The 144,179-nt window shown below is 38.6% G+C and overlaps 1 protein-coding gene across 1 annotated transcript; it reads right to left on the bottom strand.

Annotated features, from left to right (window-relative positions):
• Nucleotides 1-62,879: 62,879 nt before the first annotated feature.
• On the bottom strand, nt 62,880-135,539 carry HTR7 (5-hydroxytryptamine receptor 7). Its single transcript, XM_033129762.1, has 3 exons — nt 134,870-135,539; nt 71,924-72,682; nt 62,880-64,531 (listed from the first exon to the last, which is right to left on the bottom strand). Exons 1-3 carry the CDS (start codon nt 135,412-135,414, stop codon nt 64,489-64,491), a joined length of 1,347 nt encoding a protein of 448 aa, XP_032985653.1. The 5' UTR covers nt 135,415-135,539; the 3' UTR covers nt 62,880-64,488.
• Nucleotides 135,540-144,179: the final 8,640 nt, after the last annotated feature.

The raw sequence follows: 144,179 nt of genomic DNA, 5'->3' as shown, positions 1-144,179 counted from the left end.
CTGCTGCATACTAATGAAACTAGGAGTCAGTGAGCCTATCTTGAAGAACCTTCATTCTAAAGTAGCATCACATCCCTCACCCCATTTGACCACAGTATTTATTTATAAACAAAAAAGACAGCTCATTGAATACATTCAGATGGGCACCCATAAATGCAATCCATGATTGAATGAATGTAGTCAGAAAAAAAGAAGACGAAAAAAGTCACTCTGATGTGTTAAATGATGCTAGAAACGTTCAGCATATTTTACCTTATAAGGTAACAAAACTATTGGAGACTTAAATCATTTTAATGTATTAAGATCAACATAATATACTTAGTCCTACATTTTTATTATACATTTTAGATATAAAATATTTTAATACAAGAAGTCAATTCTTTATCACATATCCTCGGACCATTAGGTATATTTCTGACTCTAGTGCAATATCAAGATTATTTTTGTATTTGTTTTCACTGGCATTATATAAAATCCCAGTTCAAACAAGTCCATGGGAACAAAAGATAGAAGCACACAGATTTTATGTCTCGAGATATTTGGATATTCTTAAATTGGAGTAATCCAAAAAGCATTAATTGTTTCATCATAGACTACTACCTTTTTTGTTTAAAGAAACTAAGAGTTTTGATTGTACATCTTTAATTTTGTAATAGTCCTTCTTTGTGTTTTTTTTTTATTGAGACGCAGGTTTGAAACCCATAAAATGATGCTGTCTTGATTAAAACTCTTTAAGCTATAGTTAGCTTCATGACAGACTAATTTGTTTAGTAAAAGTATTTAACAATTAACATTAAATAGCATAAAAATATTTGTCATTCTTAACCACCCTCCTGGAATCAAGAGAGACTCATGTCTCTCTTGTGATTAGTGATTAGAGAGAAATTAAGGGGTCTGGAACCATTCATTGGCAGTTACTACATTACAGCAGAATCAAACCCAGATGACAGAACAGAACTTACCACTATAATACAAAATTTCTTTCCAAGATCAAGAGATCTAGTCTACATATATTTTTAAAAGTTCAATTTCACCTATTAATATGAATCTGACCCAATTCCTTGCAAAACAATATCCAGGTCATTTCCTAGTAAAGATACATTTGTCCTCTCCTTTCCTCATATTAACAAGCAGTAAATAGTAACACATTGAAATCACTCATTAGTCCCCAAATTTCTCCCTTGTCTACCAAAAGGGATACAGATAGACATTTTAATCCATCTTGATACAACACATTATTGTTAATCCTTGATGAATACCTAACTTCCCCACGAGAGTGATTCTATGAAGTTAGAAACCTTATCTATCTGGATCACCAATGCCATTGTATCCTGAAGCTTGTATAGTTCTTGGAACATAGTAGGAACTGCATATTTGTGGAAACAAGAACAGGAGGAGTTGGGAGGGGATAGGAAAGAAGGAAGTCAGGAAGCAAGCAGGTATATAATAATAAAGTATAGCTTATTATTCAATAAGTGGTCACAATTATTATTTCTGTTACTCTTCACATTTTATGAAGAGAGGTGTTAAGTCCATTTGCTTGCATTTACAAAGACTTCATTAGCCCTTCAGACATTTGGTTAGACCTTATCCACAATCTAATCAAATTATCAGGCTAACATCTCTGAAAGAAATATATTGTGGCTTCTGTTTTATTTCTAAGCTAAGTATAGGGTACCCACATTTTAAAACTAAAACAACAACAAAAGTTTCTCTGAAGATATTTGAACCAAGAACAGCAAGTTCTGTTTTTATGAGGAAATGGATTTTTCATTAAGTGGCAAATTTGTTGTTTCATAGAGTTCAGCAAAACAGTGGGGTTTTTTTGGTTGTTGGTTTTTGGTTTTTTTTTTAAATATTTGGGTTTAAATTTAGAGCACTAAAAGTCCAATTCAAGAATGTTTTATGACCGCAGAAAAGGCATCTTCACTCAGTTGTGAAAAAGGCCAATTTTCACCTACTTTATACTTTCACTCTCAGTATTTTGTTGAGCTAAGAAAATAAGCCTTTAAAGTTTCTATTAAAGTCCACATAATCATCTCAAGAGTACTATTATATTTTAGCACATTTTCAAAAAAGTTATCATAATACAAAAATATGACTATATGTCAACATCCTCTTTTCTCTGTAGCAAAATGAATCTTCTCCTCCCTTGCCCTTTCTCACCTGGAACCGTTGCTCATTGTTTGAAATCATTTTAAACTGAAAAAGCAATTCTCCATCCCTGTTGATTTTATCCAAGAATGGAAACTATGTGTTACGAGTGTCAGTACTTTCTAATCTCTCACCAGTGTCACACATCACTAATCAATTATGGCAAATCCAAAGCCTGGATTTAATCACAGAATTCATATCAACATAGGCTTTGAGGCAGTCACCTGTGATTAACTAGACTGTTTATGTGAAAGAAAACTTGTTTTGCCATTGCTGATCTAGAAACGATCTGAAAGCAGGTAAGCCAATGATGTCTTGAGATCTATTTCTGTTCTATTATTCAGTCCAATGTACACATTATTTTATCCCCAAGGATTTAGGAGACAAAAACTAAAGCAATTTTCCACACCCTAGAACAATAAAATGTCAACATTCTTCATTCTGATGTCAGCAATCAAGTAAGAGAGTAGGGACTAGATACAAGTTTAAGTACTGCGAGTTGTGTGTCCTAGGGAAAGACATGTAACCCCATTTATCTTCTGCAATTCTGCATTTATCTTCCCCAATTCAAAAGCTGGAGTCAAACTCCATGATCTGAATTACACTGTCTTTCCCCAACCCAGCATTTCAGTGATCAAGATTGCAGTGGTCTATTTAGATGTTGTATAAGTACAAGAAAAAGTAAGTACATGAGAAGTAGGTAAAATGTATGTTGTTGGAAATGTGGAGTTAAGTTGGTCTTGGGGAAAGGGGAATGAAAAGGAGAAAGGGAGAGAATATGGAACTAACCCTGCCCATCCAGGTTGACAGAACATGGAACAAGAAAGGAATGATTGCTGCTGCAGGATGAAAGATCTGGCGGTGGGAGCACTTGAAATTGAAGAGAGATGGAGGAGAAATAGAAACTCTGCTTTCACACCTTGGTCTGAGCTACTTAGGAGCCGTTCTGTTCCCATTGGTGAGTGAAGTGATGGGCAGAGGTGACCGTGACATATCTATAAATATGTATCTCCCAAAAAACTGCATACACATTTTAAGGAAAACAAACTGTATTAAAATTGCAATACTCAATATATACTGATAACAAAAGATGAGTACAAGTCACATTTGATTTCTGCCATTACAAGGAATGCTCAAAGTGGTTAGCATCAGTGTAATTTTAATACCGTTTTTTTCCTTTCTTAAAATATGTATACATTTTTTGGCACCCTGTGTATGTATTACAATGAAATCCAACAAGCTAGATATTAACCTTCGGAATCTCCAGAAGTTTGACTGGTTCCAATACATATATGGGCTGAGGTGATAGAACAAAATGAGTCATCTCAAGCACCAATATCCCAATCCCTCGATGACAAGAAAAATATCAAAAGTCCATCTTAGCTACAAAATACTTGAGTCTATGATTCTAGAACTTTATGTACTGTATCTTTTCTAGTTTTCCCCTTCACATCATTTTACTTCATGTATTGAAGATGATAAAAATGGTGGTGTCATGAGAAGAATGTTGCAATGACATTACTCCTTGACCCCCATGTTATGGAGAAGTGTAGACACCATGTGAAGCACTTCCACTGCCTCCAGGACAGGCTCATGCCTCACAGAATGCCTGCCAGACCCATATGACCAAAGGACCAAAGGGCTAGCTTAGAAGTATTCAGTTTGGAGGGCAGAAGAGATGACCAATTTCCCTTTAAAGAGACTCCTGAAGGACAGTCAACTTCTCATGGCTCCTAAAAGGAACTAAATATGCAATGTGCAACATGGGATTCCTCCAGTGTCAAAGTTTCTTGCATTTCCCGTATCTGTACACATATGCAAACTAATTTGAAGAGTAAAGCAAACCTTACTTCGGCCAAAAACAGTTGTAAATTATATCTGAATAAAGTGTGTTGGCAGAGGGTGAAAGAAGGAATGGCCACCATCATGCATTCAAAACCTACTACAGATTTTACCTCAGAAAGTGTGGTGTCTGTGGCACTTTTGCATCTGTGTTTGTATATTGTGTTATGGTCTATCCAAGTTACCCAAGCTCTCATTTGATGGTACAGTATGTTTTTATAAGGGAAGCTATGGGCTAGGGGCGTCTCCTCATTACAAAGTAAGTTGGAGGAGGATTGGCCATTTATTTGTGCTGACAATCTTCTGAGCCCAAACTCAAGCAAAAATCGCACATCCCCACCATTTTACTCTATTGTGTGGAAGAAGCAAGAACGAACCCTTGGTTAATATTTGTAGCAGGCAAAAATTTAATCAAGTTAATATATTTAAAATGAATATATGTACAGATAGATATAGAGATAGATATATGATACGGAGAAACAGAGACAGAGATAGAATGGATATATATATAATTGGATGGTATATCCTATTTTATATATATGAAGAGATTTATTTTAAGGAATTAAATCATGTGATTATTGGAGCTGGGAAATCCAAAATCCCCAGGGCATGCCAGCAAGCTAGAAATTCAGGCCAGAGTTCATGTCGTAGTCTTGAGTCCAAAATCTATAGGGCAGGCCAGCAGCTGGAAATTCAGGCAGGATTTCTGTTAGTCTTGAAGCAGAATTCCTTCTTTTCCCTGAAAGCTCAATTTCTGTTCTTAAGGTCTTCAACTAATTGGATGATCCCCCCACACATTATCAAGGGTAATGTCTTTTACTTAAAGTCAACTGTAACTATGAATGTTAATCACATCTACATATTACTTTCATAACAATACCTAAACCAATGTTTGATCTAACAACTGGGCACCATAATCTAGCCAAGTTGACACATTAAATTTAACCATCCTCCTGATGTCCTCCTGATGTCTCAAATTGTTGTTCTTCCAAAAATTAATTCTTTACACATCATTCTATCAGATTAATAAATATATATTTTTCCTTGTTCTAAAACAAATTCAAGACACGTGAAAATGATTGCTCCATACATAAAGACCCTACAGAAGTAAATGAGAAATTTATGTCACAAATAAGCTCTGGAGTTGTTTAAAGACAAAAGGAAAGCTCTAAAATATTGCAAGGTCCTTCTCTATAAATTGCAGGAATAAATTGGACTTTGAGAGGATTCTAAGGTCAGATGTCCAATGCTGTATCATCACAGAAGTGTATGACAGGAATTGCGGTAATACAGCTAAAGAAAACACACACACAATACATGCTACACCAGAATCCTAAGGGTATTTTTTTTCCTTTTACAGGAAAAAGAAATGCAACATTTTGCAGTTTACATTCTCTGTAATTGCTTTGATTTCAGTACATAGAACCCAGAAAAAAATGTGTTTCATTATTGCCCCAAATTCAACGATCAATAGAGAAAATGTACAACTGATTTATTTTATGACACCAAAGATTCAACATCTTATTGTCCTAACAGTTCCTTTCATTTTTTCATCAATGTTATTCAGCATTATTGCACGCCTGGTATGTCCCAGGCTCTCTCCTATGTACTGGTAATGCAGTGATTCCTAGCACGATGGCAGTGATCCTCAGAAGGAATTGCTTGTACTTAGAAAATAACTATGGAGCAGAGAGATAACATTTTTCCTGTGCATAAATGCATAAACATTGCCCGAACGGCTACCACCACCTTCCAGATAGGAGCATCGGCCAACCCGAGGCAACGTTTGTGTACACTTCATCACATCCCTCTTTGAAGCATGCCTATGTCCCAACACACTCACCATCCATGCTCCCAAATCCCTCATTTTTCTTTCTCCTGGCTCCTGGAGTTTTTCCTCAACATAGTAAAAATGATTACTTACTTACTTTCATCTGTTTCTTGTTCATTTCTATATCCCTTGCTCTTTGCACAGTACCTAGAATAGGGCAAGAGATTAATAGTTATTTGTTGAATGAATGAATGAATGAATGGCTTTTTGCAATTATATGAACTTCAAAACCTGCCCTGGGCCAGAAGGATAAAGAAAACATATCTACTCCCTGATCAAACAGGTATTCTCAACTGTGTACTGTCTACATTACTATCCCCATCTTTGAAACATGTAGTGCCAAGAACAATGGGGACCCTTTCTTCACCTGAGAGAATTAAGCTCTAAAGCATACCCTAAAGCATCTATTGTATGCCACAAATTAACCTCTCTTATGCATCTGGAATGTTCTGTATTATCCTTAGACAATCTGAGAAGAGAGTCATCCAAATTATTTTCTGTGTTCAGTGGAGAAAGGGTGAGTGGAGGTACCTCCCATAGTTGGGTGGCAAGCCTTCCAAACTGTATAAATGCAACTACACTGAGTGACTATAGATAACAGATGCTCCTCAACTTACAATGGAGTTGTGTCCCGATAAACCCCTTGTAAGTTGAAAATATCTTAAGTCAAAAACACATTTAATACACCTAACCTAAACAACATAGCTTAGCCCAGCCTACCTTAAACATGCTCAGAATACTTACATTAGCTACAGCTGGATCTCAAGAGTAATTGTCTTTATCTTCTCACCAGAAGCAGGAGACACAGATGGGCATTTTGTAGACATGATAGGATGTGAAAACACAAAACACAATATCCAAAAAAAATGCTGACAACACAATACACTGTAGAGTATATGTTGTTTTCCCTCATGACCACATGGCTGGCTGGGAGCTGCAACTTGCTACCGCTGCCCGGCATTATGAGATAGTATCATTAGCCCAGGAAAAGATCAAAATTTGAAGTATGGTTTCTACTGAAATGTTTATCACTTTTGCACCATTGTAAAGTCAAAAAATCCTAAGTCGAACCATCATAAGACGGGGACTGTCTGTAGATACTCTGCAGCCTTGGTTAGTGTCCTCCATTTCCCTGTATCCTGTTTAACCCTGACCAGTTTAATTCTGTGCTGGAGGCAGGAACCTATATTCAACTCTGTTATTTTAACGCACCACTCTTAGGTGAGAGTCAAAAGCCTCTTTGTCAAGGTTTCTGCTGCATCCTTGTGGGGCCCTGGGCAGAGGGAGTTCCATGCTTCTGGTCCCTTCTTAGGGTAGCAATGTTTCTCCGGCGGTTTCTGATATTTCTGAGTTAGTCATAGAGGACTGTCAATGCCAGAACTTCAGGAGATGAGGGAGGTGGGGTGAACCTAGAACCTCTCTATCCAGACTGTTGCAGTGTATGCAGCAACAGGCGCTAACTCAAGGGCTGCCAGAACACGGGGTGGGGGAGGCAGTCGGCGTGCTGAGTGTTCCCTGTGCGTGAGATGCTTGCTGGCCGCCTGACTCGCCAGTTTTCTTTATTCTCTTGAGGAAAACAGGACTCCGTCTCCCTCTGTCATGCTGCTCTTGTTAGGACCCCAAACCTCAATACGGCTGGGACAAGAAGGGGGAGAAAAGGATGTTTGATCCCTTTCTATGAAGCCTTGGTTATAAGGAGAAGGGAGCCCACTTCCTTCTGTTTCCATTAAACAAAATATGGCTCAGCAGTTTGCCTCATCAGAATACATCCTGGCAATTTTCTCGGCTATTTTACCTCTTTAGTCTTCCAACCATCCTTTCAAGACAGGTGTGACAGGAACAGTGCAACTTGTGTGTCTCTCCAGTAACAATAAGTAGAGAATTATGATAGATACAGGAGAGGCATGCTTTTTATGTGTCCCTATTGTGCTTCTGAATTTCTAAAGTTAAGATTCTCGTCTAAAATCTCAAGCAGTGTACATAACAGCCTACATTGGTTTTCTAGTGCCATTCCAAATACTTGTGGGAATAAGTGATGCTGATAAGTAAAACAAATCATTCAGTTAGTTTTTCTTGGTGTGTGAGAGATGTTCTCCATCACTTAACAGGTTTAAAAATAAAAGATCAGCCCTTCACAGACTGACCCCTCTCTCAAAGGCCTACGTCTACCGCGGGTGTGTTGGCCAGACCAAGTAGGTCCCCATTTGGTATGAGTAACTGAGAAAAATGAGATAAAGTATACTTCCATGCTTCTTGATGATTTTTCTCTTCAGAAAAATCATTGGAATAATGATGTATTTAGTTTTCTAAACAGTGTTCATTAAACATAACTATATAACAGCAATAAAAGCAAATACTTTTAGACTATTTACTATGAGCAAGCAGGTATTATTCTAAGCATGTTACACATATCAATTCATTTAATCCCGACAAAACCCCATGCAATACATGATACTATTAATCTCATTTTACATATGAGGAAACTAAGGCTCTTAGAGATAAGTAATTTGCCTATAGTCCCAGAGTAAAAACATTGAAAAAGTATTGAAATAAAGACAGGTGACGTATAGTACCTGCGGTCACTACATTTATTTCCATCACCACCTAATTAAACCTTGGCTCAGGAAAAAAAATTTTTTTCTCAAAAAAGAAAACACTTCCTTGCCTTAAGCCAGGCCTCCCCTCCTAGCTATTTGCAATTTGCATATTTTAACACAAGGCCAGTTCTAACTAGTCATGTCAAAGGTAAAGGGAAGTACTCTCTGTTCATGTGGACTGTGTTACCTGTGGTGATTCCACACTCTTTCCACATCAGAAATAGAAAAACTGAGACTTCTGAAATCCCCAAGAGTTTCACCAAAATGGTCATTCTGGCCGTTATCAGTTCCCAACCCAAAAAATGTATTAAGGAACCAAGCTGCTAGTTTATTCAAATAGCCATCCGCCCCTTCCCAAGGAGTTCTTTGCTGCAGAACTTGATTCTGTGCTTAGCAAAGAATTCCTTACTGGGACCTTGCCCCTGGAACATTTAAAAGCACCATTTAGGAAGAACAGTAGCTTGTAAATACAGTTGCGCTACATACTGCTTCCCTCCTTAGGTGCAAGTGTCTTGTGAATTTAAAGTGAGCCTTTTACCTAAACCAATTATACAGACCGCAGTCTCCAAAATAAAATTTGCTGCATTTTAAATCCTAAGCAAATTCAAGGTAATAAATGGCCTCAGGTTCCAATATGTACAAAAAGGAAAATGTATATCTCCTTAGCTTATGTTTTTAATTCCTACTTTCCCCCCCAAATGATGAGGCTAATTTATTTAAAGATTCTAGATACCCAAAGCTTTTAAAGCAATGGCTCACTTAGTGCTGGAAACAGGAAACAACATACACCATTTCTCTCCCTTTCCCCATCCCCACCCCTACCCCCACCCCCACCCCCACCTGCCCCTTGACCCTGCGGATGGGAACATCTTACAGACAATCCCCTGGTGGGTTAAGGAATAGAGCAGGTCAGAGAATTCTCAGACTAATCTTAAGTACATGGCTTATTGAAGGGACCCACAGGTATTTGGATGCATTAAAGAGAAGAGTCAGGATGATCAGAAGTTTCACAACATAATGAACGAAATCCATAATCAATGACAGCTAACTTGGATTGAATACTCACCTTTCTAAATGCCTTACTTGTTTTGACTCACTTATTCTTCATAGGGAAACGATGAGAAATGTACTATCCTAACCATCCACAGATAACATGAGAAAATTGAAGCACAGAGAAGTTAAGTAACTTGCCAAGCTTACACAGTTAGTTAGAGGCAGAGCTAAACATTTGAACCCAGGCATTCCAACTTCAGAATCCCTGAGCTTAACCACTATATTCCAGTTGCCTCTAAGAGTAGAAGTTTTATGCTCACTGTCCTCCTTTCCCTGGCCTCAGAGATAAACAGTTAGCAATTTACCTGAAGGGTTCGTAGAGAGGGTGGATTTCAGAAAACCCTATTTTGGGGGGGGTTGTTTTATTTTTAAGGAGGCCATTGTTTCTGATACTGAAAAAGACTCCTTGTACTAATTATCATAATGTTTTTCTGTTCTTTGGACACATTTATCTGACTTTCCATGGCAGAAGTAAACAACAGTTAAGGCCCCCATTTGTACTTATAGCTGTGACACTTGAAGAATGGCTTATCGGGGATCACTTAGTAAGTCATATAAATGTCTAACCACTATGCTGTACACCTGAAACTAATATAATATTGAATGTCAACTGTAATTGAAAATTTAATTTTTTTTTTTTTTTAAAGAATCCAGTGAATGCCGAAAGCACCAACACGGGTCACGGATGATGTAACTACAGCAGTATCCCTAGCGGGGAAGTGATTTCTGAGACTGTTTTAATCCCACTACAGCCGGTCATTATAAATTGGTTGATAGAAACATTTCAGTTTCAACCTTTTATGTATTCCTAACATTTTCCTGGACTTGAGAAACAAAGAGGACATTTCACTGTAGTCTGTAAACGTAAACATGTCATTGCACCATCTCCACTGCAGAGTTTCAAACTAGCAAACTCTTCCTCTTTGGAAATCTAGGATGATTCTGGAGCTTTCAGAGCCTCGAATATAAACCAGAATATAAAGAGAGCCTGAACCTTATTTATCTTGTTCCCTAATGTTGTGCAGGTGTCTAGAAGGGTACCCAGCAGAGAGTACTGAATTCACTAAATGAAAGTTGGCGAATGAGTGAGTTGGGCCAACAGAGCTCTCTTACAAGTCTGGTTCCAGTCCTGCTTTGAGGGAACCAGGTCAGACCCTGGTTCAAATTTATTCTAGAACTCCTTCTGCAGGATTTGCAACTGAAACATAGCAGACAAGGGAAATTTTTGTTCAAACTTATACCTCTCAGACAATTTTAGTAGCCCTAGGATGTGTTGACTATAATACCAGTATCTGACCACTGGTTGATAGTGAGGGCCTTCATCCATCCTAAGCGTATACCTCAAACTCACTTGCAAAGTGATGTAGTATAATGGTGAAGACCTTGGTCTTTGGGATCAGACCTAAATTTAAATCTGAACTCCGTCACTTATCAGCTACATTTTGAACCTCTCTTAACCTCTGTTTTCTCATCTTTAAGATCAAGGTAATAGTGTATACCAGAGCTGTTGTAAGAATTATATACCCTGCGGATTTCAATCTAATGTGTCATTCTAATATTAACATGTGGAGAAGCCTGTTAAGACTCCCTTAGTCCCATTCAGGAATTTTGCTTCTTGTGCTGAGGGAATTTGAGTTAGTCACAGAAAATATTTGTGCTCATTTGGTGATATGAGCCATAAAATGTAAAAAACATGTGTTCCCTATAATAACATTTAATTAGCTTAAAATGATTTTTGTTATCACTAGCAATGGGATCCTAAGAGAAGTAGACTGTTGGAGTCAAGATGGAAAGGAAGGGAAATGAAGCTACTATTTTTAAATTCATACAATGTACCAGAAGCTAGGGTATTTAACAACCAGCATTTAGTGACCTTCACATGTGCCAAGCTCTGTGCTAAGCACTTTTATGCCCACGCTCTCTGATTTAATCATCACACCTGTTCTTTGACGTTGGTAAAACAGATCCATTTTCCAACAGGGAAAGCTGTATCGCTAAAGGGATAGCTTGCCCAAAGTTCCTTATCTACGAAGTGGTGAGTTAAGAACTTAAACCCTAAAATCTGGATCCGAACTCTAAGATTTCTTACACTACCACCACATATTCTCTACAGTTGACTTAAGCAGATGGTAAAATCTTGACCCACATAATTAGAGCAAGTAGGAGTATAGGATCTAATTTTCTGACTAATATACAGCAACAGATACTATCACATAGGAGTACAACTTTATAGCCTCCCTATACCAACGAGATGAAGATACACCCCAAATTCTCTGTCGAATGAGAAATAAGCTAGATCTTGATCTCTCCAGAGACCAACTGGTTGTAACCAAATTCTGAAATTCTGGAGTCTCCACGTATGATTTTGTTGTTTGTATTATGGTTCAATTTCAGATGAGTGGTTATGTGAAGTAAGTTTTCCTCACTCACTCACCAACTTCTCCTAGCTCATGGCTTTTCCTCCAAAACCTTTTCTGTGTATTTTCATAAATAGGTTTCATAATCAGAAATATAAAGAAAATCATAGCAATGCCAATTCCACCCCCGGGACTGGCTCCTGAAGGCTTGCTTCAGACCCTTCACTTGCTTTTCAGACAAGAGTGGAAATAATTGGGCTGCACTAGTTCTATTTTTATGAAATTATTCTGAAGAACAGTCATTATGTTGGGAAAATTTTACCTTAACCATCTCCATGGGTCTGCTAAATGAGGACAGTGGTTTGTGAAAAAGAAGTTGTAAGCTTTTAAAATCACCACATTTCATACAGTAGTTAGTTCCTTACATACTTCAGTGGGCATGGTCTCGAAGCCCAAACTTAAAAAATATATATCCATCAGTAGATCTAATTTAATAACAATTCTTCTCTATAATGACCAGAATTATATTACCTGTTCAGGGAATGAAATATCTTTATAAACATAAAAATTCACATCATAAAAGCAATGTCATGATTATTAAACTATGGGATAGTCATAGTTTATGGGATAAACTATGGGATTATTAAACTGGTAGATATTTGTTTTTATGATGGGTCCTTAAACTGTTTCCAAGTGGGAGGTGGACTTGTGCAGCATATGGTTTCCCAACAGAGCTCTTCTGTCTCTGAGATTTGCAGAGTTACTTCATCAGCTTTCACATATGCAAGTGGTTTCGGGCAACTGGAAGAGTTTCCAGACCAGAGATGTTGGCTCTAATCCTGGTCCTACTGGTAGCATTCACTGCACTTAAATAAATTTCCTCATCTCCAAAAATATGTGGATTAGACTGGATGATTTCTAAGGTCCTCCAGAAGCCTCAAGATCTAGAGGCTCCTTCTCCTATTCCCCCCACCCCATACACACACAGGCTCCTTCACTTCTTCCTCTCCCACTGCAAACACTACTGGAAGCCGGGGTGACTATTCAGGCTGGTCTGATTGTCAGAACCCAGGACATCGATGAGGGCATTTTCAGTACTGGGCAGGGTTCCTGTGCAGTGGACTGCATACTTGGGAGTGAAATGCACTTGGAAGTGGTTCTCTTTTCTTGCTCTAATCTATGCAGCTGAAGTGGAAAGTTGGCCTAAGGCTTGTTTTCTGCACCATTTTGCCCTCTCTTCTCTGCCAACAGCCAAGCCTGAGACCATGGCTCCAGGTGCAGCCTAGGTCGTCTTAGGCTTTGAGTTGGAAACAGTTGCATTCTTTCTTACGTACAATCTCTATGTCCTTCTCCCTTTCTCTGTAGTTCCATTCCCTTGCAGCCGGCTGGTAGGAAAAATGATTATGCTCATCCCGCACGGTTAGTTTTACTGGAGCTCTATGGACTGGGACCTCAAGCCCAAACCCAACTGTCAAACATGTAGCTTTTTCTGTGTGTTCCATATGGGTGTACCTGCCCAGAGAATGTTCCAGGGAGGATAGGATAGGAACAGGACCTTGGTGGGAGGCAGATGTTCTGAATTCCTTGCCTCTAACACTCTATTGTCACTAACAATGCCATAGCAATGAGATAGTTTGGAGACTACTCTTTGATTTCAATAACAAAAACAGTTTTATCAGAAGTTAGCTTATACCCTAATTAGTGTACCATCTGCATAAAATATAAGCTCTTACCTGACAAGTGTGTGGCAAAAATTCATTTGTCTGAATTTGTTCACATGAAGCCCAAATCTCTCTCTTTCTTAGAGTGTCTCTAGCTCTCTCACTTTCTGTCACTGTCTGTTTCTCTCTCCCATACACGGAGACACATACACACCAGTACGACCATGTAGGTACAGCACTGTATCACACTGTCCACGGCCCACAGACACACAACCCCAACACACACACAGCATCTGGCTTACACCTAGTATTTCCCCACCCACTGGGAGCTGTGCTCTTCAAGTAAGTTACTGCAACTGGAGAGTGAATTCTCAAGGACATACTCTCCGCTCTGAGAAAATGTGCGTGCAAGAAGCGGCTACCCTCTAACTCAGCGGAGCTCAGAATCAAACTGAACTCCCTCTGCCTTTCCCTTGAGGGCAGTGACTTATCAACAATGAAACTTTCCAGGTCTTTAGCCTCCATCCTTTCATGAGTATCCTATCATTTTCATACCATTGACCGGAGCCTAAATGCTGCTTTGGGTATAGGAGGGAAAAACAAAGTTGAAAGACTATTTGGCAGTCACCTCCTTAGGCAGTTATGAACACTCAGCTGAAAGGATTATGTCTGGCTTCTCAGAGAAGAAAGGAGAAGGAGGAAAGACAAAAACATTCAAGAATTGTCAAATTCCACACTTCTTTCAGTGAGTACTTTCCTTCCATAGGGTTGACAAATGCGGGCTATGTCAAAGATTTTTCGTTTTTTCCTAACACTCCCTGAGCAATTCTCAAACTCTTGCCATTAAGTGAGTCTAATATTTTCTAATGCACAAGCACATTTTATAAAAATGAGACATGGGATGCTTCTGAACGTTCCAGAAACTTAATGTTGGAGCCTCGTAGAAGAAGCTATGGCAGTCGTTTCAGTTACAGTGACTACTCTTCTGCACCGTCTTTTTTTTCAAGAGGAAGGTGAGACCTGGGGTATGATGATAGGCTTGCGACAAAGCCAGGAGCAGAGCTGGCTCCCCAAAGAGCCCAGAGAGCTGTGCCAGGAACTGCCCTCTGCACTGCACCATAGCAGGGGAGAGAGCTCTGGGAGGGAAAGTGGGAGAGAAGAGGAAAGATGGGAACTGTGTTCTTTATAGGCTTTCCTGTTTCACCTCAGGGCTGACCAAAGGTGACAATGCATTCCTTAGGGTGGCATGAGGTTAAGAAGTCCTTCTTTCTGGAATGATCACATGTGCTCCTTACCCCCTTCTGGCTTCCTCAATCTCCAGGCACACACAAATACCTAGACTTCCGACATATAATTTGCTGCCCTACTGGAGACTGGAATCCCAAAGATTAAATTTGTTATATATTGTAAACATATTACGTATTCAGAGTAAAATCTTCAGTTGCACAATATGATGTATGATAAATGGCAAAATTCTTCTCCCTGTTACCTGATGCCCTGTGTGCTCTCACCACAGGTAACCATACTCCACAGTTTATTTTATATCCTTCAGGAAATAATTTATACATATGCAGCTGAATCTATATATAATACTTTTTAAAATATTCAAATGGGAATCACACAAAGCATACTGTTCCATCACTTGTTTTTTTAAACTTCATGTATTTGGACATTTTTCCAGATCAGTACACTCAGATCTAATTTGTTCTTTTTAAGAACTGAATATTGTTTGGGCAGACTATAATTCATCAATCCTCTCAGAAGTGATCACTAGGTAACTTCCAGTTGTTTATTACAAGCCATGCTCCAGTGAAATTATTTGTACATATATCTTTGTATATCTGTGCAAGCATATCTCAGAAGTGGAATCCTTGGCTTAAAAAGTATGCAAAATTTACATTGTAAATTTTGATAGATGAAGTCAGCTTGCACTCAGCAATAATTGAAATTAAAGTGTTTGTTATACCACATTCTTGCCAACACCCGGTATTCACCAACATGTGAAAATGGTATTTTATTGTTTTAATTTCCATTTCTTTGATTATGAATAAAATTGGAATATACCCACTCATAAATCCCAAGTGTGCATTTATAATGCTCTATTTGTACACATAAAGATACACACAAAGAAACACATTTTCTCTATGAACTACTTATTCATATGCTTTAGTTTTTCTTTTTCTAGTGTTCATTTATTCTTGATTTGTAAGAATATATACATGTATATGAAATTATTATATATTTATCATATATGTTCACATTTTTCCTTTGTCCTTTGAATTTTTTTACTTTGTTTATAGTATTATTATAATACTGAAGTTTATACATTAAAAAAAAAAAAAACAACCCAACTTGTCAACCTTTTGCCTTATAACTTCTGGGTTTAACCTAAGAGCTTCCCCACTATAAAATTATTTTTTAAATTATTGGTATTTTCTTCTAGCACTTTTATTACTTAATCCTTTAAGTATAAATGTCTTAATCATTTGGAATTTATTTAGGTGTAAGACATGAGGTAAGGCTCTAGCTACATATTGTTCCCAAATTTCCAGTTGTCCAAACATAATTTATTACCTAATCTAATCTTTGCTGATTTCAAATACTATTCTGCATGTCAAATTACTAAACATATGCAGGTCTATTTCTAGATTCTGTAATCTGTTTCACTGATTTTCTATTTCTACCTTGATTATAAACTGAATTACTCTAATTTTATTATGCATTTTAGTATCTCATAGGGCTAGTCTTTCCTCATAGTTTTATTTTCAAGCAGCAAAATTTGCAAGCAGACGCTTGCTTCAAGGTTGATGGCTTGGGCTTGCCTGAAGGATGACTGTTCTTCAGTTCTGTGAAAAGCCACATGAGTGGGTTCTATGGTTATGCAATACCCACCCACACTCTGGGGAAGACCTAAATGTAAGCGCAGATGCAATCTGTTCCATGCAAGCCAAGAGTTCTGTTTAGAAATGGAAATTGGGCAGATCTTTGAACAGATCTATGTTTCTACAGTTTATATAGCCAATAGAGAAATGTTTCTTCCCTAAGTGTTAATTTATGTCCTACTCATATATATGAGTACATGTGGCAGTGATGTATGTCTCTGTCAGCATTTGTATCCAAGAGTTGCAGAGATGGGATAGAAGAGCCAGCATCAGAGAGAGGCCTCTATGGAGTCCTAATGTTCTCTTCACCCTATAGAGCAAGAGAATGTAAAAAGAAATTGGCTGGGACTGGTGCAGCCCATCCTGGGCCTGGGCTCTTTATTCCACAATTGGGGTCACGAACAACTGAACACTCTGAATTAGGAAAATGTCTATTGTTAACCTTCAGAGTTCTGATTTATTCTAGAGCCTTCAGAGAAAACCTATTCTTGTGGCCTTTTTCCTTCAGGGAACGACTATTCCCAGTAATCCTGGAAGGGGAATGGGGAACGTGGCTGTTTGGAGTCCTTTGTGGTTTGGGAGCCTAGACTCCAGATAAGAGAGATGTGCTCCAGGGCTCAGGTGGAAGGGCTCTGAATGCTGCAATATTTGGAATCCTTTTTGCATTCTCTCTACTGTGGTTCCCTTCCGAATCCCCAAAACTTCATAATGTCTTGGACCATCTAACAGGCAATTACGTGGGATTAGGGGAAGTAGCCGTGCCCACCTGGGGGAAAACAGTCAAGGGACATCAGCTGAAAGATGAAGAGAGCTGGAAAGCGGCAGGCTGAGGGTGCGTGGGCAGGAAATGAACAGATGGAGGGCAGAGCCACAGGTGGACGGCTGAGGCAGCCACAAACACCATGACCAATATCTGTAATGTGAGCATTTCCCAGGGAATCCCAGAAATCCTTAGGCAGGGAAACCTGGAATACCCTGGAATGTCTACAGGCAGTCAAATTTGGTGACAAAGGGGAAATGTGACCTCTCACCTGTTGAAGAAGGGTCATTTCTGTAATGAATGTTTAACTTTTTATAAATTTTAGTTTTGTTGCTTAAGGTAAGGTACCCTTTTACGCATTAAACTAAGTTTTAAATAGGCCAAGCTTCAATGTAGGCCTCACCTAACGGACAAGTTTTCAAATAGTCCAGGAAATCCTATCAAGGCAGGAAGATTCTTTACCCTAAACAAACACATGAACAAACAAAAATTAAAACCCAGCTTGTCCAGGTAGTTACCTCAACCCTACTCTTACCAGACTGAAGACTCCGAGATCCATCTTGGTTGCAATCTTTGCTGGTGAGCAGGGCGAGGCCTCCAGGGATGGACAGCTCTGACATTTCCTCATGAATATGGGGAAGGACTTGCTTTTCCAGGAATTGCTAAGTAAAACAATTAAAAATTGAGATTCCCCTGAGCCCATACTATCCTTTCCCTCTGATCCCTCCTCTACCTAGGTGAACAGATCTAACCTCCCACCCTTCCATGCTGCCCTGAGAGTATCTTCTGAGTCCTTATTTCAATAGAAGTTTCCTTTGATACTCCTTTGAACTCAATTAAAACCAGACATAAATTTGGACTTGGGGATATTCTTTTATCCCCTTCAGACTACTTTATAATGTGATTCTCACTCAAAGTTCACCCAGTCCTTACACAGTCATGAAAAACCATCATTTGACTCAAGTGCCATTAGTCTCTATGAATTCACTCATCCATTTAATGATCACTTATTAAACATGGGCTTATTGTATTCACACCTCTATATCAAGGAAAATAAAGATGGTGATGGTAATATTAGCTTTTATTTTCACAAAGTTGTTATTTTAAAAATAATTTCCAAATGCATTACCTCATCTAATCCTAAGGAAAAGAATGTCTGGGCCTTAAAAGAAATTTAGATTTCTTGGGAAACAATATGTTCCATGCCAATGTAAAAATATAATAAACTTCATACTTTCTGTTATATTTTACAAAGTATGAAAATTAACATAAGGTCATCTTAACCTTAGGGAGATTCTTGGAGGGTATTGACCCAGAGCAACTTTTTTAAAAATTTTGGGATGAATGCAAGTGAATTTCTTTTAAGTTATTTTTATGTAACCAGAGCATGAAAATTTTGGGAAAAAGGAAAATAAAGCACCACTATCCTAATTAATATTATTAACACGCATAGGGAAAAAATGGAATGGAGTATATACTAGAGTATTTCTTTCCATTAATTTTCCCTTATATGCTATACATACAAATGTATGTATGTCTTTCTATATATGTGTGTGCGCGCGTGTGTGTGTATACACACACATGTGTATATATATATGCATATATATAAATTTAATATTCTGATTTTTAACATTAGGGCATAAATATTTATATGCTACTGCTTAATATTTATAACCATCACTTTAAGATTTGTATCATATTACAGTGAGTGACTGTATGATACTATATCATATAAACATTGCCCCATTACTAGATATACAATGTTTTCCAACGTTCCAACTATTTTGTGCAAAATAGTCTTTCCATTTTGTTGTTTCCTTAAGGAACCTACAGAAACCTACTTTAAATAATCTATCTTCTTTTGAGTTTGGGCTTTCTTGCTGGAACTATGGATATGTTCTTGCAAAATTAAGATGATTAAAACCTTCATAAATATTTTTGCTGCAATTTTCATTTATTTTAATCTATACCCATTCTTGAATGACTAGTCCTTCTCCACAGACAGTTTTTCTGACTGCTTGGTTCCTCTGCAAGGCAAATAACATATTTTTGTCAACTTTTGTTATACGGATGTGGAACCATTAACATCAATAGGACACTAATTAAAATAAAAGCTGTGGTATCTTCAAGAACTAAACATAAAACATGAATCAGTAGCAATATCAAGTGTTGTCTCTGGGTTGAATTACATAAGAAAATATTTTGGCCCCGTGGAATCACTCCTGTGCACTGAGGACAGATTTAGGAACACATTTTCCTAGGTAATACAGTGGATTATCTTCTGCTTCTATTTATTTTCTCTTTTTCCCCTAAGCCTGTTTGCATGAAAACAAGAAATGTTCCTGATTTCCCACCTGTGTAATACTGGGTAATACCATTCTGGTATTCCTTTAATTGATCGGTCCTCTTGAAATCACCTTTTATATTCCTCCCACATTGTTCTAATTCTACCCAGTGCTTTGCTAGCATCCCATTGGTGGTAGATTTTATAAAAGAAAGCAAATCAACACTTCTGTTACCTTTAAAGTTTCACATCCAGAGATGTTCCCTATGGGTCCCCTGCAATAACTTAGACGTGATTTTCTTGCAGGGACTTAAAATGCAGATCATTTAAAACATGAGAAATATGCAGTTATTGCAGCTGCAGGACCAAATTCCTCCAGCCAAATATATAAGAAGTCCATAGGACACATGCTTTTTTAATGTCTTTATATACATCTCAGGATATGATGGATAACTAGGAGCACTTCATTAGGTTGATTAGCGATTTAAGCTTTATATACATGGAAGATTGGAGAAATTACAAACAAAAAATGTTAAGGTCTTTCTATGTTCAATGTTCTTAACAAAAAAATGCGTGTATGTTCACCGTAAAAATTCTCAGAAAAGCACAATGAAGAAAATAAAATCCACCAGTAATCCTTTACGTCGAAAGAACCACAGTTAATATGATAGATTTTTTAAAATAAAATTGGAATCACGCTTTACATCCTGATCTGCAATCATGCTTTTTTTCAATTAACTGTATACTGTGAATAACTTCCTGTGTTATTAGTGTCCTAAACCATGATTTTTGTCATATTTTATATATGACTATACCACAGATTATTTAATTCCTGGTTTTTAATGGTTGTAGTGGTTTTTTCTATTATGAGTAACCGTCATTTTTGACTTTACATAAATTCTTTGCACATTTCTTGTTATTTCCTTAGGAGAGATATCTGGAAAATTCCTCATTTTGCTGGTCAAAAAATGTGAACAATTTTAAAGATTTTCAGTAAACGTTGTTGAGTTGCCCGTGAAGGACATTGCATTTTTGATCTATGAAAATGTACTGCATTTATTGCTTCCCACATTTTAAATTTTTAAAAATCAGGTGTGATATTGTTAACCAACTTCTACAATAATCTGTGTGCCTATGTATCCCTCCTTCAGTACATTTATACATTTAATCCTTTTGTTTCTGTAAAAATTATGTAACTGGGAAAAAATGGCCTTTTTCCCCATCATGCCTATACTTGGGAGAGACCTACAGTTTACTTCAACCTTAATGTTTATTCTCTTCAACCAAAGATGGTGCTCTCCAGGTAGGGATTTATTAAGATTAAAATGGAAAATCATTCTTCTGATGAAAAAAAAAATCCTAAAGACATTTAGACTCTAGGGTGGGCACCTAATGTTTTAGCTGCCCAGCACCCCTTCCTTTCTTGGTTATTTATTACTTTGGGTGGGAGAACGAGAGTCCCAACACCTGCTCCATTCTATCTGATTACAGAGCAGTTGCCAATTAGTGTCCTGCTTCTGGTCACAGAGATCTGGTCATCCCTTCAATAATTATTCATTGAGCACCTGTTTTATGTGTCATGCATTCTTTTAGGATCTTGGAATTCGGTAGTGAGCAAAAGTGAAAACGCCCTCCTCTCTTGAAGTTCAGATTTTAGTTGGGGAAGTTGGCCAACTTAGACCAATTGGAATTATTTTCTAGGATTTTAGATGCAGATAATGAGAAAAAGACTCTATTTCCTTGATTGAGAGCTATAATTATTCCAGAACTCCCAGCAGACATGTCCTCTGCCAGGTGAGGGCGCCACAGGCATGAGGCCAAAACTATTGTAGAAACTGAGAAAAAAAGCTGGAAATCAGAGGAGAGCCACAATCCTTATGCTGTTTTGCACCCCCAGACCTATCTCTGTGTTTCCCAGTGACAAGAGATAGCATTGTGTCCCCTCTCTTTTTGTCCTTACCCTATTTGTCTAACACAGACTCTGGTCCCACACTGGTAAGTGCCTTGTTTTCTTTTCTTCTGTCTTAGAAGATGGGATCTAAGAGTGCTAGAACCAGGAGACAGGAGAGGAGTTGGTAAGCTTATGTTTATGTTTTTATGTTTCTTTCCTCTACTGGCTCTGTCTATAGTACTAGATCTAATTAAATCTCATTCATTCATACATTTCATTCACTCAAGAAATATTTATTGAGCAACTACTCTGCACCGCATAGTCTTTGAGGTACTAAGGACACAGCTGTAAACAAAATGCATAAAAATCCCTATTTTTAAGAGTGGAGCCAGACAGACAATAATCAAACTAACAAATAAAATGAAGGTAAGAAAAAATAAGCGGAGAGGAGAACAGGGAGTGCTGAGAAAGGGGAGGTAAGGGATTGTTATTTTATAAAGAACAGGATGCGAAGGCCTTGCTTTTCAAGGGGAGGTTTGAATAGAGACCTGAAGGAGAGGAGGAAGCAAACCATCGGAGAGTTGTGGGGGTGTGATTCGGACACAGAGACAGCAGCTCAGGGATGCTGTGATGCTGCACAGATAAGTGACCTCTGGGTGCCTAGTCCCTGGGAAGAATCCTTGATTCTAAGACAAGAATTCATTTTAAATAAGAAGGAAGGTGAGGGGGAAAAAGGAAAAGGTGTTAAAGGATATTGTAGATTTAGTTTACATTGAAAGCTTTTTTTTTTTTTACTATTACCTTTAAAGGCAAAGTTTATGAAATGTTATTGAAATTCCTGTTCTTTTGATAAAGAGGGAAAATTCTATAAGGGTGGGATATCAAAATTATCCTTTTGGCATATTTAATAAGAGCTCCCCATCCAAGTCTCTGATAGTGTCCAATCCACCTTCCCCCACCACTGTCCTTGCCTACAATCAGTAAGGGGTGAAAAAATCTAGTTTATACTAGATTGAGATCAAGAGTGGCGAGTCCTCAGCTGAGATGACAAGAGATACTAATGCCACAAAATCAGGTAACATCCACAAGTTCAAGGGCAGACATTATTAGGTTATATGTATTCTAACATGTATGTATATGTTAGTATATATAAGCAACATACATTATAGATATATATGTATACATATATATATATATATATATATATATATATATAGAGAGAGAGAGAGAGAGAGAGCGCCAAAAAAATGTATACACATTTTAAGAAAAAAAAAACTGTATTAAAATTGTAATACTTGTTGGAAGTAAAATCGATCATTCCAAAAAACATCTTTTGAGCGAACATCATTTCATATTTCCCCACAAGTAAGACCTAGCCGGACCATCAGCTCTAATGCGTCTTTTGGAGCAAAAAGTAATATAAGACCCAGTCTTATTTTAATATAACATAAGACCCGTCTTATATAATATAATATATAGGACAGGGTCTTATATTACTTTTTGCTCCAAAAGACGCATTAGAGCTGATGGTCTGGCTAAGTCTTATTTTGGGGGAAATACGGTACTACACATTGCTACCGTAATTCAATTCAGCTTCAAAAAGTAATACATAGATAACATCTCTTAAAATGTGGGTACATTTTTTTGGCATCCCAGTATATATATACCATATATATACTGGTATATATATATATACCATATATATGTATGTTTAAATATATGTTTATATATATGTATATGTTTATATATGTATATATGTACATATATGTTTAAAAACAAAATTCAACTGAATAAATTTTAAAGATCTTATAGGCTTTATTCAACAACTCACGAATCAGCCAGCATCCCATCTAGCAAGTCAAAAGGATCTCCAAGGAGCAGAAGGGAGCAGGAACAAGGAAGTTGTATTGGGCAAAAAAGTGGGTCAGGTATCGCAAGGTTACTTTCCTTTAGTAGATGGCAGGGGTCTATCAGGCAGATTTCCTAACTCATGCTGATCAAGTGATTCAAGACTGACTTGTTTAAGATTCCATTTCTGGGAGAGCTAAAACTATAAATCTTGGGTTGTAAATGTGGGGTTTAGCATAAGCGAATCCACTTTGGGCCTTTTTTGTTTTATTGTGTGTGTGTGTGTGTGTGTGTGTGTGTGTGTGTGTGTGTGTGTATACACTAACACTGAGATCCAGGATAAACTGAAACAACGTTCCTTTCTCTGTCAAGAGGAAACAATTTCATTATTAATTGAAACCCCAACCTACTCCCTTCAAAAAAAGAAATGAGTTACGAATGTGCCAGAATTTTTGCCCTCCCCTTCTCTACATCACATTTTTATGAAACAAAAAGGAGATCAAATTATAGTGCTCAGAGAGCCATCAAGAGATACCTGGATTTAAAACCCTAGAGAATCTCAGAACCAACTTGTGCAGTGATATGTCTTATCGTATGGGCCAGCAGACCCTGTGAGATTAGTTAATCAGAGAATCATAAGTGCCTTTTGAAACTTAACCTCTCTTCCTTTCTTCCTATTTGGAGTCTCCTCTATTCATATGCACCCAATACCCTCTTATTCTGCCATTTCATGCTTGGCCTTCATTTCCTCACTTATAAAATACTGGATCAGATTTTCATAATGACCCTTTCAGCTTGGTGCAATAAATTCGTTTGCTCTTCGGTACCATGAACAAAACGATCGCCCTGTAAGGAAAACTACACTCCACAAATACTAAAGACTGACTGTGCTTGAGGGGAGCTCAAAAAGAGCTCCCTAGTCTATAAACAATATCTTTTAAAGATCTTTCTACTTCATTTGACATTTTATGTGTTCAGAAGAAAGAAATCCAGTCTCCTTTTTAAAAAAATCTTCTAGTGAGAGGAAAGAGGAACCATTTTTGACAATATCGGGAAATTGTGATGTAAGATTAGAAATCCTGCGGTAAATGATAAGCTACCACTCCCTCTGTGATGTACTTGTGGATAAAATACCGGGAAATCCAGAGACAAAGTAAAAATAGCCCACACCACAGAGGCTTGGAAAGTGATTAACATCTGTTCCTTAGGGGTAGGCTAATTGGGAGTGGTCCTGAATGAAAGTTTCAGAGCCAGCAGGAGAGCCATGCCCTGTGGTGTATGGAGAACTGATAGCGCCCAAAGGGTACTATTTGTTATTCCACTTCACGCCTACTTACGGTAGTTCCTGTTTCTAAGGTAAAGTTCAAGAGACTAATTTTGTTCTTTTTTAAAAAACAAGTAACATTTTACATAAAAGGCACAAGATAGCAGATTATATTCTTGCCCCTCTCAAACATTTCTATCCCATAGAAGCCTAATGCAGACCTAGGTTTTACACAGAGGATACACAAACGGTCTGAGAAGAGAAGTAATGCTGGGAGGGAACATCTTCACTCTGGTGAGCTTAGCCTTTCATCTCTAGCTTGCCCCACAGTTCTCCAGGGGGTGGCATAAAATGGAGACTGACAAATCCACACAGACCTACTGACTCAGAATGACTGAGGGCAGGGCCCAGGAACTTACACTGCAGTAAGCAGGCTAGGTCAGCCTGACACACACACAACTGAGAATGACTGCATTGACTGAGAGCAGAATCCTTCATAGGAAGTATCCAAATAGGGGCCATGACATCTAGGTTCTCGCCCAGGTTGTCAGTTAGGTGTGGACTTCGGGAAATCACTATTACAAAGGAACCTCTGGTTCAATTTTCTAAAGAATGGATTTGAACATCTTTATGGTCACCTATACTTCTATTGTTATTTGACATTTAAAGACCAAATCTTAATGGGATAATGACTCTCCTGGGAGAACATTTATTATATTCACGGCATAGTCCCAGGCATTTAGAGCTAGCAGGAGGAAGAGGTCAGCTGCTTGCCCCTGAATCATGTCACGTGGACAGCCACTTTTTATAATAGGGCAGGCGCTGATCCAGCTGTCAGGCCCTCACCGCCACCGCTTCCTTGAGTGTCTAAAAGTTCTAGAATCAGTCCAGCACCTGGGTGTGCAGTAGGGTTACCTCTAAAAAGAGGCAATTAAGGTAACTTGTCTGGAATATCTGCTGAGTCTTTTTATTTTTTTCTCATTCTGGCATGTTTTAAATGCCCGTTATGTGAAAGAACCTGTGAGAGTTACTGGAGACACCGAGTCAAATAAGATACAGCTTTTTCCTTCAAGAATCTGCAGTTTAGCAGGAAAGACAGACAAGTTCACAGGTGAGTAAAGTATTATTATGTGACATGTGCTGCAGGATAAGTGAGGACGGAAGACAAATGGAAGCAATGGCACCTAAGCCAGGGAGGGAAGAGGCAGAGAAGGCTCCCTAGAGAAAAGCATGCTTCCTCTGAGTTGTGAGGATGCAGAATAGCCCGCTAGGTGAATTAGGTGGATAACAATGTCAGATACACAGAACCGCAAATATATGAAGGTCAAAGGCACAAAATACCATGGCGCCTTCAGACAACTGCAAGCGATTCAGTTTGGCTGGACACAGAGCACCTAAGTGAAAAGTGAGCCTAGGGAGGAGGTAAAAGCACACATCTGGAAAGTCTTCCACGCTAAACTCCTGAAAAGTAGAAGGGGACGCTGGAAGAGTCCACATATGGAGTGCCATGATTAGAACTGTATTTTAGAACAATCCCACTTAGCACTATAAAGGGGGGACCAAAACGAAGGCAGAGAGACCACTTAGCAAGTTGATAGATGGATGTTTCTGAGAATTGCACAAGCTTGACCCAGGGCAATGGTAGTGGGATCACAGAGCAGAATGGAGACACATTATTGAAAATATGGGCCATACAGGGCTTGTGATAGGTTGGATATGGCAGTGGCAAAAGAGAAGCACATATTATTTTTTAAAAAATACTTCAATAAAATTTAAAGAGAACAAGAAACTTTGGGTCCAAACATGTCAAATCAACAGTTTGATGAATCTCACAGAGCTGTCTTCTGGTGCCACCCTGAACCTCTCTAATGGACAAGTCCTAAATCTATGTTTCAAGAAGCTAATCTCTTGGACATGGACCTGCATGGCAAAACCTGGAGGGGGCTTAGAAAAGCGGCTCACAAGAGTGCTCAGGTCTTCATACAAGTGAAAGAAAAGCTTCCAGACACTCATGTCACATTGCTGAGGTTTCTTCTAGAAATGTGATTGGCCACTTCACTGTACTCCAGGCCTAAGCAGCCACAAAGAAAGAGTGAAATGACTCCCTCCAGTACATCAACCACCGTCATCCATTGTCAACCAAGAGCAGGATCAGAAAAGGAAACAAGAAATGGGAAAAATATTCCAGAGAACTTTATATCACTGAGAAGCAAGGAAACAAGATTAACTTGTTTGGTAACAACAGAAATCAACAAAAGATCAAAGAATAAATTCTCAAAGCATCATGCCCTCTCACTTTTCCAATCCCTCCATTCATTGCCCTCACCAAATATTTTGTGGTAAAATGTATTAGTGTATTTTGTTTTATTCCAAAATAATTGATGCTTATGGTATTGGTTAAGCACACAGAGTTTACGATAACATGAGAAACCCCAGGAAAGTCATAACACAAAAGTGTCAGGAAATTGTGCCACAGACCACATCAAGGGCATTTGGGCAAGATCCCAGCTCCGTTTTGCTTAGACTCTCTAGCAACAGTAAGACTCCTGCCAAATGACTACACTGGTGTAGGACAGGGTACTGTTAGACCATATTTAGGCCAGGAACTGGAACCTTCTTATCTTAAAAGCCATCTTGTCTTGCTTTGTACCTTGTACCTGCTCGCTTGTGTTTGCCTTAAGCCTGGAGAAACCGCCTGGGATGTAGAAACCATCTTATCCCGTCCTTCTTTGTACTTTGTCTCCTTGGGGCTTGTGATCAGTGGGCCTGGGCAGCCCTGGGTGGTCCGCACAGAAGCCTGGGGGCCAGGATTTGGAGCCAGAGGGCTTGGTCATGCCCCCGAAACCCTTGGTTGCTAGAGACTAATACAACGAAACCCCCCGAAGCATTGAAGGGGGAACAACCTCATTTACTCCCTCCTATAAAACTCCATAGCCCTTTTTGCTCAGAGAGGTTATGATCTTTTGTATAGCCTGACCCCCCCGAAGCTCAGACACGCCAAATAAATTCTAATAGACCAATTTTGCTCTCCCACGACTCATTCCTCTGGCTCTGCCTAACAGGTGCTCCACTGAGAGACAGAATAGTGGGCACTCAGTCTCAGCTGTGTCTTGCAATCTCTCTAAGCCTTGGTTTTCCCTAATTTGTAAAAGGAGAAATTCATAATTCTTGCCTTGTCAACTTTAAGGGGCTCTTGGGAGGATCACAATAAGATAAGGTAAATAAGACACCTCTTTGTAAATTATAAAACACGACAGTAACATAAGCTTATTTAATTATTATTCCTCTTATTATTGTCATCAGATGAGGTGGGTAATTTAGACCAAATCTATCTTCATTCCTGATCAATCCCCAGACTCTCTTAAGGTGAATTACCATTGTCTGTCATTTTCATGTAAGAAGGAACATGGAAACCAGCGAGAGCTCAGAACAATAACAAATTTGTTCTAGAGCTCCTTGTGCCTTGTTGACCTCAGATGGATGTTACTGAAGATGTTTCAATTTTATATCAGCTTATAAAACAAATGGAACAATAAATGCAATGGGCCATGCTACTATAAACTTGGCACATCTCATTATTTAGAAACTGTCTGAACAAAATTCTTGGAAGAAGCTTGGTTTATCCATAAGAACTAATGTGTTTGCTTCTATTTTCTCCTAGTTTGTGGTACTTCTCAATATGTCAGTAAGTCATCTGATTTCTGGTATGAGACTCCTTATAAAATGGAATTAATAAATTATAATACAAATCACCCAGTTAGTAAATTCCCTAACAATCCTAAATTATTCTTTGGATTCTGAGTTTTTCTTAATGCTCCAAGATGGAAGTTTCAGTAATTGTAGCGTAACTAGTGATACTAATGTCTTCTGCTATGTAATCACATCCTCAAGAGAATAGGGCAAGAAAGGAGTTGATTAGAATCACAATTAGCCATAGCTTAATTGTACTCTTATACAGACCTCTAATTCTGACATAACGCCTCCTATCTTTTAAATATGGTCGGTATTCTTAAACAAAAGATAGAGTAGCAGTGAGATAACAAGATGATCCAAATCTAAAATAGATAAATTATTCTTATACCTAAAACTAGCAGCAAATCAGGACATGGAAACTGTTAATATGTCTAAACAACACTGCATATTTTAATGATGAAGCATCTAATCAATTATCTAAATGTTTGACCTGTTGTAATATATTAAACATCCAGATTAATTCCCCCTCGTTTTAGTCAAAATGTATTAGACTCATATAGCTCTAGGCAAATACAAATAGGGAAGGGGTGGTGTGTAACAAATGTAACCATAGTATAAATTAATGAAGTCGTTTTAGAATCCCAAAAGTATAGAATGACAAAGGGGAGACCTCTGTTATCAGAGATATGGGTGACTAGAGTTTTATAGAAACTGCTCCTGGAACAGCTCTAGAACATAAAATTCTAGATAACCTATTTTTAAACCCTTCTTAATTCATAGCTGAGTTTGTGGGGAATGAAGAAATACTTAGTCAAAAGGGGCACAAATTTGTGACAACACGGATGGATCTTGAAGGCATTGGGTTAAGTGAGATAAGTCAGAGGGAGAAGAACAAATACTGTATGAGATCACTTATATGTACAATCAAAAATTGAACTTGTGAAAACAGAGAGAAGAATGGTGGCTGGCAGGGGCTGGGGGTGAAGGGTGGGGGGATTGGGGAGATAATGACTAGAAGTTCTGAAGATCTAATACACAACATAGAATTTATAATCAACAACACTGTATAATAAACTTTGAAGTCACTAAGAGACTAAATCTTAACTGTTCTCAATACAAAAAAGAACTGATAAATAACGTAACATGGTAAACATAATAAAAATATGTAACATGGCAACAAGCCAGCTATACTACTATAGTAATCATTTTGCAATATAAATGTACCAAACTAACCAGTTGTACTCTTTACACTTGTACCTGTTATATCTAAATTATATCTCAATTTTTCAAAAGCAGGCAAAAATCTATTATTAAACCCAGGAGGTCTAGAACCTGGGATTTAACAGGCCTAAGGAGGACAGGAAACCAACCTGTGAGAACAAGGTGAGAGATCAATCAGAGATTCTAATTACTCCTAGAAACATCCTCACCACCCACCACCACCAAGGATTTTCACCCTTGAGGGAGACAACAGGAATACCTCACTTTCCTGGGAGTGGAAGGAGCTGGGCAAAAGGCTCCCTTTAAAATTCCTAATCATAATCCCACGATCAGGCAAATTTGGGTCCAAAATTCAAATGATCTTGTGGACAAAAAAAACCTAAACTAAAACTTTAGCTTAAAGTGGGTGCAGGTTTGTTATGCCCTCCGGAGTCAGCCCATCAGCAGCAAAGAAAACTCTTTTGTATTAACAGATTTTAAGCCCAGGACTCAAAGAATTCAAGATAAAGTGCCTAGTAAAATAAGCACACAATGGAAAAAAATCCCTAAATTCCATAGACTTGAACCCATAAAACTTTGAGTATTGACATTATCAGATACAGAATACAAAATAAGTATGTTTAATATGTTTGAAGAAATAAAAGAGGGTTTTTAAGGATATGACAAGAACAAGTTGCTATCAAAATTGACAAGATAGATAGGAAATAGAACAAAATAAAACTTTCAATAATTACAGACTAAGGAACACAGACAGACTTTTTCCCTGGGGACAATTAGAAAAGCAAGATGAAATGTAAAACATATGTGTTTAAGGGCATTCTAGAGCTCACAAGACAGTGAAGATTACGATGCAAGGATCCTGGGATAATCGGAGGTCTTAGGGTGTTTAAGGCTGCCATTCTGCTGTAGGTATTTGCCAATCTCAAAAGATAACCGACTGGTGGAAGCCAAACGGTCTTAAAGGGCTAGACAGAGAGCCCTGGCACGCCAAAGAAGAAGACTGGTGAGTGCCTCTAGCTTTCCTCTATGACCCTGAGGAACTACACCCAAGGTATAGGAGTTTCCTAGAAATCAACAGGCGCTCACAGAAACCTCAGCTCAGGTTTGACTCATAGCAATCTTTAAAGTTTATCCTATGTCCCCAGCTACGTAGCAGAAGCAAACTTAGGTCTTCATTGGAAGAAGATAATATCATCTAATATTATTTTCACAGACATTTATTTCCACATGGAAATCAATAGCAAAAAGCTAATAGAGAATCCTCATATGTTTGCCACTTCAGAAAGACCACATTTCGTTAATTTTTTGTCAAAGAAGAAATCAAGTGGAAATTGGAGTTATTTAAGTTGTATGTAAAATGACATATCAAAAATCATGGAGCATAACTAAAGAAAAATTTGTAACTAAAGCATGTATTAGAGAAGAAGAAAGATTAGAAATCAATGAGATAAACATCCATTTCAAGAAAGTATAAAATCCTCACAAATTAAAATAAAGCAGAAGATGGAAGATAATGAAGAGAAGAAATTAACTAGAAATGATACATACAATAGAGAATATCAACCAAACCAAAAGTTGTGTGCTTAAAAAAATTATAAAAAATCTTATCAACTCTTGGAGATATTAGTCAAGGAAAAATGGAGAGATGAATTATATCAATTCCTAAAAAAAAAAACTTACAAAAACTGTACAGAATAGTACATCTGAATAGTTTATAACAATATGAAAACCTGAGTCTTTAATTAAAAACCTATACCAAAAAAAAAAAAAAAAAATCATAGGCTCACAGGAACTTGACTTCACAGGAAAATATTACCAAAGAAAGCACAAAGAGTGAATACTATCCAACTCATTTTATGACATCATAATAACTTTATTATTAAAACTTGACAAAATGTCACCCCAATAAATTTAATTTAAAAAGTAAATAAATAAATAAAAATAAAACTTGACAAAGACATTGTGAGAAAAGAAGTTACAGGCCAAACCTCACTCATATGCATAAATGCAAGAAATCCTAAACAAAGTATTAGCAAAACAAACCCAGCAATTAGAACAACAGTGAGATACCACTGCATACCTATTAGAAGGACAAAATCCAGAACACTGGCAACAGCAAATGCTGGAACAACAGGAACTCGCATACATTGCGGGTAGAATGCAAAATAGTACAGCCACTTTAGAAGATATGCCTTTGTCAAAACCTATAGGACTGTACAACTCACAGAGTGAACCTTAGTGTAAACTATGGACTTTGGTTAATAATAGTGTATGAATTTTAGTTCAACTGTAACAAGTGTACCATTCTCATGGGCAATGCATGTTTTGGGTACAAGGTGTATATGGGAAATCTCTGTTCCTTCCACTCAATTTTGCTACAAACCAAAAACTGCTCTAAAAAACAAAGTCTATTTTTAAAACTTAGACAGTAGTACTGATGAAAAGATAAAAATATGAGACAATAGAAGAATAGAGAGCCCAGAAACACCCATACATTCATAGAAATTTGATTTATGACAAAGATAACAGTTCAGAGAAGTGGGGAAGGATATTATTTATTTATAATGCATGGTCCCAGACAATTGGATATCCAAATATAATAAATGAAACATGATCCCTACTTCACACCATACAGAAAAAATGACTTTTAGGTGAAATGTAGAGCTAAATGCAAAGGCCAAAAATAAAGCTCTTGGAAGATAATGTAGGAGGATATCTTCAGGGAAAGACTTCTTAAACCACATACACAAAGCAGTAACTATCAAGGAAAATTAATTAAATTTAATTTTAATTTGTATTTCTCTGATGACATACAATGTGCAACATCTTTTGATATGCTTATTTGCCATCTGCATATCTTTGGTGAAGTGCCTGTTCAGATATTTTCCCATTTTTTAAATTGGTTGTTTGTTTTCTTATTGTTGAGTTTTAAGAATTCTTTGTATATTTGGATACAGGTCCTCTATCAAAATATGTGTTTTGCACATGTTTTCTTCCAGTCTGTGGCTTGCTTTTTTAAATTTTCTTAACAGTGTCTTTTTTAAAAAAGTTTTTGAATACAAAAAAGGACTCCTAAAATATTTGAATACAAAAACTTCATATTCAGGTTGAACAACAAATTAGAGGCACAAGGAAAGAATTAGTGACTAGAAGTTAGATGTGAAGCAATTAGCCAGGATGCAACACAAAAAGATAAAAACACGGAAACGTAGAAAAGAGGCAAGAAAGACAGCATGAGATCCAAAATATGTCTATTAGGAATTCTTGAAAGAGAAGGCAGAGTCAAGAAGGGAGAAACACTATTTTTAAGACACAATGTTTAAGAACTTTCCAGAAGAGATTAAATATACCAATCCTCAGATTCAAAAAGCCTAGTAGGATAGACACACCTCGGCATAACATGAACCAAGTGCAGATTCCAAAGACAATGAGATCTTAAAGCCATCAAGAAAAAGGCAACATTGCCTAGAAGTGACTAATAATTAGATTATTTCCCAGCAACAATGATAGAGGTCCTATCACTCAGAATATTTCAGAGTGCTGATAGACTTACGAGGTCTGACAATTAAGTTTGTGAACTTGTTGCAACGATGTTGCTAACCTTTTTTGATATCAGAGGGATTATTCATTATGAATTTGTACCAACTGGACAAACAGTTAACCAAATTTACTATTTGGAAGCACTGAAAAGGCTGCGTGAAAAAGTTAAGACGATCTGAACTTTTCACCAATTCATGGCTCTTGCATCATGACAATGCACCAGCTCACACGGCACTGTCTGTGGGGGAGTTTTTAGCCAGTAAACAAATACCTGTACTGGAACACCTACCCTAGTCACCTGATTTGGCCCCAGTGACTTCTTTCTTTACCCGAAGATAAAGGAAATATGGAAAGGAAGATATATTGATGACATTCAGGACATCAAGGGTAATACAACGACAGCTCTGATGGCCATTCTAGAAAAAGAGTTCCACAATTGCTTTGAAGGGTGGACTAGGCGCTGGCATCAGTGCATAGCTTCTCAAGGGGAGTACTTCAAAGGTGACCATAGTGATATTCAGCAATGAGTTATGTAGCATTTTTTCTAGGGTGAGTTTGCAAACTTAATTGTCAAACCTCGTAACTGTCAGCCTAGAATGCTACATCTAAAAAAATATTTTATCAATAATTAGGGTGAAACCAAGACATTTCTAAACAGACAAAAACTGAGAATTTTCCACTAATTCATTTTCACACATAAAAAATGCTCAGGACGACAAGAGGAAAGGTCACGAAAATAAACCAATGCCTTTCTGCACATCTTTTTGCTGTTTTGTCAATTATTCATCACTGGTTGCTAACATTTTAAAATAGTCAGATTGGGATACCCAAGTAATGTGTTCCAGATCATTCAATTCCAAAATATTGCTATTCATTTTCAGAAAAGTTGGAGTCTAATCTATGGCATTTGAATACTCTGCATCGAAAAAATTCAGGAATAAAGCCTGAACAGTAGGGATAAGGCATGTTGGATCATATGTAATGAAGTGCTGGACAGCCTCCCTGAGTTGATTTTCAGGAGTGTGATTTGTTTGCCTGCTTGCTTATTTTTACTGTAGACTGAAAAAATTGGTCTTTTCCTAAATGCCTCAGAGGAAAGATTAGGAAAATAGGACCACAACATGTTGTCTCAAATCTGGTCCTCTTTTCCCTGGGCAATGTCTACACCTGAGATAAGGATCTTTGCTAGTATTCCAGGGAATTTATTTGTCATTCCTGTTTGGACAGAGGTGTTAGCAGCAACAGTCATAGAGAAGTCTCTCTTTCAAGGGGCTTCCTGCGCAGCAAACACTGATGAGAGTCCAGACAGAAGATACGGGAGGGTTTACATGAGCACATGGTGAATACCCTGGGAATTCTCAAAAAAAATGGGAGAAGGACTCTGTCAACAGCAGACAGATCCTGCATAAACAGAGGGGGCAGAAGTCAGTGAAGTACAGTAACACCTCTGCAAATGCACCTGCCCACAGAGGGCACCTGTAAGAGAAAGCACCTACAGGGTATTCCTGCTGGTGACTTCATTTGCCACTGGTCATTGGACCAGCTCACACAGGCTTCCCTCCCTCATCTTGTACTTTGTAGCTTCTACTAAAGATGCTTTCAATTATTCCTGAGAACCAAGAGCAAGGAGGTCCGTCGGGAGGAGACTGACTCTGGTGGCATAGTCCACTGTATTAGTCCTTCCTGGGCAAAATGACAGGCTTTCCTTAGGAGTGAGGATGAACGGCCCCATCTCATGAGTGAGAAAATAGAAGGGAAAGTCCAAGAGGAATAAATTGAAGGCAGAGCATGGAAAGCAGGGCGCCACACAAAGGGCAGGGAGAAGTGGTGGGAGGAAAGAAGCAGAGAGCAGAAAAAACAAAACAAAACAAAACAATAAAGGGGAAGAAAGTGAGGGAACAAAGAGAACAAATGAATAGAAAGCGATCATGAGACAGAATATTTCCTAGTGAGAGGAGGTCGCCTCCAGGACTACAGCCCAAGGAGCAACAAGAATAGTGACTCTAGGAAATGAGAGCCAGCCAGCTCCATAGGAGAAACCAATTGAATTGGCTAACAGATGAGGAGCTGGAGCGCAGAGACCAAGACCCACTTCCTTGGTTAATCAGCTTTTGCCAGCTCCTTAGTGATCTAGGTACAAAATTCAGTGTTTGTGCAGGTCTGCCTATAGATAGAATGGCACAACACATTAGGAGTTAATTTTGTGTAATTCTTTATATATAAAGAGTAGAAAAGAATGATGATTAATTTTATGAGATTATACGTTCTCACAAAACAATTGTAGGAATACCGAATAGAAAAAAATCAATAAAAAAGTACCCAAATCCTACCTACCAGAGATTAGCATTGTTACCACATGGTAGACATTTCAGATAAATCTCTCTCTCTCTCTCTCTCCATATATATGTATATATACACATATGCACATATTATACATAAAGACTATATAAAGACATAATATGTATATACATGTGTAAATGTGTGTACATACATACATACACATGTATACATACAAGCACATGCACATCTCTAAATACACACACACACACACATTTATATTTGTCACACACGTAAATGTAGGCATGGTTGGATGAATAGAAGGATGTACTGAGTGATATACAAATAAATGATAGGAAAATAGAAAGTAAGGAAAGGAGGAAGGAAGGAAGGAAGGGAGGGAGAAGGAAAGAAGATGGATGACAGGCTTTTTCAAAATGGACTTACACTGTCTACAATTTTTACTAAAAATATTTTAGTGAAGTCACATTACCTTAAGCATTTATTTAACTCATACATATACAATCATACACTTATACAAAGAGACAGAGGAAAAGTAAAAATGTATATAGTGCAGACAATTCAACTTACATTCCCCACACACATGAGCAAGAGAGGAGATTTCCATCTGCTGTTCCTCATTCACTTTCAATGACAATGTACCTCTTGTCGGTTTGAAAACTGGCCACCCTGTACAAGAGGGCAAGAAGAGACCAAAGAAAGGAAGGCCACACCAGATCTGTACGTGGCAGTTTTAATAAGGTTTAATAAGCAAGGGAACTTACTTACCAGGCTTGTCTTGACGCCACGAGATCGGCAGGTCTCTGCACCCACCTGCCAGAATCTTAAAAGTTTAGAGGCCTTAATGGGGTTCAGTCAGGTATTCAGTCCAGACAGTCTCAACAACGCCTTACTCTCTCAAGGCTGAGCCTTTGGAAAGCTCTCGAGCTGTGGGAACAGTGGGCACAGCATACTTCCAAGGACTGGGAGAGGGTGAGGAGCCTCCCTGTGATAGGATCCAGCTCGCAGGTCAACCAGCAATTGCGTCCTAGGATGACATCCTCCATTACTTCTTGTAGTGCAAGCATCTCACTGCACTGAGTATGTGCTTTGGTATTAAAAACAGAGGTATCCTTTGCATAATACGGTTCCAACACAAACTTAGTACCTTACCTCGTACTCGTCACTTAACGTCATCCATAGTGTCTGTGACTTTCGGTCAAACGATGTATAAGGAAACCAATTTCAGCACAGGCTAATTGATATGAACAAGAGTTAAGTTCCTAGGGCATATTTCCGGTCACAAAAACATCAGCCAACTTCTAAATAAAGACCCAACACGCTTCTAGTATCAAACATTGAAATAAATGTGAGCTACACATACATTTAAGAAAGATTAATAAAATATGAACATTTTTTTCCCAATCTATCCATTCCAGTTCAAGGTCACAGTGGCTGGAGTCTGTCCCGGCAGCTCAGGGCACAAGGAAGGACCCAACCCTGGACAGGATGCCCTTCCATCACAGGACACACTCACAGCCACACTCACACCCACACCCACACTCAGACTGGGACGACGTAGACACACCACTCGCCTCACGTGCTCATCTCTGGGAGCCCCAGAGAAAACTCACGCAGATGGGGGAGAATGGGAAAACTCCACACAGGCAATGGTGCCAGCCGGGGAATTGATTTTTTCTTCTTCTCATCAACATTAAAACAAAAGGACATTGAACGAAACAATGTTATTCGAGGACCTGCCATACACACACAGAGTAAACAATGATCTCCACAGCTAAAAATTGAATTGACTATGTTGAACTTAAATACTAAGCAAAAGTGACCTTCTCCACACCATGCACTTTTTGAGGAGAACTTCACAGAAAATTTGACTAGATGTAATATTCACATTCTGGGATCATTTTAAAGTCTATGTCTTAAGCAAGATCCCATGTTTTCACTTTAGATTTAGGTTTTTTAATTTACCAGAAGGTTCTGAAGAGCAATTGAAAAATCACTAAATCTCAAATTACTATACATGTACAAGAGATTTCATTTATAGAAAGTGTCCCAAAACAAAAGACATGGAGCTATTTTTTTAAAAAAAGATGCTTAGAACCCATATTAATTACCTATGTTAACTTTAGTTAATATTTATTTTTTTTAATTCCTTTCTTTGAAAGATATGGAAATCAATGCTTTGCTTTCTCCCATCATCCCTCTCTCAATTTTCACTTTCTATTAGTCATAGAATTATTTCACATTGTCAAGATTAAACACAGTCTGTTCTATAGACATAATGCCCACTGTCATTTGTTCTCTATTTCCCTGGGTTCCACAACTACTCCACACATCACAATATCAGCATTCGTCTCGTGATGAACTAAATTTTGTCATGCAGCAGATTTTTCAAGATTGGGTCACAGCGAACACATAATTTAGAAAGGCTGTTTTATAACTTTCAACTTGCATAACAAACCCACCAGATATTGGTAGATACCACTCCATTGTCTTCAGGCACTGAGTGCTGCTATTAAGAAGCATGGGGCCAAACATATTTTTCCCTTATATAAGATCTTTCTCTTATGAAATGGGTGGGAGGGGCGTCAAAAGAGAAAATAAATAAAAAGGAGGCAATCTTCATAAGGTCAAGGCAGAACCACTTCCCAGTCCTTTGTACAATTTTCACTGAGTTTTAAGATAAAATAACTCATTCAGATCTAAAACAGATTGCAAATTAAATGCCTGTAGGCAGATAACTCAAATGCAAAACACAGAACATGTTTCAAAAAGTCCAAGTACCAGAAATATAATCTCAGCATAAGCAGTTAGCAAAATAAAATGGAGGGAATACTGAACGCTGCAGTTTTAATCATAGTAATATTTAATTCTTAAAATGTTTCTTACATGACGTTACTGCTTTGATTTGTATTCTGAAATCTGACATATTTCTATGGCACCAAAATATAAAACTCAGGAATTATTCCAGTTTTTGATCCTTTAACTTGGAGCAATATTTATTTTTAAGCAGTTTCTTAGTTGAAAAGAATGGTACACAAACATTGGTACTTATTTGCAATGGGTAATGCCTTGCAGCATAATTTGTACTTTTCGGAAAACAACTCCTAAGATATTTGTGGAATTCTGGTTTCTAATATTATCCCATTTAATTTAAGTACAATGTAGTCCGAGAAAAAAATTTTCATTTTCTTATCCTTGGAATTTTTTATTCCTAAAATTTAGTAATTTCCCCAAGATATGTCAGAATTTCAATTATTCTATATCAACGTTGTTGTTGTTTTCTTTCTAGGATAAACTATGTCTTCTTATTTGCAATTTCATGTTTTTATTTAGTTCAAGCTTTTTATGTTTTTATACAATACATTTTCCCCTATGTCTAGAGTTACATAATAGGTATACAATAAATATTCCTTGAATGCATAAATATGTTTGAATATTTTTGTTTCATTTATTGTTCTTTTCTTCAGAAAATCAATTATACTTATGTTGATTATGCTTATTCTGTCTCCCAGTTTGATCACTTTATTATACTCTTTTTAATATCTTTGTATTTTCCATTTTGTTTTTGTGATTCCTCAAACCTGTCCAGCACTCATATTTCTGGCTGTGTTTTCAGCATTGTTTATTTTTGTTGCTTCTAAAGTGTTCCATGTCTGTACTGATTTTATTTTCTTGCATTTCTTTCCTAAGTTCTACTGACACTATTCTTTTTCTACTTGATGTATTATAGTTTCAGAATCCTTTGAGCTCCCTTTAACAAAACACATTGCCATTTTTTAAAAAATATACAGACTTATTTGTCTGAACTCTTCCTATGTTTTGGGATGATTCTTTTTGTGATGCTTTTTTTTCCTACTTTTAAAATGAAACAGTGATTCCTCTTTACATGGAGAATAAATTTGGGGGGGGAGTGATTTAGAGCACTGCACAGTGTAATTTCAGGTGTATGGCTGTGGACAGTCTCACCGAGTCTGTCAGGACCTGCTACAAACTCTGGTGTATATGCTAAGCTAACAGCTTTACTCAGAATAAAAGGAAACAGCCATCTGGAGCTCTTCCTCCACTTCAAAAGGGTGCCCATCTCCAACATTCCTTGCTAATAACACATATAAGTAACAAAAGCGATTGGAATATGTACAGCCGCTCATGTGGATCCATCACCCACATCAGACAGAGCCCTCTCTTTTTCCAGCCTTCCTTAGGAGTAAACGGTCCTGAAGGTAACACTTCTGTTCAGTGTTGTTCAGCATCACAGTGGAATATTTCCTCCTCCCCAGTGAACGAAGACAGTTGGTAATGCAGACAGTTGGTGAATAATAAACCCAGGGCAAAATTAGTTAGACCCAAAAGATGTATAACTGAAAGGGATGCTTGGGAGAGGGAGAAAGGGCATGACTCATACTCAGAATTATGCAGGAGGCAGAATTAAATGTATAAAACATTCTAATATTGGGATTTAGAGTTCGAATATTGCAGAATGTCAGAACCAATTTGCATCACTAGTTAGACAATCAATTAAGCTCTGATTACTCCTTTAACCTAAAATGAAAGGCCAAAACGAGAAGCAGCAAGCATTTATTTAAGATCCAAAAGAATAGCTATTCAGGAAGCACTGGTTCAAGCAGAAACCCCAATAGTGTTCCGATTAGGGGGTGAATGCAAAGGGTTTTTATGAGAAAGGGAAGGGAAATAATTATTTGAATACAAGGAAAAAATTTCTATTGGTCTTAATAAGTCAAGGAAGGAAATTCTATGCGTGCAAAAAGCTAAGTTATTTTTTAGGTATACGTGGTAGTGCTAGTTCTAAAGAATGTCTCTAATTTTCAGTTCAGTAGTCACAATGTCTGCTTTCCTGTGAGCTTTGCACAGTTGTTTGGAACACAATTGGGCTTTGACCCAATCCAAAGTTGGTTTTGCCCAGTTTAAACATTCCAAAGATTTGAGGAGTAAGATGTGCAAGGCAGTTCCTCTGGGATGACAGCTCCGACTCTATTTTGAAGTGGCTCCATTTATGTAATTTTTCACAACCCACATTCATCCTCCTGAGTTACATTTCCAGTACCTACATGGAAAAGCCAAAAGCTGAACAAATATTAAAATCACAGCCCTGACTGTTCTGCTCCTTCCTGAGTGCCTATTCTTGCCATTCCTACAGAACTAGGAATTGAGAAGCCTTGGACGATTCAGACCGGGAGCTGAGAAGCCTCAGGGAGGGCAAACTGGGGTGGAGAGAGAGGACTGATGAGGCTGCTGAATTCTGCCAGAGGTCAAGTTCAGAGGCAGGACACCAAATGCTTTCCCCTGGAATCTGTCTCCCCTTTGTCTCTGGATGCTTAATACAGCTGTCAATCAAGTCCTTTCTAGGTTGTGAGTAGGTGAACACCATTCCCCTGCTCCCCTTTATCCTGCTGCTAGTCAGAGGGATTTAGACAATAATTACAGTGTCAGTGAGGTTTCTCTTTCAGAGATGCCTCCCTTCCATTAAGAATTATTAATCTGGGTCTCCATGGGGGCATCCCCACTCAGTGAACTGGGTCCTGTTCCACAAACATGCTATGAATCTGAAGAATTGTAGGATGGGTCTTTAGGTCTGGGACATGTGACGGAAACCTGGCTCTGCTCTCAGGTCCCTCTTTCGGTCCAGAATACAGTTTGGTAGAGAAATGCCTCATATTGAATATTTGGTAGAGAAATGACACATATTGCAGGGTGGAGTGTGACCATTTTATTGTTTGATTGAATATGAAAGGTTTTCCCCTGTTTTCCATTCTTTTTGTTGCTTTAGATGAGTTTTAAGTGAGAAAAGAGGAGTAAGAATGTTTTTATGAGGACATTTAACCATACACTCTATAAGTTTGATTTAAATATTTAGCACATTTTGATTACAAATCACAGTGTACGTGCAGAGGAAGTTTGGTGGCTTAGATCATGGAGTTTCGAGTTGGTTTAAATCCTGTCTGTATCACTTATGAGATCTTGGACCAGTGATTTAATCTCTCTCTGCTTCAGTTGCACCATTTGGAAAAAAAATACGGAGACAATATAATCTTAATGATAAGGTTATTTTCAGGCTTAAACAAAATAACCCATTTTAAACATTAAGCATATAGTAGGGACACAAAAAAATGCTACTGTTTTTATGAATTTTCCTTAAAGTGCCAATTTAAAAAAAACTAGGAGGCTTTGGCTGATCTGTCGTACCTAAACCTAGGTAGACACTATTAATCATCAGATATTTATACTTATGTCTAAATAAGAAAATGCCAGACCAATGAAATAGAATCGAAAACTCAGAAATAAACCTACATAAATATGGACAAATAATTTTCAACAAAGGTGCCAAAAACATACAATGGAGAAAGAAAGCCTCTTCAATAAATGGTACTGGGAAAATTGGAAAGCCACGTGCAAAAGAATGAAACTAGACTGTTATGTGCCAACATATACCAAAATTAACTCAAAATGGATCAAAGACCTAAATGTAAAACCTGAAATAATAAACTGCATAGAAGAAAGCATAGGTACTAAACTTAGGGACCTTGGGTTCAAAGAGGATTTTATGAATTTGACCTCAAAGTCAAGGGAAGTAAAAGCTAAAATAAATGAATAGGACTTTTTGGTTTTTGCAAACCAAAAAGTTTCTGGACAGCAAAAGAAATCATCAACAAAATAAAGAGGCAACCAACCGAATGGGAGAAGATATTTACAAACAATGCCTCCGATAAGGGGCTAATATCCAAAATACAGAGGGGGCCAAAAAAATGTATACACATTTTAAGAAAGGAAAAAAACTGTATTAAAATCGCAATACTCAATTCATACTGATAACAAAAGATGAATACAAGTCACACGTATACACTTTTTGGCACCTCAGTATATAAGGAACTCATACAACTCAACAACAAAAAGACCAACAATCCAATTAAAAAATGGGCAGAGGACATGAACAGAAACTTCTCCCAAGAAAACATATAAACGGCCAACAGATATATGAAAAAAATGCTCATCTTCACTACCTATTAGGGAAATGCAAATCAAAACCGCAATGAGATATCACCTCACACCTGTCAGACCGGTTATCATCAACAAGATAAATAATAATGAGTGCTGGAGTGGCTGTGGAGAAAAAGGAACCCTCATACACAGTTGGTGGGAATGTAGATTGGTACAGCCTCTGTGAAAGGCAGTGTGGAGGTTCCTCAAAAAATTAAAAATAGAATTGCCATATGACTCAGCAATCACTCTCCTGTGTATATACCCCAAAAATCTGAAAACATTTATCTGTAAAGATATATATACTCCAATGTTCATTGCAGCTTTATTTACAGTGGCCAAAACATTTCAACAACTAATGTGTCCTTCAATAGACAATTGGATAAAGAAAATGTGATATATATACATTTATATATATACATATATATATGTATATATATATATATACACACACACACACACATATATATAATAGAATACCACTCTGCCATAAAAAAAGATGAAATACTGCCATTTGCAACAACATGGATGGATCTTGGGATTGTTACGCTAAGCGAAATAAATCACACAGAAAAAGTCGAGAACCATATGTCTTCACTCATATGTGGGATATAAAACTGAAAGCAACAAAGGAACAAGACAAACAAATAAAGAAACAAAAACTCATAGACACAGACAACAGTTTAGTGTTTACCAGAGGGTAAGGGGGAGGGAAGATGGTAGAAGAGGGTAAAGGGGGTCAAATACATGGTGATGGAAGAACTGATTCTGGGTGGCGAGCACACTTGTATAGGTGATGTATGATAGAATTGTACACTTGAAACCTATGTAATTTTACTAACCATTGTCACCCCAATAAATTTAATTTTTTTAAAAAAACCTTTTTTAAAAAAAGAAAATGCAACATTCTTTTCTCTGAAGGAAAGATATGCAACACTTTCTTCTATTTCTATCCCACAAATGTATCAGTGAAATATACTACCAACTCTTGATAAAAGTATGGCACTTCACAAGGCACGTGTATAGTCATTATTATCTTTGATGCTTCAGTAACACTCTGAGACAGGTATGTTATAATTCCTATTATGTAGATAAGAAATAGAAGTGACTTGCACAAGATCTCATAGTAAGGATCCCAATTTAGGACTTCTCTCTTCCTGTCCTCACTATGACACATGAACTCTAATCAGAGAAGAGCAGAGGTGGTGAAGGAGCTTGAGTCATCCTCTGCTTCCCTAAGGTATTGGCGGAAATAACATACAGAAATAAACACAACCAGCACAACTCTCCTCTTTTTAGCTATGCAGCTTAGGAAAGCTTGGAAACTTTCTCAAATCCTATATGGAATAAGGGAAAGAAGGAGGGAGAAAAGGAAGGAGGGAGGAAGGAAGGGAAGGAAGGAACCTATCTCTGCCCTAAAAAACCTGACAGCCGGGGCTGGCCCGGTGGCTCAGGCGGTTAGAGATCCAGGCTCCTAACTCCAAAGGCTGCCGGTTCGATTCCCACATGGGCCAGTGGGCTCTCAACCACAAGGTTGCCAGTTCAATTCTTCGACTCCCGCAAGGGATGGTGGGGCTGCGCCCTCTGCAACTAAGATTGAACACAGCACCTTGAGCTGAGCTGCCACTGAGCTCCCAGATGGCTTAGTTGGTGGAAGCGTGTCCTCTCAATCACAAGGTTCGACTCCCGCAAGGGATGGTGGGCTGTGCCTCCTGCAACTAGCAATGGCAACTGGACCTGGAGCTGAGCTGCGCCCTCCACAACTAAGACTGAAAGGACAACAACTTGAAGCTGAATGGCACCCTCCACAACTAAGATTGAAAGGACAACAACTTGACTTGGAAAAAAAGTCCTGGAAGTACACACTATTCCCCAATAAAGTCCTTTCCCCTTTCCCCAATAAAATCTTAAAAAAAAAAAAAAACCTGACAGCCAATCTTATACTCTCATAGATCTGAATAATATAATAATAATATAATCTCTGTGGAAGCAATTTAAAGCCATGCCTGACTACCAATTGATTTAAAACTTAACTTTCCCCTGGTATCTGAAAAAAAAGGATGAAGCTTGAAGAGATGAGAAATTAGAAATGTAAGCCTACAAATCGTTCAACATCAGCCTATCACCGGGCACTGAGAACTATTCCCCTAATGGATAGCAGCCAAGACTGGCTAGGGCAGCAGTGCTCATGAGTTTAAAAAAAAAAAGAAAAATGCTTTATAACTGTCCTTTCCACTTTGGACTCCAAAAATCTTAACATCTATAGTCAGTGGGTTTCACTCAGAGTAGATAATCTGTCCGTCACAATAAATGGAAGCGTTCTTTAATACATGCCTTTACAAAAACGCCAACCATTTTATTAGAATGACTGATCCCAACTTCTAACAAGATCCATGTACAGTTCTGCAATACAGTCAATAAGCACACGAACATGCAGATGATATTTAAATGGGTTTCCCACCAAAAAGGCCCTCTCTCTAGCTCTTTTACCAATTTTTAGCCCATGTTCCTGCTCTTAGTCATTTTACAGCACAAAGAAAGGTTTCATCTTTTAGTTTTGGAGCAAGAAGCATAACTTTCAGATTGAGTTTGAGTTGAAAACAGCAGTGGCTATTGAACATCCTCCCTGGAGGTCAGCACTTTAAATGGGTAACTGTCCATTAACCATGCTCTTTAATCAGGAAGACTAACTATAGACCGTCTTAAGAGCTACAGACAAAATAAGGGTCCCCAGTAAGGGTCCCAGTAAGGAAGATCCGTTTAGGATACCTACCAACACCTTTGTTGGGGACTTCTCTTAAAACAACTAAGGAAATGAGCTACAGACACATTGCCAATAATATTTAATTAGCCAAATATTTCTTTTAATTGAATCTTTTTTTTTTCTTTACCTTTTTATCTCTTAAACTAAGTGAACAATGTCTCAGAAAATAATTAGGCGTAGGCACCCTGAAGTTATTCGTCTTTAAAACTTCCACCTGGCAATTTGATACAGTGTCAAGACAATTTCAGTATCTTAATATCCTTCATATAGCAATCACTGAAATAATTAAAACAAATTTTTAAGTCATCTCCTTCCTTATTTATTCATAATTATCCCATCAATTGAAGTACTTTCTTGTAACTTCAATCATAATATAATAAGTGCTTTAATCAGATAAGTTTAAAGTTTAATCAACTCAGACTTCTATATCTCTGGCAATGTTTTAGTAATCTAAATTAAAATCACCTCCGATAATTCACTCACTCTTCTCAGTGGTATTTGGTAGTTCAAGGAGGGAACTCATGTTATGGGGTTAGCATTCAATGGCTTTGTACTGTATTAAGCAAAAGTCATTTCCTTTAAGCGTAATGTAAATTGCATTTTACTAACTCTATAGATTTCCATATTGACAAGAGGAAAGCACAGCATATTTACTATATAAATTTGAATGGAATTGTCCAGTGTTATTTAATGTTCTCATTTCCATATTTTAAGGATCTGAGTTTGCTTGCTTAGAAACGATCTGATAAAATTCTAGTGCTTGTATTTTGAAAGACAGGTAAACTCGATTTCATTAGAGTCCATGGTGACATAGTCAAGGTAAGCATATGCAATTGTTTGTGCTTTGGAAATAATCTACTCTATTGTAAAAAAAATCCAATTAGAATATATATATTCTGTATTCAAACACAGATATATATATATATATATATATATATATCCATATATATCTACAGAGCTATTGGAGGCCAAATTCTATGAAATCAAGGAGTCATTGTGGCAGACAGTCTCTCAGTACACAATATTAAATACTGGTAATTGATTAATGCCTTTTTTTCCAATTATGCATTATACTGGCATTTAGAAAATGCAGAAAATTGTAAAGAAAGGGACAACAATAATCGGTAAATCCCATTTAATATTGAAAATGTACTTACCATTTTGAAAATATAGAAAAGTACAAAATTGAAAATATGGAAAAAGTATAAAACATTTTTAAAATACAGAAAAGTATAAAAAAGTGAAAATCACCTGCAATGTCAACATCTAGAGATAACCACTTTTAACAGTTTGATATGCACACATACACATAAGAACACATGCAAAGACTTACATATATACTTTTTTTTTAATTGGGATTTTACTACTACGTATGCAGCTTCTTACCAGGAGTTTTTCACTCAAAACGGTGCCATCAGTTTTCTTTTCATATTATTAACTATATTTCTCCAACATGTTTCTTGTTAACAGCTATAAAATATTCCCATTAGACTATAAACTCCATGAGCACAATGAGTAAGTAATGAGTATGCCATCATCGAACCACTTTCTTATTGCTTGGCATTGTAGGTGGTTTTCAAATTTTCACTATCAATGTTACAATACTATTATTAATATATGGATTTTCCCAGACTTCCCCCATTGCCTGATAGCTATTTAGCGTCTATCTTTCTCTCACCCTCAGAGAGGAGTTCTCCCATTTTGCCTGCTGATCTTTTGAGTTTTTGTGATGCAGATTTGGAAGGGAAGAGGTGAAGCTGAAGTTGAAGAATAAGAAACCTGTGAGCTAGGACTGGAAGAGGGATTGTCTGAGAATTTTGAAGGATAAGACATGGGCATAGCTACGTGAGGGAATTAGATGGGAGATGAAAAGTACTGCAATAGTCTATGTAACTGCTTCACTGTGTTTTTTAAATGCAACTACAGAAACGGAAGTGGAACCAAGTGTTTTGTTTTTTGGTTTTTGCCTGCCTGATATTCATCCTTGAGTTTTAAGGCAGCCTTACGGAGGAAACAAAAAATCCCCCAAATCTCGGCGGCTTAATTAACCTCATTAACGTTTATTTCTCACTCATGTCATGTCCAATGGGGTGTTCAGTGGGTGGCCTTCATGTGGCGACGTAGGAACTCAGCTCCTTCCATCTGGTGGATTTGACATCTCCTAGGGGCTCTGAGTCTTGCACTGGTCCTTCCACATTCTTCCTGAAAATGAGGAAACAGAGAGCACAGAGGACTTGGCAGGCGTTTTAATGGGCCAGACCCAGTGGTGGTGACCATCACTTTCACACCACTCCACTGCCCAAAACTCAGTCACATACGTGCCCACCTGGGTGCAAGGGAAGTTGGGAACATAGTTTATTGTGTCCTAGAGATGGCCAGTCTCTGCTATCACTCCCTATTCTCTAAAGTCTTAGTAAAACTTTTGCTCGAGGTATCTGTGTGTCCCTGACCAAATGGTGGACACAGGGCCCAAGCAAGGCTATTTGTAATCTCTTTCCGAAGTATTTGTATCTCAAGTAAAGTGACAAAAGGATGGAAAATTGGGGCTGGTTTATCCTCACGGTGGTGACCTGTAATGACCACTCACTTCCTTCCTGCAAGCGGGAACCTCACCATAGCTTGGACCCGTCTTTTACACGAACCAGATGTTCAACTTTTCCTTCACATCCATGATCTACCCACACCTTCCAACAAATTCCTTTGTTGCCTAGTTAGCCACAGTTCTTTTTTATTGTGTGTAATCAAAGGACCCCAACTAATACAAAACTTGAATTATTTTGGAATTCTATTCAGTTATTATTGTTATTAATCTGTTTCTTTGATCATATCACCACTTTTGGATGATAGCTTTTTAAAGGTCACAGAAATAATGTTGAGATAAACTGATTTGTACATAAACCTTTACCTTATTTCTTACCTTATTTTCCTAAGCCAAATGCTTAGTTCAAATATATTTTTAAAAGCATTTTAATACTAATTATGTATTTCAGTCATTTAAATTTCAACACAAAATCTTTTTATATCATAAACATTCCATTTTGGCTTTAGAAAATTATGTTTTCATCATTATAAGTAATAGCAAACAGAAGAAAGCAGTCACCACACAGTCTAGGGTTAAACTTAGATTATGGATATAATCATTAGTGAGGAAATTCTGGATACAGTATGAACTTTCCTAGAAAGCTGTGCCCTTGGTTGCAAGAGGAAGGTGGGGAAAGCATGACTATATCATTATTGCAACCATCTGCGGCTTGTTTGATTCTGGTTTTGGTCAATTCAGATCTTAGTTTCAGTGAAAGCCATTCCTTGTCCCCAATCATTCTTATTCTTGTCTCTTTTTCTCTATACTGTGATGTCTTTTAGTCTCCATCAGTCCACTAGAGGTTCTGCCACATAAGTCAGGTTTTCATAAAATTACCCATGAGGTCATGTTATTGCATGGAGACAAATTCATTCAGAGAGAATTGGTTTGTTTTCTTGGCTTAGGAAAGAAAATGGAAATTTTTCTGACACAAATATTCATGTATCCCAAAAATGGAAATAGGGAAAAAGCTATTAAAAATATATATATATTCCTAAAAGAGGAAAAGCTTTTTGAGCCCTGCATACCTAAGGCAATTCTTATATAATAACATTCAACTATAAAATTGGAGTAGCTGCCATTGGTTAAAATTTACCTCAAGTGTGGTCAACCAGCCAACTATTTTGTTGTCCAACTTGTGCTGCTTGGAAAATACATTCTTTATCAAAATATAAGCAAAAAATGTTTAATTAGTATTTAACCCAAAATATAATATATATTTAAAGAAAACAAACAAAATTAACTATAACAGAGCAATACAAAAGTCTGAGTAAATACTTTTAATAAAATTAGATTGAACAAAGTCTTTCTTAACTTGAAAACAAAGCCAGAAAAAAATATAAAAAGCGACCTAGAAAAAGACCTGGTAGGATTTTATAAGCAAGTTTAAAAAATCTATATGGCATAAATTTCTCTACTGATCCCTGGAACAGTTTTTTTTTTTTTTTTAAAAAAAGAAATATTCCAAATTTATGTTATAAGCAACATGACACTACTGCCAAATCTTGCTAAAAGAAAAAAAAGAAAGCTACTAACTAGTCTCACTTACGAATACTGACCAAAAAAATCCTAAACGAAATATTAGGAAATAGAATTGAATGAGACACTGAAATGATAGTAGATTGTGCATAACTATAATTCATTCTACACTCTAAGGATAATTGAATATTAGTAAATAAATTAACATAATATATTCTCTTAGCTGCCCAAAACATTTAATTCCAGATGTATTTCTGATTTTAAAAATTGTAATGTACAATTGAATGGATACTGCCTGAATAGTATAAAACAATTCATATTGTAAATGTAAGGCCAGTATTAAGCTTAATGGATAAATAATGGAAGTACTTCCATTAAAGTCAGAAATAAGATAAGTACATCTTAGATCATCACAATTATTTAATATTGCGCTGAATATTCAAGACAATGCAGTTAATCAAGAAAATGAAAGAAGAGGTATGCATACTTGAAGGGAGGAAGAAAAATTATCATTATTTCCAGTTAATATAATTTTATACCTGTGAACCCCAGGAAAACAAACTGCAAAACTAGTGGAACTGTTAAGAGAATCAGTAAGGCAGTTAGTTTCAAAATAAATATTCAAAAATGCAATTGGTCTCTCTACATACCATCAATAACTAGTGAGAAAACTACCACATTTACAATAGTAACTAGCAACCAAAAAAAAAAACACCAAATAGAAAAAAAATTAAAAAGAGATACGTAGTAATAAATATTATAAAACTCTACTAAGAAATACCAAAGAATTATTGAATGAATAAAAAGACATACCTGTTTCTGGACAGAAAGATTTGGTGTTGGAAAGATGTAAAGTCTCTTTAAAATAGGTGATCAATTACATGTCATCCCAATCAAAATCCCAACAGGATTATTGTAGAATTTAACAAAATTTATCTTAAAATTCATCTGCCAAGACCACAACAACAATTATGAAAGGGGTAGGAGAGAAGGGACACACGCTTTTCCTATTAAATAGCAACATCATGGATTTAACCATACCGGTAATAACAACAACATGGATGATACTAGCATAGAGAAAATAAACGGACTGCCAAGGGGCTGTGTAGAAAACAGAAACAGGCTCAAGTATTATGAGAATTTAGTGTATGATAAATGTTGCATTTCAAATCACAGGGGAAAGATCTGTTTTTCACTAAGTAATTTGTGGCAACTGGCTAGCCACTTTTGGGGGAAAATTAAATTTCATAAATTAAATTCCAAGTAGAGGACATTTTTACATAAATGTAAAAAGTGAAACAAATATAAGTAAACACTTCTAATAATAATAATAGAGTGAAACAAGTTTTTCTTAACTTGATACCAAAGTCAGAAACCATAGAAGAAAATGAAGTTTCATAGAAATGAAGTATTTCCTGGCAAAAAAAATAAAAACAAAAGATCACAATTCTTGAAAGATTTAGTAAAAAACTATTTAGTAACGTACATGATGGAAGAAGAATTACGACTACTACTGTATGAAGAGCTCTTACAAATCAATTATAAAAAGGAAATGGTCAAAGTTATCAATTCATAAAAGAAGAAATTAAAATGGACAAAATATATGAAGACATGTTCAGTTTCATGATTTTTCTAAAATGCAAATAAAAACAACAAAAAAATAAACTATTTTAAGCCATAGATTGGCATTAGATGAATGACAAAAACCAAATGTTACTGTAGGGGAGGCAAATTTTTATCTCTGCCCTCATAAGAGCTTTGACTGGGCCTGAGAATTAAACTGACATAAAACAAATTAACAGAAGAGCATGTACATGTACAAGTTTTACATGACACAGGAGCCCTTATAAGGAATGAAAACCCAAAGAAGTGGGTGTTTATGTTTGCTTCTTTATTTGTTTGCTGTATACAGAGCACAGTCCTCGAAAAAATATTAATGGGAATTCTTTGAAGACGAGGCTTAATATGTCTTCCTCCAAAGAGGATTTGCATCTGATTCTTCCAGGTGCCTGGAAGGATTATAATTCACTCTGAACCACCTCAAGTTAAATTAAAAAGTGTGGGGTTCCTTAGACTACAATTAAGTTTCCCCCCCTTTTCTCCCTTCTCGTCAACGTAAAGCAACCTCATCTGAAGATAGTAGGGGTACTGAGGTAAGCAGAGCCCCATGGGAATTGAGGTGTAGGCTCACTGTATAAAGCAGATTCTGATTCAGTCCGTCGGGGATGGAACTTGAGGTTCCACGCTTCTAACACAATTCTATGTAATGACAACGCTGCTGGTTCCTGGACCACACTTCGAGGAGCCACAGTTTGGGGAATTCTGAAGTAGGAAGTAAGAAGCCTGGCTGAAACAACAAGCAAGGCGAGAAGAAAGAGCATTTTTCTTGGGTGAGGAGTTCATACTCCTAGCATTTGTTATGGCCGAGATGTGTGAGATTGATCTTGGGCAAAGTAGATGATGCAGGAGCAGGTAAGCTTGAGTTCCCTGGAATGTCTCACCCAGGACTGCACACCAGAACCAGAAGAACACCAGCAGTAACAGGTTGTGCAGTGGCCACTGGGGCAGGAACTGAGGGTCTTAGGACATTATCTAGAGAGCACAGAAGCTACATCAGAATGGATATGTCCAAAAACATGACGCACAAAACAGCCAGCACCCAGGCACCTGCCATATCAGACAATCACAAATGATACCAGCTAAGCAAGAAGACTGTTGTCTCTTTGCTTTGTGTCTTCCTTCCTTATCCTCTGACCCTCCCTCTCTTTTCGATCAGAGAAAAGACAAAGGATAAGAAGTGTGAACCCAGAGACCACACCCTCTTTCCCACAGAAGGTCTTTGAGTTACAGACCTCAGGTTAGCACTGAGCTGGGGGAAGAGAAGATTTAAACTGGATTTAGGATTAAAGGTTTCAGCTGGATCAGCGTGAACTCTTTAACACGTTAAAGTAAATCCTAATCATGGAAAGGAAATTTTCGTATCACTGCAAGTTAATTAGAACGTTTCCAGCTTGGTTGCTATCCAGGGACCAGGAAGAGAGATCTGATCATCAAACTGAGAGTGGTGGAAGGAAAGAAACTTAAGGCCGTTTTCTGTATCACCCATGAGGTTCAGCTCATTTCATAAACCAGTTATATTTCAATGGCTCCATTTATGCCCACAGCCCCGGCCTAATTAGCTCCTAAGCCAGGGATTGCCTGCATTTCAGATAATTACTCAATACCTCAAGAGGGAACCCTTTTCCTAAACAACTTCATGTTTAAAATCAAATCTGATTAAACCAATAAACATGACTCTAGATTTTTAGTAAGGTGACAAGTTGTCTTTATTTTATTTTTTCGTTTGTTTCGTTACCTGTATATTTAGCCATTTGAAAATATACATGATTCTCATCATGTAGTCAGAAGTTGTCCACATAGTTCAATGCTTTATATGGGAAGGAAAATCAGCAGTTAATTCCTATAGTGGAAACCCTCTAGTAACAGAGCAAAAAGCATCAACACTTTGTTAAAGAAAATATTTTTGGCTAATTAAGAACTAGGTTGAGAATTAGGAGAGTAAAATAAGTTTAAAGGTGTTTTCCACAAAATAAGCACAAAAGTCAACATGCTGTAAAAACTAGTTCCCTACATTACAAATATGTACATTAACAGTTGAAAAATAGGCAAAGATATGAAAAGGTATTCAACAGAGGAAGAAATACAGATGGCTAGGTAAGAAACACAGGAAAGCAAGTTCAACCTCACCAGTAACCAGGGAAATGCAAACTTAAAACTACAAAGTGATAGCAATTTACACCCCTGCCTGGCAAAACCTTAAAAGTTGACAATACTAAGTATTTGAGAAAATGTGAAAATATAAGAATTCTCATACACTGCTAGTGGGAGTGTAAAATGGGGCAATCACTTAGAATTTGGCAAAATCTACTTCAGGATATACACTCCCTCCTCCACAGCAATTCCACTTTGGGTGTATCTTAGAGCTGTTGGGCATCCACATTTTTCGTGCGTGTACTCTATAAAATAATTTTGAGAAACTATGCAGCCACTTGCAAAGTTTTACATACGTAAGTTTCTAAATCATAAATATAAATAGCTGCAAAAGGTGTAATTATGCAATTGTCATAAATACCGACATTTAAAAAATGAAACTGTGAAGTCATTATTTTATGAGGCCTGACAATTAAGTTTGCGAAATTGTTGCAACGACGTTGCTAACCTGTTTTGGTATCAGAGGGATTATTCATTATGAATTTGTACCAACTGGACAAAAGTTAACCAAGCTTACTATTTGGAAGTGCTGAAAAGGCTGCGTGAAAAAGTTAAGACGATCTGAACTTTTCACCAATTCATGGCTCTTGCATCACAACAATGCACCAGCTCACACAGAACTGTCTGTGAAGGAGTTTTTAGCCAGTTAACAAATAACTGTATTGGAACACCCGCCCTACTCACCTGATCTGGCCCCCAATGACTTCTTTCTTTACCCAAAGATAAAGGAAATATTGAAAGGAAGACATTTGATGACATTCAGGACATCAAGGGTAATATGACAACAGCTCTGATGGCCATTCCAGAAAAAGAGTTCCAAAATTCTTTGAAGGGTGGACTAGACGCTGGCATCAGTGCATAGCTTCCCTAGGGGAGTACTTCAAAGGTGACCATAGTGATATTCAGCAATGAAGTATGTAGCACATTTTCTAGGATAAGTTCTCAAACTTAATTGTCAGACCTTTTATTCAAAAGTGGCATCAGATAGCCAATACTACCTATTTTTGAAATTACACAGACAGCTCTTCTTTAACATTTGGAAATTTTACCTTTTTTTTTTTTTATTAACGTGTATTTCCATTCCACATCACCACTGAAGTTTATCTTAATGTAATATGTTTTTATGCTTGAATGTCTTTTATTAATCACCCTATTAATTTCTGTTACGGAAATGTGTATGGAATGGTAAATTGTAAGATTCTTTTTGTGCCTTCAAGACTGAGGGTTAAATGAAATAAGCCTTGTAAATTAACAACAAAATAAAAGGAACAAGGCCAGTAGTAGTGCAAAGTTTACCAACAGTATATTAATGACTAAGTGCATTTTTTATAATAAATTTCACTAAATGCACCTAATAATTATATAAATCTAATAAACACATGATAAGAATGAACAAATAAGCTGAGAATTGGTTGATGGATGACAACGAGCAGTAAATGTGAGTCCAAATGAAGAGCGTATATGGATTTAGAATATCCAATCATCTTTTTGCAAAGGTAGTGGAAATGTTTCTTCTACAAGTCTGAATAAATATTCAAGAAAATATAAAACACTAACTTATTTCCAATATTAAGTTTCTCTTACTAAAATGTGTAATGTTGATCTCTAGGAAATAAACATGTAAGTGTTAAACTCCTTCCCCCTTTAATCATGCACATAATGCAGATGAGCCAAGACTGAGCCCTGGTGAATAAGCCTTGTCTCCAAACTTTCTCCTTCTAAGAATGAGAAATGCAGGCTGTGCTTCTAACAGATAAGTGTTACCCAGCATGCTTTTTACAACTCCCAAACATTCTTCGTCTAATACAGATGGATAAAGACCTAGAAGTTGCCATGAGTTTACTGTTCCAATAAAATAAGACACAATGGCCTCTATATGTCTCACCTGTTCTCCTCTCACAGGAGTCCCCTTCAGGAGTGATGTGGTTTTTTTGACAATCAGGAGAAGGAAGAAGAGATATCATTAAACAAAATGTATTCAGCCACCCCACTCTACAATGTATCTAAATCCAGATCATCCCTTCATGGGTCATAAAACCGTTTCTAACTCCACTAGGTTTGCCAAATTTAGCAAATGCTCCCTCATTCACATACACTGAGGACAACCAGTTAAATTTGAGTTTCAGTGAACAAATAATTTTTAAATATAAGTAGGCTCCCATGGCACATATTGAGACAGATTACTTCAGGACATACTTATACTAAAAATAATACAAAATTACTTGTTTATCTGAAATGCAAATTTAACTGGACATCTGTATTTGATATAAATTTTAAACTCCACCCAAGTTTTTGCCTTTAACAGGAATATGTGTAAGGCAAGACATGAAACTTTATTGCAGATTTATAGGCCCTCAATTAAAGGTGACTATGTGGACCTCAATATTTTGAATAGTCTCTTTGGGGCACAGTCCTATATTAAAATCCTGGGTGGGTGAAAGACCTTTTCTTTTGTAAAATTGGATAAGGAGATGGTGAATGAAGAGATGGAAACTTGCCTGTGGCCCTCTAGCAGTTCAAGTTTAGGATCTGGACGTCCACTGCTTTAACAACCATTCATATTGGGAAAGTCCGTGCGTGCGTGTGTGTGTGTGTGTGTGTGTGTGTGTGTGTTACACTTCATCCGTTTCCACTTTTTTTGAAATCTCAAATTTAAAAGCTCTGCTTTATTTTTTCAGAAGCTCAAACTTATCTACTAAGATCATTCTAAAACTCTGGTTATGATTTCTTTCAAGAAAATATGTCTTTTTCTCAACAATGCTCACGAATGATAAATAAATTAAATAAATTAGTGTCCTATTTTCTATTTGCTGTGGTGAAATGGAAACGAAAACATTTCACATCAGTCTATATTAGATAGTATTGCACAAATCTGCATGCCCCACTACAATTCATGTTATAATATTTAAGGGATGGTTTTCATCCAAAAAATATCTGTGCTTTGCATGATCCAAATGGATAAATGGGAATTAGGCCAAAATTTCCCTTAATTGATTTAACTAACTAAATCTTTTATTTTTTCAGGTATGTTAAAAGCCAATATTTAAAAGCTTGCTAAATTAAATTCCTAAGAGCCAAGAGAATAAGCAGTACAAAGAGTAATTCTTGATTAATGTACCCAGAAATAGTTTCAGGTGTTAATTTTATCTTCACTTCCAAAATATATTCTAACATTTCATACAAAGCCACTGATGAGGAAGTTGATAGACTAATGAGGATGACAGTAAATATTCTTCACCGGAATTGCTCTCTTAGCTGAAAGAGCAGCTGACGATGTCTCATAGATCACCACAAAGACCAGGAACAGGGGCAACTGGCCAAATCTCCCTGACAAATTTCAACTGTTACCTGATTCTCCTCATTTGTGTTTGATTTTAAAAGCTAGGATTTCCTTAGTTAGTGGTTCCAACGTGGACAGGAGACTTGGCCTATGTCCTATAGATGGATTTGGGTAACAACATGCTTTCAGCTGCAGTGGCCCCTAAGGGGGTCTGTACATAAACAGCTGTAGGGTTCACGGAATCCTAGTCAATGAAGGAGGCACACAAGGTGTGATTTGAGCTGCTGTCACCACCACCAACTTGTCACGCCGTCTGAGGTTTCTATCAACACTTTCTCAGGTTCAGACATTGATCCAAGGAGTCACTTGCCCCAATGTAACTATGTACCTTATAAGAAGAGGACAGTGCCCCTGAATAATAGATTAGTGTGTCTGATTAGCTGGCTGGCATTTAAGAGACAGCAAAAGATGAGAGAATGGGACATAGGACAGATAAGGTTTAATGAAGAGAATATAGAAAGATACACATTACAGGGTGATAGCAGTTAGGGCAGTGTATTAGTCAGGGTTCTCCGGAGAAACAAATGAGTTATTATACAATAACCTGTTGGTTGTTATACATATTATATAAGGATATGTATGATATAGATATAGATATATCTATATCATATATATGTACAGTGTTTCCCCGAAAATAAGACCAAGCCGGACAATCAGCTCTAACGCGTCTTTTGGATCAAAAATTAATATAAGACCAGGTCTTATTTTACTATAAGGCCAGGTCTTTTATAATTAATATAATATAATATAATATAATATAATACCGGGTATAATACAATATAATATCACATCTTATATTAATTTTTGCTCAAAAGATGCATTAGAGTGTCCGGCTAGGTCTGGCTAGGTCTTAGTTTTGGGGAAACACAGTATATATATCATATATATCTTCACACGCATATAAACTAATGCCTTGTTGGTTTATGTATTATAGAGTGGTATATGAATAAAGAGATTTATTATGAAGAATTGCTCACGTGATTGCAGAGGCTCAGAAGTCCCATGATCTGCCATCTGCAAGCTGGAGACTCAGAAAAGCCAGTGGTGTAGTTCATTCCTAGTTCAAAGGCCTGAGAACCAGAGGTCCGACGGTCCCAGTCCAAGGGCAGGAGAAGATTGATGTCCCATCTGAGCTGTTGGACAGAAAGTGAAATCTCCCTCCACCTTTTTGTTCTATTCAAAACCTCAAGCGCCGGCCCAGTGGCTCAGGCGGTTGGAGCTCCGTGCTCCTAACTCCAAAGGCTGCTGGTTCGATTCCCACACGGGCCAGTGGGCTCTCAACCACAAGGTTGCCAGTTCGATTCCTCGAGTCCCGCAAGGGATGGTGGGCAGCGCTCCCTGCAACTAACAACGGCAATTAGACCTGGAGCTGAGCTGCGTCCTCCACAACTAAGACTGAAAGGACAACAACTAGAAGCTGAACGGCACCCTTCACAACTAAGATTGAAAGGACAACAACTTGACTTGGAAAAAAGTCCTGGAAGTACACACTGTTCCCCAATAAAGTCCTGTTCCCCTTCCCCAATTAAAAAAAAAAAAAAATCTTAAAAAAAAAATCTTCAAAGGTTTGGATAAAGCCCATCCACACTGGGGAGGGCAATCTGCTTTACTCAATCTATGGATTCAAATGCTAATCTCCTTCAGAACACTCTCACAGACACACCCAGAAATAATGTTTAGCCAAACATCAAGGCACCCCTTGATCCAGTCAAACTGACACATAAAATTTACCATCACGGATAGGTTGCAACAGAAATGCATAACCAGGAGAAAATATCGATCTACTAGGTACGTGGAAATGGAGGAATCCAAGAATAGGATTAGGAAGCAGGAAACACCACCTTTGCTCTCCTCACAATTATCTAGGATTTAACCTTAAATAACTGCCTTGGAGGATTCAGTGTAAGAGGTATTTGAGGAAGCAAGCGTAAGTCCCCTGAGAGTTCAGACTCCTATTTCCAGGTCCACAAAACCAGTCAGTAACCAATGAGATGCACTTTGTGGAATAGAAGGATATAAGGAAAAGTGAGCTGGTGAGCTCAGTTCTGCTACTTACCAGTCAATATCCTAGAGCTCTGGAAGCCTCAGTACCCTCACCCACACAATGGAGATGACATTTGAGGGTTGTTGTGAGGACTATCAGAATGGCTGATGAGTAATCAACACTCAGTTAACATGAGCTGTATTAATCCCTGCCATAACACACACACACACACACACACACACACACAGTGGTGAAAGCGTGAACCTTGGCCAAGGTCAACCCCTCATTCTCAGTGGGTAATAGTCAACACATGTCACAAAGATCTACTCATTGTTTTGGTGACAAGCATTTGATCAGCTGCTTGACCATGGGGACAGAAATACGACGCATTCATTCTCAGCTAAGCCTGTGCTAGCTCAATAATGTAGGAATTAGCCAGCTCTGCACTGAAACCTAAGCATCCATATGTCTTTAAATATAGTTAAAAACTAAGGTGGTTTGTGGATTATTTTCTCTCACGAGCTTGCTGGAGTTTGGGTACCAACAGTAAGCACTGAGTACAAAATGAAATGTAAGTTTGCGAGCATGTTGTATGTGTCTCTGACAAGATTCTATAACTATAAACAAACGCTTTAGATATTATTTCATATTAATCATGCCTTTCTACACTAATAGCACAGAATCAGCCAGATAATTCACTTTGCCAGCATGTTTCGTAACAGCAATTCTCAACATTTGGGACCCAGATCAGCTGTATCAGAATCCTGTAGGCTGGTTAAAAAGCCCTTTTCGGCCCCCACCGCACCCTAGGACAAAATGAATCTCTAGAAATAGGGCCCAGGAATCGTCACATTTAACAAGTTCCCTAGATAATTCTTATTCAGAGTGAACTTTAGAAAACACTGATTTTAAGATAGAAGGTGGTATGGTTACTGGATAGACTATCACAACCTTTCACCTTCAAGCTCTGACAATGTGAAAATGTAGTCTCTTTGCCTTAAGAACCATTTAGTTAATGTAATCATTCTAAAAATGAAATACCTGTCGGTGCCTCCAGGTCAGCATTCTGGATTCAACTTAATTATAGATAATTGAAGAACAGAAACACAGGGGGCAAGTTCAGTTATTTAAAGGCTCCGATTCATGACTGCAAGGAACTTCTCTGCACTCGACTGCTTCAGGTGTAGTTCTCAGAGACAAGCTGTTCCTACAGTCAGTCTTCACCCTCCCTATCACACTCCTCACAGCATGCTGGGGAAGAGCCTAGCACGCGTGTGGTCTGGCACATGTGACGATTATGCCCCAGTCCTTTCTCAGCTGGGGAACTGCTAGGTTTTTCCTAATAAACAGCACACCATTGGTGGACAATGGTCAGCTTTTTGTGATTCTTTTCTTTTTCTACATGTTATGTTTGTCCTGATCATATTTATTGAAATGTAATTTTATGTCTATTGAACCTAATAAGAAAAATAAATTGGACTTATATTTTGTACGTTTTTTTCACTTTTCTTGTAATTCACTTTTATTATATTTTCCGAAGACATAGGTAGCTATGCAACAGATTAAAAAAAAAAATCTTCACCAAAGATAGTCTGCAAACACTACTCTATATCATACTCCTTTAAACAAATTCAAATAAAACAGAGCTCTAATTTAGCATCTTTTCACCTGCTAAACAACAGGGGGCTGCACTAGATCATCCATGAAATTCTCTAGCTCTGTTAATTCTCCACGGATACAGTGGTATCTGTTTCTTACATGTGAATTATTCACTTTGTAAATTATCCAGGACAAAATTTTGTATTTACAGCTTACGTTCTGCTGCCTCTCATTGTAGCTCTGCACCGTCTCTCCCACTGTGAGACAGTGTGGGGTTGAAGAATAAAAAGCATTTTAATAATAGCCTAATCAAAATGTAATTAAGAAAAGTAATTTGGCAACAAATACATTACATACTACACATCAAAGATAAACTCTAGATATTTCTTACCATCTGCTATTCTGGATCATCACTGTCTCCTCCACTGAGATTTAAATATTTATATTTGTATCAATACATTGACGCGTGTATTTCTGAACTTCCTTGTGCTTGCCTCATCACTAACACATATCACATTTTATTATAATCATTTGTGTAACGTTCAGCTTCCTTGCTAGACTTTTAGATTCAAGAATAGAGATCATTTCTGTGTTACTCACCACTGGGTTATAGTGTTTTAGTCTTTGATATAAAGATATTTGTTCGAATTAATGAGTAAATAGATGAATCAGTGAAATTCTTAGAGGAAGAAGCATGAATTAGGTTTTCATTGCTTTACAATTGCTTTACAATAGCTTGACTATTCCTTGTCCATTAGCTTACTCTTGTTCCATAATTTCTGAGCACAAATTCTATAGTTTGAATAGAATCTAAGATTTCATGTGTGTCTGTCCAGGAAGCCATAGTTACAAGATGTCTTAATTCCTTCAGTTCAGGTTTTTTTTAAAAAAAAATGCCAAATGCCCAACATAATTGTTATGTACAAATCGATTTCTGACAGTTGTCAACTTTTCTCACTTTTTGCTTCAGATTAGCCACAGTAAATTTTGATTTTACATTTTTATTCACATCACATCACATCTCTGACTTGTACTGCCTAAGCAGCGTTTTGTTTTGTATATTTTGTTTTATTTTTTTTAGACAGCAGGAGCCTGAAAAGCAAAATACTTTAAGAAATTACTTTCCTTCTCCAGAGAAAGTGTAGACAAAGCAAGTTTTAAAAAAGATCCAATTAAATAAGCTTCTGTCTCTGGGAACTAGATCCCCTGAGTTGGTGCTCAAGGTCTGCATGTTTCACACGTAATATCTAACAAGGTCTCCCAATTTTGATTTACACTGCTTACTGTAAGGAATGACATCACAACATGCATTACTCCTAGTGGTTTCAAAATGTGCTGACCCTCTGAAAGTTTCCAAATGGATTCTTTGTGTGCTGTTAGGGACCATCTGGCTAGCTGTAGATAAACAAGTTTCAACATATGGGCCATAACACATACACAGCTCTGCTCCACTAGTGCAGAAAATTAAGAAAAGGTTGTTCTCTTGATATGAGAAACTCATGCAAAAGCCGCGGCACGGTGGAGTGGAGGGCCTGCCCTAAGGGCATGCAGGAGAGCGTAATTCCTACTCCGGCCGGCCGTCTCTCCCACTCATTGTACATGTCACTTCATCACTCCAAGTCTCCTCAATTTCCTCATCTGAAAATTAGGAAGGGTGTCAAGTCAACGCTGGCCTTCCTCTTTCCCTTTCCAAGTCCTTCCATCCCTCCCTCCTCCTTCTTTCCTTTCTCCCCTCTTATTAAAAAATATTTCTTACACACCTACTATATGTGGTGTGAGGTGCTGGGCATATTGGTGAGGAAAGCAGACACGGTCCCTGCCCCTGAAGCATTCCTAAACAATGATGAAGACATACATTAAACAAATAACTGAGAATAGGAAGAATATTCCAGGCAGAAAGAGAAAGCATGTGAAGGTCCTGAGATGGGAAGTGGCATGGACTGTTTAAAAATGCAGGGTTTGTAAACAATTGTGTCCATTAAATTGAGAATTTGGTTGACGATCAAAATGCTGAAAGGAAAATTCTCACCCTCTCCAGATGGCAATTCAGAATGTTATATTAGCATAAACTATTTGAAAAATTGCCTGAATTTTCTATCCTTATTACTAATCTCATGCCTGAAATCAATGATCTAATTGCATGAAAACATAATCACCAAAAACATATATAAGCATCTTAAGCACATGACACCATGTTAAATGCTTTAAGAATTACAAAAGTTTCCAGAAAACCTAGGAACACTATGAGTGCCTCTGGTTTAATATTTACAGAATGAAACTAAACAATAAGGCAAAGGTCATTAGCTCTTATAAATACTTTACTCCCTAAACATGGTTTCCCAATACTCAGCCTTTCCAGAATATGATAGCTAACATCCTAGAGTGAGATGACACATTAGTCATAACAGTCATTCTTGCTGAACAGACATAAAATATATGTCAAATGTTTATTTCAGTGATTTTCGCAATTCTTAGTTAAAACAAAAGCTGTCCCTTTGCCCCAATTTATGCCATATGTGAAATGGTATTATAAATTGTTTGATATTTTTCTCATTCAATTTCTACCTTTTCCTTTCATTTGGCTATCGCACATGTACAACGCAGTGAACAGTGCCCATCCCAGGTAGCCAGAATGGACCTGACTTCCATAATCAGGTGTTCAAATCAGGTGGGATAAAGAGCCAATTTGAATAACTAAGGTCCTAATAAAATAATTTGAAAAATACCTTTGGAAACCTTGATCAATCCAATTAACCATAATGCCCTGACTTTTGGACAGGAAAAAAAAATTGTCACTCTTTGCAAACTGCTATGACACTTACTACACTATATGGAGAAGTGTCTGCCTTGTACCTGAAGGCAAACTCCTTAAAAGTAAGAATTTGCTTTACCCCTCTTGGTTCCTTCGTTGTCCACAGTGCTGAATATAGCAGGAATCCAATAAACGTCCATCAATCAGAAATGAATGTTCATTCTTAAAAAAGTTACAAAACGGATGAATCCTCACAGTGAAATGCAATTAATTACAGAACTGTCTTGATTACCTGTTAGAATTTAGCAAATATATACAGCTTGCCCTTCTGCCATTCTACATCTCCAACATTTATGACACCAGACCTTCAATTAAAAATCATTACTTAAGTTGCTTTATTACAGCTACAAATAAACTTTATTTGATGTAAGGTAATAAAACATTTTCAAATTTAACAACATTTATCTGACCAGAATTAACCATTTAAATTATGAGTATAAGTATATACAGTCACTTTTGCAAATCTGCGGTTCAGGAATTTGTACAAGCTTTGTCTCCAAGGACAGGCCCCCTCCCCTTTCAGGAAAGGCAGACCCTTCCCTGTATCGGATAAGAAGCAATGTCAGCGAAAGTTGGAAGAAATCCATAATCCACATTGGAATTCCACGTTATCCTGTGAGGGAACAGCTACATTTATGGTAGGAAAATAGTATTCTCTTTCAGTTCTCTTTTATCAAATGAAGGTTTGCGTTCATTTTTTTCCCCCTTAGAGGTACTCTTCTTTTCTCATTTACTGTCTTCCTGTCTCCTTAGCTCATAACATTACACAGTTCAACTGAAAAAAAAAAAAAAAAAACTATCCGCAAAGGGACCTCTTCTGTTTCCTTGTCGGCCCTAATGCCTACCACTTTGGGGAGGGAGAGGGGAGGAGAACAGAATTGCCCAGGCACACGTTTGATTTAAGATACAGAGAACACAACAATGAGTCTTCTAGAAGGAATAGAATGGTATTCGGGAGTGTTTACTAAGAGTGGCCCAAGTGACCTCCGGTTCACACAATTCAGTTGAACACAGTGCTACTCAACAAGAATTGACGTACTGATGCTTCACCTCCAAAAATATCACCTTTCATGGAGACCCCACTATTCCCCTACTTTCTCCCCCAAACACACAGTAATGAGCTAGCCTGTGCGCCCACTGCACCCGGTGGTAATGAGAGTCCATTTAGTGCCAACACCCACATTAGCCTACAGAGCAGGAAGGTGGCACTCACGCTTCATCCTGGTAGAAATCCTCAGGGAAGGCATCTCTCTCATGTCTCAGGACTGCTTGGAAGAAGTGTGAGCCCAAGAAAAAGTTTTATTCCAGTTTTATGATCCTCTCCATCCTGAGATCTGTTCCTGAGTTATACCATAACAGTAAGTGAGTTAACAAAGAAAGTACGTTGGTGGGAAAGTCACAGGGACCCTGCAGAAAAGCCAAACTGTTTGACAGAAGCTTAAAACAGACACTGCTCTGGGAAATCATTTGCATGAGCTGATGGCGGGATTCTGTTTTCTAACACAGACATGCAACATATTCAACACTATGCTTACTGCAGTTAGCTTAGAAAAACACCCTTCTGTCCTACAACAAAAGAAATTCTGCCTCATGAATGATTCCTGGATAGTCACCACAACGCCTAGACTTGGAAGCATGGGAAGCGCACACTGGAACTCACTGCCACTTGCATGGACTTGGACATACGCAAAGCACCAGAAACGGTGTGCTTTCTGGAATTCAGCCCCGTTCGACTGCTTACAGCTGAGCTGATCTGGCTGTCTTGAACGGAGGGCTATTTTCAATTGCACACAATAGCACTGATCCACAGGAAAAAAAGGTCACCATCTCCCTCATAATATACTTTGTACAACAGGTCACCCTGCTTGTCACATCTGAGCCCTCCCAAGAAAGGACAGAAGCCGCGTTCCATAGTTTCAGCAAATGATTTCCTTCTGTTGCCACCTCTGTCTTGTCTTGTTTTTGTTGTCTCCACGATTTCGCTTTTGATCATGAATCATGACTTTTTTTCCTACAGTAGTCAGAGTTTTGTCTATAAAGAGAGAGAAAGAAGACAAAAAAAATGCTTTAGCAGAACCGTAAATGTTGAGTGTTTTCAGGTGGGTGGATTTAATTTTGACAGCATTTAGTAATTTGAATCATTTCTGGCTCCTAAGGGGTTATGAGCATCTCTAAGGGAAAGAAAAAAGGCTGTGACTTTTTTTCGTAGATTTTATAACTTTTACAAGTTGCCATGGCCTTCATTTATTTGCAAATCAGCCCCAGATACCCCATTTAGAAATTCGCTTGTATAAATACAGCTATAGCCAAAAATGGCTCCACTCTCAAAAATCCTTGCAAACTACTCCTGCACTTGCCCCACCTGAAAAAAATAATGGTGACTACTAATGACAAATGGTCTCTCCTGGAAACCCTGAGGTTGCATTATAGTAAGCCATGTGCGCAAAGACCAGGAAACCCCACCACCCACACTTCCTTCCTCCCAGATTCACAGAAGTAGCATGAGTCATGGTGGAGTCATGGGTGAAGTCTTGACCAACGGCTGAGACCAACGGAAGAGTCTTTTTCTCCCTGGTGTAGAGCACCTTCCCTCTACAATGTTTCCCTGAAAATAAGACCGGGTCTTATATTAATTTTTGCTCCAAAAGATGCACTAGGGCTTCTGTTCAGGGAATGTCATCCTGAAAAATCATGCTAGGGCTTATTTCCCGGTTAGGACTTATTTTCGTGGAAACACAGTCGATTCACACTCCCCTAACTCTGTACCTTCACAGGACTCAACTGACCAAACCACGGTACATGCTTATACTTGAGAGCTCAGTCAATGAGGGTCCAGGGCCTGCCACTACACCCCCAGCCTCTGCCTCCCCATCCCATTGAAAGTGCCCCCCTCATTTGGCTACGAAGACTCCAAAAACGGGTTTTCCCGATAACAGGATCGGTTTCTCCACCAGACACCATCTCTCGCTTTGTCCCTCATCTCACACAATGACGCCTGAGGCCATGTCTCAGCTCAGGTCCACGGCTCCAGGCTCCTGGGTATCTGGGAGCAGGCTCTGAAAACGGGTTGTGTCGCCGACGGTGCTCCACACTGATTCCTAGCAGGGGCCCTGCCTCTTCTCAGCACAGAGAAGACCGTACTTCATCTGCAGCTCTCAGCAGCCCGGGCACTGTACTGAATCCCTCGGGCCTCGAGCCAAGGGCCACCTCGGACGTCTCCCTTTCCTTGCCACCCACCTGCTAGTCAACTTCCAAACGTCCAGACATCCTCGGCCTCTTTCCTAGTTTCGATGCCACCCTCCAGGGTGGGCCTTCCTGACAGGAGACCTTACTTTCACATTGGTCTCCTAACCCATCCCCCTTCTCCTGCCGTGAACCCTTATTTACACTGCAGTACTGGTCTCACTCCGGCTCAAAAGCCTTCATCTCTCCTCCCCCCCACACGGCCACCTGGCCCTCTGTAATGACCCCCACTTGACCCAGCTTCCAGGTTCTGCTGGAGAAACGCCCAGGTTCCTTACCTACCGCATCCACACCTATGTGCCGCCGTCTGTACTCTCACCTTTGCTTTGGGAAACCCCAAACCCACCTCCGTCCCTCACATCCCCTATTAAAATTCTACTCTTTATTCAAGACCCACCCCAATGATCACCTCCTTCATGATTTCCACCACAGATATTTTCTTCCTAAGACACCCCCCCAAGGCTTATTGTTCTTCTATACCCATCTGTACTGCTTGATTTTACGTTGTGCTATGTGTATTTACTATCTACCTAGAAAACAAAAACAAATTTTTTTTTTAGAAAACGCACGAGAGGTCAATTGCCTGTCCTTTAACGAGATGTCACAAAATTAAAATATAGACAATTATAAAGCATGAAGCAAAAAAGCTATTATTAAGCATTGATGATTTAATAAAAATAAAGTGCGAATTCCGGCTAGTTAAGGATGAGGAAAATACTCCTGTGGGGGGGGAATCATCTATGAAATAGCAAACTTTTTGGTATGTTTCTGTCTTTAAGGCAACGTCCCACCACAGAAACCTCAAGTTTCAGGAGACTTGATACTTCTTCCCAGTTCCTACTGGGACCCATTTCGTTTGATTTTTCTAATCACTGGTTTCCATAAAGAAAAGGTAGAATCTCCTTGAACTCCAAAGCTTCAGCACAAACCCTGGAGCAGCATGTTGACAGAATTCATGGCAGGAACCCAAGGTTACTCTGCTATGATTAACCACTGTGATGGACAGGGATTATAAGAGGCTCTTGAAAGAGAAAGACAATACATCACCGAAGAGAAGAAGGGAGCGGGAAAGGAAGAGCTACTTCAAAACAATTTCATGAAAGTCTTTTGTATGGAAGTAGTTTAGAAACTGCTTTTCAATATTGCTTGCAATATGGTGTCAAAGAACGAAAGTCATCAAAATATGACATTTAATAGCAATTTAGGCAATTCAAAAAAAATCCATAAAGTCAACAAAAAGGAAAAAAAATCCCTGCTTATATCACATTTGATTTTATATTACCGGTATTTGAATACTTGTGAAAAGAGGACAAAGGTTAAAGATAGTGGATTAAAATTACCAGTGAAGTAGTCATGGCCTTTGCCCTCTAGTCCTTCCGTATCCCAGGGAAGATCCCTAAGCACCTGCTAGACACCTGAGCCTCTCGCTGATAAAGAAAATGGGAAGAAGTGGATAAACATTTGGAAGTAGCAATACACAGTCTAGTAGACTGTTTATACAGGAAGAAAACTATGATGTAGGAGAAAAACACCAGAGCCAAGAATGCAGTTGTGGGGAAAGAAAAAGAGACTAGAACCTAAGCATCCAGAGTGGAAGAACAGGGCTGGCGAGATTCGCAGGAGGAGCGCTTTGTGTCCAGGATGGCCCAAGAAATATGAGCGTCGGAGAGATGGGTGGGGAACAAAGGCTTCTATGAAGGTTTGCTGTGAGCTATGGGTTGGACACCATGTCATTCTTCCAGAGACTCCAGTCGAATTACGAGTTGTTTGGGGTTACCCAACTGGTGTTTACTTAAATGTAACTGTGCAAAGTGTGAACTGTGTGAGGTATTTTGGTCACTAGTCTTTTACTAGCTACCACCAGACCATATCTACTTCCATCTCGGCCCACTGGACCATGAGATTCCAGAGGCAAGAACTGTCACTTATTCATCTTTCCATCCCCTGCCATGCCTGGCACCGTGCCTTGTACATAGTAGGCCCTCAAATGTTTCTGGAGAAAACTAGCCATTGAAGAGACTTTTTACATCCAGCCTCCACCTTCTGATTCGTCCCACATGGTGCCACTGAATCACTCTTCATCACTTCACATTCTCCTATTTGCAGAGAGTCAATGGATTACTACTGTCCACACTGGGGTTTCTCAACTTTAGCATTATAGACATTTTGGGCCAGGTAACTGTTTTGTTGGGAGCTGTCTGTGTATCACAGGGCACTTAGCAGCATCCCCAGCTTCTTCCCACTATATGCCAGTAGGTACTCCCCTCCCCCAGCTGTAATAACCAAAGACGTTTCCAGACTTGCCAAATGTTCCTTGGGGGCAAAATCACCCCTGGTTGAGAACAACTTGTCTACTCTAAAATCTCAAATTCTTGAGGCTGGAATAGAAGACCCTTCATAATTTAATTTTATTCTACCTTTCCATTGTGATATCCAAATCTTCCCCCACCCAACACTTAGCTTCAGCCAGACTCTCTGTTACATAAGGATGCCTCTACGTGAAATGTCCCCTTCACCTGGAAAACCATTTCTACTCTCCTTTTGTTATAAATGCTTTGACCACCTTCACAGACATATCCTTCAGGAAGTCCTCCCGAATCAGGTTAGGGTAAGCTCCGAATTACTTTCCTCTCCTTTGAATCCTATAGCCTTTCCTGTCTTCCCCTTTCATTTGCTCTCATTACAAAAAGGGTGAATGTCCATATGTGTGTGTTTGTGTGCAGTCTGTCCATTAGGAATATGTGCCCTAGGACAGAAAAGGCAGCGTGTATTTTCTGCATCCTCCTCAATGCATGGCACAGTATGAACAAGAATTTAAAAAGGCGTCTTCCCACATTGGAACTGACTAGAAAGCTTCCTGGTATAGAATGTTTTAAATAGCACCTATTCCAACTCTCTCTTAGAAATTACTTAAAAGTTAATGGGTATTTAGGCCAATCATCCTAAATGATTTTAATATTCTATAATTTTAAGTACAATCAATAATTATAAATTCAAACAGAGAGAGATGTAATGACGGGACAGTCATTTTCTTAGACCAGAGGATAGCAAACTATGACCTGTAGGCCAAATCCAGCTGTCCACCTGTTTTTGTAAACAAGGTCTTACATACTCATTTGGTGATTGCTTTCTCACTACTAAGACAGAGTGATGAGTTTCAATAGAGACCTACAGCCATCAAAGCCTGAAGTATTTACTATCTGGCCCGTCACAGCTTAAAAGTTTGCTGACCTCTGTCTTAGACTAACTGGAAAACAATACCGAAGTGTCCACACTAGCTAAAGACACAGAGGTAAATATCCTTGTAAGTTACGTTAGCTGATTTACTTTTATAAAAGACACAGTAGCGTGGACATTAAAAGCACTTCTCAACACAGATTTCCTGGGTCAAATCCAGCTCTATCACTCGCTACATGTATGACTTTGGAAAAATTATTTGAGCTCCCAAGCCCTTGTTTTGTTATCTTCAGAACAGAGATGAAGAAAACCAACTTCTCATAGTTTTAAGGATTAAGTGATATAATTCACATGAAATCTCAGCATAGTGCCCAAGAGTGAATCTTCAATAAATGTGGCGTATTATTATTTTAAACTGGAAAACCTATTTGTGTGACATTTGAAAATTTTGTATTTTGTGAACTATTTGAATTGTGTGAAATATTAGCTAAAAAAAATCAATAAAATTATTCTCCCGTTCTGTGACTGTGTAAGAGGCGTACAAAACAGGGGTGTTCTCTAGTTCAAGATCTCCTTTGTTCCTTCCTAGTTTCTACACTGGCTGCTTAACTGGACTCTCTGCCACCAGACTTTCTATTTTAACTGCCCTTCCCACTGCTGTCAGACAGACTTTCCTCAACCCACGTCTCAGCATGTTACTCCTGAGAACTGAAACCAACATGCTTTCCTGTTCCTGTGCTAAACAGCTCTGGGACTAGGCAGAATCATCCAGCTACTTACCCCAGGAAATAGTTGCTTCCAAAAGAAGACTGCACACCAACAGTACAGCTTACTTTGCAAGACTAATAGTTTGCTGGCTAATCCTGGTTTTAAGGCCCTCACTTAGCTGCTCCCAACAATCCGAAGCTACTATGTCATAAACACTGCGCAGTCCTCTCCAGCTCCCCACCTTCACGTCACCCAGCACAAGCCCTAAAACTCTATGCATATTCCTTACTTCCTCCATCTGAGAAACTACCAAGACTCTGTCAAGAAGGTGTCCTCCCACACGCCACTAAGTCTAACAAACTTAACTTACTTCTACTAACAGGTTTTTGTAATGGTCTTCTTAGACAGCTGATGGCTACAATTCCCAGCTCAAAAACATTTCATAGTTCTTCACTGACTACAGACTGAAACTATTTGACAAATAGAGTTGCACTGGGGTAATTCGTACCACATCGACCAGGTAGGGCCTATGTGACCTTAGGTAAGTTACTTTATGTCCCTGAGCTTCAGTTATTCTTCAGAAAATTGGGGATGCTAGAAGCACCTAACATTACAGGTAGAATGGTGTATAACATGTGAAAGGTGTTTAATAATTGTTAGCCATTATCACTTTTATTTATCATCTATTATGTGCCAGTCACCGTACTAGATCTGTAAATAGAAATCTAACTAAGACACAGCTCCTTCTCTGAAGGAATTTAGAATCTGGTGAGCAAACACTAGCGGTCAATTCAATAACAATCTTATAGTCCTGGAAAGATCTCTGGGGGATACAGGTTTGCCATAGTGCATATCCTAGAAGCAAAAATTGTATTCTTCAAAACAAAAATTGTTTTTAACATTTTTATTTGAACACTTTCATTATGTACAAAAGAGTATATTTAATAGATGTAAAAATGAATACCTGTGAAGCTACACCCAGGATCAAGAACTAGCATTATCTGTAGTCCCACAGCTTGGAGTTCCCAGGCCGAAAAACAATCTCTGGTTTCCCTCATCCCTGCTAGGGGATGTTTCTGCCTGCTTCAGTCTAGTGAAGTTAGAGAACAAGATGAGTTCCTAGAAGTGTTCAGAGCCATTTGGGGAAGTAGCCTACATCTGGAGCCTCTGGAGTCTATTGTAATCCATGAGGGTACTTTGGTTCTCTCCTTGAGCAGGGCTGTTCCCAAGATACCTGAGAGCACAGAGGTATCCTTGCCACCTTTATTACACACAAAGGAGTCTAATGCATGAAAACTAGATAGAAGTAAGATTCAGATGATGTGGAATCTAGCTACCGGTGCCACGAGCTCACAGGGCATCTCACTCTCCAGGTCTCAGTCACCTCTTCTGTCAAATGAAGGGTCTGGACAAGATGACTGGGAAGGTCCCTCTCAGCTACAGTGGTCCATTCCCTCCTGCCAGGTGTAGTGAAGAGGACTGCCGTCTCCTCTCACATGCCCAACACTAATGGGCTCTCTCTCACCAGCACCTTCCATCTTCTCATTCCAGTGTCTCTCCCCTCAGCTTTCAATCACGACGATGTCTCCTCTACCTCAAATTTAAAGCAAAATCTTCATCTGACCTGCTAACAACTCTAATTACTATACTGTCTCCTACCTTCTTTACAATGCTAAAGTCATTAAAGTGGGTTACATGGGAAGGGTCCATTTCCTTACCACCACTGGCCCTTTGCACTCTTTTTTCAGATCCCAACACCCTATTGCAATGGCTTCCTGGAAAGTCACTAATGCCTCCTAGACAAACTCAACAACTCTCTATCACTTTTCAACTCCTAAGAAAGCAGGCAGCACTTCCTAAAAGCTCTGTAGCTTCCAACCTGTGTGAATTTGCTTCCTTTATCAGTAAGGGTTGAGGCCGTCAAAAAAGTTTTACTGGATGTAATAGCAATGAAAATTATAATGCTACAATAATTAGAAATATACGAACATCATTTGGATGTTATTAATGGAGAAAGGATGGGAAACATCATTTTCTTTGTCGTCAAGCATATTAACTGCAGTTCATCAGCACATCAGTCTCATCTTCCAAACCAACTAAGTACCTATCCTTTTGGCTTTCAGAATTCTGTTGGGTGGAGGACTGGAATCCATAGAATTCTAAATTCAAGTCTAAGATGCTTAGTAGAATATAAGGTAGCTACTAACGCAGGAAGCTTTCTGAGACATGTTTCATTCAAGACCTTCTTATAGAACAGTTGGGGGGATGAAAGGAAAATAGTGATAAATGACCTTACAGCACAAGCTCAGGCCTCTCTGGCCTCTCGGCAAGCTTCAGGGCCTCGTGCATGCCTGCAGCCGAGAGCTTCCGGTTAATATTCCGGTACTGGCATTGGAGCAGGCTGCGATAGGTGGTCCTCAGGTCCCGGTTGAAGAAGGCATATATAAAAGGGTTAATGAGAGAGTTTGCATAGCCCAGCCACAGAAATGTCCTCTCCACCCACAGCGGGATACAGCTGCAGGCAGTGCCACAGATGAAGGGTCTGGCTGTGGAGAGGAGGAAAAACGGCAGCCAGCACACGGTGAAGGCCCCGACAATGATCCCCAAGGTGGTGGCCGCTTTCTGTTCCCTCTTAAAGATGGAGATGTTTTTCCTTTCGTGTTTGAGGAGTCTCGAGAGGTTGGCACACTCCTCCACCTCCTTCTGGAGCTTCACCATGCCGTTCAGGGAGATGATGCTGTCCGGCTCCTGCAGGCGTGGGAAGCCAGGGAACTTGTGTTTGGCAGCGCTCTTCCTGGCGGCCTTGTAAATCTGGTAGTACATGAAAAGCATGACGGACATGGGGATATAAAATGCCACTGCGGTGGAATAAATCGTGTAGCCGAAATCCTGGCTGATCAGGCACACCTTGTCGTCATTTACATTCTGAGCCCATCCAAAGAGTGGGGGTAAAGTGATGGAGGCGGAAAGAAGCCAGACGGAGAGAATCATTTTTGCCATGCATTTTCCATTCTGCCTCACAGGATACGTCAGTGGCCTCGTGATCCCAAGGTACCTAGGTGAGAAATGGAAATAGACCATGTGACTACAGTGATCACAGCTCATCAACTAGCAAGTACCTCCAGCTAGGTGCTAGCCTTCATACCTAGTAGTTCCATTCCTCACAATAGCCCTTCTAGGTAGGCATCAGTATTCCCATTTTTCAGAAAGGTAAACTAAGGCTCTGAGAAGTTACTTATTTTATTCCCGGTCACACAATTAGCTAGAGGTGCTACCAGGATTCAGTAAGAGCACTGTGCCTGCAATACTAGTTCATGCTCTTTTCATACCTTGTAACTTCTCACATTCCATGCAGTCAATGAACTGAAGATTAAACATCCGCCCTCCTATGACCACTGCCACCGAAATGAGCCAGGAACAAAATGTGAAGCCTGATGTGGGATGTTGTGACACATCCTCACCAATTAACTAAGGTCTACCACACACTGATATCATACACCCACTGATCTGCTCAGCTGTCTTAATTCAGTTCAGCTTTTAACTCATTTTAACTGCTCTGCATTGCAGTGAAAACATTTCAAGATCACAGAGATTTGTGAGATATTTAGGAACTCCTAGGGTTTTGGAATAGACAGTAGCAAGTGATCCTTGTTTTACCCCCAGAAGATTCTCACACGAGAGTAATGTCAGAGAAACACTCTCTCCTCTCTTGAGAAGGCTCATAAGAAAGGGTACAAGTCTAAAAAATATTAGGTAAACACAACATTTTTTCTGTGCTTAGTTCTATATAGAGAATAAACATTTCTCCGTCGGTTATCAAGGATTTATAATGCAAAAGAGACTCAACAAACAGAAAACATACAGTAAGACATTTGCCAAATGCTTGTCATTTTCAGTTTTCCAAATCTGTCTTCTCCTCTGTATTTAATGGTCTTGGCTTGTATTTTGGGGAGGATGCAAAGAGCACTTGAGAAGTTAAGGTAAAAGCTGGTCATTTTGTTGTTTTTATACTTCATGTATGTATATAAAAGATACACTCTTGAAACATGAAAAGAAAAGGTACAGAGAGTCCCCAATTTACCAACTGGTTATTTTCTGAAAGTCTGTCAGCTAGTAGGTTGAAATTTTGAAAATAATTATTTTTGTGCTAGAAATAGCCTCATGTCTTATGCTTAAATCATCCCCAAAAGTAAAACACCATGCCTTCACCATGAAAATTAGCATCATTGCAAACGTACAAGGCATAACTGAAATACAGTAAAAAGGAATAAGCCAGATTGGATTATTAATCAAGATTATTTATTCATTCCTTCAACAAATATTAATAGAGCTCCTTCTATATGCCAGGTGCTATTTTAAATGCTGAGGATATGGCAGCGAATAAAACACACAAAACTCTTGAATGCAGGCGCAGGAAAATCATGTCCGGGTTGAACAAGAAGACAGCCTCGTGGTAATACTGAAAGGACTCCTGATCTCTTCCAAGGATTCCTGTTCTTCACTTCACAACCTCTGCCTTCCCTTTGCCTTGATAATACTGACCCACAAGCACCATTCCTAGGCTTATCAGCTGTAATTCAGATTATGTTTTGGGTCCCCAATAGAATGATGAGAAAGAGAGAGGTTTTCCTGAGAACACAAGAATAAGAGCTGAAAAGGAAGGGAAAAGAGAAAAGGAGGTCAGAAGGAAGAAGTAAGAGAGGAAGAGGAAAGAGAGAGGGGAAAGTGAAAAGAGAAAGCAAGAGAAGGACAATGTGAAGTAGACTTTGCCTTATGTGGAATTATCTGAAATTATCTGAGTTTTAAACTATGGGAGGAAATTTTTAAGGAAAAAAAAAAAGTAGCCAAGGAAACCCCTGGAAAAAGGTGTTCGAATTGACTGGTAGACCACAATCAAGCTGATCCCTGCCCCAACACTGAATGCAGATGGTTCCTTAAGGGAAAAAAAAGTCTCCCTTTCTTTGCTTTGGTTCAGGCGCTCTCTCTCTAGCCGGAACTCCTCTGCAGACCTCTCCTTTTGGACCTCGTCCTTAACTATCTATCAGCTCCTGTAGATGTAGATTTTGGCTCCTTCCTTGTTTCCCAGCTCCCTGAGGCCAAATTTGCTAGGACTGGGACTTCGGTTATCTTCTCTTTTCCTGTAGCTACAGGCATAAGCTGCTGATTCCCAAACCAGGATCCGGCCTCCTAGATACCAACCCACGCTGCAGGTCCAACAGGGAAAAGATTTGTTCATACAGTTCCCCAGGTAGCCACCAGATGGCAATGTCAGACCATCTTACACCTACTGAACTAGGGGGTCAGGATGGTGGGTAGTTATTACAGAACAGGTGTTTGTTGGAAGGAGGAAATAGGATTACTCATGACAAGAAAACAAGTTATATTTCATTTGTGAAGTTATACAAAAAAAAAAAAATTAGCCGGCCTAAAATTCATAACCTGGTGAACTCTATTTTTGAGAAAATCAGTTCAGTTCTCCCTTCCATCCTTCACTTTTTCCTTACTCAAATATTATCATCAGGCTTAATTAAATCCAGCCTTTATCCAGCTCACATGAATAATATAGAATTCATAAAGATTAATCCTGAGAGATGAATTAATTGAGATTAAGGACATCTCAGAATATTAAATAATCTCGTAAGAACAGCATGATTCATTCTAACATACTTAGTCTGACTTATATTACATTTCAGTGATGTGGGATTGGCCCATATTTGGTCCTTTCTGAATGTACAGATTATATTCCATAAACTTCTATTTTATGCCAAGTTCTCTAATGATCTCAAGTCATATTCTCCAGTAAGGGAACTATATCTGCTTCTTTAGTCTCCTGGATACCTCTTAATGAGTGAAGGCTAAAGTCAACCAAGAGATGATTAGAAAAAATGAGTGCTCATTAAAGTGTCTGGAAATAAAGTAAATAAACAAAACTCAATAGTTTTTTTAAAAATTAACAATTAGAAAATATTATAGAAGGAAATAATTCCATGCACAACAAAAATCAAAAAATTAAAATATCTAGAAAAATCTATTAAAATGGCTAAGCTTATAGGAAGCAAACATAAAATGCTACTGAAAGACCTAAGAGAATGCTTGGATCCATGGGGGAAACACTTTTTTTAAAATAAGAAAACCTGGTATTATAAAAGTGCCAATTTTTCCTTAATTAATCTAGAAATATATAACTCCAGCTGAAAACCCTAGAAGGATGTTGGTTAGTGTGATCAAGTGATTTTTAATTTCATCAAGTAAATATGCAAAAATAGACAGAAAACCTGAAAAAGAAAAAAATTAAGGGATACTTATCCTATAAATAGTAAAACGCCACAGGAAAAAAAAAATCTCAATAAGAATTATCCAGAAATAGACAGATCAATAGAACAGAACAGATCCAAATGTATCAGGAAATTTAATGTAAGAAAATGAGTCATTTTAAATCAGTAATAAAAGAGACATTCATGAAGTCTAACAACTGGCTAGCAATTAGGATAAAAATAAAACTGGCTTATCTTTCTTCCTATTCAAAAATAAATGCCATACTATCAGACAGAGAAATTAAGAAAACAATCCCATTTACAATTGCATCAAAAAGAATAATATACCTAGAAATAAATTTAAACAGGAAGCAAAAGATCTGTATTCTGAAAACTATTGACTGATAGAAGAAATTAAGGGAGACACAAATAAATGAAAGGATATACCATGCTCATAAATTAGAAGAATGAATTAAAATGTTCATACTATCCAAAGCAATCTACAGATTCAATGCAAATCCTATTAAAATGTCAATGGCATTTTTCACAGAACTAGAGCAAATAATCCTCACATTCATATGGAATCACAAAAGACTCCAAATAGGCAAAGCAATCTTGAGAAAGAAGAACAAAGTTGGAGGTATCACACTCCCTGATTTCAAACTATACTACAAAGCTATACTAATCAAAATAGTATGTTACTGGGACAAAAACAGAAACATATGTAGCTCAATGGAATAGAATAGAGAGCCCAGAAATAAACCCCCACTTACTTATATGGTCAATTAATCTACAACAAAAGAGGCGAAAATATACAATGAGAAAAAAACAGTCTCTTCAATAAATGGTGCTGAGGAAACTGGACAGATACATGCACAAAAATAAAACTAGACCACTTTCTTACACCATACACAAAAATAAACTCACACTGGATTAAAGACGTAAAGATAAGACCTGAAACCATAAAACTCCTGTAAGAAAACATAGGCAGTAAACTCTGACATAGGTCTTAGCAATTTTTTTTGGATATGTCTCCTCAGGCAAACAAAGGCAACCAAAGCAAAAATAAACAAATGGGACTAACTCAAATTGTTGCACAGTGAAGGAAACCATCAACAACACAAAAAGGCAACCAACAGAATGGGAGAAGATATTTGTAAATGATATATCAAAAGAGCAAACTTATGGTTGCCAGAGGGAGGGAGGTGGGGGAATGAGTGGAAATAAGGAAGGGAATTAAGAAGTACAAACTTCCAGTTATAAAGTAAGTCATGGGGATGCAATGTCTAGCATAGGGATTATAATCAATAATATCGAAATAACTATGTACCGTGACATATGGTTACTAGACTTATTATGGTGATCGTTACATAAGGTATGTAAATATTGAAACTAATGTAATATTGTACGTCGACTACCATTAAAAATAAATTTTAAAAAAAGAAAAGAAAAAACATGCTAAGAATTGGAAAGAGGTGATGTAAGGGCCCTGTGATCGGTTAGAGTTTGGAATAAAAAGTTTAGTGTAAAAAAATAATAAATAGATCCCAGGTGGATCAAAGATTATCATGTAAAAATATTAAAACCTAAAATTATTTTGAGGAAATATGGGTATTTATGCAATCCTGAAAGGACAAAGGTCTTTCTTAACCATGCTACAAAAGCCTGAAACTATACAATGACATAGTGATACATTTTTGACAAAAATTTTATACACAAAAACAAAAAATAAATGGCATTTACTTTAAAAATCACTATTTACAGAGTTAAAAGTCAAATGACAAATGTGGGGTCCAAATAACAATAGCCCAATATTGAAAGGACTCCTTTCAATAAAAAACAACTATCCCACAGGTCAATAAAAAACAACTATCCCAATAAAAATACTGAAGCAATTAATCAAACAAAAAATAAGGATAGCCAATAAGCACTTAGAAATATGTACAACTTCACTAACAATCAAAGAGATGCAAATTTTTAAATAATGACATACCTTTCGGTTATTTGTCAATGTTTAAGAAATCCAATATAAGGGAGGTGTAGGAAAAAAAGCACTCTATCATCCTGCTGGTGAGAAAGTCAAATCAGATAACAGGACTAGAGGGCAGTTTGGCAATTAATACACATTTACCTTCAGGCTGAGCAATCAAGACTTCTAGAAATTTGTCTTCAGAATATAAACGTAAAGGTGCAAAATGATTCATGTGCAAGGATGTTAACTAAACACATAAGAGAGGGGAAAAAAGATCCAATCTTAATATCTATCAATAGGAGATTAGTTTAAAAATATGTGTCATGTAACCTATGATGTCTATATCTATTTATTGATACGAAAACCAAAACAACAAAAAAGTGGATAGAAAATAATACCTAGCCGTAAAACACAAGTAATAGTGTCATATATTAATCTTTTCTATGTAAAACTAGGTGTTTATATGAGTGTGTGTGTGTGTGTGTGTGTGTGTGTGTGTGTTTGTGTATGTGTGTAGCGGGTGGACTGAGATGTCTAAAAAAATGTAATATCTACCAGAATATTAATTGCAATTTTATCTGAGTTGTAGAGATTTTAGTAGTTTAAAACTTTTTCTTTGTACTTTTTTATGCTTGTTTAAAAAACTGTTGAGTACGTAAAACATGAAAAAAAAATAACATCATTTTCATTCTAAGAACAAAATAAAAGATTTCAAAGGAGTCTGTGATTCCTAAGTCATTTAAGTGATTTTGGCAATAGAGATGATCTGGTTCATAATATGTATAAAAAGCTGATAATTAAATCTTAGATTGTTTTATTTGATTAGCTTTTCAAAAGTGTTTTATTATATTCATAAATTCATACAAATGAAACAAAACGAATTGGCATTAAAAAATCACATAATTACTATATAAAGTACTACTGGTATTCAGGGAAGTATTTGTCCAAATTATACATTCATTCTCCCAAATCTTGCAGAGTATAAATCTTACCTTGGAGGGAGAGGGGAAAAAAGCAGGCTAGATTGATTCTGAATATTCCCTGTTATGCATGGTTAATATTTATCACACTAACATTTTATGTTCATTGTTAATTAGGAAGTGGGGTGCATAGAAAGCCTTCAGAATTTAACTTTAAAATGCACACAAATGTTAAAATACAGTGAGTCTCAGACAAAGGCACCAATGTATTATATAATTGAGAAATGTATGCAACTCACATTAGGAGTTCCATTAAAGAAGGGGTTTGGAGGAAAAGGATTAGGGAGTTATAATCTATATAGAGAGGGATTAGAGAGCAAATTAACTCCGCTGCCTGTCACCCCAATACACTTTAATTTAAAAAAAAAAGAAATGATAGATAATGGTTCTTTAATTAAATGACTTTCCCTGAGTTGTGTTGCTATAGAATAATAATTGAAGGCGTAAAAGAAAGTAGGTAGAATTATTCTGAAATGCGCTGCATTTGGAGTGTTAGGCTTATAAAAAGGTTTGTATGCTTAGCATTCCTCTCCTGGGAGACCTCCTCCCTCACAGTAGGCGAAACCCACTGGCATCTCCAGCCTAGATCACTGGTTCTCAAAGTTGTCAGATTATCACCGAGAAGCTTTTGAAATATATAGATTCCTGGGCCACCATCCACAGATTTTTTTTTTTTCAAGAAGGTATGTAGACCCAGGGCTTTGTATTTAGGACTGACTGTTTTAGTTCTTGATCCCATGTACTGCCATTAGAGTAGCCTTCCCTTATTCAATTACAAAAACTTTAGACTTACTGTATAAGGACCTTAGCTTTACTTAACCTACATCGTAATGGTTTGCTTCCAGTTTGGCCTAACAAAAAATCATGAATCATGTTTACATTATCTTAGGCATTTGTTCTATCTCCCAGTACTGTGCCAAATACAACTGAGGTAAAGCATGGTTTTTATGTCTTAAGTTATACATTTTTAAAAAATGCATAATACACAACAGGGTTTGTAAACCTTTTTGACAACAAGAATAAGTATTTCTCACAATAAGAAATATATTTTCCACAGTCACTCAGTTAAAACACTTGTATTTATGTATATACATAAGAAATAGAGGCCTACAAATGTATGTACACATGTAAGTATATAGATACAGATATGCAAATATTTACGTATATATGAAATTGAAACAACAGTTTCACAATACTAAGACCATTATAACTTGAATTCACTCTCTTCTATTATATGCTATTCTACTTTAGATTTTTTTAATGCCAGTTTTCTAGAGGGTATTATGCTAAGTGAAATAAGTCAGAGAAAGACAAATACCATATGATTTTACTCATATGTGGAATCTAAAAAACAAAATAAATGAACAAACAAAACAGAAACAAACTCGTAGACACAGAAAACAAAGTGATGGTTGCCAGGTGAGAGGGTTGTGGAGAGCTGGATTTAAAAAAAAAAAAAAAAAAGGGATTAAGAAGTACCAATTCGCAGTTACAAAACAGTCACAGGGATGTAAAGTACAGTATAGAAAATTTAGTCGATAATATTGTAATAACTATGTATGGTGTCAGCAGAGGGTTACTATACTTATCAGGGTGATGACTTTGTAAGTTATATAAATGTCTAACCACTATGCAGTACACCTGAATCTAACATTAAATGTCAACTGTAATTGAAAACTATTTTAAAACATTTTTTTAAATGTTGGTCTTAATGCACTAAATTGATTTCATAACCCAAAGCCTGGAAATAGGTCAGATACTATAAGTGCAATGGAGAAACATAAAGCATGGGAGGGACATAGAGAGTAGAGGCTGGGGTTCGGAGCAAGTTGCACTATAGATTTGCATTGTGATCAGGCCCTTTCATCTCTACCTTTCACAGTAGGTGTTTAGACCTCAGTTTTTCCTTGAACCTTGAAATTGGCTTGTGTCTTTAGGTTGTAGATATCCAGTATCTCAAGCAATAGATTTCTACCCAAGTCTTATTCGACAGAACCCAAACCATCCCCCGCAAGGGCACAAAGAGCACTGACTTTGGGCCTATGATTCTTTACTCCTCTACGGCCTCACTTCTAATTCTCACCCTCTCTCTCTCACTTTTCAAGTTTACAGGTTTATTCTGGTCCACCTATAGATATACTCATATGGAAGACTTTCACTCAAACCCCTAACGGACACTCAAAAAAACATAGCCGACTTCCTTCCATCAGAACCCCATTTTAAAGAAAGGAATTGGCAAATTAGGTGGCAACTTGAGTTGATCCAATAGGAGAGTAAGAGGACGGTGATACAAAACATCTGAGAAAGGAAGCAAGACTAGAGGGTGTTATACCCTACATACAACAGAGCACAGGGACTTCGAGTAGGTGTTTGTAGAATTCATTGGTATGAGACCTGGCTGGACAGGAATTGGTGAAGTGGCAGTATGAATGAAAAAAAGAAGACAGAAGCAAAAGATACTGTTGAAACAGAATAGACAGAACTTGGAAGTGGTTTAGCAAGGATGAGGGAAAGGGACAAATACAAAGGAAGAGTTGAAGAAAACTCATCAATGTTTTCAAGCCAAGGTGACTAGGAAGAGCGTGGGGCTATTCTCTGAAACACGCAGTGCTCAGTCACTGCAATCCACCTTCTACCCCCAAGAGGCCTCGGGGACAGATCTTGTTGGGGTCACTGATGACCTCTACATTCAGTGGACAGTTCTCCATCCTCATACTGAATAGGTCTGCAGCTCTCGGTCTGCACTCACTGCCTCCTTTTTGAAACTCTTTCCTTGGTTCAATATCACCAGTCTCTGGGTTTTCCCACCCCTCTGCCCACTCTTGCTGGTCTTCTTCGTTGCCTTATCCTCCACTATGGGGTCTTTATGTTTTGGAATTCTTTAAGGCTGGGTCTTCACCCCACTTTTCTTCTAACTCTATATTCCCTAGTTGTTCACATCCATTACCAGTGCTTCAAAAACCTCTATTGGCTGATGATCCCAAAATCTGAATCTCCAGCCCAGATTTCCCCATGGAGCTCAGACCCACAAATCCAACTACCACTTCACATCTCTATTTGGTATCTCTACAGCATCTAACGCACTCCTTCCTTCAACACCTTCTACAGGTCTGGCACCATCTCAGCAGGTCCGAACACATCATCATCTCCACAAACTGAGGCTCCTTCTATTTCCTCAACTCAGTGAATCCACCTAAGGGTGTGGTCCAGAAACCTGGGAGTCTTCCTTGACTCCTCTTTCTCATTCATCATTCCCCTCCCACTTATTAACCCAGTCCTGTCTATGGACTTTTGCAATGTCTCTAAAAACTTTCAACTTCTGTCTCCAGTGCCACTACTCTAGAATCACTCTCTCTCCGTGATTACTGCAATGGCCTCTCAATTGGCCCTCCACATCTATTCTTCTCCTTCCTGATCCATTCTCCTCATGCATCCAGGGTGATCTTTTATTTATTTTTTTTAATTTTTAAAAAAAATTTCATTGAACCAGTAATGTCTTCACATACTTAACATTTAATACATAATACAATGTATACTGACAAGTCTTGCGTCAAATCCTGTTCCCATCCTCACCACCCACCTCCTGTATGTATCACTTCTACTAGAATCATGTGTCCTCTTCCAGCTTTTCTTGTACAAATGCAAACAAATGGGAGTCAACGTTCCTAGCTTCCACTTTCTTACATTAGACAACATACTGGATACATTATTTTGTACATAGCTTTTTTTCACTTAACAATATATCCTCGAGATACTTTCACACTGGTGCATGGAGAGTTCCCTCATGCTTTTTCAGAGCTGCATAGCATTCTTTTGTAGGGCTGTGCCATCATTTATTTATCCAGTAATAAATAAATAAATAAATAAGTAAATTTAAATAGTAATCTACAACATTCTTACCCTCCTATATACCAGTCAAAGACTTAAAGAAATCCACACTTCAGATGTGAACAACCAGGCACATAAAGAATGAAACAACCCAGCACCTTCCTTGGTGATGTAAACTCTAAAACTGACTGGCTACCTGTCCTTTGGTTGGCCTTTCAAGAAAAGGCATGATATTGTTGGCCAACGCTGCTTTCCAGCTACTGAAGGTCCCACTGACGCAGAACAGGATCGGTATTTCCTCCCATTAGCCAAGAACATTCCCATTAACTGGAGTCCAGGGCCTAGTTCCCAAAAACCCTGCAATTCCCGGGGATGTGTGTCCTTGAGCCATCCTTGCAAAAGAGACAAGAAGACAAGTTTCCTCAACATACCTCAAGTTGCTTCACTGTTTGGATTTAAACTATTTAAAATTTAAAATAGGATTGTTTTACTTCTACTTGAAGAATAGCATGCATAATGACCACTGCAGTATACACCTGAAGCTGAATAATACTGAATGCCGACTATAATTTTATACATATATGGTCATAGGATATGGAGCACAGCATAGGGAATAGAGTCAATGGAATTGTAACAGCTCTATACGATGTCAGAGGGTTGTAGATCGGGGGGGTTATCACTTTGTAAGGGGTGTAGATGTCTAATTATTACTAATAATATATAAATAAATAAATAAATAAATAAATAAATAAATAAATAAATAAGAATAGCATGCATTGTAGTCTAAACCCATAATTATTCAATCTTTTAAGTACATAAAAATACGGCCTCTCTAGCTTTAGGTAAAACACTTGTCTCTGTATTTAATATTTTGATAGCACCACTTCCCTTTCTTAAGTGAACTGTATGGAAAGTTATGAATTAAATTTACCCTATCCTCTCTTTTCTATTCATTACTGTTTATAATTGTTAATTAATTTGCCCATTTCTATTAATCGTCCCCCCAAGCAATCAACTAGCAAATATATTAAATCTTGAAACGAATATTATGTATGTGTATATACCCAGTTTCCATCTGTTTTCCTTCTAAATTGTTTATCTGATCTAGGGCTATCACAAATGTTCAATATATTTCCACTGAAATAAAATAGAATATAAATTAGTATATACTTACCAAATGCATTTTTGAACTTAAAGTCTTAAACATAATAAGCTTTAGACCTTACAACTAACTATAACCAAATACATATTTTAAAATAACTATGAGAACAAACGAACAAAAGAATTTTTAGATTTAGAAAACAGATGATATGATATATTCCAACCTAGAAAAGGAATTAAAAAAATGAGATTCTGAAAACCAAAGCAAAAATAAAAAAGCAACAGCAAACACAGTTGGTACAATAACAAACATCAATAGTTAGTTAGTTCTTTAAAATGAATAAAACCAAAAATTCCCTTTACAGATTGACATCACAAAGAGATGAAAAGAGGAAAGGAATAAAAAGAGAAGGATCATAATTTTCAAAGTAAATTAAAACATAACAAAGAATTTATTAAAAAGCTTTTTGGGGAAAACCACATTATACCATCCTATGTATAAAAGTCAATATTTAGGAAGACATTGCAATTGAAAACTGAAGACAAAGTTACCATAAAATAATCAAACCTTTAAATTCAGATAGTATTAAAATGAATTCCTAAAAACAAAACCCCAGGTCCTAGCACCATAATTTTTACTCTTATCTACTTAACACTTGAAGAAAACAACTAGCATCAGGTGTTTAGCTGGTTATTCTCTTCTTTCATTCTAATCCTTTATTGTCATATCCTTTTAAAATTTTTCCAACGGCACTATTTTACTAGTTTGAAATACTATTCAGTAGTAGTAGTAGTGTACATGAACCATAGTTACAGAATTTAATAACTTAGATGTCTTCCTTTTCTAAGAAACACAAAATGTATCAATAAGAATGGGAGATTATTCTCTTCCTTTCCCTCTAGCACATTAACCATTAAAAAAACACCACAACTTGAGTCCAGAGGCTGTTTCTATTCTTCTTTTCTTCCCTTATTCCCTTTTTACATATCTTTATACGAAAGCAAAAATATTCCAGAATTTAAAATTGTAGCTGATAAAACTTACTTTCTACTTGTTTGGGGAAAAAATTATATTCCTTTTACACATGTGTCTACCCAGACACCCAACCTGCTTTGTGTAAGTTTAATGAAATATGGCATGTAATCTTTTCCTTTTATCCCCAGAATGACTATGCTAAAAGAACAGGAAGGGCAAAAATAAGTCTGCCTCATGTATTCTTAGCATTTGAATGACACTAGCTAACATTTCCTTCTAATTTAGTTTAGAAGGAAAACACATTGAAACTGGGCATATACACATACATAATATGCATAAAGCATGCCAGGCTCTGTGATAAATGCTTATGTGCAGCACTGGATTCAGTTCTTATAACCCCATAGGGCTGGTAGGTTATCCCCATTTTACAAATGGATCAGAGAGATTAAATTATTCTCCCAATGTCACGTAGCTAATAAAGTTCAAAACTGAGTTCCAAACATGGGTTTTCCTGACTCCAGAGCCTTCTCTTAACCAATTCACATTTGTCTACTTAATCATTTATAAAGCACATCCATATACATGCTCTCGTGTAATCCCTGTTTTCCATTTATGTTGGAGAACCACTGAGTGTAGTTGAAAAAGTTTAGAAGCCCCAACTCTAACTCGATATAGAAATTTCCATTTAGAGCCTCTCCTGTTTTGGGTTAAACTCATACATTGACAGAGAAGTCATAGCTACTTGAGCACCAAGTACACTGTTTGGACAGTACCAAGAGTTAGTCTGCAATCTCCTCAGGAGTTTCCTGGGTATAATCTGAAATTGCCTCCATACTTGGAAGGCAGCGAAAGACCAAAGAAAAAGCAGACCACTACAGATATGTAGATGGCAAGTTTAACTAGCAGGTGAATTTACTTATGAGGCCTGTCTTGGGTGGCTGCGAGATGAGTAGATTTCTGCATCCACCCGCCAGAATCTTTAAAGTTTATATAGAGGCCTTAACTGGGTTCAGGTATGCACACAGGGGCTTTAACTGAGTTTAGTCACATACCCAGTCCAGAGTCTCATCACCACATCGCTATCTCAAGGCTGTGTCCTTGGGGCAACTTCTGGACGTGGGGAAGGCAAACAAAGCACATATTCCAAAAACGGGTGGGAGAAGGGAGCCTCCAATTGACCGGTTCCAACTCTCGGATCAACTGGTGGTCACATCTTCTTGATGACCTCCTCCAACACCAAGTGTTTAAAAGTTCCAAATTATGTCAAATACAAATGTGCCTTTTAATGGATTCCCTTCCAGGGGTGTCACTCTTTAGAGATACTGACATACGTGTATGACAACTAATTCCAATGCTTGCAGACATTTATGGTCCTTTCATATCTTTTATTCAATTAGGTCATTTCCACTGGAGAAGACACACCCTGAGCTCAAACAGGACAAACAAAAAGGCAAATGCAATAGCTTGTGAATGAAAAAAAAAAAAAAAGCTGAGATTATATGCTTCAGGAGTGTCCTGATCCAGGGTCTCCATCAGAATCTAGGTTCTCTCCAATTCTCATGTCTGTACTCATTGACACGCTTAATTCTCCAGCTCAATTTATGGCAATATGGCTGTCAACAGCTCCAGAGTTATATTTTGCAAAGTTCAACCTGATTCAAAAGTGTGTGCTCTCTCCCAGCAGACCCAGAAAAAGTCTTATTGCACGTATCAACCAATCAGAGTCTTACTGGCTCTGATTGGTTCCCACGCCCATCCCTGAACCAAACATGCAGGCCAGGAAAAAAAGGACCTTTCTACCCGACACCCCAGGTAAGGGTGGCATCCACTTTATCCAAAACACATGGAGTAAGAATAGGGGTAGTGACAGTTTCCCAGATGAAAATCAGATCACGAGACAATTATGGGCAGCAAAAATAATAGTTGTCCCATGCACCTTCCCTGTCTCCGTAGAAATCTGTAGGTGATCTTATAACCTGACTACACAATTAAACTCAGGACTCCCGATGTCTGAATCAGCAGATTCCATGAAAAGGGGAATAGTTTTTCTACTTTTCTGTGGTATATTTATAATTTAAGTTTATATAATTATATTGATAATTCAATGTATTTCTTCTTTTGAGTTGTACTGAGCATTCATTTTGTGCTAATTGTGTCCCTAAGTCTATTCCTTGGGAGAACTACTATTCTATAACAGTATCTCTTATTATGACTTCTCTACTTTTGTCTGACAGGTTTATAATTTGGAGGCTGTTTCACTTGAGTTTTGTTGTAACATAGAATCAGTTAGATATATTTAGCTGGAAAAGATTTCAAAAACCCAGCTCAAAATGTCCTTAGCAATGAGAATTATTTATCATCTCCCAAAACAGGAAGTCTCAAAGTAGGACAGCTCTGAGATAGCTCATTTGTCATCCCAACAACATTATCAGGGATCAGATTTCCTTCCATTTTTTTCACTCTGCCATCCTCAGTGTTTGGACTCAGCAGTTCCATGGACATTCCAAGTTTCATACATAAACCAAGTCCAGTAGAACTCTGACAAACTGTTTCTTTATAAGCATGTCTTTCAGCAATGAAACCTTTCCTAGCTGACCTTGGCAGCCCTTTGCTCACAGCTTACCAGCAAGAAATACATCACATACCTCTTCACAGATAGAAATAGGAGACATCCATGTGTGGTTTAGAGAAACCATGAATAGAAGAGGAAGTTCCTGAACAAAATAAGATTCTATTAACAAGGAAGAAGAAGGGACATGGATGGGTGCGTAGCAGAAGAAAAAACAAAAATCATGCATACACTAATCACTTGGAGATAGGTCTTATTAACAGTTTGGTGTTTTTCCTTCCAAAGTTTCTTTTTTTTCCTTCTTTGGTCGCTTTACTTAAAATTACTTCATTCAATCATTTGCTTGACAAATATTTATTGAGGACCTACCATGTTCCACTACTGTTCTAGGCAATGGAGATACAGTGGTGATAAAGGCAAGGAAATACATAACTATTCATGGTTTTTTTCAGGCCGTGCAAGGTGCCATGTAATCAATTAAAAAAGGTACAGGGACAGAGAAGGAGGACGGTACAGTACGGCAAGATGAGGTATTGAGGGGAAAGGAGGCCTACCTAGCAGAGTCCCAAGAGAGGTGAGAGAGTGAGTCACACGAGGATCCAGAGAAAGTGGATCCGATATGCAAGGTCCTGAGAGAAGCACATGGCCATGTTCGAAAGCCATCAAAAGGCCCGCGTGGCTAGCAAGGAATGAGCGAGAAGGAGATGTAAGTGATGAATTTGCCACGTGGTCAGGAACCAAACCTTACGGGGCCTGGCTGGCCCTTGTGAGGCTTTGGGTTTTCCTCTGGGTGAGAAGAGCAGACATGGAGGGCAGAGCAGGGAGACAGGGCCTGACTTAACGCTCTGTGATGCTCACTTGGGCTGCTCTGTGGAGAACACACGCTGTGGAGACACGATTCTGGGGAGCAGATTTTTCAAGAAGCTCTGACAGCTTTTTAATTGCATTGTTTTCCCTCAATAACAAGAACAATGTTTTCCATTCACTAGCTTTCTCCTGTATTTCTGAGTCTGTTACTTGTTTTAGACCAGCAGTTGTCCAAAAGAAATATAATTTGAGCCACATGTGTAATTTAAAGTTTCTAGTAAAAATAAAGAGGTGAACTTATTTTTAATAAGATATTTAGCCCATATATCCTAAATATTATAATTTCCATATGCAATCAATATAAAAATTTTAATGAGATATTTTAGTCTTTTCCCCATACAAAGTCTTTGAACTCTAATGTATATTTTACACATGCAGCACATCATAACTCTCACCAGATTTCAAGTACTCAGTAGCCACAGGCGGCTACTGATTACCATGTTGGACCTGAAAGTTTGAGACAATAGTTTCCACCCATTCTTTATTCCTTATAATGTGTTCCTTTTGTTATTCGCTGCCTTAAAAATATTTGAGAACTTAATTTCATGAATATTTTAATTATAAAAGGTCTAACTTTAAGATCCAGTATCATTCAAATCTGTTGGACATTGCCTCATTCTATGGTCTCTTTACATTAATATTTATTTTCAAAGACTTTAATTCAAATACACACTCACACACATATATGCTGGCCAGCTCTAGTTCAGGACATTTATTTGAAAAAGCAGAATGATGGAAATCTTTATATTCTTTAATTAACTGGATTCCGTTAACCTTAGGAAAGATGTGGGGCTTAACTGTCTTTTCTGTCTCTCAAGTTTATGACCTAAATTTGATTTAGTTATATAAGTAATTTCAAAAACTTCATATCTCACACTTCACACAGGTTGAAAGAACATAACTGTTGATCAATTTTAAAATCAACACTTAAACAGAATAAAATTAAATTTTCTGATATAAAAATGCTGATGAACCAGAATACTTAGGGAATAAGATGATTTTATTAACTGAATTCTGAAGTCAATGTTTGTTCTTCATTGTGAAAAAACTTTCTAAAATATATTAGGCAGATTTCCACTTAAGTAAGGAAAGTCTACTAACTATAATGGAATTTTCTTTGATGATTCCAGAAGTTGTACAGCCTCAGTTTTATTATTCTGAATAGCCATCCATGTACAGAGACACAAAGGAAGAAAATCCAATTACTTAAGGTCTTAGTTTAGCTGAGGTCTGGCCAGAATTCCCCATGGCCTGGCAAATGAGAACAATTATTTTATAGAGTAAGTAAAGGTGTACCCGTTAGGAATGCTTCTGGCTGAACTTAATAGCCTCACCAAAGTGGCTGAACCAAATTACGGACTTGTTTTCCTCTGGAGGGCAGGAGTGTTGAACAGGTATGGTGACTCTACAATGCCATCTGAGAACTCTTCTTCTAAATTACCATTCTTAATAGACTTATCTTAAGTGACCTTAAGATGGTTCTTACAAAAAGAAGCGGCCACCCGTGTTCCGGGCAAGAAGACAGGAGAAAAGGCCAAAATGCAAAAGATAAAGCCAAGCAAATCTATCAATTTTTAAGGACTTTTCCAGGAGCTGCTCCCAAGGACTTTCATCTCAGTCTCATTGGCCAGAACTATGCAATCTGACCACGATAGCACCAAGAGAGGTTGGGAGGCAAGTATATCAACAGAAACATTGCTATCCTAAACAAAACCAGAGCTTTTAATAAAGAAAAATAAAAGAATGGATTTGAAGATAGCAACCAGCAGTTGTACCCAGGGAATTATACCACAATTGTGCGAAACGGAGTTGGCTCCTGAATTCCGTTTCATGGCAGCTGAAGTGGAAGTGAGAAGCAGATAGGATCAGTACAAGAGAACACAATTGGTGTCAACAAGTAACAACACCAACTATCCACCCACCACCCCAAATCTCACATGCCTCTTCATCTCTTCCTCCTCAGTCAATGTTGAAAATTCCTCTATGGCCGTTTCCAAGAATGTATTTTCCTACTGGCCCTACATTTCCCCTGAAGTTGATTTTAGCTAGCTGAAGCATGGATCCCAAAGGATAAGGATGCTGACTAGCCCCACGCCAGCCATTTCAGCTAACAGGGTAGACCCCTGGACATGCTGAGGTTCTTGGTAATCCTAAAACAGAGACTGTGATAAACTGAAAAAAAAAAAAAAAGTCTCAATGCTTGGCTGCTCAAACGTGGCTTCTTCAAATGAACTGGGGTACCCCGCAAAGACATAGCCCTCCTCTGCAATTAAGCTGGGCCACTTCCCAAGTGTCTGAACCCACTGCCTCTCACACTGGGCTTCCGGGTTTCTTCCACTGTCCAAACACGGCTCCACACCTGGACGGCCATGGTCCACGTGGTCCTCTTCTACCTGCCTCTCCTGACTCCATTCCAAACTTGATTTTTCAAGTTCAAGGTTTGACTCCAACATCCCTCCAGACATGGAAACACTCTCCCTCCAGCCTCAGGCACCCTGACCTTTGCCTTGTTCCTAGATGACCCCTCAGCGGGTGTTGGCCCACCTATCGGAGAGGAGATCAGGCACCCCTAACTTGCCACACAGTGCGCTCGCTGATTGGGGGAGTCAGCCACTCACAAGCAAGGGAATTGCTGCTCTGATTCTGGCTGTGAACACGGATGAAGGACCAGTGGGAGGGAGCATTTTAAATATGCCACCTCTTGGTAGTGTTTTCTTGCACAGCCCCCAAACATAGTCCTGAGAAAATGTGGGTGCCTCTTGAAGATTTTTAAAAAGAATTCTAGCACACATAAGCTCTCTCCCTCCTTCCTCCCCTTGGGAGCAGAGAATGCTAGAACACAGGAGAGTTAGGACAGAGTAAGAGAGAACATCATCATCAGGAATGACAAAAGAAAACTCTCTACATTTCTAAATATGCTAATAAAATCTGCTGTGACTGCGGGAAGCAGAGTTTTATCCCAGTTAGGAAACAGCAAGAGGCAGGCCCGCCAGGAGCTACCTTTGCCTTTTGTTTTCACCTCACTGCAGGCCACTCCCTCCCTCTACCTGCTTTTTGTTTCTCACATACCGTATTGGTTCAAACAAGCGGGGTTATATTTTGATCGAAAATAACTCCAAGGTCGTAACAAATGCTGATTTTTCACTCATGTCGCATCTTCTATGAGTCCAGGCAATGCTTCAGGCCGGCTTCCATAACCCCCATGGCAGGAAAGAGTGTGCTGGAGACCCCACACCCACAGATGAATGCTCCTACCCAGAAAGAATACTTGTCACTTCCACCCCCACTCCTTTGGCTATAGTGTATGCACAGCCTTGACTAACCACAGCGGAACAGGGGACGTCTATCTGCCACACGTCCAGGAGGAGGACAGATGAAACTACTGGTGAGCGACATGAATACCCGCCACGCATTCCATGCTATCTTTCACTTCCATACTTTATCTTCACAGAGTGGCCTCTCTCCTTAGGATGCCCCACTCTCCAATCTTTATCCTGGTTAACTTCTATTCCCATCGGTGAGTCTTCATCCTCCAGCCCTGCATCCGGGCTGTTAGACCTCTGTTGATATCATTACACTTGTCACATCGTGTTATTATTTGTGTATCTCACTCACAAAATTATACTTCTAAAGGCATATTATTTGTCTTTTTAAAATTCAAGTATGGAGTTCAGTGTGTAGTACATGGTAAGGGATACATCACTGTGTGATAAATGATTAAATGAATAAACATGTAGAAGCACAAGGAACGGTGAGAGGTACCACGCCACAGGGAAATGGGACAGACCCACATTCAGTACGAAGGTCAACCGTCATCACAAACAATAAAATCAGACTCTCTACATTTGTAAATCTGTTAAGAAGGAAAATCCAGTGGGACTACGGGAAGTGGTCTGATGTTTTGTTTTGTTTTGTCCCAGCAAGAGAGAGACATAGCCCAGTACCTAGAATGTTGTAGGATTCCATACGTCTTCATTTCCTATGCCTCCCAAGAGTTGCACTGGCTTGAAGAAGAAAATACAAACAAAACTCCCTTGCAAGTAGAAGTGTTTATATCTGTGCCATTTATGGCTTAAAATGTAAAAATTTGAAACATTTTTCATATATGACCCACAGCAAAAATTTCAAATAATACAAAATAGAATAAATTTAAAAGTGAAAGTCTCCTCCCCATTTCTACCTTAGATTTCCAAAACCACTTTAGAAGTAATCACTGATAACTACATTCTTCTAGATATTCTCCATGTATATTGTATTCCTATATATTGATATGCAACCTTTGCATATAAACGATTCATACTCTACATATTCTATAACTTGTTTTCTCTTCACTGTACCTATTACATATTGGACATCTTCCTATCAATACATATTCATTCATTTTAAAGCTGAATAGTAAGAATAAGAAATTAAAGCTACACCCCTAACCAACAAGTGACAACTTTTTGGAGTTCTACTGTTTTTTTTTTTTCCAATTAAAGTTTATTGGGGTGACAATTGTTATAAAGTTACACAGATTTCAGGTGCACAATTCTGTAATACATCATCTATCTCACATTGTGTGTTCACACCCAGAGTCAGTTCTCTTTCCATCACCGTATATTAGACTCCGTTTACCCTCTTCTAGAGACCCGCTCCCCCCTTACCCTCTAGTAACCCCTAAACTATTGTCTGTGTCTATGAGTTTTTGTTCCTTCATTTGTTTGTCTTGTTCTTTTGTTGTTTTCAGTTTTATATCCCACATATCAGTGAAATCATACGGTTCTCGACTTTTTCTGTCTGACTTATATCACTTAGCATCATACTCTCAAGATCCATCCATGTTGTCGCAAATGGTCCTATTTCATCTTTTCTTACCGCTGGATAGTATACCATTGTGTATGTAAGACATGGAAACAAGCAAAATGTCCTTCAATAGATGAATGGATAAAGAAGTTGGAGTTTTACTCTTAAATACATCTTTCAAAGAGGAAAAGAGTGTTTAAACATTTTCCTGTGGATGCAGTGAGAAAACTGAGTTCATAATCCACAGAAAATCCTAAAGACATGTGCTCAACACGATGCAGTCATTTGCCTTGTAACTGAAGGTGAGAATCTGAGAAAGTAAATACGTTACTTCCCCTTGAAAATACTCTGTTTCTACCAGGAAACAAAATCTGATCTCAAACGTCCTTATTTCAAACATTTTGTCTTGTTACATAACAGGGCCTCTTCTTTTTATTTTCTCATAAGCAAAGAATCAGAATGAAAGGCCTTTTTCCTCCATCAACTTAAAGAAATATTCATGTGTCAGAGTTCCTGCATGAAAAGCCCTGACTCTGCTGTTCTCTGACCACTGTGATGTTCCTGGCACACCCCTGCCTGTGGCTCCAGCCAGTGCAGGCAGCACTCAAGCTGCACACTGCATCTGACTCGAGAATTACTCCCCCAGCCTGCTCCTCGCTCTGGGCACTTTCTCCTTGGGCTCCAGACCTGGGCTCTCTCACCCCTCTGTTGGGTTGGATCAGGCTGGACTCCAGGACCAGGCACTGACCTCCGGCTGTGCTCTGGTTCTCCCTCGGGAAGCTAATTCCTGTCATGAATGCAACATCACAGACACAAGAGGAGGGCTCCATCCCTCATCCTGGAGAGGCTCCCGGATACTGCCCTAGCTGGGTCACAGAACCTCCAATTCCACAGTCCTGGGCAAGAGACAATGCATCCAATGCCCCACTGGCAGCTTCCAGAGGTACTAATGTTCAGGAGTGTGACTGGGTTCCCCCCCCGCCAGACTTCTAACTTGTAAGCTTGAGTGAGCCACTTAACCTCTCTAAGGCTTCACTGCCTCATTTGTAACACGGGGTTAACAATAGGACTTATATAAAAAGAATAAAGTAAAATTTTATTTAATGAGATTAAATAGTCCATATGTGCTAAGCACCATGCACAAAGCACAGGATGTGCTTAGTAAGTGTTCCTGGAGATGATGATGACGACGATGAAGCTAGACCACTCCAGTCTTTGGACTTCCTGACTTCCTTGAGCAATTAGCTCCCTAGAATCAAGTCCCATCACCTTTCCTGCATCTCAAGGAATGAGATACCCTGCATCCTTCCAGAGGAAAGGCACTTTGAAAAAGCTATGACAGTGCCCTTAAACGGCCAACTAGACTCAACAGATCCTCCAAAACAAGGTAACCCCTTGTCCCATGCGATGTTCCCAAGGCACCCCAAGAGTTCGGCGGAGGTTTGTACAATGGTCTAACATCCATCCTGGAGCCTTGTTTTTCTCCTTCACACAAGTCTTCCTGGTCATTGTAAGTATTTTTGTTCCTTGCTCCTATTTTTGATTCCGTCTTTTATCTCTTTAGGTACAGTAAAGGTGGGTATTTCATGTTCAGTATTTGGTAACTGTATCTCAGATTTGATAATGATATCACAGATCCAATTGGGCTGTGTGTAGTTTTTGCTAGTGGAGCCTGCTTTCCTGAGGAGCTCTAGGATCTGGTGATTGTGAGCCCATGCTTACCAGAACTTTAACTGTGGAAATTCTCTTGGGTCTGTATCGAGTGCGTGTTTCTCCACAGACAATTTGCATCCACTTTTGCCCGGCCAGGCAGCACTGTCAATCTAGGATTGCTTTAAACCAAATTCTAGTTTAAATTTTGTTTGTTAGTTTGTTTGTTTTTCCTGGGCCTCAGGAGTAGTATGACTTCAACCCCAAACTCTATGAGTGCCTGCTTATGGTTATACATTTTCAAGGGAGACTTTGAACTCCTGAGTGTCAGGGTTAAGAGAGGCAGTTTCCATGAAAACTGGCTTGAAAGCTCCCCCCTCCCACCAGGTGACTTGGGGGGCACTTTCAGTCTCACTGCCCACTCTGTAAAACCCCTGGGTTTATTTCTTGCCTCCAGAAGACAGCCTTGATGGACAATGCTCTAGGTCACCAGGAATCAGTAGCCATCCCCAAGGGAGGACACCAGCTTCCACACTGGTTTAACCCCTCTCACTGCTTGCCTTCTCTCCAATTTAGGCCTCTGAGGATTCCTCTTACTTTCCTACCAGATCAGTCATGCCATTAAAATGTATATATTGTTTAAATTTTATGCAGCATTTTTAGTACTTTGCATTAGATGAATTTTTTAGAATATTTAGTCCCTCTGTAAAACTATCAGAAATAGCTTGGATTTTAATTTGATGTTAAAATTTACTCAGTGTTTTCTTTACCCCATTACTGGAATGGTTCGTGTTTGCCTCTCCCTGTCATCTGCTTCAATAATCATGAAGTTCCGGCTACACTCTAGCGCTCCCAACTCACCTCTGCCTGAGCTTTCTCTTATTTTCTCCTCTCATTTTCCATGAAGCTAGGGTGCTTTATCATGAATTTTTCCAACTAGGTCTGCCCTTAGGAGAAAGATTACTGCATAATTATAATTTTTATTCTGTAACTTCAAGCAAGATTTCTAGAAAATTTAGTTCCTGACAGGTACAATGAATTCCACAAAGAAAGCTGGAGATTAATTACATTCTAAGACGAGTCCTATGGGAATAGTAAAGAATTGTATACATTATCTGTCATAAAATACACCACACATGAAACTCTCGCATCATGTTGCCAACAGGAAATTTAACCATCTACCCCCTAAAATTCTTCATTATCTTAAAGTTCATCACAAAGGACTTTGAAAAGATTCATGAACAGTTCCTGTATCACATACTATATATTCACATGTTGTTCTTTCTCTGAAGCTCAAGCACTGGGGCTCTGTGCCCAGCCTCTGAGACAAACATCCTGGGTTTGAATCCCTGCTGCAATCCTTAGAAGGTGACAGGCCTGAGAGCCTCTTGGAGCCTCTGGTGCTCATTTGCATAACAGGAATAACAGCTCCGCCCTTACAGGACTCTGTCAGGGTTTAAATAAGTAAGTCTGTAAAAACCTTGGTACAATGCCTGGAACATAGGTTGTCTTTGATCAATGGCAACTATAAGAACAAATTCTATCAACGTCTAGTTTTTAAAAAAAACGTTCACCCAGCATTACCATAGATGGATTGGTGGTCACTGAGCCAGTATCAGGAGAGTATAAGGAAGCCAAGAATTTGCTTAAAAAATGGGGATTAATGTGTGCTGACCTGACCACCTCTTCTACTTGGTCCTCTGTGGAGCCCACCCACCCTCCAAGACTGTCAGTCAGGATCAAGCCTGATGTTTCTCGTCTTGATTCAAAACACGTAATAGCTGACCACATGACTCAGCATCATTAGCACCAGTACCTACAGCTCTATATTACTGCCCAGTTCATTCATCAGCCATTCGTGCTATTGACCACTCTGGGAAAGACTCAAGCTCCCAGCCATTGCACAGGCTGCTTCTCTGCCTGGAACATCCCATAGTCTTGATTGCGCTAAGTCCTGTTCATTTATTCATTAGATATCAACTTGGATGCTGCTTCCTCCAGAAAGACTCTCCAGTCTCATGGAGTGCCCTGCTCTGAGTTCCTAGGGCATCTCTTCATCATAGCATCGACTGCCTGGGACTACGGCTACCAGCTTGTTTGGATCTTCAGTAATGTAAGATGCATTAGGGCAGGAACCATGTTTTTCCTTGTTCAGCACTAAATCCAAATCCTAGTACAATAGCTGTTATGACAGGCATTAAATAAATATTACTTGAATGAATGAATGAATGAATGAATGAATGAATGAATGAAACATACAGAGAACTGTGGCAAGAGACTTATTTATCCCATAGACATCACTTAGAAGCATTAGAAATATCAAAGGTGCTTGATCACTCAGACAGACCTAAATATCTAACTGAGATAATCAAATTGAAGAAGGGGCAGAGACATACACATGAAACCTTGTCTTCTTGGTGAAAGCCAAGAACAGTCTACGGGATTGTACATCCTAGATGCAAATTCTGTTGTTACCTGTGTAATGTGCCCCATCTGTCTGTCTGTTCCTTCCCCCTACCTCTCTCTCTGATACATGACCGTGTGCACTCACACTCTTCTCCACAGAGTACATGATTTGGTACCTTGCACATAGGCACTAAATTAGTATCTGAATAACTGAGTGATACCCCTGAATTCTCCCCCCACAAATCCAAGAACCAGCATTGGATTTCCAGCAATCTAGCTCCAGCCTCCGCTTTGTGGTTCATTGTAAACAACACTCTGATTCATTCTTACCCTTCCTTAGCCCTTAAGATTGTGATCCTGCCCCCCCAAACATGTCTTACCACTCCCCAGACTGCATCATAACACCTGATGACAAGAACTGAGCACAGAATGCAACAATCCACCAAGTCCCACAGCCTGCTGGCACCCCTCTGCAGGAGAGCCAGGGAGCAGTCACTGCTGCCTGCTCAGCCACCCCACATGGCAATGTATCTGCCCCTGGAGTGTGCGTTCACACCTAAATTCATGTGACCATCGGGATGTGGCCTTCCTGCAAGGTGCTTTCGCACCACCTAGCTTCCATCATCAATACTGCTCATTCCAGACATTTCTGGGAAGGAACCTTCCTCAGCACATTACACCTCGGTTTGTCTCTAAGCTGTGTTTTCATTAAAAACACGTCATTTAGAAGAGCAGCCGGGTTAACACTTCCCGCCTGCCCAACAGTCACCCACACATCCCGCAAGCAGAATCACCACCACGGGGGCATTAACAAACTGCCACCTGGCCAAAGGCAGGCCTTGGCTACGGGCGGTTCATCCACCCCATCGGCAGGAAACTGCTTGTGATAAGTGCTTGCTGCTCAGCTGCTCCTGTTTCTCTATGCACGTCAGTGGTTTTTTCACTACACACATTCTCTTAGGAACTTGGAAGCTAGTGAGGTGGCCAGACGTGGTGCCTGGGCTGACATTTCCATGTGTGCCTGTTTCTGCTATCGGGGTATGTAACATAGGAACAGGCTAAGAAATGCTCAAATGGATGGAAAAGCGATGAGACAAGGAAAGAGTGGAAAACCTGACAGAGTTAATGTCCCTTATTCTTGGTCATTACCTGCACTTTTATTTTTGAACTACAGAGCCTTGAAGTTCATGAATAATACAGGAAATCTGTAAAATGCCACTTTTCTGGAATAAGCAGGACATTAAAATGCAAATTGCAGTTCCACACACAGCTGTACTCGATGTGACAAATTAAGGTCTTCTTCCTAGTCTTGACATTTGCCTTCAAGATGTTTGTTCAACGTAGACAGAAAGAGCGAGGGAGAAGCAGGCAAAAGGAGTGGCTACAGCCGTCACCAGGAGGCGCCCCCATCAGATGTCCCCAGGGTGTGAAAGGTCACCCCAGGAGCTCTCCTTCCCTTCCGGCAGAATGAATCCATGGGCAAAACCATCTTCTGCATTATTGCATCTTCTCAGGAAGACCTTCTTCTAAAAATGGCATTAATAATCAAGATACCTCTTTAGAATATATGCAGGACAGAAATCTAGAAGACATTGATTAAACTAGAAAGCTTGTGAGTCCCTGTAAGACCCAAAGTTCCACACTTCACTCACTCAGCTAGATTCCCAAAGCCTATCCTCAAACTCATCCTTATTATTCAGTGTATTTATTCAGGAGGAGTGCCAGCTATGTGGCTGGCAAGCTTAGGAACTGTCAGCAAATAACGCTCACTGTCTTCAGTGGGCTTACATGCCAGCAGCTGGGGAGTGAAGGGCCAACACTTACATCAGCTGCAGAGCTAAGTACTTTTTATATTTAGCTCCTGTAATCCCCTAGCAGCCCTACGAGGGAGGTACTACTACTATACACACTTTAAAATGAGGAAGCTGAGGCACAGAGAGGTTAAGTAATTTAGCTGGTGAACTAGTAGTGGACGAGCTGGCATGCCAACCAGACACTCTGGATCCAGCATCAGCTGTCTAACCACTGCATTAGACTGCCTCGCTCTCACGGCCTTGTCCACTTGCTACCTTGCTAACTGTGGACAACAGTGAGTGTATCCTCCCCAGGGCAGGGTCTGCATCCTAGGTGTCTTTGGAACCTACCATTCATAACTCCTCTAGAATTTGGTTCATGTGCATTCAATAATATTTACTGAATAAATAACGCACCATTTATTACTAAATTACCCTGGGCTGGAGCAGCAACAGCAAATGTTAGCACCATCTAGTGGAGAAAGGCTTGGCACAGGAAACACTACCAGGGCCGAACGCCTGACAGCGCAAAGGCAGCCAGAGGTTACAGCAATACCTGGATGATTCAGGTGAATGTGTGCAGGTAGGTGCTTTGCCATCATTCGACAGACCTGACACTTGATTTGATGACCAAAACTAGTCACTTAGTGTATAAAGTTAACAATATTACAAACTCCAAACAGATCAAGCCCCTTGGTATTCTTAAGGGATCAAACAAAGCAGAACATTTTAAGCTGAGCTCTTCTGGAAAACCTATGATCATGGTCACAATACAATGGGGAAGATCTCAAATTCTTAAAGGGAAGGCCTACATATATGTATCTACACATAACTGCTCCAGTCTTGTGAAAGCAGATAGAACCGGTCATTTGGAGACCAAGAATTAGACTGAGTCCACATATAAAGCCTGAAAGAATGATTATTCCTGATCTCCACTTCTACAGGAACTCAACTCTCTTTGCACATTCTTTTACTAAATACTAATTGTGATATCAATGTATTAGTATGACATAAAAATAAAGGTTCTACCTATACTTTGTTTAAAGTGAAACAAAACAAAACAAATTGAGTTAACGTTTTCTTTAAAGACGTCTTATCAAAAATAACAGGAAATTCGGTGGTAAGAAACGATGAAATAGGACCATTTGTGACAACATGGATGGATCTTGAGATTATAATGCTAAGCAAAATAAGTCAGGCAGAAAAAGCAGAGAACCATATGATTTCACTGATATGTGGTATATAAACCAAAAAAAGAACAAGACAAACAAATGAGAAACAAAAACTCATAGACACAGACAATGGTTTAGTGGTTACCAGAAGAGAAGCAGGGAAAGGGGTGGTAGATGAGGGTAAGGCGGATCAAATATATGGTGATGGAAGAACTGACTCTGGGTGGTGAACACACAATGTGATTTATAGATAACGTAATACAGAACTGTACACCTGATATCTATGTAACTTTACTAACAAGTGTCACCCCAATAAAGTTTAATTTAAAAAATAATGATAACAGGAAAAATCAAAGAGGGGTTTATTCTAGTTAGTCATTTTCAGTTGCTTTTCTCCTTTGACATAAAGATAAAAAGAGAAAAGGTAGATGAAAAAATGCAAGGAAACTCAATAATAGGCTAAAGAGGAGAAGTCAGTAAGTCTGCACTTCTGGTCCCTATTTCCTAACCTGGCAAACTCCTATTCATCCTTCAAGATCTTGCTTAAGTGTCACCTCTACAGTGAAGTTCTGCTCTGTGCCCCACTCCCAGACATTACTCCCATTACTGAGATCCTATAGCACGTGATATGTGACACCATGACATAATGTAATACCATATGATAACTATGCACTGACTTGTCTTTCTTCTCCAGACACTGAGGCTTTTCTTCTGAAGTTTCTCAGCACATCTGCCAGCTAAATGACTACTGAAACCAGAAGTAAATAACGATCATTTGAAATGAATATAATTTCCTTCTTCCTAAGCTATACTTAGCATTGTTACACAACAAAAAGCTTTAAAAAAAAATAGCATAAAGACCCAGCAATTCTCAAGGCCTTTGCTTTGACTTTTGTGATTTTTTTTTTCCTATTTGGTCTTCAAAACTAGTCCTCCCAAGCTACAAAATCAACAATCATTGAAATGTAAAGTAGAAAAAATAACCAAGGACTTTGGTTTTCGATGCTATTTTCATCTGTTCTGCTAGAGATAAAACTGTGTCAGGAGAGACACCCCACATGTATCAGTGCATCCACCTGACCTGAAAAAGAAAAATGTGGAAAGGCTCACCGGGAACGTCAGACCCAGACCCACTTTATAAATCCAAGTGTCCAGACAGGATCTATTCCTTTAAATGCTGTTGGCAAATGTACTGCTGAAGGTTAACATGCAATTAAGAATCACTGTAGTTCCGTGAAAATGACAAATAAGACAGAAAGATCAGCCTTGCATGGTTGCATAAGATCAGCTACATCTAACAAAACTAAATCACCAGGAAAAGCATTGTACTTGCTAAATGCATCTGTTGGTATAGTGTGATGGTCACAGAGCCAGAATTCAAATCAATGCTCTTCCATGTATAAGCTAGGCAACTTGGAACACGTTACTTAATCCCTTTATGCCTCAGTTTCCTAACTGTAAAACGGGAATACTAACAGTACAATCCTGTGTTTACTATGAGCACTTAGCAGAGTCTCTGGCCTATAGTAAACATTCAGTAAATATTAACAGTTTTCATTCTTTTTTCTCATTTTATTCATTATTTCAAGAAAATAAATATTTTGGGCTGGAGACTTTCACATGCATCATCACAGTTCCCAGCTGGAAAAATGAAAGGGATACACACAATAAACCTTTCTGATCCAACATCCTTTTATCCCAGTCATGTGGTCGTCAAACTGTTTCTAGGGTTCTGCAAACATTTGATTCAAATTTCCTTGTTAAAATATAGTAATCATTTTAAAAACTGTAATATAAAGCAGTTTTAAGTTTTAAGCAGTTTAAAGTTAACCCACACACATTTGTGTTCTCTATCAAATTTAACACAAAGAAGACCCCCGGCCCCCAAAATTAATCTGTTCTGCCTGGTTAACTCTGTTTTTCCCTCTCTGGAGCCCTCACAATAAAGCTTCCTTGAGGATATATTTGAATTTCTTGGGAAGGTGACACTGATTAAGAAGATTGCAGGTCTTGTTTTGTTTGCTTTGTTTTATTTTTTTATTTTTTTTATTAGTTTCAGGTGTAAAAATCAATGTAATAGACATTTATCATTTATATCCCTCACACAGTGATAACCCCGCTCCCCCAATCTGCTACCCCTGACATCGCATAGTTTGCTTTGTTTTAAATTCAGACCTGAACAAGTCTACTCACATAAAATTGTACAAGCAAATACAATCCTACAACATAGGTGTGTTCCACTCAATTAAATGACAAGATACAGTCCTATGGTATTTTCTGCCAAATGGTGACAAATTAAATGGCTGAGGAACCTATTAATTGACTCTTTAAACTGAACATTTAGCAATTAATAACTGCACGCACTTATTCCTTGCTACAATGTTAATTTGAAACAAGTACTTCCTACTCTGTTTAGCTACTGTATTGGTTAAATTAAAGAGCAAGCTATTAAAAAATACTGTCATTTGCATCTACTAATCTATGTGAATCCAGATTTTCCTGATACCATGTAAAGAGGGTGTGTGTGTGTGTGTATGTATGTATGTATGTATGTATGTATGTGAGAGAGAGAAAAATAGATACAGAGAGAGAAAATTAAATTGGATGCTTAGATTGATATGACTTGAATTGTCTTCCATGAACACAAATTTCATTAGAAGTTTATTAAATCAGCCTCATTGTTCTTTTGGATGACTTTATAATAATCAAATGTCATAAATTTGAACTAACCAATTTATACCAAAAAAATAACCCCCTTAGTCTATTCTACGTATTTGAATCCTACAGGATACTTCATTTAAAAGGCGGGGGGTGGGGGAGGGTGTCAGAAAACTTTGTTCAAAACCATTGTCTTTAGTGAGCAATTACCACAGGCTGGTAACTATTCTAGTTCCTAGGTGGAACACAAAGAAAAATATCACCAAGTATCTCTCCACAAGAAGGTCTAAGTCTAGAGAAAACAGACATATACATATTTAGAATAAGCATATTTGGAGAGTGACGCAAAAGTGCGTGCGTGTGTGTGTGTGTGTGTGTGTGTGTGTGTGTGTATTATATACATAATACCTAAAGGAGTTAGAAGATAGACAGGGAGATGATGAATTTCAACTGGGAAGTTAAAGGAAGGTTATATAAATAGTAAGTATTTAAGTCACATACTGAATACTCAATAGAATTCAATAGGAGAATTAAATTAAAAATACCAAGGAAAGTTTCAGAGGTAGAAGATTCAGTAAATGCTCAAAACAGATGAGTTGTCCACGTGTACGGGTGTATGTTTTTGTTCATGTACAATGAAGGGAGATGTGGGGGAAGGAGTACAACATAAAAAAGGCCAGCCTACGTTACAATATATCATAACCCCTAAAATTGCACCTGGAATAAAGGTGTACATTTTGTATATTCTATGTGTAATGAGCCCAAAGAGAAGAATGTTTAAAGTTAACCCTGTTGATATTCCCTTCCAGTTAATGCTTTCATTCAAGATACCATCATAACGTCCAGTAAGTTGACGCTTGATAATCCTCCCAGTTCTGCTCTTTCCTAACAATTTCTCACAAACATGAAACTTATTCCAGTATTTGACAGGAGCATTGGGTCTTCAAATTTGAAGTATCTGGTCACAGCTGCTCCCTCTACTGCTTTGGTATTTACCTGGGAATCTCCAAATCTCTTTTCAGTATAGTTTACAAACAGACATCATGGAATTAAATTTTTTTTAAAGATGGAAGAAATGAGAAAAATCATGTAACTCAAACTCCTCATTTTCAGAGGCATCTATGACCCGTGAAGTCAAAGATGACTCTGTTGAAAGGATGAAATGAAACAGAATGTGAAACCACTCTAATTCAAAAACCACACACGCAAAAAAATCTTAAATGTCACACAAGCTCATTACACAAGCTCTCGGTACTGGTACTGGCGACATCACCATGATATCAAACTTGCAAATTTCTTGACTTGCAGTCCAATCTTATCTTCATGCAGGGTACAATGGGGGATTGATAATAAAACAACACCAAGTCCCTGGTTCCAAGACTTCAATGTCTACTGCAGGAGATAAAAAGATAAAGTCTATAAATAGAAGGAGGGTTTTTTTTCCGGTTTTGGGCTTTTTTTGTGTTTTTGTTTTGTTTTGTTTTTGGCTATAGCCATAACAGATGGAAAAAAATGATAATTCTTGCTTTATAACACATTACCAACATTGCTCCATGCATGGCCCTCTTTTTACTTATTTTATTTATCTTTAAAAATAACACAGTGAACACCATGAATGCACTATCCATCCCAAGCACCAGAACACAGACAATCGTATCTACACATGGGTGCTTTCCCCGTCCCTTTCTCTGCTTTCCCTCGCACAGGAAGAAAAGTCCACTTCTATGATGATAGGGGAAGACTCACTGGAGTTAGTTAGATTTGCACCAAGGCAGATCAGTAGTATTTGTATAGATGGAAAAGAATATCCAAATGTGAAAAAGCTTGAACAAAGTTCAAACATAAAAAACTACAAGGCAGGTTTGGGGAGGAGGTAGGGGGAATACAATGATCAATTCAGCTGGAATAATAATGTGTGTGAGGGCTTAATGATAGATGCTACAGGATATATTTATGGGTAGAAAACTCTAAATGCCACGCAATGTATCTTAAGTTTATTCGGAAGACAACAGGGAGGCTCTCAACAGGGAAATGAGTGTCAAAGTCGTGCTGCGGGAAAATCAACAGGATGGAAGAGAGGGAAACAAAAATCAATAGGTTGAAGACAGGGAAACAAAAATTAGAAAGTTCAGTTCAGAGTTGTATAAGAAAATGTCACTAAAAATGACATCTGATATCAACATTTCAGTAGTAGCCATTCCCCACTTCCCACAAAAACACCCACCCCTCATGAAAAAACAAAAACATAAGAAACTATAAAATCACTTAAAGGAATAATCTAACTATTAACAAGGACCCTCAGATTAGCTTTCAAAATATTCAACAAGATAGAGCTTAAAATAAATATACCTATTAACATCACAGAGATTTAAAGGATAAAGAGATTCATTGGGCAAACACTAAATAAAAAAACAAAAGCACCGATGGCCATATTAACTTCAGGTAAAGCAAGGTGTATAATTCAGCTGCCTTGAAACGTCTATGGGAAAATATAAATTTCCCAAACTGACCCCAAAAGAAGTAGACAATGTAAATAGACCAATAATAAAGAAGGAAACTGAAAGATTAAAGAAAATAAAAAGGTTCTAGAACTAAATGTTCTAATACAGACAAAAAGATGCAAATCCACCCAATTCATTTTATGCATCTAATATAATTGTAATATCTGAAAAAACTAGCTCCAGATAAGAACAAACTGCCAAAATCATCTACAGACCAGTCCCATGTGTTTAATTCTAATATGTATTATATAGAGCCTGTTATCTACGAGGTACTATGTGAAAACACAAGAAAAAAAACATGGTCTCTGTCTTCCAGATACTTAGAGTCTAGCCATTAAACAACTAATTATAGGTGTGATGGGTTAGATATGTGATATATGAAAAATCACAACAAAATGCTGACAAACAGAATTTCAAAATAAACTAAAAGAATCATTCATAATGACCACAGCAGAGGTTAATCCCATGAATGCAAGCATAATTTAATGTCAGGAAATTTATTTATATAATATAGTAGTACATCAATCTATTTAAAAATATGTATTCATGAATACATAAATAGTGAAAAGAAACTTAACTATGTTAAAAACCAATTTTTTAAAAATCTTCCAAAAAACAAAAAAATAAGATCAGCTCGGAATTATAGACCAGTGTATATGGCAGCATAGATCCCCTATACACCAATTCCTTGATGTGTAAAGAGAGTTTTTAAAAAATCCATAACAGTACTGGAAAGAAAGAAGGGGTGCCGCACCTTCAACAAACCAAAACTCATCTGGTATCCCTTAAATACAGAAACTAGACTGGATCAGATTAAAAGAGGAACCACAGTCCAAAATGCTCAGAGAAAATGACCTCTGAAACATGGGACAGAGCCTCTGTGTGTGCGCTAAGCCTATTACAATGAAAATAACTCAAGAACTAAATGTTTTTTGTTTCTTTTAAATCCATGAAATATTTGAAATAAATTACAAATACTTAAATTGTCAAAGTATAAACAAAGACATCTTAAGCACAAAAGCAATGTAAGAAATACAAGAAAATAGATTTGAGTATATTAAAAATATCATAAAAATTACAAAACAAATGATAAACCTCTGCGTTAGGAGCACGACGCTCCAACCACCTGAGCCACCAGGCCGGCCCAAAGGTAGTATTCTTATAATCAGAAACAAAAGATATTTCTAAATCAGCAAAATGAAAATGAACACAAAAGACAATTCACACAACAAAAAAAATACAAGATCAGCCAATATAAAGTTGGACATCTCTAATCAAAATTACAAACCAAAACTGGATGCTATTTTTGTTTCTTAAATTGTCAAAGTTTAAAAACAAATTTTTTTTTTCTAATGATACTATTCAGTATTGGCAAGAACGCAATAAAACAGATACTCTCACACAGACTTGGTATAGGAACATAAATTCATATAACCTTTCTGAAGAAAGTGGCAATATGTGCCAGAAATATTAAAAATCCACCAACTCTTTTAATTTCCACTTATAAGAAATTATCCAGATAAAATAATCAAAGAAGCAAATAAGTATTTTCATCATATTTTTAATAATAGTGAAAAACTAGAAGCAACCTAAATATCAAAATCTAGGGAAATTACTAAATAAATTATGGTAGAAAATTATGCTGAAAGTCACCAAAAGTCATAATTTAGAAAAATGACTTAATGGTGTGGCAATTGCTCTCAACATAATTTTAAGTGAAAAACAGCAAGATATAAAATTCTGTCTACAGTGGAATGTAAAATGGTACAGCTGCTGTGGAAAAGTGTGTGGTAGTTTCTCAAAAAAATTAAATATAGAGTTAGGATACAACCCAGTAATTCCCCTTCTGGATATGTACCCAGGAGAACAGGAAGCAGGGTCTCAAACAGATTATTTACACATCCACATTCACTGCAGCATTATTCACAGGAGTCAAAAGGTGGAAGTGACCAAGTGTGCATCAAAAGATGAACGGATAAGAAAATGTGGTGCATCTATACAATGGAATATTATTCAACCTTAAAAAGGAAGGAAATTCTGACACGTGCTACAACATGGATGAACCTTGAGGACATTATACTAAGTGGAAAAAGACAAAAATGATGTATGATCTTCATTTATATGAGAAACCTAGAGCAGTCAAATTCATAGAGACAGAAAATAGGATGGTGGTTACCAGGGGCTGATGGGAGAAGGGCATGGGAAGTTGTTTCATAGTTATGGAGTTTCAGTTTTGCAAGATAAAAAGAGTTCTGGAGATTGGCTGCACAACAATGTGAATGTACTTAACACCACTGAACTGTACTTGAAAATGGTAAGATTGTAAACTTTATATTATGTGTAGTTCCCCACAATTTTTTAAATGGAAAAATAACTAAGTATGAATCCACTTTTGAAAGACATTTACATGTAAGAGAAAAACATAATCACCTCCTTCTACCACCTCCACCATCACTATCTTCTAAGGGGAACAATGATAGGCACACAAACGTTTAAAGGTCCTCTGAATAATTAATAACAAAAGCTATATCAGAAGTCTAGGGAAAAACTAGGAGGAAGAAGACAGGAGCTAGCAAGATAGAAAGAAGTCCACAAAAGAGAGGGGAAAATTAAAAGAGAAACCCAAAACTCCATTGCCAAATAAAATTTACAATATTGTATAAATTGCTTATAAACGCTTTTATACAAGTGTTTTCTTCTGGGGAAGCTCAGGAGGGTGGGTGGCAGCTGACATCTGGGTTATATAAGAAATGTCAGGATCAAATATATGGTGATGGAAGGAGAACTGACTCAGGGTGATGAACACACAATGTGACATACAGATGATATATTACAAAATTGTACACTTGAAACCTATGTAACTTTACTAACCATTGTCACCCCAATGAACTTTAATTAAAAAAAGAAAAAAAAAAAGTCTAAGAAAAAAAGACTGGAAGGACATACCCTAAAATGTCAACACTGGTTATTTCTGGATAGTGAGACTCTCCTGGTGATCTTTTTTTTCCTTTTCATGTGTATTCACTTACGTATTTTCTAAATTTTTTACCACCAGCAAGTGGCATTTTATTTATTAGTGGTGGTTTAGAGTGCAGTGAAAAAAACAGGGTAGTGGTGATGGGAATGGAAAGAAAGATAACCAAGAAGCATTGCCTTGTCAAACACAAATCTACAGGATTTAGAAGCAGGACCACTGAGCAACTTTATTCACATAGTTCACATGATTCTCTGATTCATTGATGTAACACACACGTTCTGAGACTCAAAGGATACCAAAATGAAGGAGACCCAAATCCTTGCCCTTAAGAAGCCACACGAGACTCTAACAGCTCACCGTAAAACCATGTGAGAAGCACTATACGAAGCCTGGGTGCTAAGGATACACTGTAGAAGAACTAGAAATCTCGCCAAAGTGCTAACTGCAAACTAAGATGGAATAATTCTTTGAATTAGTATAAAGCAATATATAGATGCAAGATATTGTCACAACTATCCAAATTAGTCTATCAAGGAACAAAAACTCCATAAAACAATGAAATAAGTTATCAAAGATGTCCCACTAAGTAAATTTTCCAAACAGTACATGTTTAAGTAGCGAACATTTTGATAAGCATTTTTGAGTGAAATCTTTCAAAAGTAATTTGCGTGCTTTTTGCATTCTGAAACAAAATGTGATGTTTTCCTGATGACTCAATGTCGTCATCAAAAGCATCAAGTATTGCACTGTCTATGATACAGTTACGCCCTCAGGAGCTACTGAGTTCTCTAGGATTATTTCCCCCCACACTGGGTCCAGATTTCTAGGTTTTTTTCATTCTTATGTGTTCTTCGGCAGCTTTTTATAGCTTTTATCTTAAACACACCGAATTTTAGAGCTGGAAGAGCCCTCAGAGATTAACCAGTTCAACCCACTCATCTTACAGAGGAGGAGACTATTTTCCTTCTCTACTGTGAGACTCTGGCGTCAACATTTTGCTGTTTTAATGCACCTACCTGAGCAACTCTCCTCCCTGTCCTAATTTTCTGCTTCTAATCTGACAACTGGTAAACCAGATAAGCAACCTCGTTAGAATTATACCATGATCTAAATGAAAAGGTATTCTAAGAATACAAAGTATGAATTTTAATGTGGTTCTCTCGGGCCATACATTGTGGTAACGTGGAGGCCTCTTTTCCATTCTTCAGGTTTGGGGAATGTGTTTACAATGTAATACTAAGGTTTCCAGGACTGTCCCATAAAGAACGCTAATCCTCTGAGAAAGAGGAACACTTTGCCTTACGAACTATGGGATTTGGGGTAAACTGTGAAGGGGTTCAGAACAGCTCTCCCCAAGATATGCAACTTTGGCATGTGAATGATTTCGAGCTGAAGGCAATGGAGACCCTGGAGGCTCACAAGAAACGGTCACATCTCCCTTAAAGAATTTACATCAGGGGCCTTGCCCAGAATAAGTCTTGCACCAGAAATGCCTTCTTATGACCCATCTATCGGGCAAGGCAAACCTGTAATTACTGAACATCTGCTCTAATCATCCTGTGAATGATCTTCCTCCCCTGAAGCCGTACAGCATCTTGCCCCATCCTTAGCTCAGAACACCTTAGCCATACACACCACATGTTAACTTTCTCTCTCTGAATCTCTCCTATACTTAGGGTCTCCGACTCTCTCATGTATGTGAGGTTCCCGTATGTACATACGTAATTCAGTTTGGTTCTTTTCTCCTGTTACTCTGTCTCATGTCAATTGGATTGTTAGACCAGCTGAACAAAACTTGAAGAGTAGAGAGAATGTGTTCCTCCCCTACAGATGGTGCTGGGAGGACACCTCACCACTGGCTGGTCCCTGTCACCTGAAGCTGTGGGAGCAGAAGGATCCTGAGACTTCTAACATGAGCCAACGAAGGTAAGAATGTTTGCCCAGTCAGACTCCCAGGACTCTCCCTGCAGAGTTTGGAGGAAGCAGAGCGGTGAGAGTCCTCTTTTTTTTTTCCCCCCTAAATTTAGATTAGCCAGAGAAAATACTTGTGGAACTACCTTCTTAGGCTTTGCAACTCTTGGTTATTTGGTATGAGTACTCACAGGTTTTGTTAATTCTGTTTTTCTCCGTCTCTGTCTGGTGTCTCTCCTGTCATCTTGTTACATGTCCTAAGAGCTTGGCCTCTGTGATCGGTGCCCAGGTGCACCTTGGCAGTCAGTCAATTAGACTGGGGATTCCAGGAAACTGTATCCGGCAGGACAAAAGCACAGGAATGCACTTGGGGCTTGCAAGTGGGTCAGCCATGGACAGTAGGTTAGAAGCACAAGGTTTCACCTGTCTTTATATCTTTGTCTTTCTATCCAACTGTGTCAAGCTCTCAAATGAGTTTTTAGCTTTATCTTGTGAGGGCTGCATCTTTTTGCACTCTCCTTTGGGGGTGTCTCTTGCATCCCCATGAAGTCATAAAAAGACTTACCGGTTGAGTCACTATTAAGAGGCTATTCATCAAAGCCAAACAGTGGGTCCTTTAAATTGGAAAAACTTCTAAATTGAAAAGAAAAACAAAATTTTACAGAGAGCTCATATTGTTATAATGGGTAGGCATTAAGAGTCCCTTAATAGAATGGAAGGACAGAAATTAGAACAAAAATCAAAGTTCACTCAGACTCCTTCCTATTTGTCTTTAGACATTTGCAGATGTTAAAATAAACAAACAAACAAATAAATCAGGACATTGGAAGTACAACTGACCCATACTTAAGAAGAAAAAGGAAAGGGAAAAAAAATGGCAAAATCTTACTAAAAGCCAACCTAAGTGTTAGTTTGGAAACTCCAAAATATGGCCCAACAGAAATGTAGGCTAAACTCCATTCATGGCTAGGGTCCTACCAAACTGCTTCCATCCCTTAATGAAACTGTAACCTAAAATTACAATGGCAATTATGAGAAAAATTTAATTAATCAGATCACTTAAAAGTACACTTAAAAGCAATGGCTTCCAAATCAAATAAACAGAACAAGATACCTGTTTTTAATTGGTATGCAAGAGCCTCCGTTAGGCTTCAAAAATTCTAAAATAGCTTCATTGAACAACTTATTGCATAAGGTTAATGAAAAATCACAGAGATAAAAGGTACCTAAAATAAGAGACTGTGTAAGACTGACAGGCGATCCTCCTCTGCTATCTCACACTCCTTGGTTTAAGGCCAATCTAAGGGCCATAATTAGAGAATTTCTTAAACCCAGGGAGGATCTTCAAAAGTTTTTGTAAACGGATTACTTCCTGAGCCCAGTAGGGGAAATAAAACGTTACACTGTCACTTCGTTCACAAATCCAAACCAACTGGTTATTGATCCTTTTTCTCCCAGGGATACAGCTATTGCCTGTGTCCTAAGGGCCTGGCTTGGCTTCCTGTCTGCCTGGGACATGCAGGCTGTCAGTTTTGTTTTGTTGTTTTGTTTCGGTAGGTTGGGTTTTTTTGTTTTGTTTTGTTTTTTGGCTATCAGACAGAATGACTGTGGAAGTGAGTAACTGTGGGGACAGAGTCCCATAGAGCAGTTTCCAGGCTCTCAGCCTCACGTGGGGAGGTGCTAGCTCTGCTAGCTCCGGTGGTGAATGACCATCAGCTGTGATTGGTTGGCTGTCAGCGGTAACCGGTTGGCCAATTGGCTACTGATGAGGCTGCGGGGCTGCATTGATTGGTTGGTTGGTTGGCAGGCAAAGAAGTGAATGGCCGACTGCGGATCCTGTGGCTCCTACTGCGTGTGTCTCCCCCTGCCGCCAGAGAAAACATAGTGGTGTGACTCCCCTATCTATGGCTCCCTGGGTGTTCCTTTTTGGCCTAGCCATATCCTGCGTTCTTATGTGGGGAGCGGGACCAAAGGCCCCGCAGGCCGCCCCGCATGACAAATCGCGGAGCGAGCAGGGTCTCCAGCAGGACAATAACCCTTGTACCCTCTTGAGTCCATGGAATTGTTTAATACTGCCAGAAGTATTTATTATTTATTCCAGATGAAACCTGACACGACATTGGAAAGGATCAGAAATTTAGCCAAATTAGCAGCTGAGATTCAGAACATGATAGGAATTTTTTAAATCTTCCTCCCCTAAGCTGAAATAAAACTATGTGCCCAGAGGAAAAGAAGCAAATTAGGGATGATGTAGTTGGATGGGTAGGTCAACCTATGATGTCACTTAAGTTACAACCCAATTCTTTGGTATTAATAATTGAGAGAAACTGTCCTTATCTTACAAATCTTTGCAAAACCATAAATGGAACTCTAGAAGCAGTTTAAAGTCCACCTGTCTTTACCATCATCACCAATTCCAAACACTGGGGAGAGGTGGGGGGAAGCAGTTTGTTTTAAAAATACAAATATCTGTAGAAAAACTCTTGCCCAAAATCTAGTGCAAAGCTTCCATAAGATTGTGTCTTCTCCACAAATATTGATAAGGAAAAGCCTTAACCATCTGAGTATATAAAGTTAACTTATTACTTGTCTCATGGCAGTGATTTTATTTTTTTAAGGCAAAAAGAGATTTTATTAATTGAATTAGTAAATTAAACAGTAAAACATAGTTGTTTTCAATATTTTTAAAGATTTTTATTAAAATATAGCTAACATACAATATTATGTTCGTTTCAGGGGTACACCATAGTTATTCAACATTTATATAGCTAAAGATGTGATCATCATAAGTCCAGCAACCATCTGACACCACACCATGCTATCACGATATTATTGACTATATTCCCTATGCTGTACATTACATCCCCATGACTTATTTATTTTATACCTGGAAATCTGAACCTCTTATTTCCCTTCACCTTTCCCCCCACCTTTTTTAATTTTTCAATTACAGTTGATATTCAATATTATTTTCTACTAGTTTCAAGTGTACAGCATAGTGGTTAGGCATTTATATAATTTATAAAGTGATCCCCCTGACTAGTCTAGTAGTCACTGGGCACTATACACAATTATTTTAAAACAAAGGCTGGGAGGTCTGTTTGCATCTGTCTATATGTTCATGTGTGTTGTGTGATACTTTCTACCTCCGAACGGTATTGCTAATTTGTAAAAGAGCTCTATTTAATTGGCTTAAACAAACAAGCACTTATACAAAAATTCTCAAAAATATAATAGAAACTAACCCCAATGCTTTTCAGGATCATGTGATCTGGGAAGATACTTTATATGAAAGCTGGTTGGAATTTGGTTTGGTTAAATAGACATGTCTTCAGAGTTATAAGGATTAAACGTAATACTTTCATTCTATCTAGCTTTACTGGTTGAATAAGATCATGTTACCAAGAAAAAAATAACAAGGTGATGGTTAACTGCTTTAATGTCTCATAGAATGTTCATCAGCAGTCTAACTATGATTGTTTCACTAGAGATGCCCCTTCTTAGATACCTGATTACTTCCACCATTGGCCTAACTTTGGGGGCCCACCTGCATCACCACCTCCTGAAATGAGACACAACTCTTTAACTGAACTGACCTATGCTCAAGACTGAAACTGGTTTAATGACAGATGGAACAATCTATCAACCCAACCTCTGGAATGTGAAACTTCTCAGGAAGTTTCAAAGGTGGGACCGAAGGAGTTCAGAACAGGCCTCCCTAAGACGTGCCGCTTTGGCATGTGGATTATATTGAGCTGAAGGCAGTCGAGACCCTGTGGGGTCATGAGAAACTTTTACCTCTCCCTTAAAGAATTTAAATGTGAGGCCTTTGCCCATAAAAAGAATTCTTACCAGAAATAACTTTTTATGACCTACCTATAGGGCCAGGCAAACTTGTAAATTACTAAACATCTGCTCTTATCCTGTGAATAACCCTGCCCCACTCTGAAGCCCCAAGGCGTCTTACCTCATCTTTAGCTCAGAATACCATATATGCCTTATTTTAACTTTCTGTCTCTGAACCTCTCATGTAGGTAGGGTCTCTGACTCTTTCATGTATGCGGGGTTGCCCATACATATGTCACTAAATTTTGTTATTTCCTGTTGTTACTCTGTCTCATGTAGACTTAATTATTAGGCCAACTGGAAGAACCCAAAAGGGTAGAGGAAAACTTTCTTCCTCCCCCTCAACCGTAATCATTCTGAGCCTCAGTTTGCTCACATGTAAACAAGGAATGAAATTTACCTAGGACAACAAAATAAGATTAAATAAAGTCATGTGTCTTAAATAGTGCTCAAAAAATGGAAGTTGATTTTGCTGTTTCTCTCCACTTTTCCTCAAGCAGCACAAGAAGGTATGTTTGCAAAAGCTAACATAGTATCTTCATTTTATATAGCACCATCAGGACTGGGTACAATCCTGCTGAAAGCAATATTGGGTTCTCAAATGCAGATGTCATTAGACACACCTAGGGGCTTTTAAAACTCTAGCTGCCTATGCCCCACCTGCATCTATTCCGATTTAATTGGCCTCGGTTGGGGCCAAGTATATAGTAGGTACTTTTTAAGAGATCCCCAGGTGACTCATCGGAGCCCAGGTTGCAAGCTAATGCTCTAGAGAAATAAATACCTTGAGCCTTGCGGAGCCTGCATACCTGTCTACATCAGATCAGGACCCTTAACAACCCCACTGTCCACTGGCAAAATTGGTTTCTTCTTGGTTCTTCCATACTGAGAACTCTGGGATTCTCCCCAACTCAACTCCTATTTCCCTTAAATTTCTTGACAATATCTGGTGTACGTCTGATCACATATCAGCTATATATACACTGGTATGACTCTGTCAGTTAAAATATTCTAATACTTCCATACTAGCTGGCAGACTACTGCTTCCCTAAGCTCCCAGGGCAGCCCCCACCTCTCCATCACCCAGCCCTATGACCCACATCCGCTGTGACTGGTCAGTGGCAGTAGTTAAACTGTTTAATATCATCCCTGGTATTCATGACCTAGACCTGTGCCCCAGAACACTGAAATTTAGATGGTGGAAACATTTTAGGTAATGATTTTTAAAGATTATGGATGAGACCCTTTGTATACAAGTCATACAGCTTGCACCATAATCTTATTCAGATCTTTGTTCAAATGTCCTCATACAGAATACCCAGACCCCTCTATATAAAACAGCACTTTTCTGCCTTGCTTTACCATATTTTATTTTGCTGCATAGCAGGAATTACTTCCTATTACATTTTTTTTTATGTGTTGTTTAACTCCCTCCATTAGATCCAAGGTTCTGTGAGAGAGAGGATTTGGTCTGCTTTGTTCACTCTCTATTCCCGCTGTGTTAAACAGTATCCATTCCATAGTAAGTGCTAATAAATATTTGCCAGCAATAAATGAATAAAATAATTCACATACTACTAAAAACAGGTTATGGATGGAATAAAATATCTGAAAATCATATATGTGATAAAGGATTTGTATCTAGAATATATAAAGAATTCCTATAACTCAATAATAAAAACACAAACAGCCTAGTTAAAAAGTGAGGGGAAATTTTAAACAGACATCTCACCAAAGAGGATACACAGTTGGCTAATAAGATGCTAAACATCAATCAGTAGGAAAACGCAAATTTAAATGACAACGAAATTCCACTAAACACCCACTAGAGTAACTATAATAAAAAAGATTGGCAAAACCAAGTACTGGTGTGAATGTGAAGAAACTGGACTCCCATACACTGCTTTTGGAGATGTACAACCACTTTGGAAACCAGGCAGTATCGTAGAAAAGTAAGCATATACTTATAGTTATCTACCCAAGGGAAATAAAAACAATGTCCACACAAAGACTTGCATACAAATGTTCATAACACAGCTATTCATAATAACCAGAAAAGTGGAAACATTCCAAATGTCCTTGAACTAATAAAAAAATGTGGTATATCCATACAATAGAATGCTATTCAGCAAAAAACTAAAAATCAATGAGCTACTGATACACACTACGATATGGAAGAACCTCAGAAATATGCCAAGTGAAAGAAGCAAGACACAAAACACCACCTGTTATACACTTCTCTTCATATGAAATTTCCAAAAAGGGCAAATCTGTAGAGACAAAAAGCAGAAGAGTGGTTTCCTGGGACTGGGGGATGGGAATGGCTACAGACTAATGGGCACAGAGAATTTTGGGGGGTATTGGAAATGTTCCAGAACTGGATGGTGGTGATAGATACACCACTCTGTTCATTCACTCAGAATCATTGATCTGTATACTTACAGTGGGTAAATTTTATGGTATGTAAATTATACTTCACTAAAGCTATTCAACAACAAAAATATGAAATAAAAACCGTCATGGAAATGTGTTTCCATACGGTGTTGTGGAACCATGTGAAAATGAACAACTGTGTTCATTTGGACCCCTTCCCAGAAAATCTCTCCTACTTTTTTACCACTAATACTGTTTCTTTATCCACTATGGCAAGCAAGGAAGCCTAGGGACGAGGACCCAAAGTCGATAGGAATTTTCTAGCTTTGAGACCCTGTGTTTAAACAGCGCACCCCATCCCCCCTTAACTTCTCCCACATACCCACTGATTTGTGAATAATTTAGATACAACCTAAGTTGCCCCATGAAGGCTTAACCTGCTATCTAGTTTCTACTCCTAGGGTCTTCCAACGCCCAACTATCGTCTTCAGTGAGTTTCCGACCTCACTTTTGCTCTTGACACTAGCTTTTAGTTCAGCCTTATTCCTCAATGCATAAACCTGAAACAAAAACCCTAAATACCAAGGATTTCAGACCCCAGGCCAAGGACCTCATTCAGATTGGCACCAGCTAGCTTCCCACTAGGTCTGAGGAGGGGTGGAGTTCAGGCAGCATTTCCCAAGCTAACAGGTACATCCTAGGGATTCTCATCCTTCTTCAAAAATGAGGACCCCTTTTAAATGTCAAAACATTTTTCAAACCCATACTTAATAGTAATGATACTTTTAGTATAAGTTGATTGAAAAAATACAGAATGACAAAAAACTACTATGATGGCTTATGCTCTTAAGTAAATTTGCATTTTATTAATCATAACCACATCTACATTTATTGGAAAGGAAAATCTGCTATTTTTTTAAAAAGCTGCTTGTGCATTCTGGGCAAGTACAGATTTCACCTTGGGGGGAAAAAGTCATTCTTTTGCTCAAGATGACACGGGTCTGAAAGGGAAGGTTCTAGGGTAATCGGATGAGAGAAACAGAGGCTGAATGGAAATAAATTGTTCTGCATAATAAAATAACAAAGATCTTTTAAGTTGTTTCAGGGCAGTGTTCAGATTTTGTTTATGTTGTGTGGGCGAGTGAGGTAGGCAAAAGGGGAGGAAGGACCCCCAACACATTGAAAGAGGTGCTGGGGGGGGAAGTTCTGACGGGAAGAAGAGATGAATGTAAACTCAGACCACCGTTACTACTTGGAGCAGCGACCTGGAGGTTGTCAGAACTCCTAGCCCACAAGATGGGGGTATCTGCTGTAGGAAATGTGTTTCCTGAGAATTTCCTTGAGTTATCTCTTCAGAATCATAACTACAAGCGAGTGTTACAGATACTGGGAGAAGATCCCAAGCATATGAACTAGGACAGCACACGAGCAAACTGTTAACAGAGGCCCCAGAGGACGACAGTCCTGCCATGTCTGTCGATTCAAAGGACTGGTGTAACACCAGGAAAGGCAATAATCTTTATAACTTACCAAAAAAGCACTTTTGCATATATATTTTTATTTTTTATTTAACCACCAAAATACTCCATGCAAAAGGTATTATCAACCTAACTTTATAGTGTGGAAATTGGGGCTCCAAAAAAGTGAAATGATGTCTTACAGCTGTTAACCTAAAAATAAAAGGCCAAAGTATAAGAGGCAACAAGCATTTATTTGAGATCCAAAAGAATAGCTATTCTGGAAGCACTGACTCAGGCAGAAATTCAAATAGTGTTCTGATTAGGAGGTGAAGGCAGGGACTATTTATGAGAAAGGGAAGGGGGATAATTACACGAATAGAAGGAGCGGAGGAGAAAGGAAGAAGTTATAGGACCCAAAAGAAAGGAGTCCTGTATGCAGCAAGGGCCACCTTGAGAAGAGCAGTGACTTCCAGTCAAGGGGCACAGTCAGGGAAAGGTGACCCTACAGGAAGTTTATCTATAGAAAATAGCAAAGTCCCCCAAGTTTTTTAAAAATAGGGTTATGTGGTCATAAAAAGACAGCAGCCAAAAGAAAGCCTTTTGAGAAGAATCCAAGTTTCCTTTTTCTAAATTATAGTTTTCAAATGGAATTATGTGATGATTGATTTTTATTTTATTTAAATTTGATTTTATTTTCAATGTGTAAGGTTCCTGGTTTCGAAATGAACAATTTTTCCACTGAAAGCTATTAATTTCACCTTGCCTATGGTGATAACTCTTCAAACAAATTCATTTCATGTGTAGAGTCAGTAAAAACCCGATGGGTGGTTGGCATTTTGGGGAACCCTAGAACGTCATGTGAAGCAGTCCTTCAGAGTCAGAATGAAGAAAAAGGAAAGAACTCAGGTAAAAGTCATTAACAACTCTGCAAGAAATTTTGGATAAATAAATGCCCCGTGAAGGACTAAACATACCCTCTGTCAGTCAGACCCTGTGCTACATGCTGACATTTCACTGAATCTTCCCAACAGTCTCATGCAGTAGGTTTTATTATCCCCATTTTACAAATGAGGAAAGGCTTAGAGTTTAACCTGGTTAGCCAGGGTCAGTACCTAGAATCAAACCGGGGTATGTCCGATTTCAGAGCTCGCGTCTTAACTCTTATGTTTCACAGAGAAAGGAATAGAAAATACGGTCTATTCCTGATAGATCATGTATCTTCTTCTAAAGATGGAGATCAAATAATATCTGGACACTTGAGGTTCAGCTAGGGGCATGATATCAGCACCTTGAAATATTCTATATAGTGATACATAGGACAGGGTCTATGTTGGTCCATATCCATTCTCAATTGCCCAGAAGTTCCAGTTGTGGCATGCCAGAGGTCAAGTGAGGTCAAGGTTCCCCCCAAATTACCAGCCAAACAGAATCCGAGAATGTTAAAACTGGACGGGACCTGCACATCTCCAGTTCACATCTGCTGGTCTACTCTCTATTCTTCCCCACTCTGTTCTCTTCCCTGGGAAACTGATATGCTGCTCTCTGGCTTCTGGTTGGGTTCAGTCAATGGCACATCCAGGGAAGGATATCAAAGGGAGATCCTACCCTTCCGAAGTTTATCAGACTCACTCATTCATCCAGGAATATTTTTGCATCCTAACTAGTGTACAGGAGCCTGTACATGGTGAATCAGACATGGTGTCAGCCTAAAGTGCTTCTACTCCAGGAAAATATTAATTCATCCATCCATTCAACTAATATGATTAAGTACCTACTGTGTGCCAGGAACTTTGTAAGTGCTAGGAAGTCGAAGTGAAAAATGAAGTCAAAGTTCCTGCCCATTCTAATGGAATTTAAGACATGCACATAAATAATTATCATTAGGATACAATGCAGCAGATAATAGGGCTAGAATCTAGGTTTCCTGACTCCCAGGTGAGCAGCTATCAGCAAAACTTTTTGAAAGCTGTTTCTAGTCACTGTCTCTGCTTCTTTCCTCTAGCTTTTGTTTGCTTTTTGGTTTTTTATATAGTTTTATTTTTCAATCACAGTTGACATACAATATTATTTTCGTTTCAGGTATACAAATAGTGATTAAGCATTTGTGTAATTTATGAAGTGATCACCCCCGATTAAGTCTAGTACCGCTCTGGCACTGTACATAGTTATTAAAATATTATTGACTATATTCTCTATGCTGTACTTTACATCCCATGACTTTTTATAACTGGCTATTTGCACATCTTAACCCCCTCCCCTTTTTCACCTAGTCCCCCAAACCACCTCCCATCTGTCAACCACCAAAATGTTCTCCTTATCTACAAGTTGCTATTTTGTTTGTTTGTTTGTTTTAGATTCCACATATACGTGAAATCATATGGTATTTGTCTATTTGTCTTTCGCTGACCTATTTCACTTAGCATAATCCCCTCTAGGTCCATTCTCTCATTCTCTCATCACCTCACTCCACCTGGGCTTCTATTCCACTGTTTCACTGAAAGTGCTCTTCTCAAGATCACCTGTGACTTTAAGGTCATCAAGTTGATTGGTCATTTTTCTAGCCTTATCTTACAAAGCATTTAACATAGTTGATATTTTATCTTTGTCAAAGCACATTTCTCTTGAATGCAAATCAAAACTACAATGAGATACCACCTCGCACCTGTTAGAATGGCTATTATCAACAAAAAATAACAAGTGTTGGAGAGGCAGTGGAAAACAGAAACCCTCATACACTGCTGAAGGGAATGTAAATTGGTGCAGCCACTAAGGATAACAGTACAGAGGCTCCTCAAAAAATTAAGAATAGAGTTAGCATATGACCCAGTAATCCCTCTTCTGGGTATCTACCCCCAAAATTTGAAAATATTTACTCATAAAGATATATGTACCACTGTGTTCACTGAAACATTCATTACTGACGGTGGTCAAGACATAGAAACATCCTTTGACAGATAATTGGATAAAGAAGATGTGGTACATATACACAATGGAATACTACTCCGCCATAAGGAAAGATGAAATACTGCCATTTGTGACAACATGGACGGTTATTGAGAATATTATGCTAAGCAAAATAAGTCAGATGGAAAAAGTCAAGAACCATATGATTTCATTTACATGTGGATGATAAAACTGAAAGTAACAAACGAACAAACAAGAGAAACAAACAAAAACTCATAGATACAGACACTAGTAGGGTGGTTACCAGAGGAAAGGGGATGGGAGGAAGTAGAAGAAGGTAAAGGGGGTCAAATATATGGCGACAGAAGGAGACTTGACTTTGGGTGGTGAACACTGTGCAATATATAGATGATGTATTAGAGAATTGTACACTTGAAATCTATATAATTTTATTATCCAATATTACCCCAACAAATTTAATAAAATTAAAAAAAAAAAAAACCACATTTCCCTTAATCTCCATGACACTGTACTCTCCAGGTGTTCCTCATATTTCACTGACCATCCCGTTTTAAATTTTCCTGGTCTAGCTCATCCTTTCTCTTGACTTCTAAATATTTTGTCTCCCTTAGGCTTGGCACCAGATCCCTTTCCCTATGTCTTATCTGTCACCTTATGACTTTAAATAGTATTTGCAATGACACTCAAATTTGTATCTCTAGTCCTGACTTCTCGCTGGAATTCTAGACTCTTACTTCCAAATGTCTACTGATATCAAATGTACCACTCAAATGTGAACTCATTTTACCAGCAGTTCCATTGCTCCCCAGTTCAGTAAACAGCATCACCATCTACTAAGTTGCTTGAGCCAATGCACAAGAGTCATCCTTTATTCTTTTCTGTCCCTTACTTCCCACATCCAATTGATCAGTTAGTCTTGCCAATGCACCTCAAAGACCTATCTTAAATCCTTCTACTTTTCTCCATCTTCACTACTCCCAATTATCTCTTACCTTGACCACTGTAGAAGCTTTTTAATTGGTCTCCCAGCTTTCACTCTCACCCCTTTCCATTTCATTCTCCACCAAGTAACCACATGAACCATAAATCAGATCATGTCACTCTAAACTTCAAACTCTCCAATGGCTCCACTGCACTTAGAATAAAATCCACTCTTTACCTGGCCTAAATTCCAATATGATTTGTGACCACTCTATTGGAGTAGAAGGAAATGATCCCTCTCTACTCCAATCATTCTGGCCCAGGTCCTTTGCACAAACTGCTGCCTTCTCCTGGAATGTTCTTCCTCCTGATCTTCATAGAGCCAGCCCATCATTTCATTTACATTTCAATGTATATGTCATCCACTCAGAAAGACATTCCATGGTCACCCACTCTAACTCCATTTTAATTCTCCTTGTGGCACTTATTATAATGAATTAGTGTGCGTGTGTATGTGTGTTTTAACTTATCTGTTTCTTGCCTATTTCTTCTTACTAGAATATAAGATTCAAGAAAGCAAAGACTTAATTTGCCTTGTTTTGGATATGAAAGTATAACCAATAAAGATTAAATAATCAATAAATGTTGAAGAAGTGAATAGACGAATCCCTATGACTCCCATAAGAAGAAAAGGCAATTCTGATATGTTAAAAAGTTGCTAATAAAGGACTATGACCTTTGTAACCCAGAAAGGAAGCCAGAGTGGTAGGGGCCTACAGTATCCAGAAAACGATCAAATATGAAACTGCAATGCAATCTAGTCATCAAAATGGAAGAACTTTCAAAGACATTTATTGAGTTTATCAGAGACTTTTTCAAACCAAACATACAGAATATACATTTCCCTAAAATATTCAGGCAGCTAAACCAGATTTATTACAGATGGGTTGGAGCACGCCGTTTAAGTCTCCCTATGTTTAACCATAAATACTGATAGGCCCTTTTAGGTGGGTGGTTCTGCCTGACGTTCCAGATGTTCCAGAAAGAACCACTTGGAAGGAAGAAAGCTGTCCAGCTTTAAAAGAGTGGAAAGTACCAGAAACATATGAGTACAATGCGTATAATTGGAATCAGAACAGAAGCCATGGTAAAAGTGAGGATACAGACTGGCTAAGTGGGCCAAAATAAAGCTCCCCAAAGAGATGCACTAGAGATGTGCCCGCAGAGGCCCACCGCGGCTCAGCCCCAGAGACTGACAGCCTGTAGTTCAACATACAACATCAGAAGAGTGAGCACTTAGGAGGCATCATTTCACAGCAGTCCTTAACAAGAATTCTCCGAGAAAGGCTGCTCAAAAACAGACCACGGAGTACCTGGGTTTTTATTGATGGAAGTGCTCAAACAACCCAACTGTTTGCAGCCAGAAGCTAAATGACTCATAAACGCCTTCAAGAAAGGTCACATCACACAGAGATTGACTGCAAAGCAATATGTATAACCTAACTTTTTAAAGATCCAAATTTTCTGATATATGAATAAAACAATCTTAATTTATGATCAGCAAGATAACCTCTTGAAGACGGGGCTGTGTCTTTATTCACCTTTGTGTCCCCACAGTGCTTATATGCCTAGAAGAAAAATAACAAGCTTGCTTATTAAATAAATCTCACCATCATCTCCTCTAGCTTGCTCCATACATACAACCTCTCTCTCTCTCTCTCTCTCTCTCTCTCTCTCTCTCTCTCTCTCTCTCTCTCTCTCACTCACACACACACACACACACACACACACACACACACACACACACAGCTTCTCTGTTAGGGCCCGATGCTCAGATCCTATCTTAAACCTGTGAAGGAGTGGATCTTGATATTCTATAATGACCTCACCTTAACCCTAACCCAAAAGCTAATAGACTGGAGTGAGGGAATGCCCCGGATGAACACTGGGATGAGTGCTAGGAGGAAAAATGCAGGGAGTTATAGAACTGTTTAAGATAGTCTGCGGATTCTAGTAATACTTCCAGAAGACAATAACATCTAATCAAGGATCTATCTGAATAGTGACAAAAATTAACCAGCCAAGGAGGTGGAAAAGTGTGCTGGGGAGTGGAGGATTGAGGGAATAAAAAGACTTGTGAAGGCCCTGAACATCAAAATGTCAAGAAACTGAAAGAAGACCAGAGTTGCCAAAAAATTGGGGAGGACAGTGGGAGGGCGAAAGATATTTGGTAGATTGAGAGATAAACAGATCACAGAATTGAACTGAATTGAATTGAACGGGATCTTAGGCAGAAGTCGGCAAACTCCAGCAGGTCAAATCTGGCCCCTGCCTGTTTTTCTACAGCCCTCCAGCTAAGAATGGTTTTTATATTTTAAAATAGTTGAAAAACATTGAAAAGAAGAATATTTAATGATGTATGAAAATTATATGAAATTCAAATTTCAGTATTCACAAATAAAGTTTTGTTAGAACACAGTGATGCCCATATATTTACATATTGTCTATGAGCTTTTTTGCTACAATGGCAGAGCTGAGTAGTTGCAACAGATATCACAGACCACACAAGCCTAAAACATTTACTATCTAGCCCTTTACAGACGAAAGTTCACCAACCCCTGATCTAATAAAATAGGGATGGTCAGATTATACAAACTTTCAGAACAATCAAAGATATAGGATCTTATCCCAAGAGCAGGGGAACTTATTAACCCATTGAAGAGTTTGAAGCAGGAGAACAGCATAATCCAATAGTGCCCAAACCTGTCTATACATTGGACTAACCCAGGGAACATCCAAAATATGGATGCCTGAGTCCCACCCCGAGACAGTGCATTAGTTGGGTTTGCATATGGCCTGGGTATGGGCTTTGGTATTTTGTTTTTAAGATTTCTAGGTGATTCTAATATGCAGGTAAGTTTGGGAACCATGGATAAATCCACATTTTCATTTTTTAAAGATCACCCTAACTCAGGGGTTCTCCCTCTGACTACACATTAGAATCACCCAGAGGATATTTTCAAACATGCTGAGAGGCCCACCCAAACCAATTAAATCAGGATCTCTGAATGTGTAGTTCAAGCATTGGTCTTTTTTTTAATTGCCCAGGTGATTCTAACGTGCAATGAGGGTTACATACCATGTTTCCCCGAAAATAAGACCTAGCCAGACAATCAGCTCTAATGCGTCTTTTGGAGCAAAAATTAATACAAGACCCGGCCTTATTTCACTATAAGACCAGGTATAATATAATATAATATAATATAATATAATATAATATAATACTGTGTCTTATATTAATTTTGCTCCAAAAACACATTAGAGCTGACTGCCCAGCTAGCCAGATCTTATTTTGGGGGAAACAGGGTACTCTGCATTAACAAGGGGCAAGGGTAGATACAGGGATACCCCTGGGAGGCTATTCTCAATGGTCCAAATGCAAGATGATAGGGGCACAGGTTGAGCTGCTGGCGCCGGAACGGGGAAAGAAGGAAGTGGAGGGACAAGGAGCAGGACTTGGTGATGATCTGATGAGAGCACGAGGCTGGTGAAAAGTCTCAAAGATGATATCGAAATGACTAGTAAAGCCACTGTGTGCAGACTGATGCCATTTATTGGGATGGGAACCTTGAAAAAGGAACAAGTTTGTGGGGGACGGTAAGTGCATTAGTCCTCTTCTGACGTATTGTTTAAAAAGAGGGTACCTATGACGGAGTCAGTCAGATTAAGGCTAGGAGGGAGGCTGGAGTCAAACTACACAGGGCCTGGAATGTCGTATCCTAACACTCTTCTCCTCATGTAGTGGACAATAGCTACAATGATGTAGGAAGGACACACATGGCTTTTGATTCAGACGCTGTTCCTGCCACATAGAGTGTGTGTTTCCTCAGTTTCCTCATCTACAGAATGAGATTAAAAATAGTCACACTCTGTCTTGTTCACCTTTGGCTAGAAGAGACACTCAATGACAGACACTCAATGAACAACCTTAGAAGGGTGTTATGAAGATTAAATTAGGTATCAAGTGTAAAGTCTCTAGGAATTCATATAGCATAACAAGCCCTCAAAAATGATAGTTGTTATTCCTGAAAGGTTTCCAAAGGAGAATGACACAGTGACAACCTCACGATGATGAATTTGGAAATGCATGTGGACATAAGTGGAAGGGATGAGCGGGTGGGGTAAGAAACTGGTCCTGAGGTTTAGCAGTTGGGACTGAGTTCAGCTGCATGCGATAGACAACATAGTGGTATCTGTTCGTTATAGTAAGAAGTCAGGGTTCCAGTGCTCCTTGTGGCGTACACAATACCCCGTATTCAGGCTACCCTTCCAGCGCACTGGTCCTCCTTCCTAAGTGTGGCCTTGGTTGTCCATTTTGAGCAAGACGATGGCCAGAGTTCTAGCCACCATACTTACATTCCAGGCAACAAGATGGAGGACAGGACCAAAAATAAATGAGGACGAGGTCACATTCCAACTATCCTGAAGGAAATTTCCAAGACACCGAAACACATTACTTGGGTCAAAATTTAGTAGCATGGCCACCCCTACCTGCAGGGAAGGCTAGGAAATGTAGTCTTTATTCTGGGCAGCCATTTGCCAAGGTAAAAACAAGAATTCCCGTAACTAAGGAGGAAAGGGAGAATGGGGGTTGGGATGGGCAACCAGCAGCATCTGCCCCAAGAGGTGAAGACTGATGGACTTGGGCTTTTCCTCTGCTATTCCCTCACTTGGAATGCCTCCCTGCTCCCTATCTATAATTCCACTCACAGAGTGACTCACGGCCTCCACGCTCTTGGCATCTGCTACTCCCCTTGCATGGAAATTCTCAGAGCTTTTTATCACCTAATTCTACACTACTTTTAAGACCTAAGTCAGGATTTATCTCCTATGTTATAACCCATGTCTAAACTTTTACTATTTTCCTTAAATATACACACATACTCATAAATACATAGCACTGGTTCCACCCATACAAGCTGTGTGTCCTTGGACAAGTCACTTCCCTGCTCCTGTTCCTCCTACATTAAGTAGGGATAATAATACCCACCTCACAATGTTGTAGGGAAGATCAAAAAAGATTTCTATACCTGCGAAGTGGTCTGTGAACAATAAAGCACTAAACATCTATTAGCTGCCAGTTTTTCTACCCTGAGGTGTTACTTCCTGTTAATGAACATAAGAAGAAGCAAAAGTAGTTTGTGGGAAGTGTTACCTCATGAGAGGACACAGCAGGCCTGTTTTGTCTCCCTCACTCTCACCTTCCCATCGCAAAGCTAGAAAAGGATTCTATCAACTCTTAAAGTGTACCTACAAGCTGAAAATTAATTGTAGAGATGAATAAGGATGACTTCCTTCAAAGAGAAAGGCGATCGGAGAATCCAGAATGCACCCTGCACTGCTGATCGCAGCAGAACTAAAGCCAAAAGCAGAATTCAGATCATCGAAGCAAATGAGTCATAGTACCTGGCCAGGAAGCAAGGCTTCAGCCACACCAGTCAGAACTAAACATTACAGCTCTTGCAAATAAGCCAGACGAGTTCCTGTAACCATAAAGACCTAAAGATGACCCTGTCTACACACATGAAGCTAAAAACTAACGGTTGCTGATAGCATTAAAACATTAACTGCATCTGCTCAGACTAATCATACATGTAATGTACATCCAAATACACCTCACAAGATGCCCTTTTATTATAAAATACTACGTAGGAAAGTGTCTAAAGTACGCATGGATACTTCAATAGTCATTTAAAAAGTGAACACTGCTGCAACTACCACTACAGTCACGAGAGGAAACATTACAACAGAAGCACAGCTCTCTGATCACAACCCCCTCCTGCCCACCTAGAAGAAAGTACCAGTCTCGTTTTCGTGATATGTGTTTCCTTTTCTTTACAATATTTTCACTTATGTATGTCTCTAAACAGTGTTGTCTATTTCAATTTTTCTTTATGAATAGAATCACATTATACGTATTCTTTTGTACTCTGCTTCATCCTGCTCAGCATTATGTTTGTGATCCGAAGTATTTATGAGTGAAATGCCATGACCTCTGCAATTTGACTTAAAACATTGCAAAGATGGAGGAGTTGCAAAGTATATGTTGACTAGATTGGCCATAAATTAATCACTGTTGATGCTACGTTACAGATACATTAGCTCTTTGTACTATATTCTTGACTTTAAAATATTTTTCAAAATTTTTACAATAAAAAATTGTTTAAATTACTTTGTCAGATTCATTTTAGCGACAGTTTGTTCATTTTAATTGCTTTATGGTAACAGTTCTCTAAATCAGGTCTTCAAACCAGGAGCATCAGAATCCTCCGGAGACTTTTTTGAAATGCAGATTATTGGGCTCCACCCCAGATTCACTAAATGAGAAACTCCTGGGGTGGGGCCTAATAATATGTGTTGTAATAAACTCCCCAGAGAGTTGTGATGCATGCTCAAGTTTGATAACCACTACTGAGTAGTGTTCTACTGTGGGAATGCACAACATATTTATCCATCCTACTCCTGATACACATATGTACTATCTCAAGTTTGGGGATTTCAAGTTTCTGGATATTATAAATATTCTTGTATAAGACTTTTGGTGACAAGAGTCTCTTTTATATACCTAGTGGTAAAATAATAGAATCATAAGGTGTATGTATCTTCAATATCACATGATAATGCAAGCTATTTTCAAAGGGGTTCACCAATTCACAATTCCACGAATAATGTATGAAAGCTCCCTTGGCTCTACATCCTTGCCAATACTTGGTATTTTTAAGACATTTTAATTGTTGCCATTCTAGAGGGTTAATTAAACACTTTTAAGCTTTCCAACTTGTGATCAAAAAACATGTACTAGGGTATAGAACTGACATGAAATTATAGTTTTGTAAATATATTAGTTGGTGGGTTTGCATGGAATTGGCCTGATGCAGGAAAGAATTTGGCATGATGGAGAAATTAAAAAGGTCAACACGACTATACTATGGAAAGCAAGAAGGAATATGGTACAAAACGTTGTTGAGGAGTAAGGCAGGAACAGATCAGGGAACTTGCAGGTGTGCTAAAGAGTGAATTTTATTCCAATGAAGTGAAAAGCCAAAGAAGGATTTTAAGCAGAAAATTTACACTATCCCGTTTCTATATTTGTACATATCTAAAATAGTTCAGGCACACATCCACTCCTAGCTATGATGGGGTTGCCTGTTGCTTCAGACCAATGCTTCTGATGAAAACAACTAGAAAAGCTGGAGAAAGCACAAATACACACACACACACACACACACACACACACACACACACACACCTGCTGAAAGGCATCACAGAGTTGTTGAGACAACCAGGAGTTGAGGGGACAAAATCCTGGAGAAGAGAAAGCCACAGAGAAGTGACCCAAAATTCTGTAGCCACTCTTTCCCTTGGGACATTTTCCAAAACGAGGTGAGGGGGAAGGCGCTGAGGATCCAGGTAAAGCGCCTCAGCAAAGCTTCTTAAGAGGCAAAAATACCAGAAGAAATTTTGGTATCCTCTTGAGGATAGAAAGACAAAAATTAGACACACCTGAGTGGCCAGATTCTCAGTAAGAAGGAAGGAGCGGAAAACTAAGCCCAACACTTGGCTGGTATCCCCATCAAAACATTTGCTGAATACTGGTACTGAAGCTGTACAGGGCAGGACGCTAAGAAGCCAAAAAGAAAGTTCCCACAAAGCTTTCAGTGGGAGTTCTGACAGTATCACAGTGCTGAGGAGAGAAAAATTAGAGTTCTGAACTAACCAAGGGGAGAAGTCATCCAGAACACCGAAGTTCTTAGCTGAAATCCCAAGACTGCTACACTGTGGAATGAGGCATCAGCCAGAGGCATCAGACAGACAGAGCTTATCAAAACTAAAACATACTATACAATCAGCTCAGTCCCTAATCGGATTACAATAATCAGGACCCCAATATGCCTGCCTAGCAGCTATTTTCTCTGGATGAAAATAACATTATCTACAATATTTATAATTTTTCATACAAGATGCTGAGTACACAATATTTACTAGGCATACCAAGACACAGAACCAAAACCGAGAGGTAAGGGGAAGAGCTCACACACAAAGAAACTACAATTGATTCGGATACTGGAGTTGTAGAAAAAAACTTAATTATGATTAATATACCCAAAAATATAATAACGAGGTAGAGAAATTAGGTAAAAACAAACAAACAGAGGATTTCACCAGAGAATTAGAATCAATAAAAAGGATCGAATGCAAAACAACAACAAAAAGAATCAAATGAAATTTCTAGGACTGAAATTAAGAACTCATTACATAAGGATGAACAACAGACATAGCAGAAGAGATGATTAATAAACTGCATGGCAGGTCAAAGTTTTTCAAAACTGAAGCACAGGGAAAAACGCAAAATGGAAAATAAAAGAGTGTAAGAAAAGTGCTGGAGTAAAAAGGTCTAAATTTGAAGACAGAAGAATAAAGAATGGAACAGTAAAAGTATTAAGAGATAACAGCAAACTGATTAGAGATATCAATACACAAATACAAAAATTACTAATAACTCTAGCAGGATTAATAACAACAACAACAACAACAAATAATAATAATAATCAATAATGCCAGACCTAGAGACATCATAGAAAAGTGGACAAAAACTAAAGACAAAGAGAAAATTCTAAAAGCAGCCAGAAGAAAAAAACACACATTATCTTCAAAGGAGTAATAATAATGTTGGTTAATGGCTGATTTTTCAACAGAAGTGATGGAAGCCTAAAAACAACAGAATAATGTTTTTAAGTGCTGAAAAAACATCAGATATAGAAATCCATATTCAGAGAAAATATCATTCAAAAATGATGGTAAAATTAAGACATTTCTGGGCAAGTGAAAACTAAGATTTGTCACCAACACTCACTTTTGAAAAATGTAATGAAAGTCTAAGTGAGCAGAAAAAAATGATCCTGGATAAAAGCATGGTAATGTAGGGAAACATAAAGAGCAATGGAAAAAGTAAACATGGGCATAAATAAGAAAGCATACTGATTGTTTAAAATAATAAAAATAACATCTAATAGGTTCTTACAACATGTGGATTTAAATGCATGACAACGGTAACACAAATGGTATGAGGAGGCAAATAGAATTAAAATGCAATAGATACCTTATTATCCAGCATTTTATTTACCCCAAAGAAATGAAAACATGTGCACCAAATAACTTGTATACAAATAAATGTTTATAGAATCACTATTAGTAATATCCTGAAACTGGAAACAATTCAAATGTCCATCAACAGGTGAATTGATAAATAATTTAAATGGAATACTAAGCAAAAGAATATAAATAAATAAAATACTGACAGGGTAAAAACTATGAATGTTTCACACAGACATTACATTGAGCAAAAGCAGTCAGATTTCAGAGTACATAATATACTATTCCATTTATATGAGGTTCTGACCAAGCAGGACTAATTTATGATGCTAAAAGTCAGGACAATGGTTATCTTTGGGAGTATCAGAAACTGAGAAGGCATAGGAGAGGACCTCTGGGAGGTTGGTAATGTTCAATTTCTTGATCTACATAGTTGCAGATTACACCAATGTGTTTGTTCACTTGTGAACACAGGTATGGTACAGTATACTTTTCTATACGTATTTCCCCCTCCCCAAAAAAAGTTTAAAATATATTTCAGACAGACATAAACTTATACAAAAAATAACAAGACTATCAACCACTAAGATTAAAAACAATACATTACCATTAACAATATAGTTGATATGTATACTACTTGTAGATTACACCTCCACCCACCCTACCAGAAATAACCCAACCCCTCGCGGGAATTTGGTGTTCACCATTCTTCTGCTTCATACTTTTACTACTTATACTGGGGGTGCAAAAACATGTATACACGTGATTTGTATTCATCATCTGCTATCGGTATATATTGAGAATTACAATTTTAACACAATTTTTTTCCTTTCTTAAAATGTATATACATGTTTTTGGCACCCTCTGTATAAGTTCACCTAATTAACATATATAACTGTTTTGCATGTTTTTAAACTGTATATGAAAGGTAATTTGATTTCTATTTTTAAAAGATCATCCTAAAAGGGGCACAAGGGAAATTTCTGGGATGGCAAAATATTCTATATCTTGATTGGAGTTGTGGTTACATGGGTATATACATTTGTCAAAACTCACCAAATTGTATATTTAATATCTGTGCATTCCAGGATAGGTAAATGTTATCTCACTAAAACAAAAAAAGATAAAAAACAGCTCTTTCTAGCTTATTCATAGGCAATAAAAGAGGGGTGGACAGAAGTGAAACCAGGAAGGCCAGTTAAAACACTGCAGTGGATTTAGTCAGTGTCAACCTCACCTATTTGGAGTAAGGAAATAAAGAGAGGTTGTGGGCATGGGTTTGAGCAGCTTAACTGTGAAGTAGAGCAGTGCCTAGAGGGAGAAGTGAGGCCAAAGAATGAGTTCTTAAAAATAGAAGATCAAGCTTGACCCAGCTGAGAGGAAACAACGAAGACAAAGAAGAAATGAGGGATCAAGGAAGGAAGGAACAAAGTTCTCGAGAAGGTGAAAGGGGGTGGGAGGTGTAGTGCAGGTGGTCTGGTCTTTGCTGGGACACAATGTTCTCTTGCTTTTGAAGGAAATCAAAAGGGGACAGATGCAGGAAAGACTGTTTGGTGGTGGAAAGATAAGGGAGTTCTCATCCAATGGTGCTACTTTTTCAAAGATCATGAGTCATAACCTGAAAAGGGTGGATATGGGAGTGTGGAAGCCTGTCAAGAAAAATGGCATCAACAGTATTGGAAAAGGTGGGAAAAGCACCTTGGTATGGTGGGAGTGGTTAAGAAAAATCAAAGGTTCCATTAACCAAAGTTTAAATGCCCAACAGAAATCCAAACTCTCACAATGTAATATGAACTCAAAAGCAGGATTATTATTCATCTTTGATTATGCTGCACAAAGCACAGCATAACCTGTATTAGGTACTCAAGAGGGAATGAATAAACAAATGAACGAAGATTAGTTTTTTCCATATTTTCTTAGCACATAATAGCTAAGAAATTATGGAATAAAATGGTCATATTCTACAATGGAAGTGAAGAAAAGTCTTTTCAAAAATAATTCACCTTAGATGTCAAATGCATTTTCCTTTTCCCATTTTTTAGTTCTGTGCGTTCTTGGAAGAAAAGCAATCTGTGCTTCCAATGTTATCAAGTCTTCACTTTATCTAAAAAAATGAGATGTTCATCTTCTAAAATAATGTTTAAGCAGAATTCATCAAGGGGACAAGTCTTACAGGAAATGAGACAGAATCGATATCCCTATATTCCCACAATTTGTGACATCATAAGGATATAGTTGGTGAAGAAATTAGAAGCTCTTGCCAGGGAGAATTAACCTCTTCTCTGTCTATATTCAAGATATTACTGCTGCTGCTGCTAAGTCATACATGCACACTAAGTGAAGAAAGCCGTTAGCTCATGAACAGGAATCTCAAGGTGGTCCCAGCCACACCTGAATGTGCCCAAAAGAACAGAAGTACTAGATGTCTTAGAAGACACGTTAGCACACTGTGTTGCTTATTTATCATTTATCAATTATCAAATGAAAAGAAAAAGATTATAAATGCATTACTTGCAGCATAAATGATTTGTTTTACTACACTAAGCTACATTTTAAAAAGACTCCATTCATACAAGAAGCACCGTTTGGGTTGGCTGAGCCATCAGATTTTTGCACTTATAATTCATGTTTACATTTATTATGTATAATGAGTGCATTCTCCTAGTTCCTGTTGCCACAGCCAGACTGTAAACGCATGTTTCTGTCATTCTTAACTACAGTAATTCAAAACTTCAGCTGTGAAGTTTGGAACTAATATTCTCATATATGCAGTTCATGTTCTACTATTAAAATAATACCTTGTTTGCTGTCAGAAGCTCCAAACATAATACACATAAAATGGAATGATCAACTTTTAAAAAATAATCGGTCTTTAACTAAATGCAGCTACTATGTATTTTTTCCTTGAAAACATCCCCTATCCTTTATTCATTCCCTTTATTCAGTAATTATAAACCCTGGTCAAGAAGCAAAAGAGCAGAATATGTTAAATATCAACAAACCACAAGTAGCAGTGTTTACAGGGAGGAAATGGAGGAAAATCTCAGTTTTGTGCTAGACCATCCTTTGAGGCACTGTCATTTTAAGTGTGGAGGCATCAATTATTTCTCCTATGCTGAAAGGTCTACATATTTAAAGCTTCTGTAGGTCCACAAAGAAAATAAGCAACCATTTCTCTGAATCATTAAACACAACAGGATACCAGTCCTGGGCTGGTTTTAAAATACCAGCAGAATACTGAGCGTGAATGTTAAGGTTTAATATTTCAGTTTCAAGAGAAGCAGAGTTGTTCTGTGACCAAAAGGCATTGGGACCATACTTCAAGTTGTCAATTGCACAATATTTCTAGAGCCAAAGACCAGCTCCATTGCAGAATCCTGTAATCCTGGAGTCTGAAGAAACCCTGGTGACTTCCTAGTCCAATCTGATACTCAAGACAGAAATTTTTTCCCCAGCATCCCTAACAGATGGTCAGCCTCTGTTTTCAATTACTCCAGTGGCAGAGTTCTCAAGAGAAGATTCCCAAGGGATGAATATGATGAAAGGCTAGAACCAACCCTTCACACAGGGAGTAAAGGCTCCAGTCAGTAAGACTGCAGGATGCAAACAGCGTTGCCAAACACTAAAATCAGACTTCCGAAACAATGAGATTCAGAATCTGCAATCATAGGATTGCAACGTTAAGACATGTAGACCCCCATATCTGGGTCCATCCTAGGTCTTTTCATTGGCCTAGGGAGTAGCTCTTACAATAAGGGATGCAAAGTGGTTTTCCTCCACTGATGTCTTTAAGTAATAATTGACCTTTTCGGGTTCACAGCAAGGGTTTGTCAAGCTCAGAGAGGATCAAATTCCTTCCTCCTGAAAATCAAGACAAGGGACCCCCTGGTGGACCTGCTAATGCTTGAAATAGTCTTAACTTTGGTCTTAAAATCCTCACTACAGTAAACCAGAATATTTCGGGCTCTTCTTTTAGAAGTGTATATAGGCTTTGCTGTAACTGAAGTTGGTTGGTGTAGGGTTGATGTGTGGGGGCTGTTTAAGCGCAGCCCTGCATCCCGCGAAGTCTGGTTTATCCTCCCAGGAAAGGCGAGCGCGCAGGGCTGAGCTACCAGAAAGCACATGCCCAGCCGGACCCCGGGAAGGGGCGGCCGGGACCCTTACCTGTCGATGCTGATCACGCACAGGGTCATGATCGAGGCAGTGCAACACATGACGTCCATGGCGATGAAGACGTTGCAGAAGAACTGGCCAAAGATCCACTTGCCCCCGATGAGGTCGGTGACGCTGACGAAGGGCATGACCGCCACGGCCACCGAGAGGTCGGCCAATGCCAGGGACACAATCAGGTAGTTGGAGGGCTGGCGGAGCTTCTTGACGAAGCACACCGAGATCACTACCAGGCAGTTGCCGGCGATCGTCAGCAGCGTGATGAGCGTCAGGATGGAGCCGATCACAACTTTCTCGACTCTGCCGTAGTTGATCTGCTCCCCGCAGCCGGAAGCATTGTCCGGGGGTACGTCCCAGGTGGGCACGGGGCTGGCGGTCACCTCTGGGACCCCGCGCAGCAGGTGCGGAGCCCAGGAGCCCGCGACCCGGCCGGCGCCGTCGGGGCTCAGGTCCGGCAGCCCACGCCCCACCTCTGGCAGGAGGAAAGAGCGCAGGTGTCCGTAGAGGTCCGGGCGGCCGCTGCTGTTAACGTCCATCATCGTGCCGCTGTGCGCTGCTGCCCATGGAGCCGGCGCCCCCGCCACACGTTCCGGCTGCCGGCCCAGGGGCTTCACCTCGCGGGTTCCGCTCTGCGCGGTCCAGCCATGGGGCTCACGCCGGCCGCTGGGGGGCGCCCGGCTCGGCCTCTCGACCCCGCACGTCCCGGGCCCCCAGCCGCTGCGGACAACGCGGGAGGACAGCCGCGCGGGGACTCCCTTCAGGAGTCGCCTCGGGCACCCGACGGACGCCGGGGACGCGCGGGTTCGCGTGCCGCCGGACGGGGCTCTGCTGGCCGCACGGCAGCCTGCAGCCCGCAACCCGCAGCCGCCGTGCGGCTCGGCCGAGAGCGCCCGGGAGGCAACGGCTGAAGTTGCGGAGTGCGCCCCGCCCCTCGCGCCCGCCGCCGCCGCCGCCGCCGCCGGCGCTCCCCTGCGGCAGCCGCGTCGCGTCCCCGCCGCCACCACCGCCTGGCCGCTGCCGGCACCCCTCGGGCTCCCGGGATGGGCTTCCCCCGCTCGTCAGGGGCCGCCACCTCCCCCCAGGGCGGGGGGCTGCGCTCCACGCGCTTCCGTGGACCCCGAGCCGGCTCGCTCGCAGATTTTGCCTTGCATCAGGAGGTCCAGACCCTCTCCGACAGAGCCAAACCTCCTCACAGTAGTAAACGACCATTCGGTGGGGGAGGACTAGGGCTGGTTGACGTTGGGACTCATTGCTAAATGAAGAACCTGGAGGGGAATTTTTTCCCCCTTAATTAAAATAGCCTTTTCGAGCACTACACCAAGCAACAAATAGATACTTCCGTTTCCTATTTTGACCACTTATGGGAAAAAGCGAAGAGGAAAGGGAAAAGCATTCGAATGGGGTGGAGGGGAGAGAGCTCAGAAGAAGAAAGAAAAACAGGGAGAGGGAGGGATGCCATCAGGTCCTGGCACCAAGGAGAAGCAGGGGGATTAAGGGGAAAGGACCTGGAGGGGGCTTAAATCCATTCTGATTAACCCTCCAGGCGTCTAGAAACAAGCCTGAAAATAGACCCTGTCTACTTTTATATTCAGACTTCAAACCCTAACATTGAAATGACGGTTAATTTTCCCATGGCATTTTGGAAATCTTGCACAGAAGGGAAGAAATGACCAGTTCTAAAATGTTGTGCTGAAGAATCCTGGAGGTGTATGTTGACTAAAATCCTCTTGTTATTCAAACCTTGTCAGAAGAGCTGATTTGTAGTATTTTTGAGACTTCCTTCATTTTGTTTAAAGGTTTTATTGCAAGCCTTTCTGTAGTTTAAGACTAAACATCAAATCTGTTTTCTATTTAGGCCTTAGCAGATTATAAATAAAAAGAAAAAGAACAGAGGCCTCTTCAAGGTGGCAATAGCCCAATTTTTCCAGGTAAGAAAACGTTTCTATTGCCATCAACTGGGAAGTAATACCAATAGATTTCAAAGTCAGGTTTTTCGCATTACTACCGTATTTTCCCGAAAATAAGACCGGGTCTCATATTAATTTTTGCTCCAAAAGACGCATCAGGGTGTATTTTCAGGGGATGTCTTATTTTCTCATGTACAACAATCTACATTTATTCAGATACAGTCATGTCATCTTCTTCTGGAACATCGTCATAACGTACTAAATGTGTCCATCTGGCTGACAGTCTTAACTGGGGCTTATTTTCAGGGTAGGTCTTATTTTCGGGGAAACACGGTATGTCCATATTCTTCCCTCTACACATTACAAAAAAAAAAAACAAACATTTTTTTGAGTAGGAAAAAAAATCCCTAGATGGTGGGCCACTGTTCATTATGAAAATGTCAGAGTCTCTGTTCTGCCTGGGATAAGCAGATCAATACATTGAGTCAGAGGAAGAGTAGAAGATAATATTTAGGCCACAAAGCAATACTGTTTAGTAGTGAAGAAGATGGATGAGGAAATTTCTTTAACCTTACTTACGTTAGTTTTAACATAATTTCAGACGAAAAACTAGTTTATAGTTGGAAGGCATTTAAGAAACCGTCTGTTGACCCTTCAATACAGAGAAGGAAATAGAAACAGGGAGAAGTTGAATGCTTTGTCCAAGATTATGACTGCATTGAAATGTCTCCGTTTTTGGTTTTGCTGTTTAGAATTCTCGCAAAACCTCTTAAAAATTCCTTAAGGTAGTAAATTTCACAAGATAATTCTGACTTTTCTTATTTTTTTCCTTGAGTACTCTATCTAATCAGGTCAGCTTACATTCTGTCATGGTTCTTTTAAATAACATTCCACATTATTTAATCATATAAAGAATTTGAAAAGTAATAGTTTTACTTTTATTTGAATCTGCAGTTAATACAATTTGCACCTACACTCTTACCAGCCTTAACCCAACCAACTTATATTTCATAGCAGCTTCTGATATTCTTTTGCTTTTGTTTTCTAATTGCAAGTCATATAAACTCACCAAAAAATCAGTAAAATGCTACTTTCAAACTTACTTCCTCTTCCATTTCAATTAAGCATCAGATCCAAATTCCTCGTTTTATAGAGCAGCCACCTCTATTATATTATCCCTGGTGATGGCTGAGTGTATTTCCTAAGAGTTCTAGGTTTTTAATTTATAAGCTGTCACAATGCATAAACATAGTGATTGAAAAATCTCAGCTTCTGCAGCATTACCTTGCTTATGTTGAGTTTAAATTTCACCTATCATTGTATTATTCCAAAATCTTGATGGAACAATCTGGAATTCTTTCAGTTTCCTTCTAACCTTGACTAACAAATAATCATAAAAATGCTAAAACCTTGTGTATACTTTTCCATAATTTTCTCAGAAAGAAAAGCTAAAGATACAATTTCATAAAATATTTATAAAATACCTAAACAGTCATCTAAATTTGTTATTTGTTTTGCCCTTGATTTCCTGGTGTTTTAAAATCCATATCAAGGTGTTGCTTCCTTCAACTCCCTCCTTCACCAGCTGTCCACTCTTTGGCACTTATGCTGCAGATAATAAGAGAAGTGTTGGCATCTAAATTGAGTTGTCTTTAGTTTTTAATCTCTTTTATTTATTTTATTTAAAAAATAACTCTGCTGCATTAAAAAGTACCAAACCTTGTCCAGACTCTCATTGCTTGTAACACCATTCTCATTAAATTGTCAACGAGCGCACCTGAGACTACAGCTTTGTGATAGAATTTCCCAGTTGGCAATCTCCCACTCTCAAAACTGCTCTGGGGCAGTAGAAAAGAGCAGCCAAGTCCTACAACAGGAATTATGCCTTTTTATAAGCCTTTTTTCCCTCTAGGTACTCATCTAGCTCATCTAAATTCATGTACTTAATCACATCTATGCAGAAGCACACATACCCATCCATATGACATAAGCTTTATTTTCCCATAAACCAGCATACTTGGACAATCTAGATTTATTTAAGAAACACAAGTAAAATAAAGGCTTCTATGCCATAGGATTCATTAGCAACTTACTAGTCAGTTAAGCACATTAATGTCATCTTGACAGGGATTCCAGTAATTTCCAACGCCAACACAGCGGATTTCATACAGGGCTAGTCTTTCATTTCTCCAAAGCTTTTCAGCTGCTCACTTTTACATCCCATTGACACACTCAACTAAACTAATTGTCTGGGTGTCCCTTGAACCCAGACTTAGTTGATAAAAGAGTAGAAAACCAGAATGCTTAGACAGGTGTAGTGCTAAGATCATTGTGTATAAATATGCAGACACTACCCTATGGCTGCCAGTAGAGCTATAAAGCAGTAGCACAGAGACAGAATACACAACTTAATGACTAGAACTGAAATCTGTTGACAGAAACACTGGGGAGGCCCAACTAAGATAAAAGCAGTTAGTGTAGGAAAAAGGAATGTCTCTTCTGTGACAATCCCCCCTGACCATAGCTAATCTCTGTTCTAGGCTCCTAAAGCATTTTTTTTTTCAAATCTTTATACAGCACTCACTGTAAATGTAAAGCATTAGGCTTTACATTTACATGACTGTCTTCTCCATTAGTCTGTGAACTCCCCAAAGGCAGGGATATTTTCTTGTTCCTGCCACATACTAGGTGTTTAATAAACATTTGTCGAAACAATTTAGTATAGAAGAATGCCTGAAACCAAGAGTCATTCATGATTTAAAATAATTAGTCAGCTTAAAAGTGAATTGTGAGCTTTTTTTTAATGATATGTGTGTCCTTTAATTATGCTACTTTCATTTACATTATCCCTTAACACTGACTACAAAAATGTACTTTTTTTCCCTTTGGCTCCTACCATTTAGAAAAATTTCATTCCCTTTGCGAAATAAATGTAACCTTTAAAAATGTCATTTAAAAAAGATGAATAGAAAATTAGATAACAGATCCAAGAACACTTGTTTACTTTTTTAGTTTTTTCCTGCTAACCATTTTGAACTATAAGTGGTGCATGCACACCCCCTAGTGGGGAATCTATTCCTCTACAAAGAGAACTTCCGTGGAAAGTTTAATAAATGAGTATCACTCAGCAGTTCAGAATTTCTTCAGTATCCACTGCCTCCACAACAGCTATTTGGAACGTGCACTGTGTGAGGAGGCATGGTCAATTACCATGGCTATTATTTGTATAGTTTTTACATTTAGAATTCTAAGTGGTCAATAGTGTAATAAACTGGCTAAAATTTGGTGTGTTGGCAAAATCTTGTCACATTGTGCTTATGTTGCATAAGTTTGATGTTAACACTGACCCCTGCAGGAGTCAGTGTTAGTTATGGTTACCAATTCTGACAAGTCTACTTTAAAATTCTCAAAATTCTCCATATACAAAAATTAGCCACTTCCTAATGGTGTGTCTATTTTGTGCACCATTTCCAAAAGATATTTAGGCAAGTCAAAACTCTCAACGATTAAAATAGCTTTTATAAATCTTCTTGCTTATCAGCTTCCATAGAAAATACCAGAAATAATTTCTGCATGCAATTTATGCTGCAAATTCCTAGCTATATCTCCAACATAGTGAGCAATAGAATTTATAGTTATTACATTTGCAAATGCTAGTTTCTGTTTAGGACCTGTTCTATCTTTTGCCTTCACTAAATATTATTTGTAAACTTGCCTTCAATAAAAAGTTTTAGTTCTCTGAGCAATTTTTTTTCCACTTAATATGCAACAATTTCAAGGCAGCATCACCGTGATGGTTAATTTTACCTGTCATCTTGACGGGGCCGTGGGGTACCCAGATATTTGGTTAAACATTATTCTGGGTGTATGTATGATGTTTCTCCTGGATGAGATTAGTATTTGAAATAGTAAACTGAGTAAAGCATGTTAACCTCCCTAATATAGGTGGACGTCATCCAATCTGTTGAAGGCCTGAATAAAACAAAAGGGCTGACCTTTCTTCGAATAAAGCAGGATTCCTCCTGCCTGCCTGCCTGCTTTCAAATTGGGACAATGGCTTTTTCCTGTCATTGGACTCAAAGTGAAATATCAGCTCTTCCTGCATCTTGAACCTGCCTGCTTTCGTACTTAAACTACACCATCAGCTCTCCTGGGCCCACAGCTTGCCAGCTGATTTGGAACTTGTCAGCCTCCATAGTCATGTAAGCCAATTCATATATATATATATATATATATATATATATATATATATATACATATATATATATATATACACACACACACACACATATCACACACACATATGTATGTATGTATGTGTGTATATATATGTATATACGTATGTATATATACGTATATATATGGTTCTGTTTCTCTGGAGAACCATGATTAATACAATCATTTATTCTACTTGCATTAAAAAGTCAACCTGTTGCAATTTCAGTCCTTTTCTTTCCACTCGTTAAGTTTATCATCAAATATCTTTTCTGTATACCAGTCATAATTCTTCCTTTGATTTCTTTCATAATGACTTCTTAAGTTGTATTCTTTTGTCATGGGTATATATTACATCTTAAACACATAAGAATACTCTTTATTTTCACACTGCTGATTTTTATAATATACAAGCCTTCAACATCTGTCTTTCATTTTCAAACTTTTGATGGAAACATAGATACAAAAAATAGCTCACTTTCATATTAATTGAACTTAAAAAAAACAAAACACCTAACATTGCAAGCAGGGATAGACTACCCCAACTCGTAAAATGGACATTCTCATGATACCAGGCCAGTAATGGGAGTTTCTGGGGGAAGACAAGAAGAGGAGGGAGGGATTATTGAGAGAGACTTCCTGGATTGGTGATGTCCTGTCAAGTCCCATTAGAGTTCTAGGGTTAGCAATTAACTCCTCTAGGATGCTTTACCAGGGCCTCTGGGGGAAAACTGGGCAGCGGTTTACTGCACAAACCTACCAGGCATGTGGTGAATAGGGGCAAATGCAAGTCTGCCTGGAGGAAGGGCATCTTTTTTGACCTGTCCAGGAGTACCTGTAAGTGCTTCATCATTGGAAACAAGAAAGGGGGTTCTGTTTGAGTAGCTGGTGTATCATGCGAGTGTACAACATGCACAGTTCAATGAATTTTTTGGCGAATGTGTTTTCAGTGAATGTGTTTAGATAACTGGATACATCCAACAGTGCTATAATTGTGTTGATGTAGGTTCAATCATTAATTCTCCCACTTTTGACTGAGTATCACCTACTTTGGACCAATTCTGGATACACCCCAGACCTCTACATCTTATTGCTCTTCAATTTCATGCATTAAAATTTAATTCAAATATTACTTCCTATAGGAAATTGTCCTTTATCCTCTCCAAATCTCTTAAACTCCCCTCAATCTGGGGGAGAAGACCCTGCCAGATGCTCCTGTCACATCTGTGCAAATTATGTACCTCACTTTCTTGCCTTGCCCCACCTCAGCCTTAAGCTGCCAGAGGACAGGGGCCTGGTGGCATGTTTCTCAGCTCACGCAAGAGAGGGAAACCAAGTTAAAAGAGGTGAAGACCAAAGACTAACTGAACACACACTGACTTTTATTGTAGGTCCCAGCCCGAGAAAGAGAAGACTTAGGGAGACTGAGAAGGGCTCAAAGCTTGCTTTGAATGCCAAACCCACCCTCTTTCTAAGTTTCCCAAGGAAGAAGCAATGACTTGAATCACCCTCTCTGAACCCAGGACTCCTTCTTGATATAATAGGAACAACAGTATTCCTCTCATCTGCTGGTTGTGAGGATTAAATCAGATAATGGAAACAAAGTACTTAGAGTGGTTAGACAGTACTATTATTCTCTAGTCAGAAATTTCCATGGTCTTCTTCAAACTTCAGATCCTTGCTGCCTCAACTACTCTCCAAGCCAGCATCAGCCCCTCTTCCTTGTTCCCTATTCTGTCTTATCTTTTCCCTCTTCTCACTCTTTCCTTCCCTCTTCCACTCCTTCCTCTCTGTCCTCTTTCCCTACTTCCTCTTTCCTTTTCCTCCAGCCCTCCATTCTTTTCTTCCTTTCCCTCCTCTTCTCTCCCTCCTCCTTTCCAACCCTCCAACTCTCCTTTCTGCTTGCTTTGCCTGGGAGAGACCATATCCGAAGTGAGAACTGAACCACATCTCCTGGGACCACATATAGTTCAATCACTGTTATCTAAGCCTTAGATTTCTCCAATGGAAAATGTATTTATTGCTAAAAAAAAAAAAACAACAGTACTTAATTCACAGTTGCTTTGAATAAGCTATGTGGGTGAGTACTTAGCAAATTATAGTTCTACAATTTTATGTTGTTGGAGAATTGATTTATCAATCTTTGAGAGTTCATTTATATGAAGTCCAAAAATGTGGAAATATTAAATGTGTGGGATCCACACCACTGTTGACCCTGAGAAGGAATATACCTGTCAAAACGGACTCCTTGTGGTTAATTGGGCCCAAATTCATAATCAGAGTCTGGCAACCATTGTTTACAGAAGCCTTTCACGCACACAGCATTTCAGGAAAAAGCAAGAGACTGGGTTGCCAAGTCTCCTATACTGTGTTCCTGCTATTTGAGTCAATCCTTATAAAGGAGTTCCTGGTATCATAGTTCAACCAACAGGCTGAAACTTGCAGCTATATTCTCATTTGCATCTTTACTGACCAATCAGAACTGCTCCATACAAACAATCAGAATGCATGATTCTGACTAAACCAGACCATGCTATTCCGATAGAACTGTGTAAATTTGGATTCCTCATTTGAAAATGGACCAATCAGGGACCAGAGTGGACACTTTCTCTGGATAAATAGGTCTCCCCTTTGTCTCAGGGGATCCTACTTTCTATTCCCTCCAGAGGCTGTGCTGTGTTTCCCAAGTGCAAACCTGAGTAAAGTTTTTCCTTTACCACACCCCAAATTGGGACTCCTGTTGGCACTGGATTAGTGGCAGTGAACTTTGGTTGACACCACCGTCTACATTTCTCAGCTGGAAAATTGTAAAACATTTCCATTTTGCAACTCCCTTATCCAATCTATCTCTGGCTAAACCAGTGTTGGAGCTAACTGCTCATCCTAGGAAGAGCCCTGACATATTGTGGTTGAAGACGTTGTTAAGTGTGATGGCTAACAGCATGCTACATCACCACCAGTTCTGATTGGGCAAGAAGACGCTTTCCTTTTCTTGGGGAGTCCTCTTTCCTCCTTTGAGGTCTTCAGGTCAGATTCCCCCTCTTTCCAATAAGCCCATTTTAAACAACAGAATGAAGTTCAGGGGAAGGAAAGAAGAATGAGTTCTTTATGAGTTTTTGAAAAGCATTTCCAGACCTTAGTAAAAGTGTCTGGTTCATGATAGGCGCTCAATGAATGCCGTA

Source organism: Rhinolophus ferrumequinum, chromosome 16 (genome assembly GCF_004115265.2).
Source record: "Rhinolophus ferrumequinum isolate MPI-CBG mRhiFer1 chromosome 16, mRhiFer1_v1.p, whole genome shotgun sequence".
In the NCBI taxonomy this organism is placed as follows: Eukaryota; Metazoa; Chordata; class Mammalia; order Chiroptera; family Rhinolophidae; genus Rhinolophus; species Rhinolophus ferrumequinum.
This window is presented reverse-complemented; position numbering and strand designations above follow the sequence as displayed.

Excerpts from the sequence above, each read along its gene's own strand:
- HTR7 (XM_033129762.1), bottom strand. The coding sequence starts at position 135,414 with ATGATGGACGTTAACAGCAGCGGCCGCCCGGACCTCTACGGACACCTG. Across the intron at positions 72,683-134,869 it reads TGCGTGATCAGCATCGACAG|GTACCTTGGGATCACGAGGC; the intron begins GTAAGGGTCCCG and ends TTTCTCACCTAG. Across the intron at positions 64,532-71,923 it reads GAGAGGCCTGAGCTTGTGCT|ACAAAACTCTGACTACTGTA; the intron begins GTAAGGTCATTT and ends CTCTCTTTATAG.